The following is a 144,179-nucleotide window of genomic DNA, read 5'->3' as shown; positions in this document are numbered from 1 at the left end:
GCTGATAGATCTTGACCTAATGAACATTTTTACTCCATGTCAGATTTGCTCTAAATGCTTTTGTTTTTGAGATATAAGCCAAAAACTGCATTTGACCCCTATGTTCTATTTTAAGTAACGGCGGCCATGTTTTTTGACGGATCAAAAATCAAAGCACACACTTTGTGCAGGATAATCTAAGGAACAATCATGCTAAGTTTTAACCAAATCCATTCAGTAGTTTCAGAGGAGAAGATTTTTTAAAGTTAGCAAATATGATGAACAAATTGTGAAAAATTGTCATTAAAGGACAATAACCCCTTAAGGGGTCAATTGACAATTTTGGTCATATTAACTTATTTGTAGATTTTACTTTGCTGATCTTTTTTGCTGTTTACAGTTTATCTTTATCTATAATAATATTCAAGATAATGACCAAAAACTGCAAAATTTCCTTAAAATTACCAATTAAGTGGCAGCAACCCAACAATGGTTTGTTTGATTCATCTGAAAATTTCAGGGCTGATAGATCTTGACCTAATGAACATTTTTACCACATGTCAGATTTGCTCTAAATGCTTTCGTTTTTGAGATATAAGCCAAAAACTGCATTTGACCCCTATGTTCTATTTTAAGTAACGGCGGCCATGTTTTTTGACGGATCAAAAATCAAAGCACACACTTTGTGCAGGATAATCTAAGGAACAACCATGCTAAGTTTTAACCAAATCCATTCAGTAGTTTCAGAGGAGAAGATTTTTTAAAGTTAGCAAATATGATGAACAAATTGTGAAAAATTGTCATTAAAGGACAATAACCCCTTAAGGGGTCAATTGACAATTTTGGTCATATTAACTTATTTGTAGATTTTACTTTGCTGATCTTTTTTGCTGTTTACAGTTTATCTTTATCTATAATAATATTCAAGATAATGACCAAAAACTGCAAAATTTCCTTAAAATTACCAATTAAGTGGCAGCAACCCAACAATGGTTTGTTTGATTCATCTGAAAATTTCAGGGCTGATAGATCTTGACCTAATGAACATTTTTACCCCATGTCAGATTTGCTCTAAATGCTTTCGTTTTTGAGATATAAGCCAAAAACTGCATTTGACCCCTATGTTCTATTTTAAGTAACGGCGGCCATGTTTTTTGACGGATCAAAAATCAAAGCACACACTTTGTGCAGGATAATCTAAGGAACAATCATGCTAAGTTTTAACCAAATCCATTCAGTAGTTTCAGAGGAGAAGATTTTTTAAAGTTAGCAAATATGATGAACAAATTGTGAAAAATTGTCATTAAAGGACAATAACCCCTTAAGGGGTCAATTGACAATTTTGGTCATATTAACTTATTTGTAGATTTTACTTTGCTGATCTTTTTTGCTGTTTACAGTTTATCTTTATCTATAATAATATTCAAGATAATGACCAAAAACTGCAAAATTTCCTTAAAATTACCAATTAAGTGGCAGCAACCCAACAATGGTTTGTTTGATTCATCTGAAAATTTCAGGGCTGATAGATCTTGACCTAATGAACATTTTTACCCCATGTCAGATTTGCTCTAAATGCTTTCGTTTTTGAGATATAAGCCAAAAACTGCATTTGACCCCTATGTTCTATTTTAAGTAACGGCGGCCATGTTTTTTGACGGATCAAAAATCGAAGCGCACATTTTGTGCAGGATATACTAAGGAACAATCATGTTAAGTTTCATTCAAATCCATTCAGTAGTTTCAGAGGAGAAGATGTTTGAAAAATTGTTAACGACGACAGACGACGACGACGACGACGACGGACGCCAAGTGATGAGAAAAGCTCACATGGCCTTTTAGGCCAGGTGAGCTAAAAACTGCAAAATTTCCTTAAAATTGCCAATTAAGTGGCAGCAACCCAACAATGGTTTGTTTGATTCATCTGAAAATTTCAGGGCTGATAGATCTTGACCTAATGAACATTTTTACTCCATGTCAGATTTGCTCTAAATGCTTTCGTTTTTGAGATATAAGCCAAAAACTGCATTTGACCCCTATGTTCTATTTTAAGTAACGGCGGCCATGTTTTTTGACGGATCAAAAATCAAAGCACACACTTTGTGCAGGATAATCTAAGGAACAATCATGCTAAGTTTCATCCAAATCCATTCAGTAGTTTCAGAGGAGAAGATTTTTTAAAGTTAGCAAATGTGATGAACAAATTGTGAAAAATTGTCATTAAAGGACAATAACCCCTTAAGGGGTCAATTGACAATTTTGGTCATATTAACTTATTTGTAGATCTTACTTTGCTGATCATTTTTGATGTTTACAGTTTATCTTTATCTATAATAATATTCAAGATAATGACCAAAAACTGCAAAATTTCCTTAAAATTACCAATTAAGTGGCAGTAACCCAACAATTGGATGTTTGATTCATCTGAAAATTTCAGGGCTGATAGATATTGACCTAATGAACATTTTTACTCCATGTCAGATTTGCTCTAAATGCTTTCGTTTTTGAGATATAAGCCAAAAACTGCATTTGACCCCAATGTTCTATTTTAAGTAACGGCGGCCATGTTTTTTGAAGGATCAAAAATCAAAGCACACACTTTGTGCAGGATAATCTAAGGAACAACCATGCTAAGTTTTAACCATTAACCAAATCCATTCAGTAGTTTCAGAGGAGAAGATTTTTTAAAGTTAGCAAATATGATGAACAAATTGTGAAAAATTGTTAACGACGACGACGACGGACGCCAAGTGATGAGAAAAGCTCACATGGCCTTTTAGGCCAGGTGAGCTAAAAATTATATTTTCACGTGACCATATTCATGTTAAATTCACGTGAAAAATTTCACGTTATATTCCCGCAAAGTATTTCACATTAAATTCATGTGAACAATTTCACATGAAATTAACATGAATCAAAACTCATTTGATCTCAATTAAACCATGAGAAATTTAAATTTATTGAGTTAAATTTTTTGCAATATGAAAACAAATTCACCTGAATTTTACACATACTGTTCATTTCAATTTTTCAAAATTAAATCATTTCAAAGCTGTTATTCTTTGTGTCTTAAGATGTACATAAAAGAAGGACATAGAACCAATTTAAATGGTTAATATTTATCCTTTTTGAAGCATAAATTATCTCCCTCCTATATCTATTACACAGCCAAATTTTGCTCACGTGAATTTCACGTGAATCTCATTTTACATGAATTTCACATTAACTTTTCACGTTAATTTCACATGAATTTCACGCAAAAATTTCACGTGAAAAAATATAAATGGTGTCTAAGTTTTAAAAAATTAACTGAAAATCAAAAATTTTGTCAACATCTATACCGTGGAAATCTCAATTTAATTTAAAAAATTATATTTTCACGTGAAAATATTCATGTTAAATTCACGTGAAAAATTTCACGTTATATTCCCGCAAAAAATTTCACATTAAATTCATGTGAACAATTTAACATGAAATTAACATGAATCAAAACTCATTTGATCTGAATTAAACCATGAGAAATTTAAATTTATTGAGTTAAATTTTTTGTAATATGAAAACAAATTCACCTGAATTTTACACATAATGTTCATTTCAATTTTGCAAAATTAAATCATTTCAAAGCTGTTATTCTTTGTGTCTTAAGATGTACATAAAAGAAGGACATAGAACCAATTTAAATGGTTAATATTTATCCTTTTTGAAGCATAAATTATCTCCCTCCTATATCTATTACACAGCCAAATTTTGCTTACGTGAATTTCACGTGAATCTCATTTTACATGAATTTCACATTAACTTTTCACGTTAATTTCACATGAATTTCACGCAAAAATTTCACGTGAAAAAATATAAATGGTGTCTAAGTTATAAAAAATTAACTGAAAATCAAAAATTTTGTCAACATCTATACCGTGGAAATCTCAATTTAATTTAAAAAATTATATTTTCACGTGACAATATTCATGTTAAATTCACGTGAAAAATTTCACGTTATATTCCCGCAAAAAAATTCACATTAAATTCATGTGAACAATTTCACATGAAATTAACATGAATCAAAACTCATTTGATCTGAATTAAACCATGAGAAATTTTAATTTATTGAGTTAAATTTTTTGCAATATCAAAACAAATTCACCTGAATTTTACACATACTGTTCATTTCAATTTTGCAAAATTAAATCATTTCAAAGCTGTTATTCTTTGTGTCTTAAGATGTACATAAAAGAAGGACATAGAACCAATTTAAATGGTTAATATTTATCCTTTTTGAAGCATAAATTATCTCCCTTGATAGTGGATTAGATGCAAGTACAGATATACATTGGTCTTGAATCAAATTTTTTTATCACTGTTTATATTTATCTCTAGTAAAGTTTTGAAAATGGAATTTTGTATACATTTGTAACTCTTATTTGAATTTCAAATTCATAGATGCATTTATTATAGCGATGGACTAATTGATTTACTAGTAATATTTCTATAATTATTAATTTGTAAATGTTATTACTTTCACACATCTTATGTCTTCTTTACTTTTATAATTTTAAAAAATGTTAAAGGTAACTCCAACTTATGAAATAGATTACTATTACTGTAATAGTTCCTTTATTTCCCATATTTGCAAAGAAAAAAAGGATAATATATAGGTTGCAGTCATGTAATTGACTGCTCCATAGGCTTACATGCAAAACAGCTGATATTTGAAAATTAAAAAATGCTACATAGAAAAAAAAAGTTATGTTCATATCATATATGTACTAATGTAAAATTGTGATTTAATCAGGGGGGAAAAGTGGGTCATGCCACGAAGAATAAAAAGTTATGTAAACCTAAAGTCAAAACATTTTTTTTTCTACTTTCTGTTTGCTGTTTTTAATAGGCAGCACCACTTCCAGTAAAACATGATATCTTCCACTTTCCTGGATTGATATCCCCCAAAAGATGCAAGATTTTTTGAAGTTTATATATATGTTTCAATTCAGCATTTACCTATAATCAAACAAAAAAATTGAGTTCAGAAAAAAATGCACTACTTTGTTTCCCTCCATGTTTTGACATGCACCGGAAACTGTAGAATACAAGACTGCTACCTATATATCATTTACTTCCAAACATGAGTTTTCTCCCTTTTTTCTGTCCATAAAACGTTTCCTTAAACTAATAAAATTCAAGAAAAATTGTGAAGAAATAACATAAAAAATGTGGTGCACACTTTAAATGACCTGCTGCATTTAACTTGTTTTGAATGAGCTATCAATCTTTTATGTGATTTTTTAACTATAATTTTCTTTGGTCTTCATATAGAGCAAGCGAAAGGTATTTTAACACACAGTACATTTTTTGTCTATGTATCATATCATTTGAAGTAACTCCCATTCCTATTAGTAATAAAGGGAATCTCTGTTAAAAGAAGTGCTTTGCATAACTTCAGTTCACTTTTATTATTGAGCTTTGCTGATTGTAGTGACCTTTGGTTGTCTAAAACCTTTTTCATTGACCTCTAGTGAAAAGAAGACTCATTGGCAAATACCACTTTTCCTACATGTATTTTAAAGAAGATTGAAATGTTATGCTTTGAACCACACTTAAGGTGGTACCTAACACTACAGGGAGATAACTCTTTAATATCAGCTGAACTTTTTAATTACGTTGTGTTGTTAAGGGAATATTAAGCTTCACAACGATCAAAATGAGTGTTTGTCAAACTGCTATTTAACCAGTGTAATTTTTCTAATAAAATGGTTGGTTCAAATTTTTTGAAATGTTTAAATTTTTTTCAAAGGGTCAAAAGTTCTTGAGAATTAAACGAGCCAAATTAATTTTAGTGAAGGTGCTTGGTACCACCTTAAATTCCAAACAAATAAAGCTAACTGTCATCCAATCAAAACCATTGATACAAACTAATTGCATTAGAATATAAGGTATGCATAAATATTTTTTCAGAGGTCTTTTTGCCATGAAAAGAGGCAACTCCGCACCCAGAATGGAGAGACTCTGGAGGACTTTTGGAAGAGTTTTAAGAGCTATCTCCAAGATAACTTGGATGATAGCTCTGAGGACAAGCAGAGAAGTATAAGTGAGAGGGAAGAAAAAAGAATTAAAAGATACAGAAAGTATGCTTTAATTAATGATAATTAAGAAGTTAACTTATTATATTGTACTTTAAGCTTTGCTTATGTAAAATGTAGATTTTTCTGATGTAACTTAACTTAAGTAGGGAAGCAACACTTTAATAGTATTCTTGATGTCAATCAGTGAGCACATATTTTGAAACAATTTATGAGCAATGTTCATTTAAACCTGAATAGGCATATATTACATTTATTAAATGAATGACTTCTCATAGAGCTTTATGCTAGAAAAGTCCTTTTTTTTTAGCTCATCTGTATCCATGGGCCAAGTGAGATTTGCTTTATAGCACTTGGGGTTGGTTCATCGTTGTCCATTAATATCCCCCCAAAAAATCTCCTTATCTCATTTTGACCCAAATTTAGCTACAATCATTGTTGTGGTATCTACACAGCTACTTTTGCATAGGTACTGTTTCTGTACTAAAAATCTGTAGTACTGGAAATCTACTTTTAATATTCAGTTCTATTTTGTTTAAAATTATTGTAATATTTAGGTACCTGTATTTTACAGTACTTGAAATTTAGGTACTACAGATTTTGTGTTACTACAGTTACATTTTCAGCATTTTGCAAGTTTTTCTATTTCAAATCTCTTAAAATTAGGATTTTCAAACATGAAATATTGTATAATTTCTGTACCAAAATATTTAGTACAAATCAAGTACTGTAAAATACAAGTACCTAAATATTACAATATTTTAAAGTAAAGAGATAGTACTAAATATTAAAAGTAAATTTCAAGTACTACATATTTTAGTACAGAAATAGTACCTATGCAAAAGTAGCTGTGTAGTTATATGAAATATTAAAACTAGATATCATCTGACAGAGATTTTTGCCCTGATTTCTATTTGTGTCCTTAATGTTGGATAGTGTCCTATTTTATCTCACCTGGCCCAAAGGGCCAAGTGAGCTTTTCTCATTATTTTGCGGCCGTCGTCGTCGTCCTCGTCTCCGTCTGTTGATTTTTACAAAAATTCTCCTCTGAAACTACTGGGTCAAATTAAACCAAACTTAGCCACAATCATTATTGGGGTATCTAGTTTAAAAAATTTGTGCAGTGACTCGGCCAACCAACCAAGATGGCCGCCATGGCTTAAAATAGAACATAAGGGGTAAAATGTAGATTTGGGCTTATAACTTTGAAACCAAAGCATTTAAAGCAAATCTGACAAGCAGTTAAATTATTTATCAAGTTGGAATCTATCTGCCCTGAAATTTTCAGATGAATTGGACAACTGGTTGTTGGGTTGCTGTCCCCCAATTGGTAATTCTTCAAGAAATTTTGCCATTTTTAGTTATTATCTTCAATACTATTATAGATAGAGATAAGCTGTAAACTGCAATAATGTTTAGCAAAGTAAGATCTACAAATAAGTCAATGCCCAAATGGTCAGTTGATCCCTTTAGGAGTTATTGCCCTTTATGGTAAATTTTTAAGAATTTTCATTAATTTGGTAGATTTTTGTAAATTTTACAAACTATTTCCCTCTGTAACGAAAATACCAAGTTTGTTATAGATAGAGAAAGTTGTACAACGATTTTCGGTACTTATACATCTTCGGATTTCAAATGTTTGGCTTTGAGCGTTCCTGATGAAGGTAAATCCAGAAAAGCGCTTCGGACGCAATAAATTATTAAACGTGTTGTTTTATATTTTTGTAAGTAGCAAGAATTTCAGTAAATAAAGATCTACAAACACATCACCATCACCAAAACACAATTTTTTCATGAATCCATCTTTGTAATTTGTTTAATATGCACATAGACCAAGGTGAGCGACACATGCTCTTAATAGCCTCTTGTGTTTTTTTTTAAATAAACACAGACGAAGGTCAACTTACTTGAAAAACACAAAAAGAAGTATGTAATTATTTTATGATTAGCATAATAGGGAATACTTTGATACGATTGGTCAAGAGGAATGCCAGTAGTTGATCTTGACTTTGTTCAATAAATCCATGCGCCAGGCTTAATTATAAATGTACAATTTACGTGTGATAGAGGAAACGAGTTTTAAAGAAAGAAAAGGATTAACCACATTTTTAAAGGAAGTTATTGGCATGTATACATGTATATCAACTAGACCAAGTCACTCACAAACAAATCATAAAAGTTCTATAATAAACCTCACATAATACAGCTTTTTACAGTTATTTATATGCTTTGATTTAGTTTAGTGTTAATATAATAAAAACATCAGACAGGATGAAACATGTTCTTAACATTATTTATTTTGTAGGTTACATTGAGACAAGACAGGCTGAGACCAGACAAGAAGATCAAGCTGGAATACAGATTTAAAAACTTTTTAAACGATCATTGTGCATTTTATACTTTTTTTATACTTGAGATTATAGATCTATATTTAATTACACGATTCAAAAATTTAAAATTTATTGTTGTTGTTATTTTGTAAGGATGCAAAAATTAGATTTCATTTATACAATTTTTTTCCTTGAAGGAAATATTTTTAATCACGACGTACCATAAAAAAAAAGACCTTATACATTGTATATTCGAAAGAAAAAAACAAGAAAGGAGGGTCTGATTTGGCACATGGACAAAGAATTCAGTTCTTTACCTGTCATAACTAAGTCATTTATGTCTTTCGACTATTTCCCTTAATAATACTGCACTATTGTTAGGGTTGTTAAATGATGTATTACAATTATCTATGTACAGGTCTAATATAATAAAATGTTTAGAACCAAGAAAGTAATCCGAGTCTTTGCACTTAGTGTTTAGTTTTTATACACTTGTACTGTATACATTAGGAATAACCATCAAATAAACTAGTTTTTCTTTTCTTTGTTTTTCTCGAATGTGCTTTGACTATATGTTGCATACGAAGTGGATCTATACTTATACATCCCGTCAATGTGTTATTTGAATATGGTAAACTATTGTATTCTTTCTTGTCTTTCATTTTTTTCGAATGTGCTTCGTCTACATGCCTTTTAATGTGTCTCCGTTTGATTTGTTTTATGGTGAATACGATAATAACACCATGTTGAGTGGTGTACCCCAATTGTTGGCGTTTTACCTGTTATATCTGTTTGTTTTGTTCATACAACGTCATTTATTATATGACATATTGATTCATAAATAATTAACTTTTTTTCATTTTATTAGCAACAAGTCAAAATAAAAAATACACTATATTATAGAGATCATTTGTAGGCAAGAGGGAGATAATTCTTTAATTTCAAATTTGTAAACACAATGAAGAAAGTAAAACAAAAACAGATTAAACAATATTTCTTTGCACTTGACAATTTTATAAAAAAAAAATCTCAACAAAAATAAAATAAAATAAATCTGCTAATGTTTATTAACATCACTGAGACAATCTTGACGTATAAAATAGCAGACCAAAAAAAATCATTTGAAACAGGTAAAAAATAAGTTCAAAATGCCTGGCTAAGATCGGAGGAAAAACAAAAAACTGAGGAGGAATAAAAATAACTTCAACAAAGGTGACACACTTTGGAACAATAAATTGCAGTTTAAATTGGACACTGGCGCATATCCTTCAAATGCTGCAAACATCATAGTCAGTTGACCTGAAATGGAAATATATGAAGCTGCAATGACACAATATAATGATGCAGCCAATACATTGTCAACAAGACTGCGGAATCGTCATTCCTATAAGGAGGAAACTGAAAAACAGGAGGACTGTTCCGAAAACATCATAGTAAATTTTTCAAAGTTAGTGGATTTTATAAAACACAGGTGCAGGAACCTTTCAAAAGTAGATGTTTCTATTTCAAAGCTCATTGGGTTAGATATTTCTCGTCGTGCCATTTGTGAGAAATGCCATTTTGACACAAGGTTCTGTAAAATTTACACTGAATGTGAGAAAAAAGCAGAGGACCAGCTCCTGGTTACCTCCATGTGGCAATGACTCTTGCAGTACTTAAAACAAAAATGGGACGAACAGATTTACAAATTGCGCTGGCATGTCTTAACATTGAGATACCAAGTTTGCAGTTTATATCTACAAATGTCAACAAACAATGTGACAAAATGATAGAATTAAATGAAGAGGCAATTAATGATAAAAAATCATCAAGTTGTTCAAAAACTTAATAACTGCATAGGAAAAGAAAATGAAGTTGATGTGAAGAGTTTAATGGCCTATAACAACAGAAACTCAAGTTGGGTATGAGGCCGGTACACAGTCCTGTTGCCCACCAATTGACAAAAAATACTTGACTTAATCTACTTATGACAATGTCAACCGCTAACAAACTTTGCAACAAGAAAAATAAATGTAGTCACAATGAAATGCAAGAAAACTTAATAGTTCTGAAGAAACCATTTCTTCATGTGAAGGCAAACTTGCGGAAAGAAATTTACCAAAAATGTATGATCTTAAAATTGAAATCTGTGACCAGTGATTCGAGTGCTCAGTTGAGTAAAAGAGGGACGAAAGATACCAGAGGGACAGTCACACTCATTAATCGACAATAAACTGACAACAATTGAGTAAAGTTGTGAGAGAGTTAGAAAAAAATGTCTGGGAACTCAATCCGGTACTATCAATGTTTTGTACATCGAATGCGGACTATTCAAAAGTATATTTTTTTTTACTTTTTACTTTTTCTAAATTACAACCTGGTTATGACAAACTTTTCTCGGCAGATAAAGGCTACTTGCATAAGATCAAGGGTAATGCTAAGAGTTCGTTCGCATTCACAAAATTAGGACAAAACATAATTTTTCAACTTTAGCAGTCAGCGATCAGAAATATTGTCTCTTGTTTTAGTTGAAATCATGCAAATTGCAAACAAAATTCTGAAGCCTGCTGTGCACATTTGGATACTTATAATACTATATTCTTGTCGTATGGAGTTTATTTGAATCGTAGTGTGGTAGACCAAAATCAATAGAATCTGCATTAATAAGTCTTTTTCTTTGGACGTTTTAAATAAAATTTCTAGTCTTCACACAACAAACCAATACGAGAACTTGCATCACCACATATGCTCCAAAATCAGTACTACATAAAAGAAATTTTCATGGTTTATGTCATTCTGCATATCGCTCCTGTATATTTGGAACAGGAAAATCTTCTATCTTATTGGCTAAACCTCTGTAACTTAACTTTCTAAATGTGCTCTTTTTTAAATTTATGATAAGAAAAGATAATCGCTCTTTACTTTACTCAAAGAATAAAAACACTAAAATATAAAATTCTAAAGAGTTTGGCAGAGTGTTAAAGACAGAACAGAAGAGTAAGACTTATTAATGTGCAATGTATAGCAGAGGTTGTATTGATATAATTCAATCAATAACTATGGAATCGATGTAAATAATTAAAAATGTGAAACCAATGATGAACATTATCTTTCTGCCTCGAAAAGTCGGTCTTATAATGCCATATCAATCTGCGTTTGATGTTCCATACCAAATATACCGTTGTTTATTTGAGAATGCGACAAAACTTCCAAAGAATACACGGGTTGCTATGGTGACTCCACGTAAAGCAACTCAGAAATCTCCAATGAAACCCGTCAATTATGGCAACATGACCCAGTCCACAACTGAGTCGCACAGACCCGATACACCAGTAATAGGTAGATGTTACGTTAGAGATACACATTTTCAGTTTTAGAATTAATTCTCTAGTTGAACCAAGAATTGAGCTCAAAATAGCAGTTGTTCACACTGAACAGGTCACAAAACCCACTGCCTTGGATGGAATCACTTCTGGACATGGTTCAATGCCATCAAGTTCCTCACTGAACGTGACTGCAATTCAGAAAGAGCACTTCGGAGAAGGCTACGACACAATTAATTTAGGAACAGTGGTAAATATATTTATTTTATCACACTCAAATTGACAAACAAGTTATATTGTAATATATCCATAATTTTTTTCTTTTCTAAACTACATGTATGAATAATAAGTTTTGATAATATTTATAAAATCACTTACTTCAAGGTTATTTATTGATAATAAATTAAATTTACGAGATTCGTATCAATGAGTGTTAATTGATTTCTTGTAAAAAAAAATCGTTTCAATACATACGGGATCAGGGGCTCTCTGGTATTTGTGGTCAAATACTTGGATGATGAATTTCATCATTAACATTATTGCAAAAACATTGAACTGATTATATTTGTATTACTTGATTAGTTATGTACTAAAATTACAGATACATAAAATATTTTATTTTTAGCTCCAACAGAGTTCAGATCCATCTTTTAGTCGCAATCAACATACAACAGCACGTGCTCTACAACAGGTCAGCACCGCATTTTAGGAGCCTAAAAGAATCCGTTTAATTTGAAGAAGACCAATAAGTTTGGACGATCCGTAGCAGAAAAGATTAGTTCAATTTTATGGACGATAGTTTCATGCAAAACAGTTTCATGCACATCATTGAGTTTTGATATTTTATACTTTTATGAATATCATACAACTTTTATATTTGTACATTTTCATATTTCTTACATGGTACATAAAAGCAACAGTAAGTATTCCGGTGTTCGAAATTCATAAATCGATAGAGAAAAAACAAATCCGAGTTACAAACTAAAACTGAGGGAAACACATCAAATATAAGAGAACTACGACACAACATTAAAATGTAACACACATAGAAACGAACTATAATAAAACAATGGCACACAACATTAAAATGTAACACACATAGAAACGAACTATAATATAACAATGGCCATTTCCCATCGCTTGGTATCTATCAAGCTATTGATTCACATTCGATTCCACTAAACAATCAGAAGATTATTCCTTCAAATTAATCTAGACTACTCGAAACAAACTAATATATTCTGGTCTCTCATGGCAATCCTATGTGTTGTTATGGTTATCTATTGTACACTGAAGGTGATGGTCTCGAACTGAATTATTGTATTGACATAGTGTATTCATGGGAATGTCAAGTACAAATATGAAATTGCCTAAAATATACAAGTTCACCGCCTTAAGGCAACCAGTGACTTTTTACCCTCATTAAGGCAATTTGTAAAAGTTTTAACCTTCTCAGAAGGTAGGAGTACATCAGAAAAAGACTAGCACCGATATCTCGTTGTGACTTTACGGAAGAATTTATCAGTGGTGTCACGATGTGAGAATCTAAATCATTCGTGTCCAGTAACTTTATTAAACGTTTACAATTAATACAACTGGTATCCACGACATTATAAAGTTTAGGCTAGGCATGATTTCCCAGAATGTATATAATTATTCAGTGTACATTTCTAGTTATAAAATTATAATTATAATCACATGTTACTCCAATAACTTTTATATGAAATCAGAGTATTATGAATACATATAATTTATCCTTTGTTTTAGATATATTTACAAATAAGGAACAAATGTGTGCATTATTTTATGTATAGTTATATATTATTAATTTTTTTTTACAATTGTTAACCTGGTTTAGTTGACACAATAATGTTCTTTTCATTTCATCGATTTTCTTTGAAACACTCGCGATGAATTAAACTAGGTATAAATTAATTTTAAGAAAATATTAAGATATTTTAAGATAAAGGGAAAAGACTAGTATCGGAATGCGAATATCAGTTGCGTTTTCTTCTAAAATAGCATACAAATCTTGAGCTGTATTATTCTTCCTCCAAGACAGGACAACAGTTCATATTCTTTTAAGTCATGATTAATACCTGGACTTTTTCATCCAGATACCGTCAGTTATAAACGAAAACATACGAAACTATAATGAAAGTATCATTACAGTTAACTAAATTGGTATGGAAACAGCAACATATTGACCGATTTAGATGTCAACAACTCTCTGATCTCTGCAATCCCTTCCCTCTTCGATCCCTCTAATGATTATATTTTCGATATTGCCACGGGCAAAAAAACAGAGAAAAATGCCTACCTCTGGGTCATTAAACAGATAATTTAATTTGTTAATGCTATGATTTTATTATTTTAAAGGTCTTTTGTAAAGAAAACAATAACTTCGCTTGGAAGTTATGCAAAAATCAGATGTAAGTAGTCATTTCTATCAAACTTTTAGTGAATTAATACATCAGACTGGTATCTCTAAACCTACAACTTTTGCAAATATGGCATTGTTTAAACACGTCTTATTCTTTAAAAAAAAAAACTGAAACAGGGGTTGGGAAAGGGGTATAAAATGAACTGAAAAAGGAAACGTAGATAATATGGAGTGATTTCTCTGAGGCTATAATTCTGATGAATAAGTATTGTTGTAAAAAGACGTGTTTTTATAGAATTTTCTATTTGAACAGTTAGTGCAAAATTTAAAATGTATAAGCCTTGTTTTTAAATTCTATAAAAAACTGAAACAGGGGTAGGGGTATAAAAAAAAATGGAAACAACACGTTATATAATTTGATGCGTCCGAAGCGCTTTTCTGGATTTACCTTCATCAGGAACGCTCAAAGCCTAACATTTGAATTCTGAGGATGTATAAATACCGAAACCGTACTATATAAAATGTACTGTAAAAGGAAACTTCGATTATATGCAGCGATTTCTTTGAGGATATAATTCTGATAAATAAGTATTGTTGTATAAACGTGTTTTATAAAGTTTTCTATTTGAATAAATGTTTGTGTAACATTTAGTACAAAAAAGAAAAATGAATGCAATAACCATGTACAATAGAAATATATAAAGTCTGAACTTGATCATGTAACTGTTCATCTCCTTTTCAACTGATACAATTTCCCCATTGAGAAAAATCCTGCTGTTTGCCAAAAATACACATAAGTTGTAAAACGGAAACTTAGAACCAATGATTGGCAACGTAATTTGCTTCAAACATTTTGTAGATTGTGAACCGGCTCCTAGTAAACCGTTTCTAACACTTGCCTTGGGTAACACAACAACACAAGTAACAAAATTTCGGCTTCCTCCACATGAAAAATATGATGGCCCCCCTCCTAAGAAAACAAAGCGAGAATTTGAAAATTTGAATAAACACATTGTTTCTGATCATGACTTTATACAAGACACAGACTCTAACAGTGAAGTAATCTTATGGAGGAAACGGGTAAAGAAACTCCAAAAAAAATCCGATATGTAAATATCTGCTAAAATAAGATCTGTAAATACTAACGTGTAAAACAACATTCTAAATGTAATATTAAAAAACGACAAAAAAGACACATTCTGTATACATGATACAGGTATACGAAAGGTTGAAACTTTCAATGATTTTTTGTTGAATTGGAAAAAAGGGAAGCATGTGACATATTTGAAAGGTTAAAAAAGGACATGTTATCCTCTAAAAAACAAGATACATACATAGTCAAAATCAAACATAAAATTGTGACTTACATTTGAAGTATTTTTAGACAGACCTTATAATCTAGAGTTTACAGCTCAGACATTTACATAAGAAAAGAATAGCATAAGTAAGGGCGCACCTGTTTATTCGACCACATCGTAGAAGGGTCACACACACACAACTGCAGTACAACAAACAAAAGATATTGATAATCGTCGAGTTCTTTTTCATCAAAATAGAAGTTGAAATACTTCAGAATGCTCTAGTATGAAGTGCCGCTTACTATAGTTCTACATTGGGATTGTATTTGTAAATTAATTGCAGGAATGTGCCTCTCCCAAAGCATAAGACATAACAAAATTCAAAGGTAAATTATTAGATAACAAAACTGATACGCAATTGGACATGTTTTTGTTATCAATTCAATTCAAATATTTATTGTCATATAAACTCTGAGCAATAAGTTTGTGACACATTATATAAACTCTGAGCAATACGTTTATGACACATTATATAAACATACACAAATTACATTTTACAAAGCCATAAGAAAACATATCCCATAAAACATAAAAAGAAAAACTATCTATATGATGTATATATATTTATATAAATTAACCAAGATACCCTGTCCTCAGTTCTAATGCCCGTTTAAAAAAGGACACTAAGCTTTCTACTTCTTTTGAGGTTGAAGGGCACAGAAGATATTTAAGTTTCTCATTCTCTTGCCAGGACATAAAATCTGGCATATGTAATTGAACATGTTTTGTTATCAATTCAATTCAAGTATTTATTGTCATATAAACTCTGAACAATAAATTGGTGACAAATACATTTCACAAACAAAACCATAAAAAAACATCTATACTATTAAACGAGAACCTCATTTTGTGTGTCGCTTCTCTTCTTTCCACAATAAATTAATCAACACGCCTCTGTGTCCTATGCACAGTGCAGGTACAGTGCATAGTAGCATTTGTCATCCATTCATTTGATTATTCCGATTGAGTTATTTTGGGAGAAAAGGCATCCGGATTGTCCCGTCATTGGACGAAATTTTAAGCCATATTAGACTTCCGGTTTGCGTTTTTCTGTATACTTTGAACATACATAAAATAACATATACAAAGAATAAAGTGCATTTTCAGAATTCTATCTGCTATCATTTTCAAGTTATCTATCCACGCGGCGGTCACAGAGTTGATTAAATAGAGAGAGTCTGTATACTATATCAATGATCACCATGGATCGATTAGTAAACTTAGAAAGTAAATATATTATATTCATATAGTAATGAATGGTCATAATATACAGATAAGCGCTAAAAATATTCATGTGAACTTTAGATACCTTTTCTGAAATTCTCCATTAAATCTTTTACAAAATTCATTGATTACAAAAAAAAAGAAGATGTGGTATGATTGCCATGTTGAGACAACTCTCCACACGAGACCAATATGACACAGAAATTAACAACTATAGGTCACCGTACGACCTTCAACAACGAGCAAAGCCCATACCGCATACTCAGCTTTAAAAGGCCTCGAACTGACAATGTATTATAACAATTCAAACCAGAAAACTAGCGGCCTTATTTATGTACAAAAAATGAACGAAAAACAAATATGTAACACATAAACAAACAACAACCACTGAATTACAGGCTCCTTACTTAATGTTCATAACATACTAAATGTATGTTCATATTGAAATTGATAGAAAACCAAAAGCTGGGAATTTTGGGAATAAAGGAGGGATAAAAAAAACATTTTCCTGTCCGCAATAACCTACGACTTCTAATACGTTTGCTGAAATTCTCCAGTCATTCAATATTTTACAAAATTCTTCCAACAACACTTTACATACTTTAAACTACGCTCTGAATGCCCGCGATTTCGCGGGTGTGTTCTAGTATCCAATAAAACAAGCAAAACAATCTATCTATATGATGTATATATATTTGAAAGGCAAAGAAGATATTTAATTTTCTCATTTTCTTGTCAGGACATAAAATCTGACATGTTTAATAACATTTCCTATAAAGTTATCTCTTAGATTAGACTTTTTTTACAGTATAAAATAAAATGAGCGTCATCCTGCAATGTTAAATGTATAAGGCTTTAGCTCTTTCTGGAAAACCTTACTTATTATTCTTAATTTCGATCATGATGGAAGGAGGGGCGAAAGATACCAGAGGGACAGTCAAACTCATAGATAGGAAATAGACTGACAACGCCATCGATAAAAATAAAAAAAAAGACAAACAGGCAAGTAATAGTACAGAAGACACAACATATTTTAAATTAAACAACGTTTAATTTTACCGTTTGGCTTTAAGTAGTGTACTAGTTAGAAAAAAGGGACCAAAAATATTAAAAATTAAAAAAAAAATAGATTTGGGAAATCAAACAACAGACCAATTATTTGAATTTTGATGAAAGATTAAATGAGGGGCGAAAGATACCAGAGGGACAGTTGAAATCGTACATTGAAAATAAACTGACAAACCCAAGGCTAAAAAAAATGATAACAAACCGACAAATAATAATAAACAAGACACAACATAGAAAACTAAAGACTAAGCAACACGAACCCCACCAAAAACTAGGGGTGATCTCAGGTACTCCGGAAGGGTAAGCAGAACCTGATCCACATGTGGCACCCGTCGTGTTACTTATGTTATTACAAATCCGGTAAATTGTCTAATTCGGTAGGTCACATTCGTAAAAAGGGAAAGGTATTGTAGTTGCGACATCAGGAACATATTCGATATCATCTGTGAAACGGTAATTCCATAACGGTCAACCAACTCACTATGATGGCGGCCATAAAATTAACGAAGGGAGGATTTCAACTTCACCATTTGGAAATCATGTACAGATTTCTTTTATACAATTGTGTTTATACTTGATGTGATGCTCGGGGGCAAGAATTGTTTTATACCTGCAGGCGCTGATGTTCAGTGCCAGAATTTTGTTATACTGGCAATCACTGTTGCTCAGTGCCAGATGTTTGTTGTATATAAATAAAGGCAACAGTAGTATACTGCTCATAAATCCATGGACAAAAAACAAAATCGGGGTAACAAACTAGAACTGAGGGTAACGCACCAAACATAAGAGAACAACGACACAACACTACAATGTAACACACACAGAAATGGACCAAGCATCAGACAAAATCCCACGAGAATAACAAATATAACATCAAAACCAAATACATGAATTTGGGATAGACAAGTACCGTGACACGTCTTATCGCAATGTGAATTTACACTCAAAAATAAGAGAAAACAAACGACGCAACGTTAAAATGTAACACACACAGAAACGAACTATAATATAACAATGGCCATATTCCTGACTTGGTACAGGACATTTTTAAAGGAAAAAATGGTGGGTTGAACCCGGTTTTGTGGCATGCAAAATCTCGCACTTTAATGGCAATGTTAAATATAACATTGAAATGACAACATAATATTACAGGACTACAATACTAATAAATAGGAAAACGTGTTAGACAAAGAAACACATAATTAATGGATAACAAAAAGCATGTTTAAAATTCAATACGCCAAAAACGCGCCTCGTCCACAAGACTCACCAGTGACGCCCAGATATAAAAGATCGAAAGTGAAAAAAAGTACAAAGTTGTACAGCACTGAAGACAAAAGTTGAAAAAGGTTGTGTCAAATACGGCTATGTTTTTAAGCTTGGGATAAGAACATCCTTATCATTTAGAACAATTAATGCTATTGCAAACAGTTAATTTTATTAAATGAATATAATAGATATACATAATGAAACTGAAATATTAACTAATTACAGAAAACAAACACGAATACATAATGCAAAGACCAACACAATAGACACACCCGATTCAGTCCAGGCTTCAACGCAATAAATCATAATAATGACGTCACATAGGATGGTGAAAAAACACGAAAATTACGACACATTTGAATTTATGAAATTTGAAAACGGATCAATGAAAAATGACGTCACATTTGAATGAATAAGATAGAATGTAGGATTGATTTAAGACTATATTTGAACTAAATACTGATATTGCATTTAATAACAATGCACATTTTAATACATTTTGTACTTATAAATAGCAAACTAAGGAAGCAATTAACTATTTACCATAAAGCTATGTCCGGTTTGTTTTTAATCTAACTTCAAACGTAAAATTTCGTACTGATTACGTTGAACAAAATCTAATGCGGTGATTAATTTTCTTTACCATAACACATACTTGCAATCACTGCCACTGGCCAAAGAAATACTGCTAAGAGCCGCCTGAAATGGTACCGTCTCCTTGTCCGTGCTTCCCGATTGTTCTTGTAGGGTAATTCTTTGTCGTTCTGGTGGCTCTGTTGTATAGTCTGACAGATCAACTCTCCTAGTTAGGTATGACGTCGTCTTTGTTTAGATGCTGCGCCTTGCAGTGTTTTCTTTTTTTTTATTTGGTAATTGTCCTGTAGTCTCCCTTGGTTTTCTTTGGAGGCTTCATAATATTCAACGATTAGTTTTAGCTAACAACGCTGGAAGATTTTGCACTTGTTTAAATATGCATGAATGACGTATTATGAAAAGTGACTAAAAAGTAAAATCACAAAAATACTGAACTCAGAGGAAAATCAATTTGAAAAGTCCATAATCACATGGCAAAATCAAAAAACAAAACGCATCAAAAACGAATGGACAAGAACTATCATATTCCTGACTTGGTACAGGCATTTTCAAATGTAGAAAATGGTGGATTAAACCTGGTTCTATAGCGCTAACCCTCTCACTTTAATAACAGTCTCATCAAATTCCGCTACATTTACATGATGCGTTAAATAAACAGTCACAATTAATAAAATAGTCAAAATATGGGAACATCAGTCATCATCGTATAACAACTTAACAGGACACAAAAACATCTACTATCTACGAACACATGGATAAACAATTGTTTCCGGGAAAAACGGAGTTCTACTTTTATTACTAGAATTTAATTCAATAATAATTAAATTCAGTTATTGTAATTATATAACTTGGTATGCCTATTATTGATTTAAATTGACGGTGTGTTCGATTCATTTTATACTGGTCACTTTAATATGCTAATTAGTTTAGCCCGCGAAATGTTAGTCCGTGCAATTTACCTCGTGTGGTTTGGTCATTTGAATTCAAACCTTACACGGAGCTTGACCAAAGCTATAGAATTTAAAACACAGAAGAAAAGATGAGTATTCTTTTTTAGTTTTAGAATTAAGCAACATTTTATAAAAAATAATAGCTCAACAATTTGAACTGTTAATCTGGTTTTTCTTTCTTAAATAATTTTAACTTTGTTAAATGCTTTAAATAGTCGTGAACTTTTTCTTTGGTGTTATAACTGAATTTAAATTCTATCATTGTGTAAATTGTCAATCTTTTCTTGGATATTATTTTATATTTATATTTGTAAATTGAGTAGATGGTTATACTTATTGTGCGAGTTGTTATATCTAATTGTTTAACTGTCTTAATACGCTAATGAACATTTACCATGTTATTTATTCTTAATCCAAATCCAAATCTTGCAGCGCGAAGTAACCGGTGAGTAAGCCACATACTAATTTCAACATAAATGTATATATAAATTCTTTAAGTCCTAAATATGCATGAAATAGGTGCCACTGGACATAAAGAAAAACAATCTATGAATCTAGGTATGGCAACGAATGCCATTCACATTCAATGCATTTTGAACTTCAGTCCTGAATGAGATTGGTTTACAGATTTCACTGCATAAATATTGTAACTGATATACAGATGAGTTTACTTTACTTTTATACATACAAGAATTTTAATACAGTTATCTGACATAATTATTTGTTTGAAATTTCTGGAATAAGAATATTGTTATATTATTTTCATTGTTTTTCAGTGCAAAAGGTTTTTTAGTCCAGTAGAATAATTGTTAAAAGGTTGTTGTTTATCTTTATTTATAAGCATTCACTATACATGCTATACATTGCTATATAAGAATAAGAATATTTCATTAAATGTTAATGAAAAGGGAACATTCTAAAACTATCATGACAGTACAAAGACAGATGACATATTTCAAAACTTTTCTTGTCTCTCATGGTACAACTGATTTTTATAGTTTGTTCTTATGTTGTACTGTCACAGGTCAAAGGGGGGGGGTGGATTGGGCGCCTGCTAACATGTTTAACCCCACCATGCACATTCTGTATGTATGTGCCTGTCCAAAGTCAGGAGCCTGTAATTCAGTGGTTTTCGTTTGTAGATGTGTTAAATATTTGTTTTTCGTTCATTTTTTGTACATAAATTAGGCCGTTAGTTTTCTCGTTTGAATTGTTTTACATTTGTCATTTCGGGGCCTTTTATAGCTGACTATGCGGTATGGGCTTTGCCCATTGTTGAAGGCTATACGGTGACCTATAGTTGTTAATTTCTGTATCATTTGGTCTCTTGTGGAGAGTTGTCTCATTGGCAATCATACCACATCTTTTTTATACACACACACAAACATATACATTTGTATATAAAGAGTAATATTTCATATTTTGTTTCTTTACATTCAAATGTTAATAAAGTTTTACTTTACATTTTCAATATACCAACTGATGCTCTGAAAAAAGGAATAAACAAAAATCGTCATGTTCTGTGACTTTGGACGATAGAATTTCATGAGAGTGGTTGACATTTTCATGCTTTAAGCTTCTATTTTGACCAAAAAACTTAATATGGAGGATTGAAATTGACTAACAAGATGTAAAAGAAGCAAAATAAACAAAAGCTAGAACCCAAATGATTAAAAAAAAAAAAAAAATATATATATATATATTATTAATTTTTAAAGAGGCAACAGTTTTTCCAGAGTAGTAAAAAATTATCATTTTGAAAATTTGCTATTTCTTCGTTGTTATTATGTGTATTGATAAAAGTGAAACTGTTTTGAAAATGTCTGACTTCACAATGCCTTTAAAATGAGGTCAAGTTTTCTTAGATCAGTTGATTTAAATTCCGTACCTAATGAATCATTTCTTTTTGTAAACTTTTGCGAGCCATCAAGGATGTTAGTTGACTATTTAAATATATATACTTTTCGATTTAATTGTTTCATAGTTTTCATGTATTATAGTCGATTATAGGATAGGAATATTTCTCATTAACGAAGGCCACTTCAATTGATATTCGGTAGATACAATAATTATTTTATTTTATGACTTTCGTTATCAATATGATATTATCATTATGAGTATACTTGAAATATCTGCCACTGGACATTGACAGCCACAATCAAGCATTTGCGGTTTTTTCTACTTTGGTTATTGCCATTGTATCTTAATACTAATTAGTCAATGGTAAAAATTGAAATATTTGTATTTCAATATTGATTGAATTGTTTGATTAAGGGATATAACATTGACAAATGATATAATATTTTATGACTAACATTGTAATTATTTGTTTAAGCCAGTATGCCGAGAGGAAAAGGGGAGAGGGTGCTGCCAAATCGTGCTGTACGTAGGCAAAATCAAATAAAGCTACCGGTAAACAGAAGGCTTCGCCCAAAGAGAGCTGAAATTGTAAGACAAAATATAACCATTCCACAACAGCCGTTAATACCACCACAACAGCCATTAATACCACCACAATAGCCATTAATGCCACCACAACAGCCATTAATGCCACCACAACAGCCATTAATGCCACCACATCAGTTATTGCCACCACATCAGTTATAACCACAACAGCAGTTATTACCACAACAGCAGTTATTACCACAACAGCAGTTATTACCACAACAGCCGTTTGTACCACTACAGCCAATTCTACAACCACAACTCATTTGAACTTCAAACTTCCTCTGCAGCCCGCTGAACAACAAGTTCCTGATTAGGGGTGTATACACCCAGGGCAGCCCACAGCTCATAATTCTGTACAAAACGGTGAGATTTTAGTTATACCTACTAGTAATGATGTTGATGTGTTTGTACCACAAAAAAAAATTATAAACCAAATATGAAATTTAGAATATGTTGATTTGGCACAATTACTTTACAAAAACATTTTGTTTCAAAAATTGATCAACCGAAAAAAGTGCTCGGTTTTGATGAAGATGGAGACATTTTAATTGACAGAAACAAATATTCAAAAGTAAATCATTATCTAACTTAGGTGAGTGGACTGAAGGGTTTTTAAATTATATGAAAATTTTATTGCAAAGATTCCCGGAATTGGCAAATGAATTGATTAGCTACATGACGATTATAAGGGGGTGTACCTTTTGAGAACGTTTATAAATTTGACATGCAATTTCGACTTAGAAAAGCTCGTGATCATATGCGTACATGGGACGGCATTGATGGGCAGCTATGGCTTCAGTTTATTGCAGTAGGCATAAATCATGTTCCACAGACATCCTCTTATACTTCTCACACAGTTATTAGTCCTTGCTACGATTATAATTTTAAGGCCGTTTGTACTCGTATGAATTGTGTATACAGCCATGAATTCAGGTATAAGATGTAGCCAGTTCCATCCTTCGCTGTACTGTACAAATTATTCATATAACAAGAATAATCCTCGAAGTTCTGTAACTTCGGACTATTCTGCTCCTAGGTATTAAAACTACCCTAGGGCACCTGATGCAAACAATTTTGCACCAAGGTATCAGTCTAGTGCTAGAGCAGTGAAACAGGTTTTTGAATACACATGGAAATTTTAACCCAAATACTCGTTTTTCGATAAATAATTAAAGATTTCCCTGTGAGCAGGCAAATGTTCCACGGATGCAATTTAATCATTTCAAATTTTATAATTTTGTTTACAGCTTGCAATCACCGTATGATATTTGGTATTTTTGGTTGTTCCCCTGTTAATACTACGGTTTAAAGGAATATGTTGACCGACTACCCCGTTAAAATGTTGGCAAACTTATTATATAATGGTTTTAAATATGGTTTTCGAGCACATCATACAAGCAAAATATTAAAGTCTGTTTTACAAGATCCAAATTTAGCTTGGAAAAATCATGAGTGAATTGAAATGGTAGAATTGCGGGGCCTTTTTATTATCGACCTATTTCTAATCTACGTGTTTGGAAAATAATTTTAGAAATTATAATGGCATTTCTTATATTTTGAGTGACAAGTGGTTGTCGAGTTCTGTTTTAAATCTCTTTATCGGTAGTGCAAGAGTTATTCAAATACTTGGCTTACGTATCAAATGGACTAAATTAATTTCAAAACTTTAAACATAAACTAAACCTGTATGACGTATGGCCATGCCCCGTTTCACATTTAGTTAATAGTAGCTGACATGTTTAAAGATGAATATTCTTATTCCACTGGGAATGCGTACCTTTCAGGCATTAGGTTTAATCATAAGATCAATGGTTTATTGGACAACACTCATTCTTTTATTGTTCAAAAGATGCTCAGGGACATAAGCGACACGTCTGTCGTAAGCCTATTACTATTGGTATATTAACTAGACTTTTAGATGCGCTTAATTTAGTTTGTTATTCAGTATATGAAACATGTTTATTTAAAGCTTCATTTTCAGCTAGAATTTTGGGTTTCTTAGTTTTGGAGTAATTGCAAATTCAAATTTTAATGAAAATCTTATTGTAAAACGATCCAAGATATAATTTGATGCTTATTCAGGGTCACTTAAGTTATTATAAAAGTTCCTTCTTAGCAAACAGATCAGCTGGGTAATTCAGTAACGACAATTCTGGAAAAGAATAAACTACTTCAATTTGTCCTGTCCGGTTGATGTCGGACTACATTGCTGAGACACAAAGACGATGGACATTTTCATACACTTTAAAAAAGGTTATGCAAAACAAACCTTGCATTGTATAGTTGAAACACTTTATTTCAGGGTACCTGAATGATATTTGGGTAATTGGCTCTTTTATTGTTATAGGAGCTGTCATATTAAGCTTATATGTGCATCGTTTGGATTAGAGATAGTTGGGTGTATTCCTAAATCAGATTCAAGGAGCTCTGAAAATGTTATGTATATATTTTCTTTAAATTTCCTCATTGTTTGGTTTTCCCTTACAATGAATAACATAGCTTAGATGTTGACAGTATTGCATTTTAGCTGAAGTTTATGTTGATGTTGCCACATGAATATCAATTTAATGAAGTTCAAAGTATTGAATTTAAGTTGATATTGAATTTTTTGATGTTTGTGTTGAAGTTGATAATAATGTTGTAGTTGATAATATTGAAGTTGATAATAATGTTGAAGTTGATAATATTGAAGTTGATAATAATGTTGTAGTTGATAATAATGTTGTAGTTGATAATAATGTTGTAGTTGATAATATTGAAGTTGATAATAATATTGAAGTTGACAATATTGAAGTTGACAATATTGAAGTTGATAATATTGAAGTTGATAATAATGTTGAAGTTGATAATGATGTTGAGTTGATAATGATGTTGAAATTGATTATGATGTTGATAATGACATCGAAGTTGATAATGATGTTGAAGTTGATTGATGTTGATTCTTGCTGTTAAATTTGTCATGCGGTAAATTTTATGGCGGATTACAAGTTGTGCAACTAGTTACTCAACTTGTAATTTTGGCGGAATTTACTTTAAGCTGCTATGGACTACCCAGTGGCTCCTGATATAACTTTGTTACTGCTGGATCGCCCTTCAGTAATTCAATCGTCATCAAGTTTTGATTGACAAGTTGATTGTGTTTCTTTCTTGCAATAAATGCCATGACAAATTTACAGCCAAATAAAACATAATTTCTTTAGTGATTTTGATTTATAGTTTATTCGTTGGATTCATTAATTACATCATGAGGTCAAACAATGAGAATACAGATTTAAACAATACAAGTACACTTACATTTTATCTAGGCCCCCCTTTCAATCTATGTGTATATATATATATATACAATAATAGAATTTAATTCAATAATAATTAAATTCAGTTATTGTAATTATATAACTTGGTATGCCTATTATTGATTTAAATTGACGGTGTGTTCGATTCATTTTATACTGGTCACTTTAATATGCTAATTAGTTTAGCCCGCGAAATGTTAGTCCGTGCAATTTACCTCGTGTGGTTTGGTCATTTGAATTCAAACCTTACACGGAGCTTGACCAAAGCTATAGAATTTACCCGCCCTCCCTTTTCCCCATTATGAATATTTTCTGCTGCTTTTCATTTATCGTTTCAGTTTTGGAAGAATGATTATAGAACCAGCGTCATGGCATATATAACAGACTGAGTTTGGAGCTTTTTTGTATTGTGAATGGACAGGCGGAATTTACTTTAAGCTGCTATGGACTACCCAGTGGCTCCTGATATAACTTTGTTACTGCTGGATCGCCCTTCAGTAATTCAATCGTCATCAAGTTTTGATTGACAAGTTGATTGTGTTTCTTTCTTGCAATAAATGCCATGACAAATTTACAGCCAAATAAAACATAATTTCTTTAGTGATTTTGATTTATAGTTTATTCGTTGGATTCATTAATTACATCATGAGGTCAAACAATGAGAATACAGATTTAAACAATACAAGTACACTTACATTTTATCTAGGCCCCCCTTTCAATCTATGTGTATATATATATATATACAATAAATTTATACTATTTGACGTTTTACCAATTACTTTTAATAACTTCCTCTGCATACTCTCACTTAAGTTATTCATTCATCTTTATTCAATATGTTAAAACATAAATATATTTATTTTGTTAGAAAATAGAATGTTGCTGACCTGTATTAAATACTGAAAAATGCTACTTAACATCGATGATTTGTCAGACGGAGATCTTGGTGCACGGTTCAGGTTTGGAAACGCTGGATTAAAATTTATAACGGACATTGTAGGAGCTGATGTAGAGCACCCAACAAAAAGAAGCAAGACATGAAGCCCTGAAATGCAGGTTCATAAGATTTGAAACCCATTGTTTTCATGTTTTTCAATTTGTAAATTGAATAATCAACTTTCAGTTCAGTCACAGTAAATGCAATAGCAATAACGTAAGAAAAAATATACCACTTATTTGCCATGACTTCTCAGTTTACTTGTCACAACATCACAGAAGTCTGTGATAATCCACATTTAGGGAATAATTTGAATATATATTCTTTGTTTAAATATGCTCCTTTATCACAAAGACACATTTGCGAATTGAAAAAAAATGCAAACATATAGCATCGAAAAATCTGTATCAAATATTTAACACTCTGCTTAGACAGGTTTATTAAAATGCTGTCAGTATTTTCACACTTTAATATTAGAAACAAATAACATAGACTGTCCTAAGAGTGTCATCTTCGTCTCTAGATCATTAAAATTGTTGTACACTACATTTGTTTGACAAAGGACAAGGTACGATAAGCTATTGCAACTGGACCCCTATTTTCGTTGAATTTACAATGAATATTATCCAAGAATCATGATTATGTTTAAAGTATAATGTTACTTATATGACAAATAAAGATTATTATTTAAAAAGCATTGTTTCTCATCTCACAAAAAATCTATTTAATATTCTTTTTTCAGTGTGTGAATATTTTTAATACCTCTTTCCTTCTCTGTAACGTGAAATCTTAAATGTATGGTGGCCGGTTAAGGGCACAAACGCGAAATATTTTTTCTTTTCGATTTCTCGTTTTCGCCATTTCGTCTTTTTGTCTCAGAAATGGTATTCTTTGATACCATATTAACAGTGTTTTAAATTTTAGATTTTGGCCCAGTTTTTAACTTTTGTCCTTATTGAGGTCCTTAAATTAAAGCTTTTTAACCAAGAGTTCCAAATGGTGAAGATAAAATGATCCCTCCTTAAATTGTACGATCGCCATCACGAGTTGATTGGCCGTTATGGGTCGGCATTTTCGTTTCACAGATGATATCAAATATGTTCCCAATGTCCCAACTACATATTCCCTTCCCTTTTCACGAATGTGACCTACCGAATAAGACTATTTACCAAGTTTGTAATAACATGAACACAACTGGTGCCACATGTGGAGCGGGCATGGTTTTTTTTTTAACTCTGCATAAGGCAGCAACCATTTGATTTTCTGGGGGGGGGGGGCTATGGGTTTTTTTGAAGAAAAAAAGTTTGTTTCCAGTTTTTGGAGAAAAAAATAATTTGTTTTTGATTCTTGAGAAAAAACAAGTTTGTACATAAAAAAAAAAACATAGCCCCCCCCCCCCCCCCCCCCCCCCCTCCCCCCAAAAAAAAATCAAATGGTTGCTGCCTAAGTATTTTACGCAATCTATTACATATTCTGACATTCCACGTTTTAATACCTCTTTTACTGATCGACAATGCAACCCAAGTGAATTAATCTCTGTTGTTATATTTCTCTAAACCACTATTTTTACTTTTATTTGTTAAAGCATTAGTAAGAATGTTTGCTCCATATTGTAAATATATTTTTATTAACTAACTGCCTCAGCAAAGATATCTCGATTTTTAGTGGAGTTCGTGTTGTTTCTTTTAAAATTATTATTTATAACTGTTGATGTAAATGTCCTTTGGTTTTGTGAGTCTTTGTTTACTCCATGTTTTTGATTGTTATTGTCTCGAACAAATCCCAGTTGAAACTTCTCTTCTGCTTTTCAGCGTCCATTTTCGTTGATGACGTCATGGTGATAATCCGAGAAATCGTTATGACGACGTGAAAATGAAGAAAATGACGTCCCATTGAATTGCAGATTAAATGAAAATAACGTTGGTGCAAGCCATTGACAACCCGGTGTTCCCTTTAAACAGTTTAAAGTAATATTTTAAAAGATGTCATAGATAACTTTAACCGAAGGTTGTTGATATCCTTCAGATCAGTGAATTCATTGTTATTCACTCAAATACCAAGTCCCTACAAAATTGGTTTCTATTTTGATAATAATAATCCATTACACAAAAGTTCAACGTTATTCTTCAAATTTGAATATATTGGTGTAAAAAGTAAATTCATCAAAATACTGAATTCCAAGTTAAACGCAAGATTTTCGTTAAATTACAATCACACAACACCTCCATTTTTGTTACATTCTTTTCTGCGGATAGTGTATCCCAAGACGTTAGCCTCTGTATTGGTCAACGTTTCATCTAACCAGGTCTCGGTTTATACTATCTATGTGTTAAATAAAATGTTACTTTGCAACTCCCATCAAAAATGTTCCCATACTATAGTCACTATAGTGAAGTATAAAATCAAGACACAATCTTGTTAATCATACCTAAATACTAGCACTAGAAACTTCACATACTAGACAAAGTTGCCATATAACTTTGAATACAAATTATCTTATTTTTGGTTCACAACATAACAAAATAATAACCCCTTTGTAACGTCAGTTTGGCCAAATTTTCAATATTTCTGATCAGATTTTAACTTAATTTACCTTGGCCTAGACCCCCAGATCAAAAAATTCTTTGTATCGAATGATTTATTGTCATCAATGTCAACTTTTGACAACAGGCCTTTTTGGATTCTACGTTGAAATTACGGTCAAATGTTTCCTCGGGCTTCTAGGTCCAAAAAATGCACGAAACCAACGCTTAAGGAGGCTCGAGGGTATAAAATTTAAATTACAGTTTTTCATTGTAATTTAATGATTTAAATCTCTTGAAATGTGGATCAAAATAAATGCCAAAAAAATAGGGGGTCACCGACCATTTAAACAAGTTACCGACTGCTTAAGACAATTGACTGCAATTTAACACATATTTTAGGCATTAATATAACCCTGTCAATATATAAAATAACTTTGTAAATAAAGGCAATAGTAGTATACCTCTGTTCAAAACTCGTAAATCTATGGACAAAACAAAACAAAATTGGGGTAACAAACTAAAACTGAGGGAAACGCATTAAATATAAGAGGAGAACAACGACACACCATTAAAATGTAACATACACAGAAACGGACTAAGCTAAAAATGAAAAAGACAAACAGAAAAACAATAGAACACATGACACAACATAGAAAACTAAAGAATAAACAACACGAACCCCACCAAAAACTAGGGGTGATCTCAGGTGCTCCGGAAGGGTAAGCAGATCCTCCTCCACATGTGGCAACCGTCGTGTTGCTTATGTGATAACAAATCCGGTAAATAGTCTAATTCGGTAGGTCACATTCATGAAAAGGAAGGGGATTGTAGTTACGACGTAAGGAACATATCCGATATCATTTGTGAAACGGTTATTCCATAACGGTCAACCAACTCGTGATGTCGTCCGTAAAATTTACGAAGGAATGATTTCAACTTCACCATTTGGAACTCTTGGTTTAATAGCTTCCTTGTGAGCAGTAACCCTCTATCAAGAAAATCATGATAGGAAATGCAAGCACGGGAATATCGTATCAATTGGGAGATATATACCCCGTATGCAGGTGCTGCTGGAATGTTGCTACTTAGAAATGGAAAGTTCACAATTGGAAAGCTGAAATCATCTCTTTTGTCGTAAAGTTTTGTTTTCAACCGACCCTCATTGTCAATTTCTAGATATAAGTCAAGATATGAAGCCGACTTAACTGCATCTGTAGTATCCTTTATCTCCAATTCGATGGGATAGATGCGTTCCACATAGTCACCAAATTTTGAATTGTTTAGTGAAAGAACGTCATCTATATAGCGGAAAGTAGAGTGAAAGGATATTGCTAACTTCTTATCTTTCTTCCTAAGAAGTTCCTGTATGAAGTCAGCCTCATAATAATAAAGAAACAAGTCGGCAAGTAGAGGGGCACAGTTTGTTCCCATTGGGATGCCGACAGTCTGTTGAAAAACACGTCCTCCGAACGTTACAAATATGTTGTCAATCAAGAAATCAAGCATCTTGATAATATGGGTTTCAGAGAATTTTTTGTTTGAATCAGAGTGATTCTTTACAAAGTATGATTTATCCCTCCCTAAGACAACATACTTGTATCTATGTTGGCCATTCTTTTTCATGAAGCAAAGTAATACCAACTCTTTCAATATGTCTTTTAGTTTGGAATGTGGAATACTTGTGTAAAGAGTAGAAAGTCAAATGTTTTAATACTGTTACAAGATGAAAGAGAGTTAGATTGTATGTACTCTAAAAGATCTTTGAAATTTTTAAGTATCCACATCTGATTCACGCCACCTCTAGAATAGGCAGTTTCACAATAACTTTGAAGCCCGTCTTTGATTGCTGATGAAATAGATGTTAATAATTTAGAAAGAGGTTTCGTGGAGCACTTGGAAGACCCAGCAATACACCGTTGTTTGTAAGGACACTTATGTAGTTTAGGTATCCAATACAGTGATGGAAGATCCAGTTCTTCATCTTTGGTTGAAATACCAAAGGAACAAAGAACAGACCTATGATTATCCAGGATTTCCTCTTTGGTAAGTTTCGTGAGGTATAAATTCAATACGCCAAAAACGCGCCTCGTCCGCACAAGACTCACCAGTGACGCCCAGATATAAAAGATCGAAAGTGAAAAAAAGTACAAAGTTGTACAGCACTGAAGATCAAAAGTTGAAAAAGGTTGTGTCAAATACGGTTATGTTTTTATGCTTGGGATAAGAACATCCTTATTATTTAAAACAATTTATCTTTTGGACAAGAGAGTTGGGAACAGCCATTCCCTATGGATGCAATGACAAAATTGATGGTGTAGGTATTTTGTCTAGTCCCAGGTGTAGTACCGTCAATACATTACAATTATTTAATACTTCTGCTCGACGAAATAGAAGTCATGGTCACAGAAAATATATACCACCTGCTGTACACACCGTGACAATTGATAGTCTATTAACGTCTGTTCAGTACCTTTAGGAATTCATCATATTAAAACTAAATTATACTCCATTTCATTGTCAAAACTTTCTTTACTATTTCAAGATGCCCAAAATACTTCCGTTACTGATTCTCGTTCTGTTTTGTATAGATTAGTTGCAATTATCATGGACATTGCTAACCATAGACTATTCAAACCCGTATCGACTACATCCAATAGTGAGGAAAAATGTTATTTTTTTAAGGTAGAATTCGCCAATAAAGGTTTAGATGCTGTAAATATTAGCAATATTTTCCATCAAAAATCTGTACAAAAAACTATACCTGATTACTTCAAAAATAAAGCTACACCTGTTATTTCTTATACTTACACAAAGTCTATTGCATCCAAGATTTTCAACCACAAGAGAGTTTTAGAGGCTTTTAACCTCAAAGATACAAAATCCAAGCCTCCGGATTCCTCGTGTGCATCGTCACAATACAATTACAGTCCAGCTGGTCATATTATTACTGGTGACCTTGGCATCGTTACCAATGAACAACTAAGAGAGTTGTTAGCCAAGGGACCAAAATATAGAAATCCCCCAGCCCATCAACTGATAAAAGAATTTGAAGTTACTGATGGATGCAGTTGAGGACTATGCTAGAAAATGGATAAAGCGCGAACCAGACGAACCAGAACTGGACACTTTGTCTGAATGGATCAAAGCTATTCGATCATGCATTCAGAGGCGCGTACTAAAACTACGATGTAATATGAGTACTAGAGTTTCTAACCCTTTCAAGAATTTGGAGGTTGTGGATGCTTTATCCTCTTTGCATGACAAATATGTCGTTGTTCCAGCAGATAAAGCCTCCAATAATATTGTCTTCATATGTAAAAAATATTATTTGCAATGTCTCACTACAGAGCTTGGAATTGATAAAACTACTGGTAATCCTACATATTCTTTAACATCATTTACCAAGGACGAAATTTTACAAAATCATAAATCGGTCCATCTTTCTTTTGGTATCAACATCAAAGAAAACGAAGAAAACTTGCCTTCATTATACTGGATACCTAATTACACAAAACTCCATATAAAGAACGATACATAGCTGGGTCTTTAAAATGTTCGACTAAACATCTTTCTAAAGTACTGACTACTATTCTTTCTACAGTTAAAGATGGGCTTCAAAAATATTGTGATGAGATATATTCTACCAGTGGTGTTAACCAGATGTGGATTCTCAAAAATTCGAAAGATCTACTATTTAACCTTCGATCACAATCTTTGCAATTTTGCAGCAACATAAAAACTTGATTATTCTACGCTATATACTACTATTCCCCATGCTCAATTGAAAGATCGACTTCACCATCTCATAAAACAGCTTTTTCTATAAAAATAGGAATCGTAGATACAAATTTCTGGGTTACAATAATTCATATTTTGTGAAGAATCACACTGAATCTTCCAGAAAATATACTGAAGATGATATTATCAAAATGCTGGACTTTTTGATCGACAATATATTTGTTGAGTTTGGAGGATTTATATTTCAACAAACAGTCGGTATTCCAATGGGTACTAATTGTGCACCCCTGCTGGCTGATTTGTTTTTGTACTCGTATGAAGCAGAATTCATTCAGAACCTTCTAAAAGACAAAAAGAAAAAGCGCCTTGCGAAATTCTTTAATTTTACTTTCCGATATATTGATGATGTTCTATCATTGAATAACCCATATTTCAGCCAATACCTACATCTCATATATCCCAGTGAACTTGAAATTAAGGATACTACTGATACTAGAAGGACTGCTTCATACCTTGATCTTTTCCTCAATATTGACGTAGATGGACGACTTCACACGAAAATCTATGATAAACGGGAAGATTTCAACTTCCCAATTATCAATTTCCCATTTCTCAGCAGTAACATACCCTCTGCCCCTTCGTATGGTGTTTACATATCACAATTGATACGTTATTCTCGTGCTTGTTCACACTATACGGACTTCATATACAGGAGTGTGCTCCTTGCGCAGAAACTGCTCCAACAAAGTTATGTGGAGGACAGATTAAAATTGACACTCCGTAAATTTTATGGAAACCATCACGAATTGGTGGATCCATACGATGTACATTTGACCAAACTAGCTAAGGACATTTTTACCACATGGTAGATTGTTGTTTGTCATTATGTCGTCTAAACTTTAAATTACCAAACGTGACTTATTCCCGATTGTGACTGTTTTGCGGAGTGTGAATTCGCATTACTATAAGACGTGTTACGGTACTTGTCTATCCCAAATTCATGTATTTAGTTTAAATGTTTATTGTTATATTTGTAATTCTCAAAGGATTTTGTCAAATGTGTCGATGTCTTTTCTATTATATGTATGTGTTATGGTAAATAATATTAATCACCGCATTCATTTATTAGATTTCATTTTGTTCAACGTAATCAGTACGATATTTTACGTTTGAAGTCAGATTCAAAACAAACCGGACATAACGTGACGGTACCCAAATTGCACCTATTTTGACAGTTTTTTCATCTACGTTTTTTTTATAATACGACAAAAATGTCCATTCTGTGTTTATTTTGTAGCCGTATCATTCTTTATTATAATGGTACACCAATTTGATTTTTATTCCATATAGAAAAATTGGTCTAAACTGACCTCCAAACAATCAATGATTCTGAAATGAGGAGTACCCAAATTGCATCCATGCTCAACCCTCTTGCTGCCAAAGGGACATTTATGGCTTCTACACACAAATCTTGTTGATTGTGTAGAACGTCAAAGGTCCATTGTAACGTCACAATACTCAAGGGCACTGGCAACGTCTAAATACGGCGTCAAAAGGGCGATTTTGGCGGGAATGAAGCAAACTGAATAAAATGCTTTAAAAGTATACTTTAAATGGCTGTCAAGAAATGATACAGGATCATAAGCTTGTTAGTACTATAATACAAACTTATTTAATGTGTTTGCTAATTATCTAGTTCGTCATTTTCATGTAAAATGTTGCATTCTTTCGAGAAATTTGTTTTACGTTTTTTTTCGTACATCTATCAATCAGAATATCTCATATAAATCAAAAATCTTATCCCTGATAATAATCATAAAAAAGGTAACTGTTATACTTGATTACGTTAAATATTGATATTCATTCACAATACACCATACACGCTTTATTTAAAAGAACTGGATAATTCATTTAGGGCTCAAATACCACGATTGAAATCTCAGTTAGGATTTTTTTTTGTAAAAGTACACACATGTTAACCGATGTACTTGTATTGCCATACGATATTTCAACACATTTTAAACCTGTTTCATCATGGAAGCACTGCCTTAAAAATGTTTATTTTCATTCGAAATGGCGGGGATGTTAAATTAGTAGTAGACACAATGATTTCTATTCCTATCATATATATCATAGATAACCTCTTTTTCCTGGCATTCACCACAGATCTTTTACTTTGTAGGACTCATTGAGCAAAAGATTTATTGTATATTGAATTTCAGACGTCCTTAATATTGCATGAAATATTTGCCACTGAACGTTGAGAAGAGAATAATTTATCAATTAACAGATTTAAAGATATTTCGTGTATGTCAATTACAGTGTGTACTTTATCATAGTAAATGAAAATGATTTATTATTGATTCAGGTTCACTTGTAGACAATAGAAATTCATTTTAGAGAAATTCTTTCCTCGTTTTTACTATGTTTTTTTTTTAATTCGTATTCTCTAAAATTTTGAGCAATAAGTGGTCAACAAAATTATAATAAACATGATTAAAAAATAAGCAAAATGAATATGGATAATAATTTTTATATAAAAAATATTTCCTCACCTACCGAAACAAGGATTGAAATCATGATAATTTTAATCTGACACGTTTGATACTTTACAACAAGAAGTTTATTTTTATGAATTTGTACACGCTTTGTTTTTATTTTCATTTCCATTGAGTGCCGTTGTTTTGCCGTTTATATAATGAATTGAGAGATTTTTTTACAGTATTTATACCAATTATATAATAAAAAAACGAGAATAAATGTTTTACTATTTTATAGGTGGTTACGAATCATTTATGCATTTCACTTGACAAAGATAAAACAAAGTCGCCCTTGAAGCTAGTATAGCAATTGGTATACTATTTTCACTTTATTTTAAGACAAGAAAGATAAAAAAAATATATTCCAAGGTTAAAAGTTGTATTTGTAAATAATCTTGTATTAAAAACATCGTTTATGACAATCTTAGAGCATCTTTAACTTTACTTATACATCGTTTTCATAATTACGGCTACATTGACGCGGGAAAAATTATGGACGGCGGGAAAGCGCTGTTCTACAGATAGGCACAAGTTTTGCAACGTCACAGATAAGAAACGTCAAGCTGCTTTTGGCGCGACAAAGCAAGAAAAAAACTCGGCAGCAAGAGGGTTAAATTCACAATGTCAAAAGTCTAATAACAGAGCTTTTGTTTAATTTCTTCAAATATTTTGAACAATTGGATATTAGTCCATGCTTACTCTTCATTATTTTTTTAAATGGATAGATGTAACATATTGTATTTGCTCATTTTAAAAAGATGACGTTTTGATGACGTCGCATGGCGACGTTTCAGTACATTTTGCTTTTTCAGTAAATACTTCATCTGTTGATAAATACTGTGAACGTTTTGTGCATATCTAAATAGTTTTACCTATGTTGAAAGATGTGCTCAGTATCAAATCATAAAAATACAAATTGTTTAGTCTCTATGAAATCTTGTAAGATTTTCGCTGCTTGTTTTGCTAAATAGGTGCAATTTGGGTACCGTTACGTTAGATTTATAATTGAGTTAATTGCTACCTTAGTTTGCTAATAATAAATATTAAAATGTGCATTGTTATTAAATGCAATATCAGTATTTAGTTCAAATATAATCTTAAATCAATCCTAATTCTATCTTATTCATTTTAATGAAGTCATTTTTCATTTTTTGATGATCTGTTTTACAAATTCAAATGACGTCATCATTTTTTTGTCATTTTTTACAATTTCAAATATGACGTCACTTGGCGTTGGGGTTTGGGCTTGTTTGGATGTGTCTACATTTTGTGTTGCAAATGTCTGGTTATGTAATGTATTTCAGTTGTTTCCTGTAATTAGTTAATATTTTAGTTCTATCATGTACAGCTTTTGTTTAGTAATTTTATAAATTTACTGTTTGCAAAAGAATAAATTATTCTAAATAATAAGGATGTTCTGGTAACTAACAGAAAACCCTGGCCGTTTTTGGCACAACTTTTTTGATCTTTTGGTCCGCGATGCTGTTCAACTTTGTGCTTGTTTCGGCTTCCAAACTTTTGTATCTGGGCGTCACTGGTGGATCTTGTGTGGATAAAATGCACTTCTGACGTATTAAAATTTTCAACTTGTTGCCTTTTGTTTGCTGTTGTTCGTGTGTTTCTTTGTCAATTGTATTCTCAAATTTATTTATATTGTAGTCCTGTGGTGTTGAGTTGTCCTTTTTATGTTATATTTCACATGGCTATAAAAGGGGATGTTTGACATCATGCAAAGACCAACACAGAAAAATAGACACACCCGACTTAGTCCAGGCCTCAACGCAAAAAATCATAAAAATGACGTCACATACGAATGGTGAAATGGCAGAAAAATTACGTCACATGAATTTCTGAAACATCACAAAAATGACGTCACATTTGAAAAACTATATCTCAAAAGTAAGATAGAATTAGGATTGATTTAAGATTATTATAGAACTAAATACTGATTTTACATTTAAACACAATGCACATTGCAATACTTATTAATAGCAATTAACTATAATATATACAAGTACACACCCGTGGTATCGCGGGTCCGTGACTGACTTAAAGTATATAACTATGCCTAAGCCTTATTTTAGTAATTGGTATTGTCATCTGATAAAGTCATGTCGATTATAAGATACACAGTTTTTTATTTGCTTTCAAACCTTTTGTTTGAACCCGTCGACCTGGAACTTATCAATTATTGGTAATATTAATTATTTGGAAAACAAAAGGTCCTGGCTATCCAGGAATGGAGTATTTTTTAATCAACAGCATTGTCCTATATTAGTTATCTTAGAAAGTCTTGCTGATTGCTGAATGAAACTACAATAGGGAACAATTTGACAATGATAGAATTTAGTAGTGTCAGCCCTTTGATTATGACCCGTGTATATAGCAAAATCCTAAATACACCGTTTGGTGGTGCGCCTGTCAAATACGGAACGTACAGATAAGGTAATAGCTAACAGGTGAATATACTATTGGTATCGGTATCGGATTCGACTCGGAACTTGTTAATTATTGGCAATATTAATTATGCGGAAAACAAAAGGGTCTGGAGTGGTGTAATTTTTAATCTACACCATTGGCCTATATAAGTTCTATATAGAGTTGAATTGTTTGATTTGTCGTTTTTACCCGATGACGGCTGACAAATTGGACTTCGTAATTTTAGTATTATAGATATGTCAAGTTTGTTTTGAATCCAAATTCAAACGCAAAGTATCGTAGATTACGTTGAACAAAATCAAATCTAATAAATGAAGGCGGTGATTAGTTTTCTTTACCATAATACATGAATATAATAGAAAAGATGTCAACCAATTTGACAAAATCCGACGAGAACCACAAAACAACATCAAACTAAACACATAAATCTTTGGGATAGACAAGTACCGTAACACGTCTTATAGTAATGCGAATTCACACTCCGCAAAACAGTCCCAACCGGAAATAAGTCACGTTCGGTAATTAAAAGATAAGACGACATAATGACAAACCACAATCTACCATGTGGTAAAAATGTCCTTAGCTAGTTTGGTCAAAGACACATCGTATGGATCAACTAATTCGTGATGGTGTCCATAAAATTTACGGAGTGACAATTTTAATCTGTCCTCCTCATAACTTTGTTGAAGCAGTTTCTGTGTAAGGAGCACACTCCTGTATATGAAGTCCGTAAAGTGTGAACAAGCATGAGAATAACGTATCAATTGTGATATGTAAACACCATACGAAGGGGCAGAGGGTATGTTACTGCTGAGAAATGGGAAATTGATAATTGGGAAGTTGAAATCGTCCCGTACAACTTTGTACTTTTTTTCGCTTTCGATCTTTTATATTTTGGCGTCATTGGTGAGTCTTGTGTGGACGAGGCGCGTTTTTGGCGTATTAAATTTTAAACCTGATGCTTTTTGTTATTCATTAATCATGTGTTTCTTTGTCTAATACGTTCTCCTATTTATTTGTATTGTAGTCCTGTAATATTATGTTGTCATTTCAATGTTATATTTAACATTGCCATTAAAGTGCGAGGTTTGGCATGCCACAAAACCAGGTTCAACCCACCATTTGTTCCTTTAAAAATGTCCTGTACCAAGTCAAAAATATGGCCATTGTTATATTATAGTTCGTTTCTGTGTGTGTTACAATTTAACGTTGCGTCGTTTGTTTTCTCTTATTTTTGAGTGTAAATTGACATTGCGATAAGACGTGTCACGGTACTTGTCTATCCCTAATTCATGTATTTGATTTTCATGTTATATTTGTTATTCTCGTGGGATTTTGTCTGATGCTTGGTCCGTTTCTGTGTGTGTTACATTGTAGTGTTGTGTCGTTGTTCTCTTATATTTATGCGTTTCCCTCAGTTTTAGTTTATTACCCCGATTTTGTTTTTTGTCCATGGATTTATGAGTTTGAACAGCGGTATACTACTGTTGCCTTTATTTGTCATAGATTTTCGTGTGAAGTCGTCCATCTGCGTCAATATTGAGGAAAAGATCAAGGTATGAAGCAGTCCTAGTATCGGTAGTATCCTTTATTTCAAGTTCACTGGGATATATGAGATGTAAATATTGGCTGAAATATGGGTTATTCAGTGATAGAACATCAATAAAATATGTGTATAATTGTATGTAAATGACAGGATCAGGCCAATTTTTATAAAATTATATTTAATTTTCTTTCAAGCCTGCGTTAATGGTCAGGGACTGGAAAGCTACGTCAAGTAAACACTTCTTTTCTGAAGCATTTGCTTGACACTCTATTATGTCTCCAAACTCAATTTCTTTCGACTTTAGTGATTTATGGTAAGGACAATGGACATTCATTGCAGCTAGCAAATTATTCAGCTGCATTTCTCCTATGCCTGCATGAATCATACCTGACAATATATAAAACATACAAAAAAGAATCTACAATAAATTTAAAATACTATCGCAATTATTTAAAGTAGCTATAAATAAATATGTTGGACCATATTTTCTATGTGCATGTAGGAAAATCAGGCAAGCAAAATTATTTTTTCGTCTCCTGTGGCAATGCTAAATAGGGAATAATGATGTCTGACCAGAATATAATGGTATGTTTTAAATTATCACACTACTGGCAGCTGATTTAAGTTTTTGTTAGCTAGTAAGTCTTGCAAATTAAGAGAATTTTTCATGTGGACAATAAAGATTGACATATGCTTGAAGATACTCATGATCACAAAGAGTTAAATATTATTCTTTTATGTCATTCAGTTTCAAGTTGGCTAGAATCAAAAGCAGAGGATATTATCAAATTCACCACTTCCTCATCTGCACTATATATTTTTATGTAATACTTGTACCAATTTTTTTTTATAATATTCTGAAGTCATTTCTGGTATGATATCAATTTCATTTTGGTCATCAAATTAAAGTTCCTCATTTTTAGAGTTCCATGTGATGCCTTCAGTATTCTACTTGTATGCATCATATAGCATTTTGAAATAAAACAAAAACAATCTATCTGCTCTTTCAATTTGATTCGTCAGAACTTAAGACAGAATATCTTCAACATTTAGGAACATGTATCAGGCCACTAAGCCAGTCTTAGAATAAAGAATTTTCTGCACTTTTCATAGTTTATTACATTCATATAATTATAAATTTATAAATAACCTGCCACACCAAGTCTGTGTGTTCGTTACTTGTTTTTCTGCTTTTTGTTATAATTAAGCCCTTTTCGACTAATTTTTATATTTTGTTCATATATTGCGCTTATACAACACTGTCCCAGGTTGGGCACCTGCAAAAAATGTAACCCCTCCATATTTTTTATGTGCTTGTAATTTAATGATTAAAAATTTAATGTTGTGTAACATATTTTATTTTTTTATTGTTAAGTACTTAAAATTGTTGTTAGTTCTTTTGTTTGAAATGTTTTACAATTATCTATTGGGCATTTTATAGCTGACTACGTGGTATGTGTTTTGTTTATTGTTAAAGGTTGGACGGTGACCTTAAGCCATACAACTCGTATGTATTTGGTCTCTGTCGGAAAGGGATCTTATTGGCAATCATACCACATCTTCTTATTTTTATATGAAGTACATTTTTTATATTGACCAACCAATATCATTATTATAATTGAAAGAAACATTTGTTTAACTGCAGCTACTTTTGAATTGACATCAAATGTACCAACTACTTTTCTACTACTATTTGCACGATCATCATGTTTCTTTCCTAATCTTATTCGAGCAATATCTCCACATTCTGTACATTGTTTATACAAAATACCAGCAACACAATAAGGTTTCATTTCCAAAGAATTATGTAATTGTAAAGGGACTTCATATTTGGAACATTGTTTCAATTGCTGAACAATATAGTCTAGTTCGACAACATATCTACAGTGATGTAAGGGAAGTAAATCAGTAGGTAATGGTTATAAGTAATTATAAGTAAAAATCAACATTTATATACATTCATCTTTAACCACTACTTCATGATGTATAGCAGGTACAGACTTAAAAGCAACATTACACAATTCAGATGTTTCAATGGTTTTCAGTTGGACTGAGTCAAATGATGGTATATCTTAGTGGTCAGGTTCTAAGTTTTGACAATGAACTGAGTCAAATGATGGTATATCTTGGTGGTCATGTTCTTAGTTTTTAGAATGAACCGAGTCAAATGATGGTATATCATGGTGGTCAGGGTTCGTGTTGTTTATTCTTTAGTTTTCTATGTTGTGTCATGTGTACTATTGTTTTTCTGTTTGTCTTTTTCATTTTTAGCCATGGCGTTGTCAGTTTGTTTTAGATTTATGAGTTTGACTGTCCCTTTGGTATCTTTCGTCCCTCTTTTTTCTAAGTTTTGACAATGGAATGAGGGAATTATGGTATATCGTGGTGGTCTGATTGCAATCCACTCTTGTAAAAAAAAAACTTGCCCTTGGAATCGTTAATTTTTCTCTAATTTCTTCTTTTTTCAAAACATTTCTTGTTTGTTCCTGTGAGACATTTGTCAACTGACAATACAATAATTTAAAGATTGTCGTAATTTTATAAAAAAAAAAAAAAAAAACTCATTCAAGGATTTGCAATATATAAGTAATTAATTTTGAACGTACTTTTAAGATACTCACCACGATATCTCTTTCTTTGGGTGGATCTACGTGTTATAAATTAGAAAATTTTCTAAAAAAAAGTTCGTCGGAAGGTACCAAGACCTTGTTGATAAATATTCCGTATCAATTTAAACAACACCTAATGGTTTTGGTGTATATATTCTGCGTACTGACCTTGTGTATCATCTTAATAACGTATTATATTGTTCTTTTAGTTGTCTTTGTTATATAATTTATATTTATTTTACTGTTTGGTCTGTTTTTAGTGATGTCCATTTGATGTGTCTGAGAGGTTTTTTTGTAAGATGTTTTTGAACTTTCAATTTTTTTTTATTTAGATGTTACGCACGATATTGGTGTCACTTAGTGCTACACGACGTTCCTAATAAAATGACGATTTTGACGTTGTTCCACGGAAAGTTTCAAACGTTGAACTTATATTCTACTCATGTGAAAATGCCGCTTAAAATACAGAGATTTTCGAAGTTATTTCTTTATGTGGTTTTATTTTTTCAAGCCGGTGCAAATGCAAAATTCCATTGAATTAAAAAAAAAATTAAATATATGAAAAAAAAAAAAAAATTCGAAGAATAGTCTGCAACTTTTACACAAAATAACATTTTTTTATGTCTTGTAAAATGATTTAAAGATATAAAAAGAAGATGTGGTATGATTGCCAATGAGACTTCTCTCCACAAGGGACCAAATTGAACCAGAAATTAACAACTATAGGTCACTGTACGGCCTTTAACAATGAGCAAAGACCATACCGCATAGTCTGCCATAAAAGGCCCCAAAATGACAATGTCAAACAATTCAGACGAGAAAACTAACAGCCTAATTTATGTTACAAAATGAACGAAAAAGTCTTGTTTTATATATATTTCTTGGCGTTTTTTATCTTCAAAATGTTTCAAAACTCTAAAACTTAGTTTGATACTATGAGTGAAACAAATGCAGGACAAATCAGAGGCTAACCTCTTTACTCTTAGGACGAGCGTACCTACAACATATCACATTGGCTGTCTTTGCTATAACGTTCGATGTCTTATTTTCTTCCCTTTTATTTACCATTTGTTTATTACCAGTTTCTTCTATTTCTTAAAATTAAGCAATGTTCTCTCTATCAGAAGACGTCTCCTATCTTTGTTATAGCGCCGGGCCTTGTCTTTATGAAGTATCCAAGTTAAATATTTCGACATCTTATATCCTTGAAACAATGCAGATCTATATTTTAATGTAACGGGAACTTTATTTTATATAGATTAGACCATTTCATGAAATTATGTTATGCCAAATATGCAAGAAAAGTTGTATACAGTTTAACGTTATTATAACGCGAACGTCAAATTACGGTTACGGGGACATGTCATTGGACATCCTAGATCGTTTCGAAATTCCTACCTGCAACTCAAACAAATGTACATATCATATCATTTTAAAGGAAATTAAATGTATTTTCCATTCATATCAGTTTACAGGTGTTAAAAATTTGAGATATAGTAGAATTTCGTTTGATAAAAAGCTTCTGGATTATTCTTTGTGTTATTTTGTCCATCTTACATAATGATGACTTCAGTTAGCTTCTTCGAGACATGTTTAATTTTTCTGATATTATTAAAATCCGTTTTCGTTCGTTATTTTTATAAAAGTGAAGACAGAAAGTTTTTTGACCGGTTGAGCAGCTATTAGGGACATTTTTTTCTCTTTTTTATTTAACCTCCTGAAGATCTTCCTTCTCTTACAGTTAAAAACATCTATTACTTCATTTAACGTTAAATGTATACAATAGTTGTAAAATTTTAAGCCATTCTACTCACTAATGAATCCGCACTGGGATTTGAAAGACGCACATAAACCAAAATTGTAACAGCGGGACACCCTTGAAATGACGTTATCGGCATCGAAATGAGCAAAGTTTTTCATTAAAAAATAGACAAAGCACAAAACCATCTATGTTATTGACTTCTATGGATTATTTCCTTTCGAATGATATGCATAACATAAATATTTATTGTATAGGATAAGAGCTTGAATTCGAATGACCCGCCTTCTAACCCGTATTTCCAAAGTGACACCCGTGTCGTGCACAACGTCTTAGTAATTTTGTATTCAAGTTTTCAAGACGATTAGTAATCTTGATTTTTGGCAGCAACATCAGACTCCATTTTATATGGATGAACCAATGACCGACTCTAACTTTTCCAGAAATATTGTCTTTCAAGCGCCACTACATTTTTGATATAATTATTAATTGCTTTTAAATAATTTAAAACATTATTTCTGTAGGTATATAGTTAAATTCAGAAGAAACTTAATAAATATGATACAGTTGTGAAGTTGTGAAAACAATCAGAGGAACACTCAATTTTATTTTGATCATGGTTTATTGTTCCCTTTCCACACTGTCATCTTTCCGTTGTAATGCCTCATATATAGCCAGTTTCCTGGCTGGTATCTTTTCTTCAACTGAATCATACAGTTTTCGTACTATGGTCCAGAAAGTACCTTTGACAATATTACCCCTACTTTGTACAATTCTCTGAAAGAAATTAAAACACTATAGTTGCTTTATTTGATTTTGGTAGATATTTGTCTCATTGGCAATACATTGTAATGCCATATCACCTTATATATTTATAAATATATTTTTTTCACTTGAATTAACAAACAGATACAGAATATGATATAATTTGAAATCCTGTTTAATGTATGCAGATTAATTATTGAATCTTTCAATCGACTAGGAATGGTCAGCTGATGCGTCCCCAGTACAACTTGGAATAGAGCTACACGTAGTTTGTGGAAGTGCCACTCCCAGATTTCTGTTAAACATGTTTTTGGTGTCACATATCTTTCTTATAATACTGATACAACTCCTGCAGATAATTAACATTTTTCAGTTGAGAAATATGTTAGAAACAAAACTGCCATGTGCTTTTCCCATTGCTTCTATTAATACTTCCTTTAAATTAAAATAGAAACACGAATAGAATTTATTTATACATTTAAAAAAAGTTAAAAGTTTAGATTATATATTTTTAAGATGATTAACAATGGTATCTCTATTTTAAAATAGCTGAAAGAAAACATCAAGACTATTGCCTGAAAATGTTTATAATAGCATTGTGGATTTGACTCCTGGACATTTTCAGTGATTTCAAGTCAATGAATGTTACATAAATGTTGCAGTAAAGCAGACAGACAAAAAGATAAGTGTAAAATCATTCCTGCATCTTTGAAGGTACGTTTGCGTCACTGATGAGTCTTATGTAGAAGAAACGCGCGTCTGGCGTACTGAATTATAAACCTGGTACCTTTGATAACTAATTGCACCCACAACTGTTTACTGAGTCTTCACGCTTACCCACAAGTCCAATAGCATTGGCTTGTAAAATTGCTTTAGAACTTTTAAATTCTACTCTAAAAGCCAATAGAATCCAAATATTTTTAAATGCTTTGCTGAGCGCAGCCTTATACGACTGGCCGAACCCTGAACAAATTTGAATACAATATTCAAGCTTGATACTGTGGATTTGGATTGTGATCAAATTTTTGACACAATTTAGGTTTCTGACACAGAATAAATGGTCAAAGATCTTACAAATCTATTTCAATTGGAGAATTCTTAAAACTGTTCAAAAAATTTGTTGTTGGCCCTTACCCTTTGGCAATTAACCACAAACTAAATCCCACCCTGCCCTTAATGATATGGAGCCTTGTGGTACAATGTCAGAGAGATCTATACACTTATTGTCTGGAAACTGAAAAAATGCTTGTTTTTTACCCTTAATTTCTAAACTGTTGGCCCAATAACCCCCAATATGATTCCAAACCTGCTACGTGTGGTATTAAACGTTGATACAATTTCAGAGCAATGGAAATATTTATACACAAGTTGTTATCCTCAAACTAGCAAAATGCTTTTATTACCTAAACGGTTTGGACCATCATCCACAAAATCAATCTCAACCTTGCTTTTGTGGTATTGAACTTTCTTAAAACAACATTCATTTAAACTAAAGTTATTGTCCGGAAACCAATGTCTTTGGCCGACGACGATCCCAAAACAATTTTTGCAATCTATAAAAATTGACGTGGACTCAAGTCAAGCATGAAGGATGTACTAATTTACGTCATATGTCCACATATACTAGTTAAATATACAAATAATTATCAGTAGTATGTGAAATAAAGGATGCATCATTTTTAATTAAATAATTTACTTTCATACTTCTTGCTGTCTAGTGCAAATGTTGTTGCCTGTTGTGTATTGCAGAAGCTGCATGTCTTTTTATCATTCATTGCAATCTGTGAATTGCATGTTGTTGTATAAACAAGAAATAAAGTCAAAAGATTAATTGATTGGTGAAAAAAATTTAAATATTATACAAGATTGAAAGGAAAAATTAAATTAAGCATTGTTGATGACATCTTGACTTATTTTTGATTTTCTAATGTATGACAACTGCTTGCATTTCATTTCTATATTATATTTGTAAGCCAAGGATGGCAATATTGATTGATGAAATGCATTATAATTTTCATACTTTAATTCAGACGCCTTATAGTCAATATTACTATAAATATAATAAAACTATAATAAAGACGAAAACACATTATCTAGTGGGAGAATAATGTGAATACTTTCTGATATCCACCTTACCACTTCAGGTGCTGGTTCACCGTGTTTAAATATAATAATAATAGTATGAGCTGATTAATGTACCCTTACACATTTTTATGAGGCAAGTTTTCTAGTGGGAGACTAATGTAAATACTTTTTGATATCCACCTTACCACTTCAGGTGTTGGTTCACCGTGTTTAAATATAATAATAATAGTATGTGCTGATTAATGTTCCCTTACACATTTTTATGAGGCAAGTTACTTCTGAAGTTAATTAGGAAACTGTCTCGCAAACAAAAATAATTTATTGCAAAGATTTCCATTATTTTTTTTAACTTACATGTAAATGAATGAATACATATGATAACCAATAATAACAAGGGAGCTTGATTCTATAAAAAAAAAAGTGCAATAGATATATAAAATATAATTTATTAAAATAAACTTCTTAGTTAGGATGAGGGTTGGGGATCCCGCTAGCATGTTAAGCTCCAACCATTCTATGTTCTACATATTTGTTTTTTGTTAAATTTTTTGTACATGAATTTAAAGGTCATACATTTTCTTATTTGAATGGTTTTACATTTGTCATTATGGGGCCTATTACAGCTGACTATGCAGTATGGAATTTGCTAATTTTTAAAGGCAGTATGGTGGCCTATTGTTATTAATATCTGCGTCATTTGGTCTCTTGTTTACTAGAGAGGTTCCTCATTGGCAATAATAAAACATATTTATTATATTCAAATTTTTTTGGGGGTATAAATACATAAAGCCTTAAAACGTGGGATTTTGTAAGTTGTGGCGCTCTAATGGAACAACAATATGTGCAATGGTCTTTTCTGATTCATATGCTGCTTGTTATGTAGATTAACATAATATTACAGTGTCTGTTGATAATAAACATTGATGTTCCATGACGGAATTAAATTTTAATTTCTAGACCTGTTTTATTTATGTTTTTGATTATTGATTCTGATATAACTTATTGACAGGTCTTTACTTCATCATCACCGCAGCTGATACAAGTGTTTACTCTTTATTTTAGGAGGAGTAAGTTTGACTTGCTTTTAGGTTGTCTTCTTTGTATGTATTTGATAATGTTTAAGTTTTGTTTTTGTCCAGGGTGTTGTCTGTTAACATAAACATAAATAACAATTTTCAATTGCTCTGTTGGCAAGACAAAACATCTGTTTTTATAAACATGATAAATGTTACTTATTGGACACTTTAAATCAGAAACATGTTTTATTAATAAAGAACAAAATGTAGATACTTGGGGGTGTTTACAAGTATGATGGTCTCATGAGTGGTGAAGATAAAGTACATGCTTATTCATTTTTATGTGTTAACATCTATTTATCATTCTGAAGTTCAGTCCCTCGGTCCATTGATTTAGTGAATTGTGTCAAGGTAATGTTGAAGTTATAATTACTATACATGTTTGTGTACAGGAGTTTCTGTTTCCAGGTATGTGAAGTTTTATATAACTTTTAGACCTGTACTATATTGTATTTTTCCCCTTCCATTTTTATAAATAGTTTTTGAAGGCCTCAGGGAAGATTAAAAAGTCATCGGTAAAAGATACCAAAGGGACAGTTTCCCAATATATAAATTAGTTGCCTTCATTAAAAAAGTACAGAATATTATTATTTATTTAGACTTGTACGTCTTAACAGACTTTGTGAAAAACACCAGAAACAAGGGCCTTAAGAATATTATTATTTATTTAGACTTGTACGTCTTAACAGACTTTGTGAAAAACACCAGAAACAAGGGGCTTCAATGCTAAATAACGCACCCGATCAAAAGTTTTGTTGTGAAATTTCAATTAGATCGTATAATTGAGTATATTTGTGTATGGGGTTCTTCTGGATTTCTTTTTAAAGTTCATTTTCTTCATAATAATTCTCAATCAGCTGATCTAGCGTTCCATCTAATGGTCACATTACGTCACTTCCTTGAAAAAAATAGGTCCGGCTTATTTCCCGGGGAATCTTTAATAAAATGAGTAAGAGTTATCTTTCTTTTACCAGTAACCGTTACAATCTAGCAGTGAATGAGAACTGGTGAATACCGGTAACAGAAAGGATTGATTGCCGACTTTATGAGCTTCGGTCCTTGCTTGGAATCGAAGTTGTATATTTTAGGTGTATTGTCGAAACATGTTGGCCATCAGGGTTTATTTAGAACATCAACAAAGGCAACAGAGTATACACTGTTCAATAGTCATAAATCAATTAAACGAAAATAAATACGGTTCACAAACCGAAAACGAAAAATACATCAACTTAAAGAGGAAAGTAATGGAATCAAAGAAACACTAAACTGCTTCACAAACAAACGCCAACATACAAAGACTCTCCTCAATTTAAACATCGGAATAACGCCGTAAATGATTTTGACCATTGCATTACTGAGATGAAACAAACCAAAGGTTGATTAAAAAAAATCACCCGGTTGGGAAAAAATAATCGACTAAAATTTAAACCATATTGCCTTTTCTGTGATTTTGTTATGGACTTGAAAAAAGTAAAATCACAAAAATACTGAACTTAGAGGAAAATCAAGTCCATAATCACATGCCAAAATCAAAAAACAAAACGTATCAAAAACGAATGGACAAGAACTGTCATATTCCTGACTTGGTACAGGCATTTTCAAATGTAGAAAATGGTGGATTAAACCTGGTTCTATAGCGCTAACCCTCTCACTTTAATGACAGCCTCATCAAATTCCGTTATATTTACACCGATGTGCTAAATGAACAGACACAATAAATAAAAGTCAAAATATGGGTACATCAGTCATCATCGTATAACAATTTTAAAAGGAACAATTTAACAGAACACAAAAACATCTACTATCTACGAACACATTCATTGATTTGCGTGTCTGACGTCAGAAAATTTTATACGTCACATAAATTTGTCGTTCAATGTGCATACAAACGATTTTAAAATTTTACATAGGCAATGTTAGCATACAGGGTTAAAAAATCAAAAGTATGTAAGAACAAATTTCAGAAATAGACCGAGATTTAAACTAGTTCAAAAGTTATATATAGAATTTATAAGAATCCACAAATAGTTAATTCCACTACGCGATTGAATGATTTTGACGTTTGTTTGTGGTTGAACGTATATAGTAATTCATAATAGAAATATATCATAAGGCAGCAACCATTTGATTTTCTGGGGGGGGGGGGGGGGGGGGGGGGGCTATGGTTTTTTTTTTGGAAAAAAAAGTTTGTTCCCAGTTTTTGGAGAAAAAAATAATTTGTTTTTGATTCTGAGAAAAAAAAATTGTTTGTTTCACCCTCAGCTGCCACTATATGTAATGCTAAAATTGAAAGAAAAAAATTGTTTTCGACTTGTCGCGAAAAAAATAGATTGTTTCCCCCCCCCCCCTAGAAAATCAAATGGTTGCTGCCTAATGACATATAATAGAACAATATCATACTGATGGGATCTTTTAAAGTACAGAGTCACGTTATAAGAACAAAAGAAATACAAAAAGTCGCATATACAAAACAAACCACCAAAAAATGAAAGCCAATACAAACACATTGACGAGATGTATTATAAGTACCGAGCCACGTCAAACGTATATCACATAAAACCATTCAACAGTAAAAGTAATATTAATAATAGAACAAAGACAAATGAAAGAACTATAAAACACGTTGTTAAGATGATAAACAACATCAGTACGCAGACTCTATACATCAAGACCATCGTGTATTATTTGAGATGTTGATACTGAATATTTATCAACAAGGTCTTGGTACCTTCCGATGAACTTTTTTAGAAAAAGGACGAGACGTTCTTTGACATAACTCTGGTTCATCAACTTTCTACTCAGACACTGATGACGCTTTACAAAGTCGGAGTAGGAGCTGCAAGCTCTTGAACATCGAATAAGTTGGGAAATATATATCCCATATGCAGGTGAAGTTGGTATATTGCTACTAAGGTGGGGGAAATTTATAACATACCTTACACATTTTTTTCTAGTACGTAAATCAACGATCTAATAACTTAAAGAGGGTGGACCAGGTTATGGGTTCTTCCTAAAAAAAATATTTTGATCCTCAATTTGATGAAGAAAATAAATATTCTGAATGAAGATTTCCCAAAAACCTCATAGTGTATAAAATTTAGATTTGTTTTATTGATATCGTCGATACATTAGAACGTTAAATGAATGCCCCCTTAAGCAAACAACGTTGAACCGCCTACCTTTGAATAGTAAAACTTGCTTAAACTGAAGGAAAGTCTGGATGTCATGAAGTTATGAATATGAAATACATTTTTGTAGTCGTTTATGCAGAAAGCCTTCCCAGAGCCTGACTTGGGAATAGAAATCAGGTCACTTTGGTTTGTTTTACTGTCCTGGATATACAAGTACACAGCCATGTCCGGTCACAGTAGGGACGACAAAGCTTATGCCTCATGTTAAGATAGTGCCGATCTCTCGTCAAGAACCCTTGCAACAACTCTAGTAGGGTGCGTAAGTGGCCTGTTGAGAAGCAAAATTTATGTCTTAATCAATATTCACTTACGTGTTGACATGAATGATTATTGACATGCTGATAATTATTAATTAAATGTTTACAAAATCTCAGGAATATAAAACCTTAGCTGTATATGGCAAAACTTATGAATGTTGGTCCTCAAATGTTTTCAATTCGTACTTTATTTGGACGTTTCAACTTTTTTATTCAAGCGTCACTCATGAGTTTTTATAAGACGAAATGCGCGTCTTGCGCAAATACATAATCTTAATCCAGGTATCTATAGTAATTTCGTTTTCTAATGCCAGTCCAGTCCAGTCCGACATTCCTATTTAACTGCCTCTTTTTAGCTCACCTGGCGTCCGTCGTCGTTAACTTTTCCAAAAATCTTCTCCTCTTAAACTACTGGGCCAAGTATAACCAAACTTGGCCACAATCATCACTAGGGTATCTAATTTTTAAAATGTGCCCGATGACCCGGCCAACCAACCAAGATAGCCCCCATGGCTAAAAATAGAACATAGGGGTAAAATGTAGATTTTGGCTTATATCTCTGAAACCAAAGCATTTAGAGCAAATCGGACATGGGGTTAAATAGTTTATCAGGTGGAGATCTATCTGCCTTTAAATTTTCAGAAAATCAGACAACCCGTTGTTGGGTTGCTGCCCCCCGAATTAGTAATTTTAAGGACATTTTGCAGGTTTTTGTTATTATCTTGAATATTACTATAGATAAGAGATAATCTGTAAACTGCAATAATGTACAGCAAAGTAAGATCTACAAATAAGTCAACACGACCAAAATTGTCAGTTGACCCCCGTAAGGAGTTATTGCCCTTTATAGTCAATTTTTAACCATTTTTCTAAAATTTAAGTTATCTTTTTAAAAAAATCTTCTCCTCTGAAACTACTGGGCCAAATTCAACCAAACTCTGCCACAATCATTAATGGGTTATCTAGTTTTAAAAATGTGTCCGATGACCCCGCCCATGAACCAAGATGGCCGACATGGCTAAAAATAGTACATAGGGTAAAATGCAGTTTTTGGTTCATATCTATCATTAAGAGCAAATCTGCTGTGAATAAAATTGATCATAAGGTCAAGATCTATCTGCCCTGAAATTTTCAGACCAATCGGACAATTTTCTGTTGGGTTGCTGCCCCTCAATTGGTAATTTTAAGAAAATTTTGCAGCTTTTGGTTATCTTGAATATTATTATAGATGGAGATAAACTGTAAACAGCAATAATGTACAGCAAAGTAAGAACTACAAATCAGTCAACATGATCAAAATGGTCAATTGACCCCTTGAGGAGTTATTGCCCTTTATAGTCAATTTTTAACAATTTTTGTAAGTTTTGTAAATTTTTGTGTAAAGTTTTACAAATTATTTTCAACTCACTTCTGGGTCAAATTAATTATGGATAGAGATAACTGTAATGTCCAGTGATGTAAGATCTACAAACACATCACAACACCAAAACACAATTTGCCATGTGTCCTTTTTTTAATATGCACAAAGACCAAGGTGGGCGACACAGGCTCTTTAGAGCCTTTAGTTACAGGCGATAAACGGACTTTTATTGGTCATCTCTTCTTGATTGGTTTTTTACTTTTGCCGTACCGGCTGAAGAGACAAAATCAATCTTGTGGAGATGATCAACAGTAATCTATAAATATCAGAATTACATGTATGTTTTTAAACATTACACATTTTTTTCCAGTATCAATTCCTGCAATATACAATCCAGAAATGTCACTCAAGTTAAGAAAAAGTGGCTTGATTTATAAAGTGATGCTCGAAAGAAGGAGTCAAAAAGGAGGAGAGATAGTTCGATGACTGGAAGTGGGCCAGCCCCTCCAGAGATTGACTCTAATGAATTAAACGTGATCAATGAATTTTTCCTTAGTTTTTAAGGCTTTCATATTTTTTTATGGTGCAAATTCCTTAAGCCATCAAACCTTTACTGCATCATATGCATAAATCGTGGAATTATATATACAACACAAATTTCAAAGACTTCTTTTTGACTAAGGACAGGAATATATGTATGATGTGTTAGGGCTACACAAATAAGCTCAAATGTATGTATATCTGGTCCTCTAACCCAAGGAATGTTTCACACAGTATTTTGACAGGAAAAATAAAACAATGATACAGTATCTTATTTCTTTTCAGATTATAAGTGTAACATCAGATGCTGCCATTTCAGGGTTGGAATCAGGCTATGATTCTCTAGGTAGGAAAATTATTTAATAACTACAATTATTCTTGTTTTAAGAATATTATTATATTTCAGGCAACAAAGTAAATTGTTTCACCTATCAGGCTTATCTGTCAAATTTTATGGTCCCGCAACGAAGTTGTCGCTGCCATATAGTTTTACCCTTGTCAGAAATTCAGAAATTCAGTAATTCGTAAATTCCTAAATTCCGCAACAAACCATTATACATAGTTTTTTCCTAAACGCCTTCAGATATTGGGCTAAATTTTGGTATGTGAGTTAACCATAATGAGTTACAGATCAAGTTTAATTTTAGTTCAGCTTCGCTAATTTTTACAGAATTTACGGGGTTTTGACTTTGATAAATTGTTAAAAAGCAGTTATTCTGACTTTTTTTCGAAACGCTTTCTGATATTGGGCTGATTTTTGGTATGTAAGTTACCCATGATGAGTTACAGATCAAGTTAAGTTTTGTTTCAATTGGCTAATTTTTGCTGTAATTTTGGGCTTTGAACTTCGTTTTGCTCTTCTAATTTTTGCCAAAATTAAGGGATAACAACTTTGAAAATTGTTGAAAATCAAAATTATACAGACTTTTTTTCTGTACACCACCAGATATTGAGCTGATTTTTGACATGTGAGACTACCATCATGTGTGTGTCCACATGTGTTATTGAAATTGCCGATTTTTCAACATTTTGAGGAGTTATTGCCTTTAAAGGACAATTACTTTTTAACTGTTTTTCAGTTACAGCTCTTTAATTTTGTTTTATTTTGTAAAATAAAACACAGAGATACATTGTTTTTATCAAAAATAACCAGCATTACTAAATCTACTTATAAGTCAATATCCAGAATATTTGGCTAACTTATTAGATGAGTTGCACTGAAATTTTATTGTTGTTATAGTGTAGATAGTGTTCTTGTCCCTTTATTATTCTTCTTGCATACTTAACATTTCAGCAAAGCCAAAGAATTTCATACAGTTTCATGAGGAAGCTGAACCAAGTGTCCCAAGTAAGTTCAGTTATTGAAGGACAAATATATATAGCTCATTCTACTTATATGATGTTTTAACTTGTGTTACAACTGTATGGATATCTCTAAACTGAACCACATAGTTGGGGGGGGGGGGGGGGGGGGGGGTTTGAGGCTGAATAAAAATTTCTTAATTAATGCAAAGGCTAAAATGCTAACACCTTTATCACTAGGTTCTATTAACAAACCATTGCATGTTAGCCAAAAATAAAATATCACCTTAAACATTACAAATGGACCATAACTTTAGCGTTACTTTCAACAATTAGTGCCACAATGATACCATCACACTTCAAAGAGACAATTGCAGTCAGGAGTTCCATTATGGTTCAGATTCTTACATATATTTATTGATTTTAACCTTATTTAACATAATTTCAAATACCCTAGTAAACCCAGGTAAGGTAATGCTCTTAAGGGCCACTTCTGTTGATATTATGTAAATGTAAAATTTGGAATGAAATCATAACATTTTATATTTGAGTCAGTTTTTTATGATATATTACAATTTTGTTTCAGAAAATCCTGAAACAGCTGAGGCTAATTGTTTGTCTGCAGCATTGCCAACAAGAGGTTTGTTACTTTTAATAAGTCCCATGCCGACAAAGATAAATCTTAATCTAAAAAATATTTATTATTTCTTCTAATTTTAACCTTTTTTACGCAGTATTTAATTCATGTGCAGCACATAAATATATTTCAACCTGTCAATTTACGCAGATAATCAGTTTTCCACACTTTTTAATCATGTTAAACATGTTTTAAGATATTTATTTGATATTTGGTTTTTCAAGTGTTAATGATGAATGATATTTTGTGTATTCTGCCTACTCATAATGTTAATTATACTTATTGATAATATAATTTATAGAAAATAATGACACTGAAAAGAGAATCTCCTGTAAGGACAGAAACCAGAACTTATCCTGTTCCTTCTACTTCAGGTTTGTAAATTAGAACAATTATTAAGTGTAACATGTGGTGCACGCTGAAGAACCTGCGAGCAATTTATTTAAAGTGTGTGCAACATTTTTATGTTATTCAGAATAGACATAAAAAGTATTTATACATTCATTTCTTATAATTTAATTCTTAATTCTAATTTAAACTGAAGTAAATCTTGAAAAAACAATGATGACCATCTTAACCACATGATAAAGTTATGTGTATGAGCTGATAAACAAAAAGAGCTCAGCCAATCAGAAGAAGTGTTAAATTAAATTATTGTGACATATTATGCATAGTAATACAAGAAATGGATGCCACACTGAACCTAAAACATCCATATGAATTAAAATTTATACACACATAAAAGACAAAATTAAGTCCAGGGTTTCCGGACTGGAAATGGGTGCATACAATGTAGATACTTTTCAGTTATATTTTTTTATGATATTTAAACTACTCTCTGTATCTTTAGTCAGCATTGAATAAAATATAACAGCTTTGAACACACTCAAAATCAGTCCAAAGGAAGTCTGAGTGTGATATTAAAAGAAAGTAGCAGACGAAACTAAGCAAATTGACAATAATCAATATAATACCAATTACTAAAACCATTGACTGACATGCCAACTTGAGATCTCAATTAAACTAATAAAAAGACTATACTAAAGTAATCTTACAGAAAATTAACCAGTATCATTTTAAGTTAATTCATTTATTACTAGTGTAAAGAGCAAAAAGATCTACATACGTGCTAGATGAATTTATTTCTACCAAGTTCCTGTACAATTTTAATGTAAGAGATACCTATAGATATATGGTGTTGGATGTGTCTTTTTGTTATGTAAGTATTTAAACAATGTTTATTTACAGAATTGTTATTAGAAGTAGAAAAAGAAAACCTGAAAGTAAAAAATGAAAAACTGGAATTGTAAAAAAAGAAAATTGCCCTAAAACAGGAAAACCAAGAGATTAATAGAAGACAAAAGGAAGAAAAACTAGATCTGTTGAAACAAGACAAGGCAATGAAGAAGAGGGCCCTGGAGCTGTTTCAAGAATATGTAAAGTTCAAGAAAATGAAATTCTCAAATGACTTATCAAATGTGATGTTGTCTCCAATCATAAAAATTAAAATTAGAACCAAATTCTAATATATTGTTTATAACACTGTAAAACATTTTTCAAACTATCAAAAATATAAAATTAACAATTTACAAGACATGGTCTCAATAAGATGAAGCTTCGTTTCTTAAGAATTTTAACCAAAACGCCATCTAATTAACTATTGGGTTGACCTTCTATGACCATATAAGCGATGTAAACATAAACATAGATATAAATAGATTAAACTACCCGTGCAATTAGAATTTTATAGGTCTGTTAAATTTTGTTTTATAAATTATAAATTTATGTTTATCGTCGTTTTTACCGTTATCAGAAAGAATTTTTGTGGATCGAATTAGTCAATCAAATCATTTACCTTTGTTTCACTTTCAATGTTGACATTCTTTTCCTTTAAATAACCATACACGGGCAATGCATGCGTATTCTATATCTTTCTATGGGGTTAAATTGGAGTTCACATGAATACGGATTTAATGAGGTCGAGTTTTTCACTTGCAAGTGAATAATTCATTATCAATGTTTATTAGCTGCATTTGACCAAATTGAACCATTTTAGCTGATAAAAGCAAATTATTATTTCACTATTTCACTTTCATTAATGATTGAACAAAATAAAATACTTCAGATAGTTTTTTAGCTAGTGTCCCTTTAAAGATAATTTTATATAATACCGTACAACCATATTTTTATTCATATTTCTTTATTGTGAATTATTGAGTACCTGCAATGATACATAATAGTAAAAATTGAGATTTCTGTTATATAAATTGAAAAATGGTACAAATATATATTTTTGGTGGAAAACAGAAATATGTTTTTCTAAGTTTCATGAATCATATAGGCATTAAAATAAGTTTTTAGGCAAATCTCTGAATAATGTGTTCTCTAAGAGTTTGAACATTATCAGGTGCAATATCTCCATTGTCAATAAAATCATCTGTAAAATCTGGAAGTGGCAACTTGTCATCTATACACTTATTGTGGAGTTTAAAAGCAGCTGTCACAACTATTGCAGATTTGTCAGGTGTAAATGGCAAACAGCCCCCTGTTTTATGCAAACACCTGTGATAAAAAAAGAGCAATATTTTTTTACATTGGAAATTGTTGTAATTTGCACATAAAAAGAAGAAAATTGTATCATTCTTCATATTTTATTAATAAGATGAGTGTCAATGAGACAAACTCTACACCCAAGACAGAATGTAGTTGAATTATAGGTAACAATACAACTTCCTCAATAAGGAGTCTTGGTGCACCACACGGAACAGCAAGTTATAGAGGGCATAAAAATGACCAGTGTGTTTTCTTTCATTACCATATTTAAAATGATCTTTTTTGATATATATCTAGATTTGCATACACCAAAGGCCTGTTCCACTATGGTGCGTGTTTTTGAGTGGGCCTATGTATTTCTCCTCAGCGAGTGTGTTTGGATTTAATTTGAGAGTAAGCAAATACTTTTTTAGACCATATCCAGAATCTCCCAGTTACCATCCATCAACATTGTTCTCTTCAAAAAAGTATCCCAATTCAGAGTTTGAAAATATGTACGCGTCGTGTACACTGCCTTGAAATTTTGCTACTAGGTTTGTTAATCTGAAATAAAAATAAAATGTGTACATGCATAAACTTAAATTATTTAATGTTGCCTTTCCTACCCTATTTTATGAATTTAATTTCAATGCTTATTTTCATGTTGCTGCTTTTTTCATCAGTGAATTATGATACTATTATCTGTTATTTTTATTGTGTTTATTTTTTGTTTCCTGGATATAACAGGTATAGTAGCAAATTATTAATCTCCATATAAATATAATATCATATCATATTTCAAGTTTTGTTTTCACTCACCTCATCTCATGATCCACAACTGCCTGTATGTTCAAGGAAGGGTATCCTTTCCTACAGACATATGTAGGTTCATTCTCTTTTGGAGCAATAATAGGAATCAGAATACCATCTACTGCACCGATAACATTTGGGACCTTGGCAATACGATAAAATCCCCTTTTTGCCACATTCATCTCAGCTTCTGTTGATGGAAATTTTATGTTGTCCATTTCTGAGACAATGGCTTTTGATACTCTTGTGATGCATCTAGAAACGCTTGCTTTTGAAATTCCATGCAAATCTCCGACTTCAGAGTAAAAATCCCCTTTTGCATAATATCTCAAAGAGACCAATACCTGAAAAAAAAGGGGTTGAAAAACTTGAATACTGGAGAATCATCAAATGGTAATTATTGAATATCAGTTTTGCCTCATTCACTTAAAGTTTGAACAGGACAAGCGAGGCAATCATTGCTTAAATGTGTATTATATGTTTATTTAGTCCATACAAGTAATTGACCTTGCATCTTCAATCAGGGTTTATTTCCTTTAATTTTTGAATGGCTTGCCATCTCAAATATTGCCATTTGTGTTGAACATTTGCATTTTACTATCAAGAATCTTAGATGACTACAAGGCAAAACATATCACTGTGTCCACATTTCAAAAATGGTAAGTCAAGTTGCAAAATTCTTATTATTATTCTACAGAGCATCTGGTTGGTTATTGTCGAGCCTGCAACTTTTATTGCAGATAGCTCGACATAGGGATAGTGATCCGGCGGCAGCGTTAGCTTACTTCTTAAAAGCTTTATATTTAGAAGTTGGAAGACCTGGTTGCTTCAAACTTTGTATATATAGTGTCCTGACCATTGGTTAATTGTTCTTATCCAGGTCTGATTTATAAGCAGTAATTTAACTATGTGTACATGCCGGTTGATGTTTATTTGACTTTGACCTCATTAACTTAATTGGTAGTTATGTCAATTTCTCTGAGTCAAATAGTATACGGTGGCGGATCCAAAGTGGGATTGGTTCATGTTTAGATATGCTTCTGTAATTCCCTTTACTTTTGTATATATATAATCAGAAGTCCCTTACTAGTCTACATAGGTGGATCCAGGGGGTTAGGGGGGGTGGGTGATGGGCCCTTTCATGGGAAAATTTGATTGCAGATTATATAAGGAATCACTGAAGCATGACTGGAACACCCCCCTCTTTTAGGTTAGTCAGAGGGGCCCAACTTATGAAAAGTTCTGGATCCGCCACTGGTATGGTAAAGCACTTCTGTTTTCTGTTATAATCCACTACAATTCCCACAAAAGGGGAGACCCCTGGTCCAATGAATCTGCATATGATGTAAGCAGTAGGCAACTATATTTAATGTATGGTATGATTGTAATGAGTACTATTTTGTCTTTAAAGGATTGTCTCACTTGGCAACGTAAATTTGGAGCTATAAGTTTTGGGGAATAACTGTAGTAAATCATGGAGTAATGATCGTCTTTTATGATAAGAATTTAAAAAAAAGACAGCTAGACATATCAGCTTGTACACGCTGGACTATAATTTACACGCTTTTCAGCTTTTCCGAGATATACGACACATGCATACATGCTGTTATTAATTTAATAAAAAAAAAATCCTGCACGAATAATACTTTTAATACACCATCAATTTTTGGATAGGATTTTAATGACTGTAAGAAGGCTACTTGAATGCCGTCCATGAAAGTGCTTATGGAAAATACGTCTTTTTTGATTCCTTTCTGTCTTGACTTGTCTTACTTCAGTACTATAGAATGTGTACACGTGTTTAAATGCCCTAATAAAGAATTGTTCAGAGTTGAATTTAAAATACTGGTAGATAATTTGTTATTTTTGTCTCAGATTCATGAAGGTCTTCAATTATATATTCTTTATACTAAAATTACGAGGTCCAATTTGTCAGCCGTGTCACGTAAAAAACGATGAATCAAAAAATTCAACTTTATATATAACTTATATAGTACAATGCTGTTAATTAAAAATTACACCACTCCGGACACTTTTGTTTTCCACATAATTAATATTGCCAATAATTAAGAAGTTCCGGGTCGAATCCGATACCGATATCAATAGTATATTCACCTGTTACCTATTACCTTATCTGTACGTTCCGCATCTGACAGGCGCACCACCAAACGCTGTATTTAGGATTTTGCTATATACACGGGTCGTAATCACAGGGTTGACACTACTAAATTCAATCATTGTCACATTGTTCCCGATTGTAGTATTTTAACCAGTATGACTTTCTAAGATGACAATACGAATAATAAAAATCTGGACTTAAAATAAGGCGTATAGGTTCATCATGTACAGTTTTTAATTTGTTAGCCGGAATGACGTAAAACAGCGAATCAAAGAATTCAACTTTATTTATAACTCATAAAGGACAATGATGTTGATTAAAAAAAATCCTTTCCGGGCCCTTTTGTTTTCCAAATAAAATTAATAATACCAATAATTGATAAGTTCCAGGTCGACGGGTTCAAACAGAAAGATGTTGAAAGCAGAGAAAACTGTGCACCTTATAATCGGCATGACTTTATCAGATGACAATACCAATACTAAAACAAGAAGTAATTGTAACAAGATGCTGTTACGAAGTCTCCCAAACAAAGCTCCCATAACTCGTCATTTATATGGTCCAATGTTCATTTGATTTGATTTTTTGTCCAATACAAGAATATATATAGCTTACGGGTGGAGATCTCCACCATTTACAAGTATTCAAACAGGAGGGGGTGGTGGTTACCCCCAGGGACTTTACCTACATTTCATTTCATTTGTTCTATTGTCCCATACAAGCATGTATGTGGTTTAGGGGTGGGGATGTTGACCGTTTACAAGTTTTCAAACAGGAGGGGGTGGGGTGACTCCCTAGGGACATCACTTTTATTTCATTTCATTTGTTTTATTGTCCCCTACAAGAATATATATGGTTTAAGAGTGGTGATCTGGACCGTTTACAAGATAATAGCACATTCTCAAATTGAACGTGATGGGGATGACCCCCCGGGGACTTCCCTTTAATTTCATTTGATTTGTTTTATCGTCCCATTCAAGAATATATATGGTTTAAGGTTGGGGATCTGGACCGTTTACAAGATAATAGTACATTCTCAAATTGAACGGTGTGGGGGTGACCCCCAGGAACTTCCATTTAATTTCATTTGATTAGTTTTATTGTCCCATACAAGAATAGATATGGTTTAGGGTTGGGGATGTTGACCCTTTACAAGTTTTCAAACAAGAGGTGGTGGGGTGATCCCCTAGGGACATCACTTTTATTTCATTTCATTTGTTTTATTGTCCCCTACAAGAATATATATGGTTTAGGGATGGGGATCCGGACCGTTTACAAGATAATAGCACATTCTCAAATTGAACGGGGTGGGGATGAACCCCGGGGACTTCCCTTTAATTTCATTTGATTTGTTTTATCGCCCATTCAAGAATATATATGGTTTAGGAGTGGTGATCTGGACCGTTTACAAGATGAAAGCATATTCTCAAATTGAAGGGGGTGGGGATGAACCCCCCCCCCCCCACCCCCGCAGGGACTCCCCCTATATTTCATGTGATTTGTTTTATTGTCTTATAATCATTTCTGAAGACTGCATGTATCTATCACTTACAGTTTTCAAGTTATATAAAAGTGTTATGCTGTCATAATTTGAATTGAGTTATCTTTCATTAGCCACTAAAAAGCAGTTATTTAATAATGTTGCATTTTTAAAATAACTTGTTTATAAATTAAGATACTATTATGAAACCAAGTTTCAACTCAATGAGGCAAAGATAGGGATTTCAATGCTTTAAGAAGTTTATAATTTCCATAACTTGTCTATGAAAATATTTAACACAGATAAAAATATAAATAAAAATACAAATGAATTTATCCTTGTCAGTTTTAACAAGCAAATACTGATATAAACAAGCAAATACTGATATAAACAAGCAAATAGTTAAAAACCCATCCTTAATAATATTAACAGTACCATTTTTTCTGAACCAGATGTGCATTCCGTATGTCTCTTCAGTGATGCTCGAGGCAAAATATTTGAAAAACAAAAGCTTATCAAAAAGATGAAGAGCTATGATCCAGAAAGGTACAAAAAGTAGGGCCAATAGTTATCAAAGGTACACCAGGATTATAATTTAATACGCCAGACGCGTGTTTCGTCTACATAAGACTCATCAGTGATGCTCAGATCAAAACAGGTATTAAGCCAAACAAGTACAACGTTTCAACGCATTACAGACTAAAAATTCAAAAAGTTTGCCAAATACGGCTAAAAGAGAGGCGAAAGATATCTGAGGAACAGTAAACCTCATAAATCGAAAATAAACTGACAACGTCATGGCTAAAATTAAAAAGACAAACAGACAAATAATAGTACACAACAAAACCATAAAACTAAAGAATGAGCAACACGAACCCCACCAAAAAAACTGGGGGTTATCTCAGGTGCTCCGAAAGGGTAAGCAGATCCTGCTCCACATGTGTCACCCGTCGTGTTGCTCATGTTATTACAAACCCGGTAAATAGTCGAATTCGGTAGGTCACATTCATGAAAGGGAAGGGATATGTAGTTACGACGCAAGAAACATATCCGATATCATCTGTGAAACGGTTATTCCATAACGGTCAACCAACTAGTGATGGCGTCCGTTAAATTTACGAAGGGATTATTTCAGCTTCACCATTTTAACTCTTAGTTTAATAGATTCCTTGTGAGCAGTAACCCTCTATCAATAAAATCATGATAGGAAATACAAGCGCTTGAATATCGTTTCAATTGGGAGATAGATACTCTGTATGCAGGCGCTGCTGGAATTTTGCTACAGAGAAATGAAAAGTTCACAATTGCGAGGCTGAAATCATCTCGTTTGTCGTAAAGTTTTGTTTTCAACCGACCCTCATTGTCAATTTCAAGATGTAAGTCAAGATAAGTCGCAAAATTGTATTTGTTTTATCCTTTATCTCTAGTTCGATGGGTTATATGCGTTCAACATAGTCACCAAATTTTGAATTATTTAGCGAGAGAACATTATCTTCACAGCGGAAAGTAAAGTTTAAGGATATTGCTAACTTCTTATTGTTCATTCTAAGACGTTCCTGTATAAAGTCATCCTCATAATATTAAAGAAACAAATCGGCAAGAAGAGGGGGACAATTGGTTTCCATTGGAATGCCGACAGTTTGTTGAAAAACACGTCCTCAAAACGTAACAAATATGTTATCAATCAAGAAATTAAGCCTCTTGAAAATGTCAGTTTCAGAAAAGTTATTGTTTGAATCAGTGTGATACTTTACAAAGTAAGATTTATACTTCCCTCAGACAAGATGCTTGTATCTACATTGGCCATTCTTTTTAGGAAACAAAGCAATACTAACTCTTTCAATTTGTCTTTTAGTTTGGACTCTTTCAATTTGTCTTTTAGTTTGGAATGGAAATAAGGTAAATAGTTATCAAAGGTATCAGGATTATAATTTAGTACGCCAGACGCACGTTTCGTCTTCAAAAGACTCATCAGTGACGCTCATATTAAAATATTTATAAAGCCAAACAAGTACGAAGTTGAAGAGCATTGAGGATCCAAAATTTCAAAAAGTAATCTATGTCTGGGATAAGATTTTTTATATCTGGGCGTCACTGGTGAGTCTTGTGTGGACGAGGCGCGTTTTTTGGCGTATTAAATTTTAAACCTGATGCTTTTTGTTATTCATTAATCATGTGTTTCTTTGTCTAATACGTTTTCCTATTTATTTGTATTGTAGTCCTGTAATATTATGTTGTCATTTCTATGTTATATTTAACATTGCCATTAAAGTGCGAGGTTTGGCATGCCACAAAACCAGGTTCAACCCACCATTTTTTCCTTTAAAAATGTCCTGTACCAAGTAAAGAATATGGCCATTGTTATATTATAGTTCGTTTCTGTGTGTGTTACAGTTTAACGTTGCGTCGTTTGTTTTCTCTTATTTTTGAGTGTAAATTGACATTGCGATAAGACGTGTCACTGTACTTGTCTATTCCAAATACATGTATTTGGTTTTGATGTTATATTTGTTATTTTCGTGGGATTTTGTCCAATGCTTGGTCCGTTTCTGTGTGTGTTAGTTACATTGTAGTGTTGTGTCGTTGTTCTCCTCTTATATTTATGCGATTCCGTCAGTTTTAGTTTGTTACCCCGATTTTGTTTTTTGTCCATGGATTTATGAGTTTGAACAGCGGTATACTACTGTTGCCTTTATATAAGAAAATCCTAAGTATTTAGAAAAAAATCCTGCTTTTGTAAGAAGGAAATTAACTGTTTAACAAAAACTTTGAATTTTTGAAATACTAAGGCTTTTCTACCTCGATCAGGAATAGATTACCTTAGTTGTATTTGGCAAAACTTTTAGGATTTTTTTGATTCGAGCGTCACTGATGAGTCTTTTGTAGACGAAAAGCGCGTCTGGCGTAAGTGTAAAATTTTAGTCCTGGTATCTATGATGAGTTTATTATAAAATGACCACATAATTGATATTCATGTGTACAAACCCGGCCAAGGAATCAGAGCTTTGGATGAGAGAGATACATTTTAACATTTTGTAACAGGACAATTTAATAACAAAAACATCCGTATTTTCATGCCAGTTCTTCGTCATGCCAGTACCGAAGTACTGGCTACTGGGTGGTTGATACTCATGGGGACTAAAATTCCACCAGCATCGACCCAGTGGTAGTAATAACATTAACAGTGCCAACTTTTCTCCACCAGATGCACACATCAACTAATTACGTAACAATATTTTTATTTAATTATAAATTATATGAATGTTACTAAATGTATGTCCATATCATAATCATTTTACCCTCTGAGGGTGACTGGGGAATTAAAATATGGAAACATATATCTTCTCCCGATCGGCAGTAAAAGCCTTGCCAAAGTAGGGCATCCGCGTGGCTGTGCGGAATGTACAAATACGCTGCAACATCCATTCAAGATGAAGACATCAACTTTGCCTTTCATAAACGGAATGTCACGATGTTGAGAATCCTTGCAACAAGTCTTTGTGGTGTCCGTATGTATCCTGTAACAAGGCAAAATTTCGAACCCCTTCAAATGTACATGTGTTGAAATGAACGACTAAATCATACGTTCGGTTGTGTTATGATCAGATGTATTAGACACCCATCCAAAGCACATATTAGTGTATCAAACACGACTTCTTTATATACGGAAAACAGGTTTTTCTCAATCGATTTATCAATTTCAAACAGCGGTATACTACTTTTGCCTTTATTTGACAATGTTTTCTCGGGGTAGCAATCTGCTCTAATACTCCTAAGCTACATGTATATGTTATGTATATATTATCATATACTTGCGCGTTTTTCTTTTTACATCTGATAAAAACTATGCTTTTGACAGCAAATTGGCTAGAACTACATCGGTGCGTTTTCCGGCTTAAAAATTTGTGATTCCTTTCAATATCTCTTCGTAAGATAAACATTTATCTTGCCTTTTTGTTTATCGTAATAGTTTCGAAAGCTGTAATGTTATATTGCATTGCAGGAAGTTCTAATAGGAATTGCATGTAGGCATTTGTTTATCTTTTACCATTCAAAAGCTTCCATAGTATTGCATGTAGTAGTTGTAAGCGGTAGTCCATCAACAACGAACGGCTAAGTTCTTAGTTGTGATTGTGTGTATGTCAGTGATTGTAGTGTGCAGTGGATTCGAAAGAATCCAAATGGTTGTAACTTCTGTGAATGATAGTAATGCGATTGATTGTTATGTGCTTTATGTACAGTGGCAAATATTCCATGCAGTTTCAGAACAAGATCAAATTAATAATATACTAGAACACACCCGTGATTGAATTAAAGTATATAACTATGCGCAAGCCTAATTTTAGTATTGGTATTGTCATCTGTTAAAGTCATGCCGATTATAAGATACACAGTTTTTCTCTGCTTTCAAGTCTTTCTGTTTGAACCCGTCGAACTGGAACTTATCAATTATTGGTAATATTAATTATTTGGAAAACAAAAGGTCCTGGAATGGAGTATTTTTTAATCAACAGCATTGTCCTATATAAGTTATAAGTAAAGTTGAATTCTTTGCCTCGCTGTTTTACGTCATGCCCACTAACAAATTAAAAACTATACCTATACGCCTTTTTTTAGTCCAGATTTTTAGTATTCGTATTGTTATCTTAGAAAGTCTAACTGATTAAAATACTACAATAGGTAACAATTTGACAATTTAGTAGTGTCAACCCTGTGGTTATGACCCGTGTATATAGCATATTAATCCTGAATACAACGTTTGGTAGTGCGCCTGTAAGATGCGGAACGTACAGATAAGGTAATAGGTAACAGGTGAATATACTATTGGTATCGGTAGCGGACTCGACCCGGAACTTCTTCATTATTGGCAATATTAATTACGTGGAAAACAAAAGGGCCTGGAGTGGTGTAATTTTTAATCTACACCTTTGTACTATATTAGTTATATATAAAGTTGAATTCTGTGATTCGTCGTTTTTACGTGATGACGGCTGACAAATTGGACCTCGTAATTTTAGTATTATAGATTAATAGGCAGGTCCTGTAATAGATACCGTCTGGGAAATCTGGACTACCACTGGAAAATTAGGGAAAATTGGACAGGGACAGACAATTTGCCTTGCAATAGGGTTCACATGGCCACTAAAATAGTTGCTAGGGGTCTGAACGTGCTGGTAGCGTGACATTCTTCGTTTCACGAGGCATCATAATGAGTGTCCCCATTCTGACCTCACGTGGCTGCGTACTTGAACATTCCACAAAGCCAAACGATCGACGGAAATTATGCCCAAAACGTGAAAAAAAACATGAAATTTTTCGTCTGTTTTGCAATAAATTGTGAACACAAGTCCTCTAAAAATTAAGATGTCTTACTATACCTTCACCTTTTAGAAGTTAAAAATAACACCAACTATTCAAGTCCAATATAGCGATTTTTTTCAGAGATGCAGGAGAAAAATCAATTCCATTATGATGTCATATATATCAATTAATGGTTAAGGTAAATGTATTTCTCTGTTTTGAAATATTGTAATAAATGTGTAGTAATATTTGTTCACTCACTTTAAAAAATGAACAAGAGCCAGCCTATAGAGTTATCGCTCCCATGAATTGTTTCATAATTGATGTTAAGCAGACAACAATTAATATGTCAATATATATGCCAAAATACGTTTATCTGTTACACAAACTGATCTGTACATGCTGAATGATACTGGTAATCTCTGTGAATTATAGCAGTTGGGTCACTTTCTTTAGCTGCTTCTTAGCACACCATGATGTGCCCATTTCCACACCACTTTAGCTTACTATACATAATAGTTTTGGGAAATTTCTCTGTCTCATTAAATAAGCTTTGGGAAATTTCTCTGTCTCAGAACATAAGCTTCTCACCACTGGTTCCATTACCTTTTTAAAAGACTCTTCTGCTGTTGTTTTTCCTCCAGCTGATGGTAATCGCTTTATCACTGCAATTTCAACCTTTCGGCCTATCAACACAAGCAGAAATAGTAGTAAATGATTTCGTTTGAAGAATATCTGCTTTTTCCTTGATCATTAGTTTTGGTGCAGTAGCTGTTATGGCAACACCTTTTGCAGATTTTCATGTAGTCTGGTCGAAACTCTTCTCCCCACTGTACCACACAATGTGCCTCACCTATGAAGATGTGAGTAATCTATTTTTGCCAAGGATCGGAACATAGAATATCACATATTTCCTTCTTCAAGTATCCTTGAGTGGCAAAGTATGCAGGTATACCTACTTTAGATATCACCAGAACCTGAAATAAAACAGCGACATGGTCAGACAAACCTTGCCAGCAGGAATTCTGAACCACAGAAACAAAATATTAAAGTGATTAAAATCACTGATGGAATGATTAAAGTAGTAATTTGAATAAAAGAACAAAAGTTCAATATCCCCGCGAGGCACATATTTTATCCTTTATTTATCTATCACAAAGTACAAGTGCCATAACTAAAATGTTTTTTTTTTTATTCAGCTTTTTTGTTCCGCAATATTATTGTTTCACAAGGTGTAGCTTAGATATTTGGTATAATAAACTCATCATATATACCAGGATGGAATTTTGTATTTACGCCAGACGCGCGTTTCGTCTACAAAAGACTCATCAGTGACGCTCGAATCCAAAAAGGTTAAAAAGGCCAAATATGATATTGAACATTCAATATGCATATAAAAATGACATTGTTTAACTGAATACATTGTCTTGTGAATAAATGCTTAAAGTTTAATATGGTGCTTACAATTTTCTCACATCATTGTGATATTTTGGGGATTTCTTCACATTTCTCCCAATTTGTTTTGATTAATAATATTTGATGGATTCACTGTTTACAAAATTTTGAATTTTTGAAAAACTAAGGCTTTTCTACCTCAGGCATAGATTACCTTAGCTGTATTTGGCATAACTTTTAGGAATTTTGGTCCTTAATGCTCTTCAATTTCGTACTTTATTTGGCCTTTTTAACTTTTTTGGATTCGAGCGTCTTTTGTAGACGAAACACGCGTCTGGCGTATGTTCAAAATGTAGTCCTGGTATCTATGATGAGTGTATTCACTCAATGGCAAACACTTTTTATGATACGAGGTAATAAACACAAGACTTTTTAATACAGATTGAGCAATAAAACGAAAAAGGGTATGGATATAAGATAATATTATGTAGACAAGACCATGCATTTGTTGGGACTTTTTATTTTTTATAACATTGAAGATTAAAGTTAATTGTATGGTGGCATACAGGAATTTCTTTATGTCAATGATGTGCATGTACATGTATATGTTTGGAACATGTTGCAAGAGATAGATAAATTTCAAGGCACATTCTATCAATTCGTTTTAAGAATGGTGGATGATTTTTTGCATCTTCTCTTAACATGTCATAATGATTTTAAACCTATGTAAAGAGATTATGGGAACTTTTAAAAGATGGTGTAGTTTTTTTTATTCACTTAAAACATTTGCATATTCCTGGAAAAGTCGTTGACAAAAAAATTACACCTCCTGTTTTCAATTATAGAATTACAATAAAACTTACATTGTGAAATAAACACAAAAATATATTTTGCAAAAAGCAATTCATCGTTCATTGCAATTAATGTATATGATGTACATATGTATGTAAGAAAAAAAATGAAAACTTCATGTTTAATAATTACTTGCGTCCGAAGCGCTTTTCTGGATTTACCTTCATCAGGAACGCTCAAAGCCAAACATTTGAAATCCGAAGATGTATAAGTACCGAAAATCGTTAAAGAGCTATGTGTCAAAAATACCTAAAATAAATAGCCAAATTCATCTAAAGCCAACTTTGCCTGAGGGAGTTGAAACCTTAGTTTCATAATAATTTCAAAATTTATAAACGGACAATTTTAGTAAAGTTTGTTAAATCATATCAGTACCGAAGCACTGACTACTGAGCTGATGATACCCTCGGGGACTGATAGTCCACCAGCAGAGATATCGACCCACTGATGTAAAAAATTGAAAACAACACGTTTAATAATTACTTGCGTCCGAAGCGCTTTTCTGGATTTACCTTCATCAGGAACGCTCAAAGCTACACATTTGAAATCTGTGATGTAAAAAAAGAAAAAAAAAGGACTTCATGTAACAACAACAAAGAATATATAATTCACAGGAAGACTAGATTGTTGCACATTTTTTGGTCTGTAGTTGGATTCGAACCAACATAATACTCCAAAGATACAGACTTAATTTCAATGTACTTGTGAATTAAAACACAATCTATGAGAAAATAAAAGAGCATAAATAAAAACAGATTGGAATTCATATTTATAAAGAGGGTTACTTTTACTTCTCTACCAGGTTATCTTATGAGCTGTCATAATCTTCATAGAAGAATCTAAGAGCTCTCTCTCGAATTTTTTCCATTTTACGAAATTAAAACCCTTAAAATACATTTCAGTCATCTCACATGAACATTAATCACTATTGATAAAATCAAACATGATAAGAGAGACATACAACAATATTAAACTTAAAATTACATAGGCAAAATAAAGGTTCCCACAAAAACCAGAAGAGTCACAAGTTATGAGTAGACTAAGTCCGAAATTACTGTTGAATGTTGACTTCGACCTACAACACTTCATTGTACATCACAAGTGTAAAGCAAAATATTGTTATTTTATAGACATTGTCTCTCAGCTGCGAAAAGTTTATCAACACATATGTTGGATACTGATATTTTATTTGACAAACAAAAACAGTACAAAGGGCCTAGCATTTCATACCGAAAATATTGTCTAAAAGGCGGTGACAAAATTTCAAGGACAAGAACACTACTTTATATAAAATAGTGTCCTGGACAGTATATCATAATGACAAAACTATGAAATAGTGTCTTTAGACATTATTTTACATGAAATTATGCCCGACGAATAATATTTCAAGGGGACAATATATTATATTACATTAGGAGCCGTTTGTGTTTCATTTGTTTGATAAACTGAAAATTTATTCTATATGTAGCAATCTGTTTATAACATATCCTTCTTTATCCGACATAAGTTACGTGTCTACAATAATTGCCTGACTGTCGGGCCGTTTACTCTGCTCAAGTATGATGGCATTCTAAAGGCTGATGATAATGCACCTTTTCGTATTCATGTTCATGAGCACTTCCAAAAATAAGCGATTTACCACCACCAGTTGGCAAGACAATCATTGCATCACTATGGTATGCAGCTTACACAGATTTAAGCTGCAAAGGTTTTAAGACGAGAGCTCTGTCTTTCTTTTTTGGTTTATTGTTGCCAAAGCTATTTTCGTCTGTAGATACTCAGATAGTGTCATTGCTGACATCGCCATTTCGTTTCACTATAGGATATCCTTTTTAAATATAGATATATTTGGTCTGTTTCCTGTATTTTTTATGTTAATTAGAAAACCTTTAAAAAAAAGATAGTTGGTCGTTACCTGATCCTAATATCTGTCAGAGCCAAACAGATAAAGGACGTGGAACCAGTCTTGCAGAAAATGGATGTACGTATTTTGTGAACACTCAATTTGTTGACTGATTATCCAAGCTGTAATATTAAAACTTGCTGGATAACTGTATTTTTCGAAAGTGTTCAGAAAGAATAAGTACTCGTCTGTCTTTAGAATTTCCTCCTGGACATCTTCCTTCTCCGAAAGATTTATAACTTCTTTATCCAAGCTAATGAACTAGAAATTTTATTATAATTTAGTGGAAGCTAGCGTTTCTTATAATTCTGTATTTTTTTAATCTTTAAATCCTAAGTTCTCTTAGTATTTAGGTTTATTTACCATGACGTTATCGCATCAAAATCTGTTAAGAATGTTTAATTATTAATTCTTTTAAATGTATTACTTTAAAATCAAGTTTATATCGAAGGCGCCAATACGAAAGTACAAAGTTAGTAACAACCATAAGATGTAAAACACGGGAAACAAACCGTTGTTTATTTTCCATATATTCTCTACATGATCCTCATTCTTAAGTGACAGTAGAAGATTCTCGACCTTCAGACGGCCTCTTTTATTACAGGACATTCATACGACTGCTTAACAGTGCTTTATTAACTGCAGTGAAAGAATCTGATATGACACAAAAAAAATAAACTTTATATTAAGGAGCACTAGCTGCCAAATTCATGGTCACCGATTTGACTCAAATTCTCATATTTAATTTATAAAAAAGTAAAACATTTGTCCAAACTATCAAAAGTCTAAAGTAAACAAATTACAGAGCATAGGGTCGATAGTCTGTAGTTTCGTGTGTATCACTTTCATTTTTTTCCTTTAAATAACCAGTACACGTACAATGCGTGCTTTGTCCACCTGTAGTTACGGGGTTAACTTGAAGTTCACATGAATAATGATTAAAAGAGGTCGAATTATTCACTTGCAAGTGAATAATTCATTATTAATGTTATTTAGCTTAATCTGACAAAATTGAACCATTTTGGCTGCTGAAAGCGAATTATTATTTCACTATTTCACTTTCACTTTCATTATTGATTGAACAAAAACAAACCATACCTTAGATTTGTATATATCTTGTAGCTAGCGCCCCTTTAATAATTTATTGATTTTTAAGGCGATGTTAGATCGAATTGACCGTTTAAAACTCAAATCGTTTTCCAAGTGCTGATCAGTGCTAACGCTGAGGAATGGGTTTAACCATGCATATAACTTGAATTGACATGAAACTTTAAGATAACAATTCATGTTCCATTAAAATTAATCTAGAATACATAGGATATGCTACAACGACATTTTTATTTCGGGGCCTTTAATATCTGACTATGCGGTACGGGCTTTGCTCATTGTTGAAGGCCGTACGGTGACCTATAGTTGTTAACTTCTGTGTCATTTTGGTATCTTGTGGAGAGTTGTCTCATTGGCAATCATATCACATCTTTTTTATATGAAGAATTTAATGGCTGGAGAATTTCAGGAAAAGTATCCAAAAAAAAAAGCCAGGATGTGTTTTCTCTTAATCAAATTATGACTTTTGAATAGAGATGTTTGATTTTTTTTAAATACTAAGGCTTTTCTACTTCAGGCATAGATTACCTTAGCTGTATTTGGCAAAACTTTTAGGAATTTTGGTCCTCAATGCTCTTCAACTTCGTACTTCATTTGGCATTTATAACTTTTTGGGATTCGAGCGTCACTGATGAGTTTTTTGTTTTGTAGACGAAACGCGCGTCTGACGTATATACTAAATTTAGTCCTGCTATCTACGATGAGTTTTTCTACAACTATTGCCTTTATTATACCAGAATATTTGATTTCGCTCTATAACAGGGTTAGTTGACTTATTTTCTCTACATGTATATGTACGCATAATAAAAAAAATACATCATAAAACTAATATGCATACTTTCGCACATTAATCAAAGCTCTACAACAAAAAATTAACATTAACATTAATTATTATTAGTAGAAGGTTTGCATTATGGTTAGACTAGGTCTTGGGGCGATAAGACAGTAAACAATATAAAGGATCAGCAACATACTCTCAGCTCGAAAACATATCATTCTCCCTATTTTAAAAAGTGGTCATGAGGTTTTTGAATTATTCATAGTTATTTATTTAATTGTATTTGTCCTTTCAGGTTTTCGTGAACCAAAACAAAAATTGTCAAACATTTTTATAACATTTAAACATCGCAACTATACTAATTAATGCGTTTCCCTCAGTTTTAGTTTTCTATCAATTTATGAGTTTCGAACAACGGTATACTACTGTTGCCTTTATTTAAACAAGAAGTAGTTTGAATGTTTATACGTATATGTTATTTAGATATAGATTCCTAGGCAGACGTGTTTCATAATTATTTCAAAATTGGGTTTTCGTTATAATTCATTAACTAGTAAGCTATAGGAAATAACAATAATTATTAGCTTGCAAAGGAGTTGAGTGATTCTTTAAGTTTCTGTCGGCTTCTAAAGTAATAGAGGAAATTGCAACAAAGTTTGACGCACATCCAGTTTGCTAATGCAAAATAGTCTACTGTAATTTGCTTGTGACAAATTTCCAGCAAATGTTTTAATTTCCATGTAGCATGAAAGCACTATACAATTATGGTATTTGAATCAATATCCGGACTTGACTAGTTAACGAAGCGGTAGTAAGAAAGGGGAGACAAGAATTGGGGGCGTGGTTGGATTGACATCGTTCAACCGGATATTGAAGAGCACGCAATCGTGAATAATGTCTCGGTATCTTTACACGATCGTTTGGGTCTCTTTTGTTTGTAATGTATTATTTTACATGACTTTAATTGTTTAAAACAATATTTATTGATTATAAGTGATAAAGAGCAATCTAGCATAGATTAACTTCTAAAGTGAATTACTTAACAATCTTGTAAGATTAAGAGACTCAATCAAATAAAGGAAATTGATTAATGCAAACCGGATGTTGACAAGAGAACTGAATTATTTTCAGTCCGATGGTGATTTATTCCCGGAATCCAGGCTGTAACTGAAGAGGTTGATGTTCATAGTTGTTTCATTTAGTTTCTTTTCATTTTGCAAAATTGGAACACGAAACCATCCACTTTCTTTTGTTCAGTAAGAAACTGATTAATAGAATCACTGGTGCGTTTCATATTTACTTCCCAAATTGATATGTTTACCCTCAAGCTGTAATTATTTTTTATTCCGTCACCAAGCAGGTGTATTACACAACCTTTATGCAAGCGTTTATAATTTTATGCGCAAACAAACCAAGCAAGTAGAACGCGATAAACAGCACAATGATTTGAAATTTATGCAAAAAGAAGTGTTGAAAATTTCATACTGTTTTCAAGAAATCATTATGAATTATGTTGGGTTTTTTCTGAGACAGTACTGTAGATATTTCTTAATTAATTACTTCAAAACTGCAATTTAAAATGTGATACAATTTTGTCAATTTCGTGATGTATTTAAGTCGGGAAATTGAGACTTAAGCCTTTCGATAGATTTGCTTTAAAAAAAAAAGTATATTTGCTGATAAATTTTGTAATATTAGGGAAAACACCTACGATTGAAACAACACAGACAAAGACGGCCTTAAACCTCGTGCATGTTTTACGCCTCCTATGATTAATATATTATCCTCCGAAAGTTTTAAGCATCGGATGAATCTGAGATCCCCCCTAGTTTTTGTGGGTTCGTGTTGCTTAATCGTAAGTTTTCTATGTTGTGACATGTGTACTTTTGTTTGTCTATTTGTCTTTTTCATGTATAGCCATGGCGTAATCAGTTTATTTTTTATTTATGAGTTTGACTGTCCCTCTGGTATCTTTCGTCCCTCTTTTATTTGCTGTTGACTTCATTACTTCTCATACTGGACATCTCTCTTTCCTCTACTTTTAACATTAAAGTAACATAATTTTCCTTAAAAAAAATAGAAACTATGATTTTTTTATAAAAGAAAATAACTTTAGTTTCAATTGTTGTTGTTAACGTAAATTTATAAAAGAATTGCCGTCTTTAACTGAAACTAATAATCATTTTTCGTAGTTATTCCTTTTTAATTTGTATCAACAAAAAATATAAAAAATATATAAAAAGTTTCTGCCTGTGTGTAGTTTAGACAAAACAAAAAAGTTAACGAAAAAGTACGGATCCAATTTGTTTACAGAATTTATACACGAACAATGGTAATTGTGGGTTATACTGTCATTGAGACAACAAGCCATCGATGAAATAACACATGTTAGAAAAAGTCAACTTTTATAAATAGTAACGTGAATTGTTTTAAACTGTAGATTAAACAGTGTCGTTCTTCTGCATTCTTAATGTTACTATATATACAAATACAAAAATTTCTTTTAATGATATTTTGAATCCACAAAACTTTAATAGTAATACAAGATCTTATTCTGATCTAATGAAATTTAAAATAAATGTAAGAAATTCTAATGAAATAGAAACAAACTTTCAAAGTTATAAAATGTACATAGGAGACTCTGAAATATGCAGCTTATATATTACTTTTAAAACATCATATTTTAAATGTCCGTGGATTTATGAGTTTTGAACAGCGGCATACTGCTGTTGCCTTTATTAATTATGCAGCTCCTAGGTCATTTGTAAACACATCTTTTCTGAAAAACGTAGCTCCTGGATTACTTTTAGAAACATCTTTTCTGAAATATCTATCTTCAAGATTACTTTTACAAGCATCTTTTCTAAACTACATAGCTCATCGATTATTTTTTTAAACATATTTGTGTAAATATGTATCTCCTAGATTACTATTTAAAACATAATTTTTGAAATATGTAGCTCAAAATTGACTTTTCAAAACGTTTTTTTTTTTTTAAATATGTAGCTCATAATTGACTTTTCAAAACGTCTTTTTTGAAATATGTAACTCATAGATTACTTTTGAAAAACACACTTTCTGAAATGTGTAGCTCGTAGACTCATCTAACAACATCCATTCGTTTGGTGTGTTTGAGATTTTCAGTTTTGCCGTTTAGTAAGGGACTTGCTGTTTTGAATTTCATCAGAGTTTGGTACTTTTATGAATTACTTTTTTCAAACATTTAATGTGAGAAGAGAATTGTACTTATTTTTTTTATTTAAAATTTCATAAAATGCAAATTATATGGAACCGTTTTGTAAGTTTGTAAGAAAAACATACGATATGATTTCCATGAGCGCGATAGGTTAATCTGTATTCATCTTCGGTTGGGTTTTGAAGACAAAAATCAATGTTTTAAAAATTAAATATCGCGAAAAACAATCTATTTTTTTGGCGATAAGTCGAAAACATTTTTTTCTTTCAATTTTAGCGTATTTGGCACAACTATTTGGAATTTTGGATCCTCAATGCTCTTCAACTTTGTACTTGTTTGGCTGTATAAATATTTTGATATGAGCGTCACTGATGAGTCTTATGATCACCTCTTTCTTTTTGGGGAAAATTTTAATAAGAAGTTCCAAAACTAACATAATATCCTGACATTTCACAGATACTGATAATTATCTAGAAGGAAATTATGATACATTTGTTGTTGTAGTCCTTTATTGCCCAAAAGCAAGGTTGTACCCGAAACATGTTCAAACCATGTTGAAGTTTTTTCTTTGATATTGAGTATGCCTTGTCGCTATACTGTTTATATCGAAATTGTAAATTGTAACGGAGCATGTATTGTGCTGAGTAGCTGAACAAAACAAAATGTTTTTTTAAATATAATTTGTTTTAAGAAACAATAATTATTATAGACACAACTAATTACACATGTTTATAAGCTATTATGTCCTCTTATAGTTGATTTGTTTCCCTCGGTTTTAGTATGTAACCCGGTTTGTTTTTTCATAATCGATTTATGACTTTTGAACAGCGTTTAACTACTGTTGCCATTACTTTTCTAAAGCAAATGAAATTTGTTGTAGTAAAGACACTTGAAGAATCATTAACCATAAAGAAATATTCGAGGAAATGAACAATACTACGATAATTCTTAATCATTTTCAAAACACCTCTTTGGTATTCCCTCGTTGTAAATAACAACATTTACTCTCAAGTTAAGCAACTATATTATGAATGAAAAACAAATGCTATGACATACGGTATTGCAAAAGATGAGCGAAAGATACAAGACGGACATTCAAACTCATGTCGAAAAAAACGGACAACACCATGGCTAAAACGAACAAGAATCTGTCTATAGTACACGGATGTGCCACTCGCACTATTAAATTGTGGTCAAAATGTGGGTGAAGGAACATATAGGGAACATGTGTACTAAGTTTTACGTTGAATTGACTTCAACTTCATCAAAAACTACCTTGACCAAAATTCTGAAGTGGAACAGACAAACGGACTCATAGACCGAAAACATAATGCCCCTAAGTGGGACGTAAAATGAGATATAGACCAACAATAGTACACTAAACAAAACAAAGAAAACTAGTCTGAGCAAAAAGAACCCCTCCAAAAACTGGATGACTTAAATTTTCCAAAAGGGTAGACAGATTCTGCACCTAATTTGGCATTTAGAAAATGAATATTCGATTAAGAACCTAGCTTGATTCATAGATAAAATGTACCTATACATGTATATAGTTCAAAGTTACCAGGCTTATAATTTTGATATATCGACCATAAGTAAACTTCTAAATAGAAACAATGAGATGTGATACGATTTCTAATGAAACAAATATCCAACAGAGATCAAAGGACGTAGATTTAGCAACTAGATGTCAACTGCAGCCTCCAAATATCGTACAGATAATATTTTTTTTTTCTTTTCTTTCTGAAATGTTTATTTCTCATTTACGCTTTCCCTTGTATCTCCTTTTATCCGTGTTCACGCACGTTTTGATGACACAATAATGGATCAGTGTAAAACTATATTATATTTCATAAAGAAAAACAGTATTATCGTTACCAAATTTCTACTTGCTATCGGAGAAAATACATACCATAACCCAGTAAATTAATTCCGAAAAGGGGACTAGATTTACTGCAAGAAACAAATAGTGATATCAACTATCTGTAGTTTGCATCTTTAATGATTACAGCACAATTATTTGACAAAAGTCAATATTCATATATTTTATTGCCATATTATTGTATGTGCTTTGTTCTTATCTTGTGTTCGTTTTGTCTCGATAACCAATAAGGAGTTTACTATTTACACCACCTCTTATACTAGTTATGTTATCTAGTTAATAAACTAATACCATTAGATTGATAACAATTAAATTTGCGGCATTCAAAGTGACATAATTGTGTAAAAAAATATTTCTGACTGAAAAAATGACAATTTGTTATTAGGTTTATTTTGATCGCATTGATGGCCTTGTTCGAGAATTTTTATATAAAAATACATTTTTATCTAATTCAATAACTTTAATTTATTTTTATTTAACTGCATTATGTCATTTGCTTTATTTTTTAAATATAGTTTCTCTGATTATATCGGCTACAATCAGATTTAAAACTAAATTGCAATACGGTTTGAAATACTATAGCCAAATAATAAAAGAATTGACGACACAATGTATTGAAGAGAAATTACTGTATCGCTTCATTACTTCGCAAATGAGCATTTATTGATATAGGTGTTTTGTCCAAATATTGAAGCACGAGTTCACCTTTGCCTCTTCATTATAGAACAAAATCAGATAAATCTGTCGTGTTCTCGTCAAAAAGATTTTTAAATTCTATATATTCAATTTAAGTAAGTCCATCAATGAAAACTATCGCGTGATCTGGATAGACCCTAAAAAGAACAACTTGTCAAATTTATTGTACGGTTGCCAAGAAAATATTTTAAAAGGGTCTTTCAACGAACAAGCATCAGAATGGTTCGTTGTAATTTTCGTTTGATATAAATCACATTCTTAAATCTAAAATCAATAGAATTTTATTTCTTTTCAATCAAATTTAATTTTCGATTGTAAGTGACACTAATTTTTCTTTAAATTCTACACCTAATAGCTTTGGTATGTCCACACAGAAAAACCTACATCACACTTGAATTAATTTTAAAACCATATAGTGTAGTAAATGATTGTTGTAATTGGTCAGTTAACATAACTTAACTTTAATGAGACGTCTTCAATAATGATAACAAGTGGAAGCTGCTGACAGCGCCATTTCAATTTAAGCACGAGGTATTTTGAAACTATAAGCTGACTAATAAATCGTCCTATATATCACACATATAGTTTGTACTTTTTTTGTAAATTTTGACCTGCAGCACTTCTGTCATTTTAGATATTTTGTGTAGAAATCGATTCTTTACGAACGATAAATTAAAGCAAACAATTTACAAAATAAAATTTGCTATCACGCAAATTAAACATTTATGATATTTGCACATAATGAAAAATTAAGCAGCATATAAATGTATTGACTATTTATTTATTGCATAAAGTATACAATTTTTTTTATTCTTTCCGCTTTAACGTTTTGAGATAGAATTCATGTTTAGAGTTTTAAAATTTTAAAAAAAATACTGATTTTTCTAGTATAAGTTCCAATTCTTTGCCAGTTATAATCAAAATCTAGATAATATTTTGCACCAGAGCATATGTATCTAACGCTGTTGACATTTTGTAAGGTAGGCCAGACCAAATGCTTTGAATTCTTAATAGGGAATGTCCTTTACCCTTATTTGAAGGCCTAAATGTGACTTATAGAAAACGAAAACCAATGAAAAAGCGCGTTTCCTTTGTTTATATATAGTCATGTGCAGAGCTCTTGTGATCGTTCTTTTTATGCCAATCATTATTATGCATATAGTTCGTTGATACAAAATCATCTAATCATCAATTCGAAATCCAAATACATAGCCTTGACGAAACAAGTAGGTATAAACCAACTTTTTCATTCGTTTTAACAGCTCACACGAATAGAACATTTTCTTTTGGCAAAAAGAACTCCCTTTATAACCGGGAGTGATGGATTAACTTCTTGCATGAATATGTTCGAATGAATGTTATGTTCCCAATTTTATGTCCATTATTTTAGGCTGAAAAATATTCGCAAGTTGTGAACGATTTTTACGAGCTTTTCGAATAATGCATTGTTTATTACTTTCCTCATAGACCAAAAATCTAGATATAATGAAAGTTGAAAATATCTTTTTTGGAAATATAGAGGACAGGGTTCAACAAACTAACAGTTCTAGTCAGATCGGTTTTATTGTGAAATCAGATATAGGGTGAAATAATCGTAATCGTTCTGACAATGCATGAGCTTCGTTTTTCGGTCCTAGAATTTTTTAATGACAAATTGAAATTTATGTTTATTTTGAGGTCATAATATGAATGTTGACACTTCAAACAGACATAATTTCCCCTGTTGTCAACGTTGTAACTAAGAAAGCTTATGAATTACAGAGAAACACAAACAAAAGCCGGGTGATGGTAACAATGTTTAATTTGTCCCACAGAATAGTAATTAATATTCTCGATGATTTGCTTTGTTAATTCTGCGATAACTTATTGATAAAAATCGAAGTTAAAAAAATAAAATGAAAATATAAATAAAATAGTCAAGAGAATGAGTTCGGTTAAAACACTAAGTCTTCCAAAACCAATAGCACAACTAAAGGACTAAATGACTAAGAATAAAGAATACCTTCAACTCAAATTAGAATTTCATATGTTACCAATTTTACACGTACAAGAAAATGATTTCATATCCAGTCTTTTGTGGGGTGCGAGGTGCTCAATCTATTATAGTTTTGTGTGTAGTACTTTGGGACATTTTGTCGTTTTTCTTTTTAAGAAACTTAAAAAGAAGCCAAGTCGCCAGTAAACATATCAGTCGAAATAAAATAAAACAACAACTTCACCAGAAAACATTACAAATATAACGGGTGTTTTCGATTTTAATATGTTCCTCCATAAGTGTAAATAGTAAATTATGAAAACAAACCAGTTTAGCCTTTCAATTAAAACTATTTGAATTGAATATAAAAGCTATGTATCATTCAGAACTAAATTAATTTTTTACTAATATTGAAGGAAGACATTATTTTTTTTGGTAAGTAGACCTGGAATGCTCCATATCATGTTTATTGAACATTGGCTGTTTAGCGTTTATTGGTAAATATTTCATGCATGGTCAGGACCATTTCATGTATAATAATTATATTTACCAATTAACATGATTAAGCGTTTCTTAAAGTTTTGCATTATCTTCTATAAACACAAGATAGGCGAAAGATACCAAAGGGATATTCAGACTTATGTAAAACTGTATCACAAAGCAATGGTAAAAAAAAGGAAAAACAACCGAAGATCAACTACTCTGTACTACAAAATATGGACCAATGTTTTGATATTAAGAAGTGTACAGTAATTATAACAAAATTTGATAACTATTCGAAAATTTCCTCAAAACTGATACCAGCGTTAAATTAATCAGAAGTAGAATATATTCATATTTTCTATTTTCACATTTGGTTGTAGTATTTTACTCCTCTCATATATAATGACTTATGGTTCTATTCTACATAAATGTGCGTTGTTATATCTCATTTATCATGAAATTATTTGGTAAATATAGACCGTATCCGCAATTATCTTATAATTAAAATATTTGCAATAAATTTCAATTCTCGTCAGTAATTATCCAAACAACAATGAGGATGACTCACAACTTAATTTCTGTTCATAAATTATGAAACTACGTCTAAATATAGTTTTAATATTCATGAATCGGTAGAATATTAAAATATATAAACTATTCATCCAGATTCAGTATATCCGGAATGAATCAATTAGATTTGAAAAAAAAAATAATAAAATAGTTTAAAAACTTGTACAAAAAGGTATGATGAGTAGTTTTGTGAATGTAAAAACTGTACTACTCACATATTACAAAAGCATTGCATATTGGAAATCAATAAGTTGAAAGAAATATAGCAAGCTTAAAAGAACTTAAATAAATGTATGCGAAAACCTATAGTTGTCCCCGAGATGGAATAACGTGTATCGGCCGTTCGGTAAAGCAGGAAGACGATGGATGAAAGAGGATGGGATTTTTTCAAGATTACTTGAATTTTGTTCCAAATCTTAATCTTGCATGTCAAATGTATTTTCATATTTATTTATTAATGTTGCTATTAATTTCATCTTAATTCAGGTATCGTTCCAACCGCATACATGCTTAATATTTTTCTGTAATTCATGAACTTTTTTTTTAAACTATTTTTCGTTACTGTCTTCCTTATTACAACATTGATATTAAATGTGACATCAGCAGGATAGTACAAAAAAATCCCTGTTAAAAGCTTTTGGAAGCAGGCCTAATATTTCAAAAATTCAAACCTTTTTCGATTTTTCGTACGATCTTATAACATTTTGTTCCAGAGAAATGCTATGAACGGTTGTCAAAAGTACTAAATTGATATATAAAATATAGAAGGTTAAAGTCAAAAAGAAGGATACAACGCGAAATGCATATTGTATATACTTTGAGCTTAATTTGTTAGAAACCTTCCCATTCTCATGTTCATCTTAGAATACGCTGAGTATATTATTCCAGTAAATTACTATGGCAATATTTAAAATGAACTTTGCCTTTGTCGAAATACGGGGACAACCACATATATAAACATGATAAGCCAAATTTAAAACGTATATGCGTCAACATTACCATTGAATTATTGCGTTTATAAATCGCTTCATGATGTTATTTTGTCTCGCATTTTCTTGTTCGGTGAAAATTCTTACATGAATTGGCGGGAAAGTATAAGGAGAGATTTTTAAACAGTTGATTAATTTCATTTAAACAGGTGTAAACTACCATAAAATTGAAATGTAACAATTAGTCATGATGGACTTCATTTCCCGTCGTTTGTCAACGATGAGGTGAAATATTGTCCACTATTATTATCATGGCAGGAGATCTTTGGGGTTGTAATTAGCCTGTCACGGGTACAGATGAAGACATGGAGGAAAATGTCGTGTCACTATGTCTGTTTCTAATTAATATTGGTCATCTTGACTTAAAGTCACATAAAACCATACTTTCAATTGCCATTTATTAAACAAAGAGGAGGCTAGTTGTTCTTGTATTTGATTATGAAAACTAATGTTCAATCAATTATATTGAACAGTATTGTTATCAACTCAAAAGGCATAAAATGTTACTGGAGAAGTAAACAAATTGAAATTTAAACTTGTATATGGTATTGCTCACAATCACGAATAGCACAGCACAGACTAATTCTAAATATAGCAGTGATTCCCAGTACCAATACAGACGTAAAAAACCCACTTGACTTACACTCAAAACGAACACATCGAATACAATATGGGATTAAATCTGCAAATATGATGTCAGGAAACATTTTCTACTATCTTCCAGAAAATAGATGCCCTACTTGATTATGTAAATTTATAAAACAAAAGTCCTAATGATTTGTTCACTGATCGAACATATTCACCAGACAACCACGAACAATATTTGAAATTTAGTAACAAGACTTTCAATTAGGATCAATTTCTGTTTATTTTGACTAAATGTTTTGTTTGCTGTTCATTTTGCGTGCCAAAAAGTCAATATATTAAATTTAGCAGTGCAGAGATGCAATGTTGCCATTTCTATTTTATTTCTGTTTCCACAAGTCTTTCACGTTTGCTTTGTTTACAAATTCTCTTTTCATATATTAACATGTACCAATAATATACACAAATGCTATATATACATTTAATTATGAAATTTTTAATCTGCATTAACGTTATTTTGCATTTGCAAAATTTTGAGTAAGATGCAACGAGAGCTAAACAATCCGAAACTAACATTTGATTTTCTGATTCATATTTGTAAAATATTAATTAAAGTTGCACAAATAAAGTTAAATACCTATAAATTTTGCATGTAGTAACATTATGTGATAGTTTGAGTTTGTATTAAAAACAAATTTATTTTTGAAGGGCCGACATTTTATTGTTAACTACATAGTATTAATGTTCTCAGGCTCCAGCACACAAACATGACAGTACTTTAAGAATTAGGCAGCATATCCAGAAGAAAAAACAAGCGCATAAAATATTTCAACGTCTGGCGTACTAAATTATAATCATGGTACCTTTGATAACTATCAATTATTAAAATATAATATGACTTTGAAATTCAATATTTGAAAATTTTCAAAGAAATATGCGTACCCCCTGAAATATATATTGTCAAATCGCTATACATTGCATATACTGCAAATAAGCAGATACAATGACCATGACCATTTTTAAGTTTTTTTAAAAGTAGTAATAAGCGTAAACAATATAACTTTTAACAAAAAAATATAAGTTATAACCTAAAACAACTGAAATTCTAGAGTAGGATAGAAAATACTTACTGAATTTATTCACCCAGCTGCAGATATGGGAAATCATAGATAGATGTAAAATTATAACTAGGAAATAAATGAAATTTGCATTGCATTACCCGAATGCGTATCTTAAATGCATTCCAAATACCTTAAATAGATATCCCATTAGCTTTAGACATTCTTCTCATAAATGTGATATTTATGCTTTAAACGATTTCAGAATTTTTATAAGAAAAGCTGAATGTGATTTTTTACATTATGCAAATATACGTCAATTTATTGATCAATAACACATGTGCATTTTAAAGAATGCATTTGCAATTATCACCTCTTTTTCTTTTGCAAGTATAAAATTCAAAAACTGTTGCTATTTGTTTCCATTACTGTGTCTTGGGATAACGTATCACGTAATTTTGATTGATGTTAGCACTATTACACATTGTTTTTATGTCCTTAAATATATATTTTTAAATTAAAATGTCAATAGAAATCCTTTTATGTGACATCTTATTTTATAAAATATTATGTAGACAATGAAAATAAAAGTGTGCAATAAACCGCATTAAAACATATAAAGTATAGTGTAACAATGTCAGAACAGGTCACAATTCTTAACATCCAATCATAGTTGTTAGACTGTATTCTTATTTCTCTGTCCATTTGAACTTATCGTAACATAACTATTACTTAATTATATTTGTTAAAATGATCTGTTATTGTTTTAAGTATAAGAAATATTTTTTTGAAATTGGATAATACTATGCGGTTGTTTGTTGTTGCTTTTCATTTCATCTTTTTCACTTTTTCACAAACTATTTATTTCTAACTGTGAAATATAACGTTTATCATACTGATACACACGTTTCTTTTGTCAGTCTATCTTAGACAACGAATAATGTAGTTAAGAAAAACAAGATAAGAAAGTGAAAAGAATTATTGTTTATGGTAAATTAACCGAATACAAAATTCAAACAGTTTTCTATTGTGTTCCAATTGCCTTTTCAATCAATTGGTGTAAATTGATGCTTAGATTTGTAGAATAAAATTAATACAATGTCTTTGTCAGAATTAGCCATTAAGATGTAATCTCCCATGTAATTTTGTATAGCATGCCCTTCTAAAATAATTCAGCTAACATTCATTGCTCCACAAACTAGTCTTATTAGCGTATTCAAGCAAGAAAAAAGTTATTGAAATTACATTTGGATTACGGCTACATCACCGGTCATTCGAATCAAATTTGATAAGAGAAATTCCATCAAACCCTCATTTAATTTGTTCTGATATGTTACTTTCAATTTTATGTAATGTCTTTGCTAAGATCAATCTCCAAATGAAGTTCTAAGACCGCTGAAGCAATTCACAGTAATTGTTCAGCACGGTCATTTGTATGGGAACTAAATGCGCCTCGATGGTTAGAATTGATATAATTCAAAGAGGCTATTACAGAACGTCTTATTGGTTTCCTTTTATCAGGAATATGCTTGAAATAATTACAAGATATCTGGTCTTCGCTGACAGAAAAGGATTAAGTATTAATTGAAACAGAAGCACTTAATAAAACAGTTTCCGTTATGATTTTCTTGTATTTTATACGTACTCAATTTGCTTGAAAATTTCCGGAATTAGATGAAATAAATGTCATTTATAAGGTTGTTTTAGAAATTAGCGCAATGGTTCAGCTTCCTTTTTCGCATCTGTAAATGATACGCAAATTAAATTTCAGTGAAATTAGTTATTTTGCAGACGATATAGGTTCGATATTCAAGGGTTAGTTTTGAGATGAGGGGATGTTGAACACTCACACATTTATCTTTCAACAAGTTTCAGGACGAGAACGCGTTAGTTTAGTGAAATATGAATATGAACCATTCTTTGACCAACTTTATCGAATTACATGTAAGTCACAAGATAAAAATCCCCAAAAGCACATGTCACCAATACTTTGACAACTATTCTGACTCAAAGTTAGCTAGTTGTTGCTGCTACTCACAAATGGTGCGTGCTTGGTTGAGAACCATTACATATTAAGTCAATTATTTCGATCTTTTAGGAGTATCATAAATACAGCTGATCTTGTAGATGGACACATTCTGAATAAAATTGTTGAAAAGAAACAATAACATGTACATGTACCATGAATTCTATATGTAACAGTGACTTGGCTGCCATTTAGTTCCATAAAATGCATGGAAACAATTGCCAAGAAAGCCGAAAAAAGAACGGTCAGACTAAAGTCTGCAACTGCTCATTTCACAATTGTATACCAAACACCGATATAGATTCAAAATTGACAGAAAAGTTGTAACGACATTTTCTTTGTCTCATTGTCATAATTAAGTAAACGGAAGGTTGACAAACACAATACTAGATATGAATATGATATTCATCATACAATATAAACCAACCTTTACTTTGTATCTCAAAAGGGGATCAACTCAAAAAGTCAAACGCTTTTTATTAAATTTTCAAGGTTGGGCTTCGTAATCAAGGCACATGAACCTGTAATTTAGAGGTTGTCGTAGTTTGCTGCTTTACAACATTTGTTTTTTCGTTTATTGTTTTTGACATAAATCAACCAAGTTTGTTTTTATCATAATAAAAGGCAAATCTTCACCAAGATGAACAAAATGATGGCAATGGAAATTTACCATGTAGTTCAAATATATTCTGTTGTTCAAAATGACAAATAAAATATGTTCAAACTATGGTCCATGTACCCTGGGCATCGTAGCGGCAAAAAATATAGAAGAACTAAGTATCATAAATCATGAAAGCCGCCTATACTGATTTATCAAGTTTGATATACTGCTGACGAAAATGATGCCAATGCCGGCTAGAAAAGGCTAATGATAAAGGCTGATGTAGACCAAAATGATATGCTTTTATCATAATATGACTGTCAGCTTCATTAAAAAAAACAGTTGGCGAGATGAGTTTACAATGCTGGTCGGTCAGACAGACGGACGGACGAAAGGACAATTATATATCGATCTCCCACAATCAGGTTCACGGCGGTTATAAGGAAGAACGGTGCCATTAGGATAAAAACTTGAAATAAAACTTCTTATCAGAACAATTTGCTACAAAAGATAAAATATCAGACTCACTTAATGAGTTTAGTTTTATTCTTGGCTATACTTTTAGGTTATTTAAAGTCATCAGATTTCCGAGTTAGACTTATTTAAGTACATAACAGTCTCCGGGACAAGTTTGCAAATCCGCTGAGTGCAAAAGTTGTCACCTTAATTTTTGGAGTAAAGTCAAAATAAAGTTGATAACTTGGTTGGTATTAGTTCCCTGATATTTGTCCTAAAATTTTTTGGATCTAGCACCACTGTTGAAAAAGTTATGCCCCTTTTTTCAACAATTTCCTCAGAGGAAAAGTACTTTTCCTCAAGGGAAATCAAATTTCCCTGAAGGAAAAAGATTTTTCCTCAAGGGAAATTGTTTTTTCCTCAAGGGAAAAAGATTTCCCTTAGGGAATTTGCTGCATAATTTTTTCCTTTGAGGAAATTCTATTTCCTTAGAGGAAATTCTTTTTCCTTAAAGGAAATTCTTTTTCCTTTGAGGAAATTTGCAGCTTCAAATTTTCCTTGGAGGAAATACTTTTTCCTGTGAGGAAATTTATAGCTTCAAATTTTCCTTGGAGGAAATACTTTTTCCTGTGAGGAAATTTTTGACAAACACTTTTCCTTGGAGGAAAATTCAAGACAACAAATTTCCTCTAAGGAAATCATTGATCTTCAAATTTCCTCTAGGGAAATTTCTGAACATCAAATTTCCCTTAAGGAAATGTTTTTCCTCTATGGAAATTTCATAACAGTACAAACAGTATTAATATATTTTCTCCTAGACTGAATTATTGATACAAAAGATAATTAAAACTTTAATACTGTAATACAAATTTTCATGGTGAGTATTAAACATACAAAAACAAAAGGCTGACTGTTTAGCATGTTTAAGACAATACAATAATAAGCAAAACGCTATGAATATCATACCATTTGTGATGTTATTAATATTGTGCTCATATTTGCATATTAAATCAAATAAACACTTTTCATGTCAAATTAATTTGTCTTCTGTTTCAGCTGCTGTGTATTCGACCCCCTACATAACTGTTCAGTGCATAAATAATTCAATCCACAAGACATCTTCCTTCAATTGGTTGAATAAATTTTGGCAACATATGTTCTTCAAACATCTTCTTTGTATATTTGATATGATGGAGCCATGTACATGAATGGATAAAGCAGGTGTTTATTTCGACAACAAAAATGACAAAGATACTATTTTTTTTCTTAATTTCTCCATAATCCATCAGTTAATATGAATGTAGGTTGTTACATTTTACACAATTGTGTTCTTTGATAGTACTCCATTTTGTTTATAGCAATTTTGTAGGATTTTTTCTATTTCTTTTTCCAGAAAAACACACAGTTGAGTTCATTTCACATTAATAATCCAATTAGCACATTATGTAGAAAAGTATTAACAATTAAGTTTCCTCTTCAGTATAGACCTGCAGGACCTGTTGATGATCATAAAAACCAAGATATCTGACCTATAAATACACAAAATAAAAAAAAAATGTTATAAATGGAGAAAAAAACAGCAATATAAATAAGCTTATTTTATCATGTTTTAATGAACATTTTGAGAAACTTTCATTTGATATTCTTACTTGTCATGCTTATGAGTTCTCTTATTTCAGTGCTTTATGTCCAAGATTTAATATTCGTTGTTTAGTGCCTTGCAGTGATATTTAAAGTTGAGCCACTTGCAATAGTTGTTATAGAATGTTCATATGTTGTGTTAATATTTGAACCACTGTCCTATATTATGGTCAGGTTGAGTGCTCACAGACATGAGGCCTAAATTAATATATTGTTTTTTTCCCTAATCCCTATTCTGACAAGCCAGGTGTGGGTAGTTAGGTAGGTAAATAATTTTATTTTTCCTAAAAGCCTGAGTATTATCGGATGATCCGGCAAGCCCGAAAATCAGAAATGAATAAAATAATATTTGGCTTAGTTTTGACAATAAAATTTTATGAGCGATGAGTAGGGCCATTTTTGCAGGGTCGGTCAGGATTGATGAGTAGGGCCATTTTTGCAGGGTCGGTCAGGATTGGAGAAACAAACAATATTTTATATTAGGCATGATTTTTTTTTTATTAATTGTTATTGACTTTGAACATGTTGAATTAAATTGGATTGTTTAAATCTTTATATGTTGAGATCTTTAATGGATGACCTATAAAGGAAGTGTTTTCTCATTATTGAAGGAAGGCCCATGATTGGCCTTTAATTTCTTGCATCCGCTTCATTGAACTCTGGTGGACAAGTCACTCATTTACCATACCACATTTTCTTATTTTTATATGAGTCATCATTCAAAGGCAATTTCTTTTATTACTGTAATTCAGAAATTATCGAAACTTTTTAGTAATGCGAATAATGTGACTGGGTGAGTATCGCAAAAACAGAAACATATATATATATATATATCATGTAACTATATAGATCTTTATGCAGATTTTTTTTGTAATCACAATAAGTTGTCCATTCCCTGAAAAATCTGAATTTACAGTATATAGAAGTGGTCTTACCATTTAGGCCTTGTTGTATTCTGTTTATCTTGTTTTGCACTCATTTCTATTGTAACTGTTTATATTTTTCATTATTTTTCTATATTTCTTGTCCTATAAAACATAAAAAGGGTAAAAACTATTATAAAGCATCAGTTTGTGTTTTTCTTTATATTCAGTTATATTTAAAAAGAATGGAATATTTGTGCTATTTCATTTCACAAACTTTTTGCCAGTCATGACTTTCAAAGACTTTCACCCTGGTCAATAGTTTAAAAAACAAACATTCCCATACTTTTTCTTTGTGTTCGTACTAATTTTTCATTTGACAACAAAGACATGATTCAACTATTCTTCTAAAATTTGTTTCGCTTGACTACGTTAAACTCTGAAATATTGTTAACAGTATTTCTGTATGTGTCTCACTTGTCAAAATTTCAAATTAATATATAAATAACCAATAAAAATGCTATGCATGGCTCAGCTTGATACAAACGTACAGGTTGAACCCAGAACAGTTCGGGCAAGTATGGACACAACATTCAAGCTCGATAAACTCTGAATTTTAAATTTGGATTGTGATTCAATAGTTGATGCAGCATAGGTTTCTGACACAGAATGAATGCGGTCTAAGTACTTAAAAATATAAATTGACAATTAACCTCTAAAATGGTCCAATATTCAAAATCTCAATACATGGTTAGATGCAGCATATCAACATGATCAAAGAACCCCAATAATTCATTTTTTGGTGAAATCAAATAAAGTTAAATTTTGGACCTTTTAGAACTCAATGTGGACCAATTTGATAACGGGCCAAAATATCAAAAATCTTAATGAATGGTTAGATTCAGCATATCAAAGAGCCTCATATAATCAATTTTTGTTGAAATCAAACAAAGTAAAATTTTGGACCCCGATTTGGACCAACTTGAAATTTGGGCCCATAATAAAAAAATCTAAGTAAATATTCAGATTCAGCATATTAATCTGAACACCAAGAATTTAAATATTGTTAAAATCAAAATAAGTTTAATTTTGGACCCTTTGGACCTTAAGGTAGACCAATTTAAACAGGACCAAAAAACTAGGAATCTAAATACACAGTTAGATTTGGCATATCAAAGAACTCCAATAATTCAATTTTCTATAAAATCAAACAAAGTTTACTATTGGCCCCTATTGGCCCCTAATTCATGTAATTCCTAAACTCTGAACAAAAACTCTGGTCACAAACCTTGTGTTTGAATTTCATAGATTTCTATTACTTGTACTAAAGTAATTAAGCGAAAACTAAATGTCCTGGGACAACGACGACTACATGATAAAATTGAGAATGGAAAAAGGGAATGTGTCAAAGAGACAACAACCTGACCATAGATTCGAGGGTTGGAATCCTTTTCTTTTACCGAGCAATGCATTTGAATGGGAGATATAGTTGGAACCCCTCTTTGCTCTTGGTTGGGACCCCCCTTTTAAAATGGCTGGATCCGCCCCTGAGAAGCATTATAGAAAAATCTATAAGCTTTAACTCAAAATAAGGATAATTTTATTTTTAAAGGGCAGGCACAGATCCAGAGAGGGGTTCAAGGGATTGGAACCCCCCTTTTTTTGGATTATCAATGCATTTGAATAGGGACATGTAATTGGACCCCCCCCCCTTTTCCCCTTTTGTCCTGGGTTAGAATCCCACCCCCACCCCTTTTTAAAATGACTGGATCCGCCCCTTAAGGGTCTATAATTAAGTTTGACAACATCAGACATACTACTTTATCAAAAAAAATATGCCACATTTCATCCAATTTAATTTCATCCCTTACTTGCTACATGTATTTCATCCATAATATTTAAAGAAATAAATTTGGGAGGAGTATGATTTTAATTTGCAAGTTATTAACTATCCAAACTAGAGACCTAATAGAGTAGATATATACTTGACCAATTTAAATCAAACTTGGGGTGACTGGGAACAAAGATTTAAGGGAATAGATGACAGTTTACCTACAATGACCTAGTTTCATAGCAATAGCATACATTAATAAAGACTACATGGTCATTCTTATGTTTAAACATGTTAAACATGGTTTAAACTTTGGGTGTTCATTTTTTAATGTTTAACATGTTTAAAGCTAACAGTTTCAACTACATACATGTATCAAGATTTGATCCTACATTATTTAAATATTGAAAAAAATAGCTATTTAAATTTGGATCTATATATAATTTTGAATGTCACATGGATGTATTTTAATGTAAAGCATCTGAAAAATCATTAGCCGTCTCATATTTATTTCAGTTCTTCAAAAGGCAAATTTATATGAGCTTATGCTGAAAATAGAGATTTCTTATTAAGGAGAAATCCCTGCCCCCCTTTTTGTGTGAAAAATTTTGTTGATTATATAGGGAATCACAGAAACATGACTGAGGCAAGCACCCCCCATCTGACCCCCCCCCCCCCCTCCAATGAAAAGTTCTGGATCCCCCCGTCAACCTTTCACTCAGGTCATTGGTGAAGAGTTGTCACATGTTTGTTTAGCTTGTGTAGGTGTAAGTCAGTAAGGAGGCAACCATTTGTGATTTGATGTGTAGGCCGGGTGAAAAATGTGATTAATCTTGCTTTGTAAACTTGTGCTTTAAATAAAATTACCAATCCATTAAAAAATCTGTGAGCCCAATCTCATCCAGTGAAATAGATTATAGTCTGTTTTCGAAGTTATATGGAAGTAAGTTAGTAGTCCAGATAATTATGACGCATTGCAAGGCATTTTTTCTAAGGAGAAGTGTAGAATGGGGGAATGGAACCAATAAATTGATCGGATCCGAAATGTTCTTCCCAGTAAAGGAGCACCTATTATTTTGTAGGTAATTATTATTAGTGTCGGTGGTCTCACAAGTAAATCAGAGTGAATATTGCATGCACATTAAAATTAGCAGAGAAGAGACAATTATCAACTTGTGTATTATTCATTTTCTCGCAGTTATTTACGGTAAATCAGCTATATAGACATAGGAAGATGTGGTGTATGTATATATATCCCAAAACAGGTGTTCGGTTCTAGTACTATATAGTGGCTATAGTATATGACTTTTAAATAACAATTATCAATTATATCTGTATTCTGTGGCGGGTCGAAGGGGATGGAATCCGGGGTTGGCCTCCCCTAGCATTTTGTGAGCAAGCATTGCATAAATGATAATCTCGGGAATCCTCTCAAGTTCCTATGTACAAGGTGATAGGACGTTCCGTTGGAATAGGTTACCTGTGCATCAGGAAAAGTTTTAAGGCATAGCGTGAAAAGGTAACCTATTCCAACGGAACCGAACGTCCTATCACCTTGTATATAGGAACCTGAAAAATATGTGAATAGGTCGGGGAAAACTCTTTTTTGACACTTAGGTATGCTTAGACACCCCTTATTTAATGGGGGGGGGGGGGGTGCAAGGGGTTTAACTGTTATGCTGTTATGGGGCATTTTAATTCTTTGTTATCTGTTATTCTGAAAATATATTTACTGTTAGCTGTTATTGTCTTATTCTTTGTTAGCTGTTATAGGACTATTATCTATTTTGTTATCTGTTATTGTGAGAATGTATTTGCTGTTAACTGTTATTGAAAATTGGAATGTTAGCATTATGACAGCCAATCTTCCGTAGAATTTGAAGATAATTGAAAATTGTGATTTGAATGGATAATAGTCTCATTGGCGCGCTTACCACATCTTCTTACAATGTGTATCAATTGGGTCTTTCTACTGGTAATATCAGGTGCCCCTGTATTTGCAGAAGAATTTCAGTAACATACATCACATAAACATATTAAAATCAATTGGACCCAGGACCATTCCAGTATATATTATTATTATACTTTGTAATAAATTCCATTGTCTGTGAACATGTAGCATTTTGTACAAAGTATAATTCACTTATTACTTGTACAATAACTTATAGTATGGATTTTGTTATAAAAAAGCATTGGTACACCCTATAGATTTTTTTTTATTCAATGACCACATACTAATCATTATGTTGTACTATTACACCACTGTCTGGTTAGGGGAGGATTAGACACCAACTAGCATGCTAACGTTGACACAATCACATTCTGTATGTGCCTATACTTCCAAGTCAGGAGCCTAGATTCAGTGGTTGTAGTTTGTTACTGTGTTACTAAGTTACTCGTTCACTATTTTGTGGATAAATTAGGCCGTTAGTTTTCTCCTTTGAATTGTTTTACATTACTAAGTGGTATGGGTTTGAATTATGGCTTTTGAAATTATACAACATCTTTTTCTTTTAGCATTTATATTATAAGTGCTACTCCCTCTCTTTTCATTTACATGAAAGAGAACCCTGACCACCATATTTTTCAGTAAAGCTTTTTAACTGCTTCACATGGCGAAAATTGAAGCTCTGAAACCATTGATGCAAATAAAGATGTGTCTTCAGTTTAATTTTTCGACAAATACCCTTTTTAAAATCCTACAGCTTCTCCAATGCTGTACCCAAATTTTCCATATTCTATAATTTCACATAAGATGCATGATTGGTGTTTCACTTGGTGTCATCCAAATTTTCACTAGGTCCAAATTTTATTATACTATCAGAATTGTCACTTGAGGCAATTTCTATTATCAGAAAAACCATAACTGGCATGCGTGTTTCAGTTACATGTCCTGTCTCGACTGATCTGGGTATTTTTGTATTTTATAAGTAAGTTTTATCATGAGGTCATTAAATAATAAAAAAATATATTGTGCATCAATGTTTTTTTTATTACTTGTAAAGTATATATATTGCTTTTCAGAAGAAAAAATTCTAAAAATCAAATTGATAATAAAGTGTCACTGGCTGCACTATTTTCAAAAATTAAATAAAAAAACCTAAATCATTAACAATTAATCCCTCAAATGCCCTAGATTAAAAATATCCCTGTATCAAAAACAGAAAGTAGTAATTTCGTTCAGAAAAATTCAACAATCATACTATAACTTATTGTACAAGTTACGGAAAAAAATCAACCAAGGCAGAACTAACTCAACGGCCGAAACGTCTTGTTTACACAAATTACAATGTTCTAGGTTCATACCACAAGTTATATACTAAGATCTACGAGGCATCAACTGGATTGGTCCTGGGCAGATTTATTTTCATATTTCATTTACTGTTATTTGTTATTATCCCTTTTCAATTCCTTGTTATCTGTTTTTCACCAAATCAATTCACTGTTTTGCTGTTATGGGGACCTCCCTTGCCCCCCCCCTTTAATGGGGACATGTAGTTGGAACCCCCTTTATTATGGCTGGATCCGCCCATGATTTTACATGTAAATCAAGCCCCGGGTATTTGTTGGCATAACGGTAACCACGAAAGGGGGGGGGGGGCTAATTAAAAGCACGAGGAATTATAAATATACAATTCATCAGGGGTAGAGTGCATCGAGGAATGGGAATTAAAATTGTCTCTACACGATGATCGAAAAAAGTATCTTGCACGTTATTTTCATCATCTTGTCTGAAACACTCTGAATAATGAGCTTCAAGGCGAAAACAAGGCATGTGAAATACTAATAACATACACTTCTTTTTTTATACGTTGTATGGACAAACCCATAAATCCCTCAACAAAAATTGCTTGATTCATGTCATATCAAATAAATTACAGCGCGGAAAGGTAACTTTAATTTAATATCAAAACTAAATTTTTGTTATATTTTTCAATAAATTTATAAATCTTAATTAGGCATGCGTTGCGTGAGTTCCATTTCATGAGACCTACACAGATTTCTATAAAACAAATCAAAAATTATAAATACAGTTTTTCAATTCTTCCTGCATAGATAAAAAAAATATGTATATAATCAAGGATTTGTATAGTAAAAAAGTCCTTGATATAATCTATATACGATTTGGTTGAATTATTTCACTTCATTATAATGATAAATCCTTTAGTTCTTAAATTTTTAATTAAAATGAATTTATCATTTTGATATCTAACGATAAACTTTTTAAATTGAAGTGACATGGTCAGTAACCTAATTAGTTGCATGGCTGATTACCATCTTACAGGTGACCCAGTAATTTTCCATATGACAGTAGCGTGTACCCTCGGGGTTATATCGGGGTGTGTATAACTTATTTTCTGGGGAACATCCTGTCCACGTGTAGTACTTAGCATATATTGCAACAGATGACATTAAACAAATTTTCTTTGTAGCATCGGAGGCAATTTCATGTTCGACCACACAAAATATTTCACAAAAAAGATATGATAAAATCAAAAGAAAAAGATAAAGAAATATTAACAAATAAAGGTGGAATTGAGTAAACGGGGATTCGTGTTTTTATGAGCTTATTTTCAGTGGACAACAACAAATGGAAGTTTTTAACGACCTTGTGTGACCTATAGTTGTTAATGTTTGTGTCATTTTGGTCTTTTGTGGATAGTTGTCTCATTGGCAATCATACCACATCTTTTTGACTGGCTATATACATGATATAATATATATAGCACTTGCACGGTCGGTCCAGTGGACATATTTCATACTAGATAACTTATACAGTAATTCTTTTTATATATATGAAAATTATTGTCCGATCTGATACAGAATTTTGAACAGCTTCAAATATATGGGGTCCGTAGAAACACCGCAAAGGACCTCCTTAGTGCACTAAGAACAAAAATGTGCACTAAGGACCTGATGGAATGATACAACTGTCACAAAGGATATGGCATATAGAAATAGACTTTGTAAAAGGAGAAGGTCCGGTAAGACACCTTTTTGGCCCCAAAATATAGCAGTTTTACAAAATTGTTAAAAGTAAACTTTTAGTTATTTTTTGGACAGTAGAATGCTTCTGCTACATAAATATGGGCTGTTTTTGACAATACATGGCACATATATCGGGTACAAGCACCATAAAGTCATGCTAAATTGCAAAAACCATCTGAAAAGTTACATTTTCCGGCATATTTGGTGGATTTTTCATATTTAATTGAGCTTTTAATGACAAAATCAGTGAAAATCTTCCACATACACTAATAGAATCAAATAAAATAGACACTTAATTGTTTCAAAAGTGGTCAAAATCTTTCGTCAGATGAACCTGAAATTTGAGGCCAAAATCGGTCCTAACCGGACCTACTCCTTTCATAATTTTAAATTATATTTTTTCTAATGTTTTCTCGACACGTGCCTCAAAAAGTTGATTGTCACCTTTAGTATAATCGATAGCAATTCATGTTCGCTCAACCTTGGCCCGTGATCTACTAGTATACTGATTAAACATGTATACGGTATTTCAAATTGTTCTCTATTTTTTTTTCATTTGTTTGTTTTTGCCGTCTTTATTCTGTCTGCTATATTTTTTACTTCTAAATTAATAGCGTATTTTCAACTCTTTTCAGTTTGGGAATTTTTCATCCTTTTAATTTTAAAAAGACAAATAATTGTGAACACTTCACGGAAAAGTGAGGATTGATATTTGGTTGCTTAACGTCCAGTTGCCAATACTTCATTCATTTTTCTAATGTTAAGAACTATGCCATTTATCAATATTTCGATTTGAGCGTTTAACTGATGAGTCTTGTGTAGACGAAACGCGCGTCTGGTGTACTAAATTATAATCCTGGTACTTTTGATAACTATCACAGCAATGTTTTTAAACATGTTTAGGAAAGGAACATATTTCTGATTCGATGTTTATATACAAATGCATTACAAGTATAAATATGTATAGGTTGATGTTTAGTCCCTTCGATGTTTTAGACTGTAAATAAATTATGACCAATTTATTTCTGACATCTTCTTCATTTTTAACTTTTGTGGATAGGTGTTTCATTGACAGCCGTACCACATCTCCTTTCGGTTATTTTTGTTGTATATATTTTTTAATTCACTTTCCTTGTCTTTTAAAATATATTTATTCCATTATTTTTATTTGATGCCGAAAATAAGAATACGAAGTTATTTGTTAAATGCTATAAATAAGCGAAGTAAAACAACCGTTAATAATTATGTATATGAGCATTTATATCTATTTATAAAATATTTTAAATACAAGCAGACATACCATTTGTGACACCAATTTCATTTATTTCCAAATCTTAAAATCATACATTTCCGTTCTTTAGCGTTTCTTAATAATGGCAGAACGGGCTTAAGAGTCATATGATTAAGTTAACTAAATAATTTAGTTCTCCCACATCATTAGCGGATTTAGGGGGTTAAAGCAAGCCCACCCCCGGTTGAAAATCTTAAAATATTTTTTGTATTAACCATTTCTTGTTTTAATGTTATCTTTACTATAATTTGAATATCTAGCACTGAATAGAGTGACACGTTGTCGCTACACTTCTTTAAATATACACAAGTCATAATAACATCGGCCAGAGGGTAACTTGATAATTAGAGGACCAAAGGATTTAATTAAGACAATCCAAGGCTGCTATCTCTATATTTTATTATATATATATATCTTTATTAGCCTCCCTTAGAGTGATACAACAATTGGAAAACGGGTAGATACGATCTGTAATCAAATAATTAAACTTATAAAATTAATACTTAAAATTTTATTTAGAGTAACCATATGCCGGATGAACAAAAAGTGTGCCATTTCTTGAAAAACATATCGTTTGGTATAACATGAAAACTTCTCTAGTGTTTTAAACATTTCTCACATAACCCCTCCCCCAAACCCCCACTTCAAGCTCTGGATCCGCGCCTGCCCATAGTGCTTATTACATTATAAAATAAAATGGTATTCATCTTCAATTGTTGAATAAAGATGAATTGTTAAAAAAAAAAAGCATTGACACCAGTTTAAAGTTATCGTTCATAGAAGACAGTTATGATTTATTCTATAATTCTCTTTTTAAAACGTAAAATAATTTTACCTCTTGGAGTTTTTCTATATATTACTTCTGTAATCGGATTTTGAAGAACCCCATGGACACCACATACTCTCAAATGTCTTTCAAGGAATAATGATAGTATGTAAACTCTTGTGTTGTTAGTAAGGAAATGAAATATCAAAAGCATTTGTTTCTCAATTTTAATCTCAAAATAGGGTTCTTTAAATAAAAAAAAAAGCTTGCATAGCAATTTCTTTAAAAACTAAATATCTATAACAAAGGCAAAGTTTTAAAACACAAAATTTATTTTTTATTTTTCTTTCATAAACTTGAATTTATACCACGCTAAACCGTTAGGTTAACAACCATTGATTAATCAATAAGTAACGATCAAAAGACAATTGTTTATTGGATTAGGTTGATTGAACATGATGATTCGAGAATCTGCAATAAACCGTTGGTCACGTGGCGAGTGGCAGGCGTTGATTAAAAAGTCATTTAACTTCAAAATTACAAAATCTATTGATACCTTACTTTATAGATTTGTGGTATTTAATCATATCCTCTTATATTCATGTTCGCTGTGATCTTAAAACATCGTTTTAGTGTCCTTAATGCAAAAACTTTCTTCTTAGTGCACTAAGAAGTCTTTTGCGGTATTTCTACACACCGAAATATATGGCCTTATTATTGGTAATATACCATATTAGTGTCACTAATGGCTTAACGTGTTACCAAATTAAAAAGAAGAAATAGACTCAAAACCGCATTTTTAACTTTAGATTTTTTTTCAATCCCAAAATAGAGAAGAGGTCCGGTATACAGACTTATTAAAAAGTCCAGATGAGAAGTTTAACTTGCTTTTCTATTCCCGGCACTTTTAACTGTTTCTTGACGCATGCAAAAAAAAAAAAAATGCAGTACCTGGTTACAGTTGCGCATTGACAAATTATAATCTTTCGATTAAATGATCTTAAATCTATATGGTCTTAATTTTAAAAGTTATAAAATCTAAATGTGAAGTGATCTAAAATGTTCAATATTAATGAGTATTTTCGCTGTGAAATGAATCTAAGGTCGTCTAAAAGTATATACATGTGTATTTGACCCGACTACTGACTACATAGTAAACTATTCATTATGTACCTATAAGGGGGGTCTGAGCGGGACTCGGGATTGTCGAGGCGTATTTTTTGTAAACGTGACACATGAAAGTCAAATTATGAGGGAGGATAGGAGGGGTACTGATCCCGAAATCCCGAGCTTAAAAACACGACATCCCGAAATCCCGGGCTTAAAAACACGAAATACAGAGGTCCTGAAATTCAAAAAAAGAATTATCGTATCCCGAAAGGGTCAATCCCGAAATCCAGAGCTTAAAAACACCCGATCCCGCAGTCCCGATAAAGGTCCTATCCTCCCTCAAATTATTGTGCCGTGAAAACGCAAAATGAAGTTTAGCGGGACATGGGAAATTACAAAAATAGCAGAATTGTTCACTTACATAGTGTAAGCGGGATGGCATCATGCGAGAATCTAAAAAAATAAGTAGTATCTAAGCGGGATCCGTGAACAAAACCCCCAATGAGACCCCCATTAGTTGTGGCTTATTTTGGTCTTTTTAGTTAGTTTCTTTCCCCTACATTACTTGACCGTTTTTGTAAAACAACAGCACTCGAGGTCTGACAGTATTTTACCAAGAAATGCACAAAATATTCAAAAAGAAGGCCTAGAAAATTTAAATATTGGTATGCACACATACTCCCCTATCAGCACAGACAATTATATTTTTGTAAAGGCGCCAAACTCGATTCTAATATTTATAATAGAACCCACAGGTATTTGGGGCATGGACCCCCCCCCCTTTTTTGGACCTCACTAAAAAAAATATTGTTAAGTGGTTTTTTTATTTATTTACAATATTCTACAATGTATAAACATATATCAAGTCTCAACAATCCATTGCTAGTCGATTACAATAACTTTTTTTTACTATCCATACGAGCCCAAGTGAAATATGTTTATACATTGTAGAATATTGTAAATAAATAAAAAAAACACTAAACAATATTTTTTTTAGTGAGGTCCAAAAAAGGGGGGGTCCATGCCCCAAATACCTGTGATAGAACCGAAAAGAAAATGGAAATGGAAATGGGGAATGTATCAAAGAGATAACAACATGACCAAAGAGCAGATAACAGCCATAGGTCACCAATGGGTCTTCATTGCAACGAGAAAATCCCGGAACCTGAGACTGGGGTGGATCTAGTCATATAAAGGAGAGGTTCCTCACCCAGGACAATTTTTTTTTTTGGGGGGGGGGTGTCCAACTACATGTCCCCATTCAAATGCATTGATCGTCCAATAAAGAAAGGGGGTTCCAACATGTCCAACACTCAGCCCCCCCCCCCCCCCCTGGATCCGTGCCTGTGAGGCATGCTTTAGCTTGCCATTAAACAAAAATGTATACTAGTTGAGTGATATTAGGACGTCATACTAAACTCTTCAATATAAAAAAAAGAAACTAAAATAAAAATCATACAAAGGTCACAAAGGCCATAACTTCTGGCTCCTGGATTAGGAAAAGTGCAAAATGCAGTGAGGATAAAAGCCTTTACTGTAAATTCCTGAAATTACAATTATATAAATCATCTCACATCTTTGTGCATTTCTTGAAATTGGTCATATTAATAAATGCATGCAATATTTTCAGAAAATTTCAATATATAGGCTTTTAAAAGTCAATCTTGTGCATGATTATCAATGATTATAACTCGCACAATTAACACATGTGGTTCTCAAAACTCAGAGGTGTCTATGCTATTTATGACAACATTTTAATCAAGTATAAATTTACAAAATTTGTTTAGAACTATATGATTTTTAGGTTTTTAAGCATAGATATAGTAGGTCAGGATCTGCGAACTCTCACTGACTGACTGAGCACATGAATTCAACACTAGTTTTTTGGTGATGTTGGTGTTGCTTAGTGTTTTGTTTTGTTTTTCTTTTCTGCATCTTATCATATGTTTTGCCTTGGCATTGCCAGTTTCTCTTTCATTGCCTTTGTTTTTTTTTGTTATGTTAAATAACAAGTCACAAGAGAGAAAAAACAATAAAAATATGTGAAAAAATGGCTTAGTTCAGTATATATTAAGGAAAGAGATAACAAATAGCTAAATAAGAAAAAAGAAAATTCCTTTTCTACAGTCAATTGTCTGATAATCTAGAAGATAGCCTGATTTGGTCTAATTCTCCTGAATTCTAGCAGGTACTTTATTCCAACTTCTTTAATTCAAACAAACCATGTCTTAGATAGTCTTGGAATTAGAATACATTAATCATAAAATTTTCATAATACTTTGGTGAATTATCTATTGATATAACAGTGGCGTAGCTTGCATGTATGCTCAGATGCTCAAGCATCCACATCATTTTGACAATTTTTTTTTTTTTTTAATAATTATATAATGCAAGAGTTGTCAGCATATACACATTATGGTATCCGAATGTATATGAGAATATGAGAATAGCTTCCAATCATTTCCGATGCCGTATGCGTGGTTTTTCCTTCATGTGAACAAGATGGATAAAAAAATCTGAAAAATCATATCTGATATCGTTTTCTGTGGCACTAAAAACGACGACTCTATTTGTAATGAAGTGTTTTTATTCCAGGACTCACGAATACCCTTTTCCATCTAGGTACAAATATTAATGTTGTTTTCAATAAAAGATCAGAGATCCAATGTCCCCCGCATCCAAGATACATTTTATGTACAAGAGGGCAAAAACTAAACCAAGCACTTTTTCTTTTTTTTTAATTTATATCTCGAGAGAAAAAGCTTCCAAACAAATACAATGAGATTTGCATTTATAATTTATATTTCCAAGGGGCATATATGGGTTAAAAATATTTGATCAGGATTTATATTCGCATGTGTGAAAGACACTGCTGCATGATGATATAAGTTTCACAAAAATCTGGCAAGAATTGTACAAATGACAGCGCTAACAAGACTGGACGGACGGACGCCAGGTATTCCATATCCTCTCGCAGCAATGAGTTAAGACAAGTTATCAAAAACCCCATTGCGAGGCTCAAATTCCAGGAAAGGAGGGGGGGGGGTCACTTCGGTTCCTATATTCCGAAGTTCCATAGACAGAAGTGCCGCTGTAATGGGTTTGTTTTTGAGATGTCAAATATAAGATTTGGTGTGAAACTTTTACATTAAATATTTATGAATTTTATGAAGGTAGACAAGTTCATAAATTCTGTTGGAAATATAATGTATACTGGTGGGTATTTTGAAACTAAACGAAAATCTAACCAGTGTCGGATTCTAGGGGAATACACTGACATGCATACAGGAAAAATTTAATTTTTTGCATTAAAAAGTCCCTAAAATTTATCGCCTCGCTCAGCTCGTTGAAAATTCGCATCCACATCGTTTCTACCCTGGCTACGCCACTGTATAATCATGATAATTAAGCTCCTTTTTAATTTTTAGGGATTTTAAATTTTTGATTTAAAGTTAGGGATTTTATTCATAAAAGGGGGGATTTTTCCAGTACGTATACTATTAATAATGCTTTGAGCAATTTTCATGAAACTTGGTGAATTATTTTTGTATAACATAAACATGATAATTTTCCTTTTAATTTAAAAAAAAATCTGATTTATGTCATTGTACTATCATGACTTGGGATTAGGATAGTCTCAAGAATGCTTTCACAAATTTTTATGAAACTTTGGTGAATTGTTTTTATATCTTGACAAACTCCCTTTTTAGCTCACCTGACCTGAAAGGTCAAGTGAGCTTTTCTCATCACTTGGCGTCCGTCGTCCGTCGTCCGTAAACTTTTACAAAAATCTTCTCCTCTGAAACTACTGGGCCAAATTCTACCAAACTTGGCCACAATCATCCTTGTGATATCTAGATTAAAAAATGTGTGGCGTGACCCGTCAAACCAACCAAGATGGCCGCCATGGCTAAAAATAGAACATAGGGGTAAAATGCAGTTTTTGGCTTATAACTCAAAAACCAAAGCATTTAGAGCAAATCTGACATGGGGTAAAAATTGTTTATCAGGTGAAGATCAATCTGCCCTGAAATTTTCAGACGAATCGGACAACCTGTTGTTGGGTTGCTGCCCCTGAAATGGTTATTTTAAGGAAATTTTGCAGTTTTTGGTTATTATCTTGAATACTATTATAGATAGAGATAAACTGTAAACAGCAATAATGTTCAGCAGAGTAAGACCTACAAATAAGTCAACAAGACCAAAATTGCCAGTCGACCCCTTAAGGAGTTATTGCCCTTTATAGTCAATTTTTAACAACTTTTCATCATATTTTGTAACTTTTCTAAAAATCTTCTTCTCTAAAACTACTTTGCCAAATTTAATCAAACTTGGCGACAATTATCATTGTGGTTTATAGTTTAAAAAATGTGTCCGATGACCCAGCCTACCAAACAAAATGGCCGACATGGCTAAAATTAGAACATAGTGGTAAAATGCAGTTTTTGCTTTATATCTTTGAAACCAAGACATTTAGGGCAAATCTTTCAAGATTTTAATGTCCATCAGAATAAGATATATCCCCTCACAAATTTTCAGTTGAATCGGACAACCTGTTGTTGGGTTGCTGCCCTTAAATTGGTTATTTTAAGAAAATTTTGCAGTTTTTGGTTATTATCTTGAATACTATTATAGATAGAGATAAACTGTAAACAGCAATAATGTTCAATAAAGTAAGATCTACAAATAAGTCAGCATGATCAAAATTGTTAGAGGACCCCCTAAGGAGTTATTGCCCTTTAGAGTCAATATTAAACAACTTTTCCTCATTTTTGTAACTTGTATAAAAATCTTTTCTAAAACTACTTGGCCAAATTTAACCAAACTTGGCCACAATCATAATACTAGGGTATCTATTTTTAAAAAGAGTGTCTAATGACCCCGCCTACCAACAAAGATGGCCGACATCAGTAAACACATTAACAGAGCCTCTAGTTATTATTATGACCCAAAGTGGAGGGGGCATAATGTTTAACACTTGTCAGATCGTTTGTCCGTCTGTCCCAAAGTTGTTTTTTGTTCTCTTACAGTACTTTAGTTTGCCTCAACCAAATTCAATTAAACTTTTACAAAAGCTTGTTATCACAATTCTCAGATCAAGTTTGAATTTTGGTGATGTCAGTGTTACTGTACTAGAGTATCAGAGTTATGCCCCTTTAGAAATGGGGAAAATATGCTGAATTTTTGGTTTCCTGTTCTCTAAAATTTAGTTTGTTTCAACCAAATGTTATGAAATCAATACACAATGCTTATCATCACAAAATACAGATTAAGTTTGAATTTTGGTAGTGTCTCTTTTACTAAATTCTATAGTTATGTTCTTTAAAAATGGAAAAAATTGTTTCGGCCTTCTAACTTAAGTTTTCCTCAACCAAATTTTATTAAACTTTAAAAAAATACTTTTTATCATAATTTTAATCAGATCAATTTCAAATTTTGGTAGTAAAACTTTTACCGTTCTTCAGTTATGTTCCTTTAAAACTTTGAATAATATGCAAGCTGGAGTATCATTCCCTATTTATCATGTAAATTTTTTATAAGATGCAGAGTTAAGGAACTTTAGTTGTTGCCAAGTTATTTTAAAATTGTCCATTTTCAAAAACTTTGAAAGGTTTTTAGAAATTTATGTATTTGTTAAAAAAATCGCAGCCTTAAACTTATAGTCACTTGAGATATATATCTATAAATGGAGCCAAATTATATACATGTTTTATGTCAATAAATACCACTGTTTGTGCATGTTTTTTTTTTTTGGAGGGCAGGGGTCTTATTTGCACAGTGCTTATAGTTTTTTAGTCGATCATTAAAATTCATTTAAAGCTTAAAGACCAGCTATAAGGGCAAGAAGCTTATCAAGCACTCACGGTTTAGATTTTTATTAAACACACATTAATATACATAATGTACATTAAACAGAAAAAAATATTGATGCAAGATGTCATACAACTTTTACTCTTTTATGTATAGGACAAGAACTATAGAAGATACAGAGAAATTATATACAGCAGAAATGATAGGCAATGTAAAATTTGCAGAAGCCAACTAAACCTAAATGGTAAGGCACCTTTTAATTTAAAAAAGTTATTGAACTTGAAAGATGATTACTAGTATCATGATTACTATAAAAATTAAAAGATGTGGTATATTAAATATGAAAACTATCATGGCTTTGAGAAAGCAATTGTAGGCCTGTTACGACCTTCAATAATGAGAAAATCCATACCCTATACTATAGTCAAAGTAGACAGCTATAAAAGACCTAAAGATGAAACATTGAAACAATCCAAACTGTAAAACTAATTATGGTAATTGCCTAGTTTATAACAAAATAAATTACAAAAAATAAATATGACCGGTATGAAACAACAACAACAACCACTAAATTTTAGTGTCAGACTAAACTGACAAAAGCTACAGGCTCTGAACTTTGGACAGGCACAATAGGAATATGGCAAGGTTATATAAAAATAAGATGTGGTATGATTGCCAATAAGACAACTCTCCACCAGACAACCAATGATGTAAATTTCCTGCAAACACGGACTTGACTTCTGTAAATCAACTAATTTTTCGTGAATACTTTATTTGGCATTTTATACTTTCTAGTCTACATCGCAGTTATTTATTTTTCTCGAGTTCAAGTTTACTTAATGTATTTTAATAAGGAAAGATACACATGAAAAACATTTATTGCTGTTTCTCTCTCCATTTATAACATTTTATTTGTTTATTTTGTGTATTTATAGGTGATCAGACATCTTGGTTTTCATGATCAATAGGTCATTACTGAAGAGGAAACTTAAAGTTGAAATTTATTTACATAAGGCATAATTGGATTAATTTGAAATGGAATGTGTGCTTTCCTGCAAAAAAGAAATAGGAAATTTCAACATTATCACATGATAATGACCATAAACAAAATGGAGTTCTATCATAGATACACAAAAACACTATTGCATAAAAGCAACAACATATCTTAATCAAAAGAAAGGAGAATGCTGAACAAATACTATTTTGTTGTTGAAAAAAGGAACACCAGTTTTATCCACTCATTTACATCGCTCCCTCATATCAAATATACAGAAGAAGATCATTGAAGAACAATTTGCAAAAATGATTTCTCTTAGAATTGAAGGGAATTGTTTAGTGAATGGAATAATGTATTCACTGAATTCTTACGTAGTGGATTGAATAACTGTATACAAGCTGAAACAGAAGAAATTCTAATTTAAAATAACACGAAAAGTGTTTATTTTATTATTTAATCTGCAAATATATAAACAAATTCTTTAGAACACAACAAATGGTATGACATTCAAATTGGTTGCTTATTAATGTATCGCATTGAAACAATTACAAAGAAAATAGAAGCATTTGCTCCAAAAAAAAATATAAATCAAAGTTAAATTTATATAAAAAGTATAAACAATACCTAGATCTAAACAGTCAGACTGTATTATTTTCAATGTCATTAAAATGTTGAGTCAAACATTTATTAAAGTTTTAAATATCATTTGCATCAATTATACAGTCTTGTAATAATTATATTCATACTGTTTGTATACATGGTGTAGTGAAGAAATGTTTAACAAGTAAAAATAAGGGAAAACATTTCCTTAAGGGAAATTTGATGTTCAGAAATTTCCTTAGAGGAAATTTGAAGAGAAATGATTTCCCTAGAGGAAATTTGTTGTCTTGAATTTTCCTCCAAGGAAAAGTGTTTGTCAAAAATTTCCTCACAGGAAAAAGTATTTCCTCCAAGTAAAATTTGAAGCTACAAATTTCCTCACAGGAAAAAGTATTTCCTCCAAGGAAAATTTGAAGCTGCAAATTTCCTCAAAGGAAAAAGAATTTCCTCTAAGGAAAAAGAATTTCCTCTAAGGAAATAGAATTTCCTCAAAGGAAATTATTATGCAGCAAATTCCCTAAGGGAAATCTTTTTCCCGTGAGGAAAAAACAATTTCCCTTGAGGAAAAATCTTTTTCCTTTAGGGAAATTTGATTTCCCTTGAGGAAAAGTACTTTTCCTCTGAGGAAATTGTTGAAAAAAGGGGCATAACTTTTTCAACAGTGGTGCTAGATCCAAAATAATTTAGGACAAATATCAGAGAACCAATACCAACCAAGTTATCAACTTTGTTTTGACTTAACTCCAAAAGTTAAGGTGACAACTTTTGCACTCAGCGGAATTGCAAACTTGTCCCGGAGACTGTTACATACTTGGTTTTCAAATTTGTATTTATTTGAGAGGTTCTGGTGAAATTAAATCCTATAGAAACAGCTTTGGGCGCACCATACAGTGTTGTTTCCTTTTTACACGTATGATTGTAAATGTGTTTCAAAATACATTACAATGGTCATGTCATTCTTGAAGAAGTTGGCTACAAAGTTGATGAGTCGGGTACCTAAGAATACTAGATTATTAGGCAAATCAAGAGTATATCTTTGTTGTGCTGCAATGTAATTGGAAATAAAGAAATTTTATTCTATTTTAAAAGGCTTCTTATTTTTAGCCAAAAGAGTTGGGCACTATTTTGTGTTTGTTTTACTCTTAAGGTTAATTAAAACTTTATAGTTACTTCATTTTCGGCGTCCGAAAGCATCATAATATATATTATATAAACCAACTTATTTTTGCGGATACTCAGTTTCGTTTCCATTCAACTCTGCGTGTAATTAATTTTCGAGATATTTTTTTTTTTTAACTTTATTGATATATTTTATATAAGGAATGATTCAATTTTTATGTATACGTATTTATTTAACTTTTTCTTGTTACATGTGTATATCGTTCAACTATTCTTATATTCATGTCTTCAGTAAAATAATGATGGGGATTAGGCATTATTGATAAATTTGTGAATGTGGACATATTATTATTCATTGTCCCATTCTTCTAAATTCAAAGTCACTCATGTGTATTTCTGATAGCAAACTAATTATTTTCTTGATCCTAGCAGATGGGTAAATTGTCGACCTGTCTATCAAACAAAAAGATATTCCACAGTTAATGAAAGATGTAATCTGATAGGTTACGACGAAAATCCCCGATTCTGTCAGTTAAGTGCGAGCTTGTCATACCAAAGACCTTTCTACATAGACACCTTTTAGATAAATTCATCTTCCCGCTTAAATAATTATTCAACACTATAAATTTTATAAAAGGATATTTATGTCGTTAATCAAAACTGACAAAAAGCCACTTATGTTTATTGCATATATCCTGTATTGTATACAACTTACAATTTGGTATGTAACAAAAATCAAATTTATAAGCCTTTCATTTCTATGTAAATGCTATTTGCGTATCACAATTACAACAAATATATACTTTGATCATTGATTTTCTATTTACATAGTTTTTTACCTACATTTGTAATTTTTAACGACGTGTTTCATTAGCATATTTCTTTAATAAATGTTACATAACATTGTTTTTTACTGGTAACTGCATAAAATCTGGTGTTATTAAATCACTATTACGTAATTTTATCATTATAAGTAATATTATATATTTTTTTACTTAACATTGACATTAAATTGAATATGACAACGAAACAATTAATCAATAATTATTTAACAAAAAAAGTCCGCTGAAATTTTATAGAAAAATCTTCAAAGAAAGGACTACTAATGAAACACAGCAGACTGTATATACGGACTGAGTGTTTGCGTGTATGTATCCAGTCTTTGTCGGAATATTTTCTAGATTGCATCATTGTGCGTCCGATTCTCAAATAATCTTTCATATACATAATAAATGTTGTTTAATAAAAACATCAATGTTTCACATTTGGTCATCCTTCTATAAGGAATAATTTACCAAAAGACTTTTATCCAAAACGAGGAACTGTACAGTCACATGTCACCGTAAGGCCTTCAACAATAAGCTAAACCAATACCGTATATATTAAGGTCAGCTATAAAACACTATTAGAAACAATTTTTAAAAAAATACAGCCTGAATTATATAAGAAAACAGTAAGCAAAAAGCCTTGAAATATGACAGACAGAAACCAAAGACAGCCACTGAATCATAGGTCTCGAGAGAGACATTTAAAGAATATGACGGGGCTTAACATGTTTTTAAGCAAAAGAACTATTAAGGAAAATGCATATAGTAAAAATAACCTTTATAATCAGTTTGTCGTCTGTTGAAAAGCTGTTCTGACCACAGTAGTTGGTTGCTGTTCTGATTAAGACATGGCAAATATTCTTCAACACAAAGGCTCTTGGAAACAAAACATGCAACAAAAGTAGCATTTCCTGGAATTTACTTCTGTATAATAAAATTGAGAATGGAAATTGGGAATATGTAAAAAAGACAACAACTCGACCAAAGAGCAGATAACTATCGAAGGCCACCAATATTTGGTTGCTATTCATATGTTCATGTCTATACTGTTCCTGTCTTTTCATGACAAGCTGTTTACGTGTTCATCTAGCTATTACCTCTAATTTTTTGACAAGGGACAGTAACCATTATTAATTGTTACTGATTTTTAATTTCGTACTACAGCCTATATTAAATTAAAAAAAAACTAGCTATGTGTGTCGATCAGTATACCAACTGGATAAATTCAATACCAGTAATTGACTTCTGCTACTGTTTAAATTTATCACAACAAAATAAGGTATCTGATATGATTTCCACTGAGACAACGTATGGTCTTCATTATGCAATTGGCAAAGCATTATTTTATTCAAGCGCATTTTGTCGCAGGCAAAAATGGGCTGTATTTATTGATGAGAAAAACATTTGTATATGTTATTCAGGTTTCAGATATGGCATCTTATGTGATATTTCTGGCTTATGGTTTACATTTCTTCAGCCAAAGGCAACGAATTACACACATATTACGGATAACTTCTGCCTCGTTGTTATTTCCTGTACCAGGTATTTGGTAAATATCCATCAATTAGGCTATAGATATTCAGTACATGTTGATATTTTTCATGTAAATCACTTTTTTTCCGGTTGAGAATTGTTTTTTCAATAAAATGTTTAGCTTTGATGGGTACTGTTTGTTCGGAGTTCAGTATTTTTGTGATTTTACTTTTTGTATGTTTTTTTTTGACTCCAGAATTATTGAAAACTAAAACCTGTTGGCATACTTGAAAGATTTTGTAGTTTGCAGTGAAAATAGTTTATCGTGTATGCAATATTTATAATACAAATAGCACTTTTCGCCATTAATTTACGATTTGATGTGTCAAACGCGTGAGTTTAAATTAAAAACGTCTTATTGACGGATACTCATTATTACGTACCCTGTATGAGCCTCTGACATTCTTTAACTGTTAAAGAAATGAGGAGATCTGTCAATGAGACAACTATCCAATAGTGTTTAAATGAAGTAGATGTACATTTTAACAATTTTAGGCGACAATACTGCCTTCAACATTGAAAACAAAACAATAGAAGCCCCGACATGAAAAATAAGTAACCGTGTTTTTTTCGTTTTTTTGTCTAAATATTTTATAAACTACTGTTAAGGAATCAATCTGTCCTACGTATACCGGTACACTACATATCAGTTGCAGCACTTCTTAAAAGATTTAGAGCAAAATCTTCATCAACAATACAGGAATACAAGATTTAGAACAATATCAAAGCAGACCGTAAAGGGAAACAAAAACACTTAACGGTATTGATTCTAAATAGTTATGTGAATCTATGATTCTTAATATGTTATAGAAAAACAATCAATATAGAGCATTAAACAGCACATGTTCGAAATTGTTTGTTTTTTTTAAATATTCTAGATAGATATTAAAGCAAATCAAAGAATTATACAACAGTTTGGGAGTTTTTTTTATCAGATAAAAACTTAAAGTTGGAAACAAATGGTTTGAGAATACCCATGTCGTGTATTTCTCGTGATATTACAAGGGATGCATGCATGTAGAGATCAGATGAGTTCCGAAGCATGAGATTTAACGTGCCCATTCTGACTGGAAGTGGCTGAGAATTCATGCATCCAGCACAATCAACCGAACACAACACTTTAGCATTGTTTTTACTGTCGATCAGAAAAAGACCAATAGAGACCATATTTCTATTCCCCGGTCACTCATTATTGAGCCTTTCAATTGCTACTATTGAAAGAATTATGTGAAAATTACATGTTCTTATCAAATAACACCAAGAACGTTGATAGATCAATCTGTACCTCAAAGACAACAGATTACTATAAATGTTATAGACTTTTTGTTTGAAATCTCCGTTGCCATTTTGTTGAGAAAAAATATATTGGCATTACTAAACTCTATCAAAATTGGAACTTTGATCTACTAAGAAAAATTGATATTTTTTTCAAAAAAGTTGTGAATTAGCATATATAGTCAGAATCTTTTAGTACACACAAGAACTTGTTTTAATACAGAAGTTTTCTAGACAAAATTGTCATTTATTGGTCTTGGTTTTGGAAATCAATACACAGGAGTAGAGTTCCTTCAACTTAATTCATTTAAAAGCATGCTTGTTAATGTGATCCGTGTTTTTATTTTGATATAAAAGTTAATCTTTCATTAATCCTATTTAGAAAATGTAACCCGAGACAAATCCAATCTACTTTGAGGAATTATTATAAAATAACTTTTACAATATATATTTTATAACATCTTTTAATCTCCCTGTATTCTTGAATTGGGGGGAATACATACACAATCCCTTTTTCAGCGCATTATTGATATTTAAGTAAATTATCTTACAATTCTTCTATAGGGTCTACACATTTTGTACAATTATGGCCGTACCAGTCAGTACCAACCTTTTCGATTTGACATTTGACAGAAATATCAAGGTACATCTAGCCAGATCCTCATATGTCCAGCAAGAAATACATATAGTGGCCAAGGAACTCTAATAACAATCTAATTAAGAATATATCTTTAGTTCCTAGACAATACAAAAGGTCATTCAAATCAAGAGGTCAACATCGTAGTAATATCAATAGATATATCAAATGGCTCATTATATCCTGTCAGTCATGTTCGTTCATTCTAAAGGTTTTCAAAACATACTTTGCTCTGTTTATTCCTATTGTTTCTATTCTCCCGAAAGACAATTGTATTAACAAAGATATTAGATAGGAGAATAGTTTATGGGAACTAACTCCTCGTCAGTGTCAAACCCTTATTGATTTTAAACACGAGAAGGTCTTAAAAGATAAAGGTATACCTATTCATTTAAATATATATAATATCTGGAAATAGATTTTCAGGTCAAGACAAAATGAAAGAAATGAGATTTTAATTTAATGTTATGTTCAAGGCATTCTCATAAATTCATAAGTATTTCACAACTGATTACCGCAAGGTAATGGGTCTATTCAACACTGAAAAATCACTATAAAACAATTAATATTTTGTGAAAATTGATTTTACCTATTTAAACTGATGAACAGATATACATACATATGCAAAAGGTCGAGACAGGTTAAGACATCGGAAGCAAAGATATGACAAATGTACAAAACGTACCATTGTACCACTTTGAACTGGAAACGTTAATTAATTACGCAATGCGTGGTCTTACGTAGGATTGACTATGTTATTGTGCGATGCAATTTTTATGCGAGGTATTGTTGCACATTGGTTTATAAATATAGCCTCTCTATGGAATACATTTGTATTAAGAAGGATAGACGATGTTAATAAATAAGCGATGCAATATTTATGCGAGATATAAATAGACATTAGTTTATAGATAGCCTCTCTTTGGAATTCACATTTTGATGCAAATAAAATTATCATGGTGAAAAAAATTGACATTTGATGATTTATTGGTAAACTTACCACAATAGTGCAAAGAGTATAATAGCTCGTTGGCTACACTGCTGAACATTGTTTTTTTTTCAGCAATATGTTTGACATATTTTACTGAATAGTGCTGCTATTAAAACATGCTTTGCAACATAAAAAGCAATCCCTCGGTACAACGAAGCCAAAATAAAGAAATAAATGAAAAGCAAAATGTCTTGATACAACATTTTTTCAATACACACAAACAGATGAAGACAGACGGCTTGGTAACCTTGGTGAAAATGGTTTAAAATAAAATTTACAGTTTATAATCGACGTATGCGTCCCTTATGCATCTTTTTCTTCTCTTGTGCTGTTCTTTTATAGATATATATCTGCACATTTTTCCAAATTATATGATGACTTAAATTCCAATAATCTGTCTAGAAGATACTTATTATAATCTAGTTGTGAAAATAAAACATGTTTTAAAATTTTCAAAAGAGTGACATTTTGACTTCATGGACTTTTAACACCATTAAAAAAAATAACAATTAAATGTCTTGTAAATTTTAATCTTGTTTTGTAATTATTTTGTTTTATGTATATATATATACTAGTGTTAGATTTTGCATTTTTTTGTCGAAATGCTGGTAGATCAAAATAATGTGCAATAGTCGGAGACGGCAGATAAAGTCATAATGGGAGGAAAACATACAAAATATGATGGATTACTTAATTGATTGTTGGTTGCTTAACTTTTAGTGTTAAATATGTTATGCATGTTCAGAACAAAGGATATATTACATCCGAGAATATAAAAAACATAAGTAGAGTTACTGGTGATTATAATTATTCTGGCCACCTATCTAATCGAGACCGAAATTTCAAAGCCATATGCGTGTCTTTATCTGTTTGTTTCAGTCCACTACTAGGTATTTCTATCATAGGTGGATCCAGGGGGGGCCTGAGGGGCCGGGCCCCCCTTTCAGGGGAAAAATTTGGTTGATTATATAGGGAATCATTGAAGCATGACTGGAGCCCCCCCCCCCTTAGGTCAGTCAGCGCCCCCCCCCCCCCCCCCCCCCTCCTTTAGGAAAAGTTCTGGATCCGCCACTGTCTATAATCATAATTGGGCATATTTTACTGTTTGTTTATTGATGGAGTTTGTGGTTTTTTTACCATGGCGTTGTCATCAACTGATGTGTTTGGATATTCCTTTTGTATCTTCCACCGCTGTAGTGATGACATCGATCCAACTTTTTGTATCTTCCACCACTATTTGTTATGTAACTAATTTACTATCATATTTGAATCTTTTATCCACTTATAGTTTTTCTTTCAAATTGTCACTTCATGTTTGAAAAAAAAAAGAGCTTAATTTCCTTTATATCTATTTGCATGAAATATACAAGTTAACTTATCATAGATACCAAATATACCGTGATACATATGTACGTGTATACATGTTTCAATTTATTTATTAGTACGATATTTTTAAAACACTGAATGGATATTTCTAATGAATAGTTGCGCCTATAATGTCAGAAATCTGATCGCGTTTTATCAAAGTTCATCTCAAGATGACATCACCTGCCTGCAGATTTTTTTGTATAAAATTCATTTAAGATCCGTAATCTTAATCCAACTCTTTGTATCAAACAGTTAATCATATTGAATTCAAGGATTTCATCGTGTAAGTCTCGTGTAAGTCTCGAGAAAGTCTCCGAAAACATTTAACCTAAAAGAGTAATTTCCGGTCCGATTGTTTATCTTTTAGGTTTTATGTGTTTATAGTTGTGTGTTTGTGAGTAAAATGTGTGATGAAGATGTTTTATTACTAACCTTTATCAATTAATTCAACACCTTTTTAATTGAAAAACACCTTAAAGAAACATTGAAATGAATAATTAATTAAGACTGATTGTATTCGTAAATTGATATACATATCTAGCTAATGGATTGTGTATTTATTATCAAGAAACTGTTCGTGATATATTTGTTTTGCATGAATTGAAAAAAAGTTTCAATTACAGTCCTTTCACAGCCATAAATAATAGAAAAAAATGCATGCAAGTCTAGTTCCTTTTAAGCAAGTCCTGACCCCGAGTCGCAATTCTGCATAATTAAATCCTTTTAGTATTTATCAATTTCTAGGGTTCATGTACCGATAAGAATGCTTGTAACACCAAACCTGCCATGAATGCCCTCTTGAGTTAATTAGTGTTCATTTAGACTTAATTCTTTTAAGCGTGAATCTTTCATATACTTTGATAGTAACCCGAACCTATACAAAAGAATCCTTTAAATCATTTCTTTCCTAAAGTTGCGTGCAAATTGTAAAGGTAGAATAGATCTGACAAAACGGGTGCGTAAAAACAATGAAGAACAATGTGTCAGTGGGTTCCTACCATGTCATCTTAAGACGAAAAGTTTCAGAGCTGTGCCCTCTAAGTATTTTTAAATACTTCAAAAGTGATTAGCATGAAACATAATATTGTAAACCACTAATAAATTATTCAAAATCAGCCACAATGAGGGTAATTATGTTCAAAAATATAAAGGCTGTTAATTTTTATGAATAGAAGTTAATATATATTTTCAGTATTTACACGTTATCCTTTGAAGGGGGCGTTGCGGAATTTAAACTGTTCTGTTATTGGACGCATGTTTTAAATGCTAATTTGCTTAATTTGATTTTTCGCAACGATAACAATGATAATAGTACAAAAAAAGGTAAACAAACATAAAACCTCTATGTTTGTACACGGCTGTAGAATTCGCAAATGAATTCATTCCTACTTTTTGCAAACCGATAGCAGAAGGTCAAAATGCGCCTTGTAAACTTTGGACTATTAAAACTATCATTCGTGTAATGATAGTATAGAATTGTCGCATAGACTTTATAACAAGAAACCAGACAATATCAGTAATCGGCGGAGGACTTTCTAGCGCATCTATAGGACATTTTAGCGGGTGAAATCGGACGTTTTAGTGCAAGATTTTTAACCAATTTTAGATATAAATTAAAATGACCAATGCCCATGGGCTCTAATGTTTGCGCTAAAAGGTCCACTAGTAGTTTTAAAAAATCGCTAAAATGTCCTGCGCCCATCAATAATAGCAATTATATACTACAAACAAATCGTAGCCCTTTTACTTAGTTATACTGGTACAATAATAAAATAAAAAAGATATTAGTTCTGTAATGGTTTAATCATATATCTGTGTTTAATTGAATATAGATTCGGTAGCAATATTGCGAGTTATCTTCCTTTTGTAATTCGAAGACAAGACAGATATGCCAATCACAATGATAGATGACTAATTGGTGTGCATTAAACTTCAAAACATTGCTGGTGCTTTTTCTCACTATGTATCACCCTACCTGGCTTTTATAAATAACTGTACTTATAATTTGAATGACCATGGCCTAGTAATTAAGATGAAACTCATTTTCCTCCAACTTGTATATCAAGTTTTTCTCCTTTTCTATCAGCATTCAGGAAATGTTTGGGTTTTTTTATGAGATTATCTTTTATAATTGTAAGAAATGAGAAATACTTTTTGAAAGGAAAGCGAATATGTGTCTTCAGATTAAAAGGTAGTCCCCTAGTGTCTTATTTGGCGTTAGTTCATTAAAGTATGTGTGTATGTTTAGTACAGGTCGATCAAAAGTAAAATCACAAAAACACTGAACTCCAAGGAAAATTCTAAACGGAAAGTCTCCAATCAAATGGCTAAACCAAAAGATAAAACACATCAAACGAATGGACAACAACTGTCATATTCCTGACTTGGTACAGGCATTTTCGTATGTAGTAAATGGTGGATTGAATCTGGTTTTGGAGCGCTAAACCTCTCACGTGTATGACAGTCGCATGAAATTCTATTATATTGACAACGATGCGTGAACAAAACAGACATAAAAGATAAAATTGTCAAAATTGGTTTCCAGCAGTCATCACACCGTGTCTAAGATGCTGTATTCCAACAACATACAAAACCAATTTCCATAGTTTTTTTTATAAATTTTCTGTTTACAAAACTTTGAATTTTTCGAAAAACTAAGGATTTTCTTACCCCAGGAGTAGATTACCTTAGTCGTATTTGGCACAACTTCTTGGAATTTTGGGTCCTCAATGCTCTTCAACTTTGTATTTATTTGGATTTTTTAACTATTTTGATCTGAGCGTCACTGATGAGTCTTATGTAGACGAAACGCGCGTCTGGCGTATAAAATTATAATCCTGGTACTTTAATTAGATAACTATTTACACCACTGGGTCGATGCCACTGCTGGTGGACGTTTCGTCCCCGAGGGTATCACCAGCCCAGTAGTCAGCACTTCGGTGTTGACATGAATATCAATTATATGGTCATTTTTATAAATTTTCTGTTTACAAAACTTTGAATTTTTCGAAAAACTAAGGATTTTCTTACCCCAGGAGTAGATTCCCTTAGCCGTATTTGGCACAACTTCTTGGAATTTTGAGTCCTCAATGCTCTTCAACTTTGTATTTATTTGGCTTTTCTAACTATTTTGATCTGAGCGTCACTGATGAGTCTTATGTAGACGAAACGCGCGTCTGGCGTATAAAATTATAATCCTGGTACTTTTGATAACTATTGAAAAACTAATGATATTTTTTTTATTACAAATCTAAAGAAATTAATAAGCAAAATTCTCCTCTGATGGCATTTTTTTTAAATGTCAATACATTTGGATACAATATACAATATCTGTATAACATATGACAAAACATCGATGAGATGACAACACTGTTATACAAGATTACCGGGAAAGACCACTTTAGGACAACAATAAACAAGTGTACAAATGTGATGTGTCAGGCTCTGCATCGCCGTACGTGTAGTAAAGTTTACTTATTTTTAAAGCAAAATTGACGTTAACTTATGCAAGCAAATTTAAAAACTAAAACAAATATAGGGGCATACATATCCAGTTGAGAGATACATTATGTTGTATCATGGAAGTATTATAATACTTCAGCGGTTGTATCAACGCAGCACTTAAGTGAACTAGATATATAAGTGGTCCGAGACATATAGTCCCTAGTGTTGACAGTGGGTTATTTGCCATTAATTTTTATACCCCTTCCAAATTTATTTCTCCATGTTTAATGCCTCAAATTGCAAGTAGGGGGTTAAATTACGCTGTAAAAAAATTTGGGTCCAGAATTTTAAAGGAAAGTAGTGATTTTGGTCCAGGTGAAAAAGGTTGAAAAATAGCACTTCGGAAGCTGTCAAAAGATTTCAAGACGCCCTAAAGATAAAATTGTCCATATTTTGAGTTAGAGACGATGAAGTTTTCTATAATTTTGATATAATTTGTCCAAAAAGTAGTACAACACACTGTAAAAGTTTCTTTGAGAAAGCACAGGTGGGATTTTTTTTATTTTCATTTATGTCCTAAAAGAAATGCACTACGAAATAATTGTGGTCTCGGACCTAAGAGTGTGATTTTGTTCGGTTATTTTTTTTATGTCTTGGATCGATTTGACGAGTTAAGTCCTTTTCAGATGATATTCAAATTTTGTTCGTCTGTTGTGTTGTTTCACCACATTCTATATATGTCTGATCACAAGTCAGGATCTTACAATGTAGTGGTTCTCGTTTGTTGTTGTATATCATATTGTATTTTTTAATTCTAAATGTTAGTTTTCTCGTTTGAATTCTTTTACTTTTGTCGTTTCGGGGCTTTTTATAGCTTACCATGTGGTTTGGGTTTTGCTCATGTTTGAAGTCTTTATAGCGATATGAAGTTCGACGTCGTTTTGGACATTCTGGTGGAGAGTTGTCTCATTGGAAATTTTACAGCATCTTCTTATTGTGTTATCTATACAATACTTTCATCATGTTTGTCACTTTAAGACGAAATGTTTATCATTTATTTTAACTTGAAGACAAAGCTAAATGTGGGAGAAACAGTTTGTTTTTGCGTTACAACTTTCTTTTATGCTTCCTTTTTGCAATTTATGATTTGAATCTAGAGATTTCTTTGATTTCATTTATGTCTCGCTATTTCTATTTTCTTTGTTCTACACTTAGTTGCAACTGCAATCGATATTGCATGAGCTTGGTCTAATTTTTAATTCAGTTTCCTTAATTCCATTTATTGATAATGTTGTAAGCAATGCTACTAATTATTCATATAAAATAATTGCACAATTATCCCAGATCAACTAGTCTTTGTTTATCATTTATCGCCAAGACAGCTATTGAAAGTTTTACCGTTATCTATCCTAGTTTTATTACTATAACAACCATTTATATCCCTGTTCGGAAAATTTACTAAATCCTCAAAAATGTCGGCAGCTTTCAAAATTTCTATCTTTAATGCCGATAGCCTAGTTTTATGGTTGCATTTGCATACATTGATACCAAAAACAATCGAATAAATTGTACGGTTAGTTTAACCAAGTAATAGAAGTGATATTCACTAAGAAAACAGCGGAACATCAACGTCGAAAATAATTAAATTTGAATTAATCAACTGCATTTTCAGTTGGCAAATCATTCGACATTGTGGCAAATTGGTTCTATGATGGAACTGTTTGTTCATTGTTGCGACATATTCAATGTAAGTGATTTGGAAGTGAATATTTTCGTTTGAAATGAGCATTTGATAGTTCGATCAACACTTTCGCACGTAATTAAATGTCATCCATGATCAGTTTGCAATGAGTGAATAAAGTGCAGATTTTCAATGCATGCCGTTGATTAATGGCACTGGCATTTCCTATGCGGAAACAACAATGAAATATATGATAAATCAAAAGTAAATATAAATAAGGCACTAAGTTAAATTTAACTTTTGACGATTTAAGTCAAATAGTTGCAGAAAGGCAAACAGTTTCTTTAAAACTGTTTGCATTGTTAATTATCAAAACATCATTTTTATTTTGAAATTGCAATTAAAATAAATTAACAAATAGATAGATGGCTTTTGTTGTATTTTCCATTGTAACAAAAACCTGGCTGATTTTCACAATCTTCATAACTGTGGGTATCTATACTTACTCAATAATGCTTTTTAATTCTCAAAAATAATTAAGGTTTGCAAATGTCTGATTAAATAAAAATTCAAACAGAAATACTTTCTATTACTAATGTATTCATTGCAAATGGTTTAGAATCATAATAATCATTACAGCTACTCACGGTAAAGAAATACGTATTTACTTTCATGTTAGAAAAAACTTGAACTAAAACAAAACATCATTGTACAAATACACTGTGAGACAAAATCTGTTTATTAAATTTAACCCCTTTATTTCAGAATTCTATAGTTTTGAAGTAAAGAAAATTAAAGACCAGATGTAAGAAACAAACTTATGATCACTACATAATCAAAGATTAATATGCTCTCATTTTAACAACAAGGGTCATAAAATTTTAGAAACAAGGGGCATTAAATGGTAAAAAGTAGAATGATATGCTTAAGAGCAGCAATACAAAGTTTGTCGGTAAGGGGTACGTAGTGCTTTAATGAAACACGATAATTTAAAATCTTATCTTATCTCTAAGAGTGACCTCCAATTATTTTTAAATGCTCTTTGCACCGACACTAGCTACAAAAGATTTAATGAAGCCATCCATTACAATGACCAAAGGTACAAGATTTTCGTACCCAACTGAGAAAACAGATATAAAATATTAATTTAAAGGAATTTTTGTCGTATTGCACTCGTCGACCGTATTGTATCGGTGTACGGTTGTTTTACCTTGGTTTACAAAATGCCCACCTTTGCAAATTTAAATATATACATGCTATACACATGCTTATAGATCAGAAAGCATAAGTTGTTATTAAATTAATTACATGATGTATACAAGCAGGCCACACACACATGGTTATTACCACCCAATACATTTTATTTTCTATTAGAAAGAACTCTCACGGTAAACTTCATTTATTATTTGCTAGATGCTATATGTTGAATCGGGGTTTGAGGAAGAGTCGTTTATTTTTTACCACCCTTTTAAAGTCATAAATAAAGTAAGTGACAATATTAAAAAATGGGATCATGCAATTCAAACAAAACGAAATGGTATAGGCAAGATATGAGCACGAAGAAAAGAGTAAATTTGCCGAAAATCATTTTTCGGCCATCAAACAATCTGGTGTGCAACAAACTGGTATGAATCAATTAGAACTTTACTATCTCCATTCTTTTGCTGTACCAAGTCAGGAATATGACAGTTGTTGCAATTCGTTTGATATGTTTTATCGTTTGATTTTGCAATTTGATTAGGGACTTCCTCGGAGTTCAGTATTTATGTGATTTTACTTTTTACAGCCAATCCATTACATCGCTACAGAATTTGAGTTTCTTGTTATGTTGAAAACGACATGGCAAAAGACACAAAACACAACAAAAAAGACAAAAACTGAGCAACGCGAATCCCAAAAAAAATGTCTAATTGAAGAGGAGTGGGATCTTCTTTAATGTCAATGACATTTATCAAACTGCAAAAACGTCACATAATATATGCAGAGATGCTCTACTTTGCTGTGCCTTTTTAAAGTTAAAGTTTAATGCTTCCGTGTGTTTTATAACGGTATTAAATATTATTGTTAAAGCATAACAATTTACATAGTATTGTGATAAGAACTTGGTTGTTCATGCTGTTGCATGAATAAATTTTAATAAAATCTTGATCTAGATTTACTAAATATTAATATTACAACTGAGATTTCAAACCCAAGCATTAATATGATACCATCATTATACGTTAGATATTTAAGAATAATTATTTGAAAGATAAAAAGTATAAATCATTACTGTAAATGTGATTCTAAAACATATGTTTTTATGTAAGATAACTGCTCGTATCGTCTAATATCTAAAACTCAAAATACCCGACAACTCAATATTTGCAGAAACCTTGTATGAACTATGCAAAACGAAATCGAAACAAAAGCAATAAGGAATAAGGATCAATTGCAAGTCTTTCTTTGTATGCATATGTCGCCAAAGACCAGAGAGGAACTTTCAGCACATTGAAACGACATGAAACGCAATATATCAATCTGTTTGTACGGTTCTATATGATATTCATTAAAAACATGTACAAAAATAAATAAGATCTATACCTTATATAATATGACGGATGTATGAAAAAGAGGGACAATAAAAACCATCAAGTTAAGGAAAACATACAGTCAACAACAAAAAAAGAAGAAAAATTAAACAATGGTCGACAAAAAACACACACAAAGATTGACAAATAGAAAAACAAGAAGATCTGGCATGGTTACCAATAAGACATCTACATGTATCCACAAGAGCTAAAATAACGAAGATATAAAGCAAGTATGGGTTAATAGATTTGATAAGCACAATCTTGTGATACAAATGTACGTAACTGCTATGTTTCATTGAATTGTTTTCTGTATTCGAGCTTTTGACTTTGAAGTAAAAATAAAATTGTGAAAAAACAAATATAAATAAGCGGTATTCTTTTTAATTGATGTACCATATTTCTATCGTATAGAAGAATCTACAATGCATATTTTACATTGTACTATTGAAAAGATTTAAAATAAAAACTAGTAACCCAATCACTAATGTAATATTATTGACGAATACAGTTTGTCAGAAAACAATTTAACGTCTTTTTCAGACAACTGACAAAGAGTATGGCGCCACCTTTAGTTTCAGTATCATTTATATGATATATATATATATATGCATGGCACGACGCGTGATATTTCAATTGGCAGATTCAGAAAAGGTGTAGAAAGCGCCCTACTCCATTTTTATCTCAAATGGTATTTTCACATTAAAAAATCAATAAAAAATTGACTCGCTACTCTCGGCAATATTGCTACCATTATGCTAATTTACTCCACCAGTCCACGATCCCTGAATCCGTCCTGTCTACAAAACGTTCAATCTCATACTTCAGTTCAGCCTTCATTAATTAAGTTCCCATTTTGACCAAGTGTTCAAAAGCCAAAAGCGAAACATTTTCCTCTGATATCTTTCGTCCCTCTTTTATAAATGAATCAGAGTATAAAAATCAAGAAAATGAATTATAATTTCCTTAATCGAAGAAAACTGTGTAATTTGACGTTCATCATGTCGATTTGGAAACAAACTTTATATAAACTTGTTTATCCCTTTAAAGGAAATTTTTAAATAGTTTCAATATTTTTTATTTTTATATTTTAGAAAGTATAGTAGACAAGTTTCGAAAAGAAATATTATGAACTTTTATAGAGAAGCTAGATATATAGCAAATGGTATATTCTTCGTCTGGATGAATGCAGAATATGTCCATTGAAGAGTGGGAAAATGATGTCTGAATCTTTTATAAGACTCTATAAAACGCATTTCAGAAATGATAAGATTTCGAAAACAAAATCCTCAGAAAAATATTTGAGATCTGTGTTGAAAATTATACAGGACAATGAAAATTATTATTGGTTAGGAGATAGGGAAGCGATTTTAAAAATGAATATCGTGGCCTCGGAAGAGTTAAAAACAAATAACATGTGTATGACACTGACAGGATGAAAATTAATATTCAATATCTGAAACACAAAATGCAGGAAACAAAACAAGCATGCATAGCAACAGATGAAACTGAATAGTAATCCCCCCTCCCAGAATATCATATGGTCATCCTCTTATTTAGTTAAAAGCCCAGGGAAAACCAGTGTATAATTGTGTACTCCAAACGCGTTTCGTCTGCATTAGACTTATCAGTGACGCTCTTATCAAAACAGATGGAAGGGCAAATCGAATACGAAGTTGAAGAGAATTCAAACAGACAATTTTAAAAACATTATATGTTTATTTATAATTCAAAATCTGTGTAATTACTACTATCAATTCTGACATTAAGTTGAAGTTCTTCTTCATCTTTATTGTTATGTAAATAAATATTAATATTACTTACAAATGTTGTTTTTTATCAGATATTTTTCTTTTATGTTTACAATTTATTTGCAAATGATATCCATAAACTCTTGATTATTTCAACAAAATGCACTTTTGAAAGATAAAAGTATAAGGAAAACATAATAAAACATTCTGCAACTGAATAAATTATATGTTTTAGAAAAAAGAAAATCAAATATACAGAAAATAAATCGATTCATAAAAATATTTAATATGCAAAATCCATTAATTTTAAGTTAATTTGACCACAATTGTGAAGAAATTAAAATGGCACAAATTACACTAGCTAAGTGGGGTCAGATGAGGGATCAAACTTTGATGTTGCTAACTTGTCATATTTATCCTATATGGAAATAAGTTTTAAAGGGAAACAAAATTGATGTTCTTCATAAAAATATATTCTTAAGCAACATTAAAGGTTAGCAAATGGAAAATGTAATAAAGATAATATCTTAATTTTATACCATTTGTTACAATTTTTTTCATATTTAAGAGATAAAATCTGATTATTGCAGTAATATAAATTTGATAGATATTACGACATAAAAATAATTTTCATTTCCGTTAATGGTCTCAAATTAGGCAATTTTCTCAACAACACCTGTAAAATCAAATGAATTGAATAAACTTCTTAATTTTATACTGATATCTTAATTTGAAATAAAATACAAAATTTTCAAATATATTAACATATATTTCCTCGGATTTAGATACCATAACATGTCTTTTATCTCTTAATTTCCCTGGATAAAAGGTGTTAGCTTATGATCAATTCACGCATTAAAATTATTATCAAGATACGTATCTCCTAATGTTTTATGACGGCAGATACGATCGGAGAAGTAGATGCACACTTTACTTTAATTAACGCCACCTGCACCACAAATAACAAATTCATCTAAGCGTTTTTAAATGTGACAAATTTGCGATTTAGCACATTTTAAACTCACTAGGACTTTTACGAGTTTCTTTTCTTGTAGAAGCATGGAAGTATTATACTGACAGAAAACTTCCATGGTAAAAGTAACTCAAGGACATGAGAAGATAGCAATTTCAGACCGCCAAGAAATTTAGAGACTAATTTGCACTCCAGCAGCAAACAGGGAATCAAATAACGAAATTGCATCTTGACGAAAAAAATCCACTTTTTTTTCTTAAATTCAAGCAGACAAGATCTAGTATTGAGCTACATACAACTAAAAAGCTTCCCTTTCGATATGATTTTGGTTTGCTGAAATCTTTCTAAAAATTGTTTCCATGTTTTATAAATGCATTATGACTGCGGCCTTTTGCTGAGAGATTTGACATAATATTGTTAAACCCTCATACAAAGTACAAAGACGATAGCAAGAGGACACTCAAAAATCATGTTATACCTCAGTTATTCTTCGACGTTTGGTTTTTTGATTGTATCATTGGTATCGTTTTATTTACTTTTATTTTTCAATGTTAATCTACGTACTTGTTAAATTCAAGAAAGCGTCCGTAAACATTATAAAGGTTTGGTTTCAACTTTACAAATGAGATGCATTGGCTAAATACATTCCTTGTTATCAGCAACTCTTGGTGAAGAACTGAAAATGATAAATTTCGGAAATGGCATCAATGGTCTTTTTTAAATGGCCGAGTATGTACTTAATTCATGTGAAATTGGGGCTACGTCTTTTTCTATGGACAATGCTTAATGTCATGCTGTTCTGTTCGAGGGACATTAATTTACTGCAGGCACAGCGCTGATATGAGAATGTACCACGACATAAATTCGTGTGCTTATGATGATGGTTTGATGTCTCAGAGTTAACATAATTTATCTTTATATTCATTTTAAGAGACCCGCAATCAAAAATACAATGTATCAATAGCACTTTTCACTACACGAAATCCCGGATTTGAAGAGGTATGCAAATGTTATGTAAATGTATTCAGAGACCGACATTTACATATATTTATAAACCGCTGCATTTAGTTTATCTTGTCTTTACATGTAGTAAATATCAACATTTCTTGTGCTATACCCTCCTATGGGCGGTTATGAGAGACCGCGGTTTATAAAATATATTAACACCTAATCAAACCATTTTAAAGTTTAGAATTTACATATTTTTATAACCATCTCAAAACTTTTGCAAACTTATGTATTTGTATACCTCTGCAAATTGAAATCTTTGTCATGTATTTTTCTATGATGTAAATTCATCCGCAAATGTGTTTCTTTGTCTAGGTAGCAAAGCATCATCATTTAAATACTTTTATAGGGGTTATAAAGTGTAAGGTGCATCTACATTTGCCTGGTATGTAAACCAATTGAAAACGAGAACTTTATAGAGGGGTGTAAAGCATCATTTCCTTTATTCTGCAGAGACCTGTCAAATGTATTGTAAAGGAATATTTTTGTTAGTCTTTATAGTCGGCTGAAATGTATGTCAAATCAGAACATATCAAAAGCCTTTGAGCATATTCCTAAATGTATGGTAAATACATAGATTTGCAGACAATTTGTTTAATTAAGAAATGTGGCCAAATGATAATATCAATGACATGTGTAAATATATTGGGCATATGTAGCTTTGAATACATATGCAAAGAAATGATAAAGAAAGATATTTCAGACAGCTAGAAATGTATGTGTAAATATATTGGGCATATGAAACTTTGAATATGTATGCAAAGATATTATAAAAAAAGATATTTAAAACAGCTAGAAATGTATGGTAAATAGTTATATTTGCTTTTAGTTTGCTGATATATTTGAAAGGTGCATATTATATGGACAAATATTGCCACAGCTTTACTGGTAAAGCTATGATATGACAAATATAGCTGCTTTGGGATTAGTTTGGCATATTGGTAATATCATTTATTATACATGTATTTTAATAATTTCGTTTTAATAAAAAAAAATCGGGTCTACAAAATCGGTTCTTGATCTCTTGATGTACTGCGTGAATTTCTTTATCCATCAAAATCGTCTACTCTCGGGAAGTTATGATGGTTCATTCGCGTAGCATAACACGATCGTTTCCGTTGAGTATCTCTTTGAAACTTCTGGAATTGCACGAGTCATAATTCACTCTGTTTATAAAACATAGAATTTACTTATTTTTAAAGAGACATATACTACAATATGTATTATATGTTACTGCAGAGACATATATATACTATATATATATATGTCTCTTGTTACTGGTTGAAATAATACACATATACAAATTAAGCCAAAACATACTAGATAGTAACAAATTTAAAATCGGTAGCATTCGGAAGGTTATTGAGCGATTTATCAAGTTTTTGTAAAAAGTCCAAGTTTCTGAAATAGTGTAGAAATATTCCTTCATCTGTAGTAAAGTTGCCACATAATATTTGACACAAAACACATCTTGAGAGAATGTTTTTTTTAAAAGAATCGGCTAGTTTGCACACATAATTATATAAACGTTAATCTATTGACGAATATTTTCCTTATCCGTTAGTCCTGTCACGAGATGTTGAACTCCGTGTGCTTCATGAAGTGTCCTCAGCAAAAACTTTCTTGTTAAAGTTAAAAATTACAAACAAAGAACCAGTGAGTCACGTGTCATAATTGACACACAATTTACCAATGAAATCAAACAAAATCGATAGATAATATCGACGAGATGTCGCCCTTCCTCCGATCAACGGGGTTTATCAGCAGTTAAGTGTGACAATTATCACCTTTTACAGAAAGATCTGGTCCGAAAAGATCAATAGAAGACAACCGCTAGTATCAATATCCATCAATATAATAAGGCACAAATAATTATCATTTCTTTATGATTTATAAATTGTCTTAAAACAATGCTCCCGTTGTCATTTGATTGTGTTATTTAAATACGCAAAACTTAAAACAAGTTATCGAACTATCAGTCATTCGAAATCTCATTTACCGCCTATATTATCCTAAAATTTTACAGCGTTCATATGTACTTTGACAGGAATCGTTTTTTTTTTATGCTCCCGTTTGTGGGACGTATTATGGTATACCGTTGTCCGTCTGTCCGTCCGTCCGTCGTCAACATGTCGGACAATAACTCAAAAAGGCTTGACCCAATTCGCACGAAACTTTGGTGAATTGTTAATAAATATCTATTGACGTGAGCTCCCTTTCGATTTATATGAATTTTAGATTTTAAGTTTCTGAATTTTGGGGTTTTATTTATGAAAAAAGGGGGGATTTTTCAGTGTTCGGACAATAACTCAAGAACACGTTCACCAATTTGCACGAAACTTTGGTGAATTAATTTTTTTCTATTGACATGAGCTCCCTTTCGATTTTTATAAATTTTACATTTTATGTTCCAATTCGCACGAAACTTTGGTGAATCGTCAATATCTATTGACGTGAGCTCCCATTCGTTTTTAATGAATTTTAGATTTTAAGTTTTCGAGTTATGGGGTTTTATTTATGTAAAAAGGGGTGATTTTCCAGTTTTCGGACAATAACTCAAAAATGCTTTCAGCAGTTTTCATGAAACTTTGGAGAATTGTTTATATCTATTGACGTAAGCTCCCCTTTTAATTTTATAAATTTTAGATGTTAAGTTTCAGAGTTACGTCATTTTATTCATAAAAAAGGGAGGACTTTCCAGTTTTCGGACAATGCTTTGAGCAGTTATCAAAAATCTTTGGTGACTGGTTTATATTTATTAAGATAACCTCCCTTTAGTTTTTCATGATTTTCTGATATGACATTGAGAAGTAATTGAACTTTATTCTTTGAAAAAGTGACGGGCGTATCATGCGCTCATGGCGCAGCTGTTTATATTTTCTATCATGATCAAATAAGGTTTTTTTTTTGTTGTGTTTTTGTTGTTGCAATAATTGCATTTAACATAGTCTTTGCACACATTTCAATTGAAATAACATTGAAACAAGATTGAAGGTTATATAAGTCTCAAAAAGTTTGAACATAATTCAAGAAGATTTGTAAACGACAAATGCATATTACACTAATGTTGATAGGGGCTCGTATCATGGAAAACCTATCTTTAAAAAATAAGACAATTGTACCCTGTACAACAAGACGAAGTCTAGACTTATAGTTTTAGCGGAAATGTATATGATTCGTGTTTGAATAATGGAATATCTTGCACTTCTTTCTTATACATATTTACGCAAAGTCTTAAAATAACTACATGTATCATTGTACTTGCTTTCCACACAGGCGGAAAATAAGGAAAGAGGGGCAACAAAAATAAACTACCATTATTGTTAAATCGCATTGATAAGTGTTTAAAACTCTAAATAAGTTGAAATATTTTTCAATAAAAGAATAAAACAAAAACTTTTATTTTACATACTCCTCCGTTCACGATGTTGTAATACTTATGCAGGTTGAACTTCAATTTAAAGGTTTATCTATTGAAGTTTTAGTTCTTCGGGTACCAAACGTGACCTTTTTAAATAAATTAATTTGTAATTAGTTAATTATGCAAAGTGCAAATCTGGCAGAATCTATCAATGCAAATGCCCATATATTCAAATTACTATTCAAAATGTGAGGTTAGTTTATAAATTAATAGTCATTGTAAAAAATGCTTCAAAAATTTAAAAAAAATCACAGGTGGCTCAAATGTAAAAAGAAATGTTAAAATGAATTGCTTTTTGCAAGAGACGCACACTCATTTCATGATTGTATCTACTAATCAATGCACATAAGTTATGGACTAGTACTGCACCCGTATAGACTAGCATTGGGGGTCGCAGGTCATAGTCCAGGTACTAGCAACAGTGATTTTTTTTTATTGTTTTTTTTTAGGGGGGGGGGGGGTGGGGGTATGTGAAATACTGCTTTCCTGTGTTATGTCTCGTAAACTTAGGTTCTTAGTTTGTTAGGACAACAGTTATGCGCTGGGGAAAAAAACTGCAGTTGCTATTTTCATTAACTAAGATAAAGATATGGGTGCCCCTGACCACTCTTACAATTTCCTGTAAAGTTTTCAGTAAAAAAAGAATGTTGACAAATATCATATGCTATGAGAATTCAAAGACGATTTAAGTAGAGCAAATAAAAATTAACCAATCTTTCCGAGAAGGGTAAAGAGTACTCTAAGGGTTGCAAGCGCAACATGAGTTTAAAGGCTGTCAATCCTTCTAAGATTGCTACTAGATACACTCTTAGCAGATGAGATTAATCTTTAGCACTAAGATTGTGCCAAAACTAATTTATGACAGACTGAGTGCTTCGTTTTTATCAACCAAGTTTCATTAAGCATTTACACACAAAATTAAGTGTGAACGTTTACAACACAAAGACAAAAGTACAGAAATGAAAAATGCTACCCAGGACGTCAGAGTAGAGAGGAGACATGCAACAACGCCAGCGGATGAATACAATGAACGAAATGGTCCACAATGCTAAAAAATAACCTAAGACTAGAACTATGTTATATGAAAGTCATAAAATGAACTACCTAAATATAAATCTTGTTCATTGTAAATAATAATAATCAAACTTAATACGTACGTAACTTTTTTGTAAATCGTGACTTTTTTGTCATGTCCTTTTAATTTTCGTCCCTTATTCGTAAAATGCACTAGTAAACTGAACTCTGTGATTCGTAAAATAACAAATAGATATCAATTTCATTTGTAATAATAAGTATACCTAGTTGACAATGTTTCCAACTATACAAAAGACTTTATGAGAAAAAATAATATTTTTCAAATCTATTTGTTCCTATGAATTACGGCGCTTCTTTCTTTTAACAGTCATAGGATAAAAGAGGGTCTGGAAAAGGAGGGAGGTGGGTGTTCTTCAATTCTTAATATTATTTACGCCATTTTTTCTCTATTCTATATAAATTTTGCCCATTATTCTCTATTTTTTATATTGTAGAAGCCCACTATTCTCTATTCTTAAATTTTTGGCCTATCCTTTTCTTTTCTATTCTTTATTTTTTTAGCACATTATTCTCTATTCTGTAAACTCCATCCACACCCTCATATATAGAAGATACCATTCTAGTTATCTACGTCTTTTTTTATTTCACTTAATTATTATGATTGTATCTCTTAATGTTAATTTTTTTTTATTTCTTTTTTAAAAGTAGTGTCTTTTTCTAACTTAGATTTGTATACATATTTAATTTTGCTCCAGATTTTTTTTCATTTTCAATGCAGTTTCGTGTTCCCCTCTAAGTGGGCAATTTTTCTTCATAATCCAAAACTGTGTATATACTTATATTTCAAGATACCACGACACCGAATGGCATATCTCCCGATTTCTAAAATTTTTGGCACACTTGTACTTTGAATCGAGTTACATCGGAATATGTAATAACAAAAAATGGGGGTCACCACTTCTGTTTTTTCGTAAATTTGATTAGAAAACGTCAATTTTGACGACAAATTTACACAGGGAAAATGCTTTGTTTTAACTTTTCTTTTTTTTTTAAATTTTTTTCAATAGATGGCTTTGTTCTTATATACGGAGAAAACTAAAATCTAACATAATATCCCGGATTATGCCTCTAAGGTGCATGCTTTTTGTATTAGTTGTTATTAGCTTTCAACTAGCTGACAGTAACTGCGAGTACTCTGTACTTAAAGTCTTTTGGTTGTTGGGATGTATAAGTACCCTTCCACGTCTACTCTCTTTTTGTAAGATGTATTCTATTTTCATCCATCTGATGAGTTAAGCCTTTTTTAACTGATTTCTACAGTTTATTCTCATGTTGTACTGTTACACCACTGTCCCAAGTTAAACTGGTCCGTCATTCCATCTTAAGCTTCGCACCGTTAGTGTAACGATAAGGGAACACAACAGGGGTCCAGTTTATGTCCCAGGTTAGGGGAAAGGAGGGTTGGCGCCTTTAAACGAGTTTAACCTGACCACATTCCTGTCCCGAGTCAAGTAGTCTGTAATTTAGTTTGTTGCTATGTAACATATTTGGTTTTCGTTCATTATTTTGTACATAAATTAGGTTTTCTCGTTTGAATTGTTTTACATATGTCATTTCGGGGCCTTTTATAGCTGACTATGCGGTATGACTTTGCTCATTGTTGAAGGCAGTACAGTGACCTATATTATGTAAATTTCAGTGTCATTTTGTCTCTTATGGAGAGTTGTATCATTGGCAATCATACCACATCCTTTCTTTTTTTATATATATATAAAGAAACACATATGTCACCATCCTTGTGTTTTATATACATTGCTTCAAAGTTGACCGATACGCTTAGAATTTGACAGAAAACGTGTGACGTTACAGAATAAAGTAATTTGGTAAACAGTGATATTGAGGTACAATTTGAATTGATTGATTGATGGTTGCTCAACGTCCGGTGGCAACTATTTCATGCATTTACAGGACGATACAGTGCAATTTGAATTGTTGTGTCTGAAAAACACATTTGGTGCAGCAGTCAAGAAAGGTTAAACATTCTGTTATTTGTGGAAATTAAAAAGAAAATCAACATCCTGATACAATACACAATCTTAATATAGCATGCTTTGTACATGTATGATGTAAACGTGTGGGTTGTGTGCGTAGTTAGTCGGACCATGGAAGTGGAAGTATTATATACTTCCATGGTCGGACAAACCTTGCAAACTGTATGCAAAATTTCACTCAAATACACCAAGTTCAACATTCTGTCGTTCGTGAAAAATTATTAAAGAAAAAAATGATCCCGAGAATATATATGCACCCTCAATATAGGTAAAAAAAATATATCGGCGCAATATATTTAAAAATGCCAAATTTAGCAACATGTCATAAAAAAACAAAAAAAACATTGACAAGATGAGAATCGTTAGTGTATGTACTAACACCAGGTACATCATTTAAAAGTTTAAGCTTAAAAACTGTACATAATCCTACGAAATCAGCCGTATAATCCTATACTAGTATACCAAGTGCGGGACTGTCGAAAGGACACTGGTAAAACAATATGATCCCAGTATTTAGCCAAGGGCACACAATTTATATTAGCATATATAATGATGTTCTATTTTATAAATTATTATAAATCATTTGGTGACAAAATATCTTTTTGTATAAGCAGTTCATAGTGGATGGTAATTGTGAGATATCAAATATAGCAAACTAACATGTACGTCATTTTGACTTTGATGGAAAGTTGTTTAATTGGCAATCATATCACATCTCCTTATGTCATAATGGTTTGAGTTTTTTCAAGACTAACAAATACGTACTAGGAGAATAAACTATGTTGCTGTTATAGCTTAAATCTTACTATTGTTGTGAACATGTGATGTTATAATTTGATAGATTAAATACTTGCTTTACTAAATATACTTATTTCGGGGCCTTTTATAGCTGACTATGCGGTATGGTCTTTGCTCATTGTTGAAGGCCGTACGGTGACCTATAGTTGTTAATTTCTCTGTCATTTTGGTCTTTTGTGGAGAGTTGTCTCATTGGCAATCATACCACATCTTCTTTTTTTATAATTATAAACTTTCATATTCAAGAGAACCCAACAAATCTTTACTAAAACTACCGTAACAGATTAGCAGTAGAAAAATACTTGTCCATTCTGCATTAGTCACGTGTTATCTATATGTCTTTGGTTTTGATTGTCGTTATAATAATTGGCCGGTTGCTGTGTATATCCCACATTTCCATTTTTGCAAATAAAGAAATAGCAACCCTTTTAATTTACATAAACACTCGTATACTTGTTAGAAAAACTCCTTATAAGACTGTGAATACTCTCGTGCTTTTCCCGACGCACATGTGACCAATATGCCCCCCACAAAAAGGCACCTTTGCTAATCGCATGTGAGTCGTTTTGTCTCCCCGTTTTGTGAAAAGGTGCGTTTTTTACCAACTGTACCAGGCCTGTATATCATATCTAACTCAAAACACCAAAAACACACCCATCTCCGAAGACCAAAGTGCAAATTAATATGAATCTAAATTCAAAATGATTTTAAGATTTGTCCCTCGCGCGACGCGTTGATGTGGACATTGAAATATCGGGCGTCCGTCCTTTCGTCCGGTCTTGTTAGCTCTCTAACGTGTACAATTCTTGCCAGATTTTTTATAAAACTTATATATCAGGTATATATCAGCCTTGTTGCTGACAAGTTTCAAAATTAGTGCCGACTAACTGCTTATTGCATTGAGTAAAAACAAAAAGCGACTCAAAGACAAACACCAGTTTACAAGTATACGACATAAATATAAGGATGTCAGAATGTGACAGTAAACCGAATTTATTTTACATTTATTAATGACTTGCTATTTTTATTACCGGATTTCCAGTCCCGTTATTGATTTATTGTTGTACTGCGGACGGGCAGGCGGACTGCTCCAGTTATTTCCGTGCGATGACTTATGAACCTTTCATCCAAAGGTTTTCAAATTTTGATATGTTGTAACTGGTGAGAAAATGGAGGTTAAGAGTTCGATATTGACGATTAACTTTACATCATTCAGCAACAACATTATTTTGATTTGAAATGAAATGCTATTGCTAAGAAATATTTTTAAAATTTTGAGCCTTCGATTAGAACAAATACATGTACTGGGATTTTTTTTATATCATTATACCTATAAATAGGATAAAGTCAAGATTGGGAAACCAAAGGGCACCAAGATATTTTATTAAAATTTTGAATTGATTGAATACTACCATATATATCTTCAGAATAAAACTGATACAGGAGCAGAAAGGTCATTGAAATTGATGTAGTTTTTTTCCATTAATGTCGGTCATTTTTATTCTTGTTAAAACACGAAATACAGAGATTACCTGATTCTAAAATTAAATTACTTGCTTTGCATCGAATTTATTGTATCTGCTACATGTATGAGAAGCGGGGAAACGAGAATGTTTTTTTTTATATACAAAAGATAATTGTTTAAAAACAGTTTTACTGTATAAAATATTAAAAACATATTTTTAGATACATTGTTACAGTAACTGTCCTTATTTCTCTTTTAATTTTCAAGCATATACACTTTTAAATTATCTGCGTTTTTCAATAATACAATATTTTATTACAAAGTATTTTAACACGTTTTCACGAATACAATCTGCATGTTTAATGATGTCTTTATCTGGCAACTCTTGGCTTGCGTAATTGGTATAATCTGTTTACAACGTCTGGATTTAATTATACACAATTAGCGTTACATTGTATTTGATCAATTTTGGTAATTAACACATACGGTTTCCCTTTTAAAGTACCCTGTAGTGTTAAAAGATGAACCATTTCACAGTCAGGAAAATCCCTTCATTTACATACAAGTGACACATTTACCACCTATTAAGGGATAGTTACATAATGTAATTCATGCTCTTTCTTCGCAGTATAGCCAGTCGAGGTCGTTAAAAACTCCCATCATCATCATCTCTTTCTTCATTGTATTATTAGACATTTTCAATTGTAAACATAAACATTCTGACAACATTTTGATAAAATACATGTATGTGCATACTCGTGTATTTTCAATTTGTAGGATCATGCAAAACACACGCCTTGGCTCAAGTTATATTGAAATAATTATTTTGTATTCTCTTGTTTAAAATGAAAAAAAGATCACAAATAAGCAGAAGCTAAACTAACTTTTTTCCAAGTCCACATCAAGATTGGTAGACTTAAGCTTGGGTTGAGAAAACGTACCGTGTTTATCGATTTGATCTTATTTATTCTAGTTTAGAGTTCATTCTTAATGACATCGTTGTTTTCATATTTTGAAGTACAAAAGGAAAACCTGCTTACAATTTAGTACAGTGTTATTATAATAGTGCATTTCTCCCTACACCTGAGACTCATGTAGTATTTGCAACTGGACGTTTACACAAATCAATCCACCTACCCATTTATTATGTGGCTATAAGATTTAAAAAAAAATATTGATTTTTTCCGTAAATGCGAAATAATCGACACATCTTACAGCATTTACTAGGGTCTGGATGGGGTCTTTCATATCTGTATTCTATGATAATTTAGATCATATTTCTCTATTTTTTTTATATTTTATGCCCATTGTCATAATTATTTTCTATTCTGTATATATATTAGACCCTTTTTATCTAATTTTTTGGGAGTAAATTATTTTCTTTTTTTCTTCTTTTAGCTCTAACCACGACCCTCATTTACGTTTGTTGTGCATGCGAGATATAAACTGCAGTCTCGCAAAGCTATACCTGTGTGAAGACAACTTAACAGTATCAATGTTTCATATACTAACTATGAAGTAAATAAAATGCATTTCTTTACGTACATAAATACATCCGACAAATGTTTTCAAAAATAAACCAATATTTGTCAGCATTTACTTTGGTTGTAAATGTTTTATAAACCGCGGTCTCTCAAAACTTTGCATACGTCTATAAAGATATGTTGCAAATATTAATATTTATCAAAATAACTATGATAGTGGAAAGTATTAGTAAATAAAATACATGTCTTTCCATACATAAACTATATCGACAAATGTTTACAAATATAACACAAACATTTGACAGCATTTACTTTGCCTGTAAATATTTTATAAACCGCGGTCTCTCAAAACTTTGCATACGTCTGTAAAGATATGTTGCAAATATCGATATTTATCAAAATATTTATGATAATGGAAAGTATAAGTAAATAAAATGCACTCCTTTACATACATAAACGATATCGATAAACGTTTCCAAATATAACACAAACAGTTGATAGCATTTACATTGGTTGTAAATGTTTTATAAACCGCGGTCTCTCAAAACTTTGCATACGTCTGTAAAGATATGTTGCAAATATCGATATTTATCAAAATAACTATAATACTGGAAAGTATTAGTAAATAAAATACATTTCTTTACATGCATGAACGATATCAAAAAACGTTTGCAAATATAACATAAACATTTGACAGCATTTACATTGGTTGTAAATGTTTTATAAACCGCGGTCTCTCAAAACTGCCCACACCTCTGTAAAACATTTATGTAAATTTTAAACTTTGCATACATCTCCTATCCTGGAAAGTGCATGCAAATATAAGGCCTATCTTTACATATCTTTAGAATATGAATAAAGATATGGAAATAAAATAATTATCTTTAGCATATCTTTGAGAACGTCCTAAATAATGCCAAAGCAATAATGCATTTACATATACATTAGTAGGTCCGCAAATATATCTGGCAGAAAAGTAGTTACATTTGTCAAACATTTACACGATTGCCCAAATTGTTGTAAATCTGCCTTTTCGTGTAGTGTTTAGGCTATAACATTTTCTTGATTTCCTTCATATGCTACTTTAAACACACAAAAAATGTATATCTATATTTTCTTTAGGGGATAAATTAAATTAAGATATGCATTTCTTGATAATGCGTTTGGTTTGGAAAGGGACTTGCAAAAAAGTTTAAAGAATCCGTAATTGACCCTATCCAGTCCGTTGGTGACTCTATTCGACATATTTTTTTAGTTGCAGTCTTTTAATATGTTCAGTCCTTCATCCCGGATGTCCCATTTTAACGCAGAATAGGCCTTATTATGAACTCGTTAGTATTATTGCATGAAATACTTTTCACTGGACGTTCAAAAAAACAACGCGATCAAACAAACAAGAAAGTTGATCAAGCATTTAGAAACTATCAATTTCCCGCCAGATAAAGCTACAATTTGCATTCATTGACTGGGTAAAACTATAAAATGACTACGTCAGGTATATTTCAGCTAAGTATTTTACTTACCTGACGTTTCTTGATGAAGAGATACATACAAATCTGGTTATTTTCATTTGGAATCTATCTTCTACTCTTTATTTGAAATTAATCTTCATTTTATTCAGATTTAATCTCACCACAGAACATATATTAGCATAATTAAATCAATAATCCGGTGTAAAAATTGTTTTTCTTGTGTTTCTAATCACCCCATCATTGCGTATTGCTAAGGGAAAGATGGACAATAACTGATATCAGCCTTTATTTATTAAAATTAAGTATTTGTCACAATTTATAATAAATAAAAATGCCTTAAAGTGACGATTTAGGGGTAATGTCAGGTATGAAAGGTACATCAAAAGAGAAATCTATATCAACAATCAGACATTTTTTACTATCCAGACACCGCACACAGAAATATTCTGATGGTATCATAACAATTTCATTTTTCAAATTTATACAAATTTAGGGTCAAATGAGTATTGTATCTTTCTGTTTCAGTATAGAAGGAAAGTAAACGATAAGCTCTTACTTAAACTTACAAAATAAGGAAATGTTGTATCAGTGCCAATGAGACAACTATCCTTGACATCAATGACAAAGGTGTGAATAAAGTTACTTATTAATTTGAGCATATTTATTTATAGTAGATTGGGAAACCAATTATTACAAATTGTATTAATTCCTTTTAACTTTGCTGCAGAGAGCAATATCCCTTGCATGTAAAAGAACCTTTGCAGATTTTGAAAAATAGCAGGCTAATGCTGCTACAAAACAGCACTCGCACCAGCAAAGTTACTAATTACATATTTTTGATACATGTTGCTTAGTCTTTAGTAATATCTATGTTGTTTATTGGTCGTCTTTTGTTTCATTTTTCCATGGTTTATTGTGTGTTTATTTTCTGACTTTCAGAGAATGATATTCCTTGGTATCATCCGCCTCTATTTTACTTGTGTGAAAACAAAAAAATCTTAACTAATGTTTTAATCATTAACGTCCACCCCCTCCACATACAAAAACCAAACAGAAAAAGACACGGTCATATTAAGTTACGACAAAAGCTAGCATGATTCCTAAACTGATACAGACTTCCTTCATTGAAAAGTTGTGCGTTTAACTTGGGTTTATGGTAAACACCTAGCGATTCGGGACCTTTATAAATAGAATTAAACGGTACAAATTTAAATACAACAGACACAAAAGGACAAATAATTAATCTGGAGTCATGATCAAGCATAATCATTTGTAGATTTTTGTAAAAACGTTGAAAAGCTGATATATCCAGAGAGAATCAGATCAATAACCAAAACAGGGCAAAAACATAATAGAATGTGTACAAAGGAGATAATTTTTTCAATTTCAAAAAGGAAATATCAGTATACTCATGCAAGTACTGAAAAACCTAGCTACTGTTTACTATGATGATATCAAAGTTTCATCAGCCGAAAGTTTGGTTCATTTAGTAAGTTTGTTTTAAAGCTTCTTTTGAAAAAGTATTTTGGGGTTGTCAGATAATAAAATTAGTGGATACCTTCTGAATATGAGTATACGATTTACAGATAGACGATTATACATGAAGATGCTTTTTTTAAACACAGACAGTTTGAGTTTTAAGTACCGCATTTTTTCATGACAATTACTAATATAAACAGATATAATTAAAAACATCAACAATGGTACCAAAGATGCACTTACAGTTTTTAGGGTTATATTGTAAAGGTACTTTCAAAAAACTTCAAATGCTTTCACTAAATGTTAACACTACTACATCATATTGTTAACTGTTGTGTGCTTACCATCCAATAGCAAATATACAATGTATATACAAAATGATACAAACAACACTATCGCAAAAGAAATATTACTAAAGGACGAGTAGTAAAATACAAATCATAGAAAACTAAAAACGGAGCAATCTCGCTGGTTGCTATAACAAGCAGCATTCTTAATGTTGAAATTAAACACAAGTAAAAAGGTATTTCTATGTTTACTTTATACTGCAATCATTTATTTACATGAACTATCAGCAAAAATGGACCTTACAGCTTAACAGGTTTTTATTCCGTTCAGATCTCTTTCGGGTTTATAGTTCTCCTTGTTTGTCTTCTTTTTTTAATTCTTTGGGTTTCCAAACTTTTGTATCGATGAAAAGATTAGTGTCTATCGTAGTTGTAAATAGTCCATGCGTATCAGAACGAGAACGCGCTAATGTGATATTAATATGATCCTGATTTGTCTGAAATCGACAACGTGTAACGATCGCCATCACAAATTGGTTGACCGATACGATATGTCGGTGTCTCAACTCACAGACGACATGTTTTGAAGTTTTGAGATCATCAGATATTAGAATAGTATGATCTGTTTCGCCGTTTGGGTTCTATTCCAAATTTTGAAATTTTGATTGATCGGGTTTCGAAGTTCAAGTGATGCATGGATATTAGGGGACGCTTTTTGGCGTTTACGCGATTCCGTCAGTTTGTGTTGATAACTTCGATTTGTATTTAAATTGAGTTATGAGTTTAACATCAGCAATTTACTGTTGGCTCTAATTTGAATTCGGATTTTTTAAGCGTCGTGTTTTGTATTATAAGAACACTTTTGACAAACATGAACGCAATGTGTTTGTCTTCAAGCCGAACACATCTTTTCCAAAAGGCTGCACAGTTAGCGGATTATCTAAAATTTCAAATTCAAGAATTTGGTTTACTATTTTTCCTTATTTGGTTATACAGCTTTTTAAAATGTTTACGCAGTTTACATCAGTGAATTTCTCAATAAAGTCTAACACGGCACGACAAGTACCAAAAGCCAGGGTAGTACCCTTGCTTGAGTTTGAGACACACGAAAATAAAATACATGTGTATCGACCCGACCGGGTGTAAAAACTCACAACTTTCATCACTCGAAGATAGACTGATATCATATGGCTTTTGGCACTTGGCGTAACGTTTGAATTTTTGAACATGACTTTTCTACCTCAGGAATAGATGACCTTAGCTGTATTTGGCAAAACTTTTAGGAATTTTGGTCCTCAATGCTCTTCAACTTCGTACTTTTTTTGGCCTTTTTAACTTTTTTGGGATTCGAGCGTCACTGATGAGTGTTTTGTAGACGAAACGCGCGCCTGGCGTTAATACAAAATTTAATCCTGGTAAACTATACTGAGCCAAAAAAGTTTAGCAACACTATTATTTTAATTTTTTTTTTTTGTTGTTTCTGGAAAAAAAAATATTCAAACATCATTGATATAATCCTTAGTTTTACCTGTAATTTAAAACAGACGTACTTTTTTCCTGGTGATTGATTTCGCGCCATTTCAGCTTTGCACGTGTAATTGACGTTTTACCTTCTGAAACTGTACTTTTAAGTAAAAATTTCTTTTTCACTGACGTTCAGAAACATGCCATTAATAGGAAAAACACATACACCTTTGAAAAAATTGCATGGGGCGTCAACCAGGGCTCCCCGAAAATGACCGTCAGAAAGGTCTTGGAATTGTTGATGTCGGAATGAGTGTTGCTGACATCGCGGATCGATTTAATGTGCATACGGCAACAGTTTAGAGACTAACAAACAGATATCAACAAATTGCAACTGCACAGGATAGGTCGATATCCCGTAGACCAAAAAAACTATCGCCAAAGGAGGAGCGCTACCTTCGCTTTTCATCAACACGTGACAAGTTTTTTCCGGCCACAAAAGTAGTGCATTGACTAAGGGCAGCTGCTGGTGTGCCTGCCAATCCTTCATTGGTGCACTAAGGGCATGGCGGAGAAATTGATTTTGAATAACAGTATATTCATTTCCGCATTTTCACCCTCCCGCGCTCCATACAAAGAAAATCCTAATGAATGTGAGTGATAAACACCCATGTTGCTTCTGACATGTAATAATTCCAGTTTTTTATTATTAAAATTATATGTTGTTATGATTTTGTAATAAAATAAAATTTCATATTTTTGATGCTAAACTTTTTTGGCTCAGTACATGATGAGTTTATTTAAAGGTTTTTTCAGCTAAACGTTCCAAATATACCATTGAAACTATTCCATGCCGGGAGAGTGAGATATATGTATTTATCATACTGACATTTTAATTTCTCAGTTATTTTATTGCTAAAAATAAAATAACCTTATTCATATTTTTATTTTGTTTATGAATTTGTTCGAAAAAGTAACAACATAACTTTTGATTTTTCTCGTTATCCATGTTAAAAAAAAGTCGGGTACATTTTATATCTCTTCCATTAATTTTTATTAGTTTCAATTACAATTTTCATCATCAAAGACTACGTTGAAAAGCATCTGTCACAACTGTATCAGTATTCTTTTGAATTTTATGATAGATTTATATTTTTAAAATTTAAATTGCTATCATTATAACTTTATCATCCCAGTGATTTTATGTTTCTCATATCTGTTTAGTATTTTGAATATATCAAACTTATTAAATATGTTAAATGGAAAGACATGGTAATAAAAATTGCTCTTGTGTAAAATCCATATAATAAACAAAATTTACACCAATATTTAAATTGCTTGTTTCGAATAAAACATTTTAATTTAACTTTTCAAATGTTTAGATAATTATTGGATGAAATTATGTCCTTTTTTAGCAATAAATATAAAATAGCTCGGGGATATTTTTGTCGTTGATATAACCGATATTTTGATGTATTTTGATAGTTCGCTGGTCATTAATCCTGTCAACAGTAACTAATCGAGAGGACATAAGTCACACATGCGCAGCAATAAAAAAAGCGGCATTTTATTAAGAATAAATACGTTTTCTATTAATTGCCTTAATTGGTCAGTGGTGTGAGAAAGTATGTTTAAGTACATTGGCTCTTGATTTGTATTGTGATAAGGGTACTAAAATGAAAATCAATAAGAATACCATTATATCTAAAATGGTAGAAATAAGGGAATACTTCTGATATGCTGTCTACACAATTAATTTCTGATTAGTTTTGTATGAA

General features: G+C 31.9%; 4 long non-coding RNA genes across 4 annotated transcripts; 2 read left to right on the top strand and 2 right to left on the bottom strand.

Annotated features, from left to right (window-relative positions):
• Positions 1-53,867: 53,867 nt before the first annotated feature.
• On the top strand, positions 53,868-55,581 carry LOC139490329 (uncharacterized). The gene is made up of 3 exons (XR_011656285.1): positions 53,868-53,985; positions 54,934-54,987; positions 55,528-55,581. It is a non-coding gene; the product is annotated as an uncharacterized lncRNA (long non-coding RNA).
• A 2,844-nt stretch (positions 55,582-58,425) lies between these two features.
• Positions 58,426-85,515, bottom strand: LOC139488441 (uncharacterized). The gene is made up of 3 exons (XR_011656003.1): positions 85,359-85,515; positions 58,930-59,264; positions 58,426-58,674 (listed from the first exon to the last, which is right to left on the bottom strand). It is a non-coding gene; the product is annotated as an uncharacterized lncRNA (long non-coding RNA).
• A 3,692-nt stretch (positions 85,516-89,207) lies between these two features.
• Positions 89,208-94,113, bottom strand: LOC139488440 (uncharacterized). Its single transcript, XR_011656002.1, has 3 exons — positions 93,572-94,113; positions 90,946-91,038; positions 89,208-89,898 (listed from the first exon to the last, which is right to left on the bottom strand). It is a non-coding gene; the product is annotated as an uncharacterized lncRNA (long non-coding RNA).
• Positions 94,114-101,349: 7,236 nt separating this feature from the next.
• LOC139488420 (uncharacterized) lies at positions 101,350-108,373 on the top strand. Its single transcript, XR_011655999.1, has 3 exons — positions 101,350-101,525; positions 106,828-106,915; positions 107,607-108,373. It is a non-coding gene; the product is annotated as an uncharacterized lncRNA (long non-coding RNA).
• The last annotated feature ends 35,806 nt before the right edge of the window (positions 108,374-144,179 follow it).

The sequence above is a fragment of the Mytilus edulis genome, chromosome 9, assembly GCF_963676685.1.
Source record: "Mytilus edulis chromosome 9, xbMytEdul2.2, whole genome shotgun sequence".
In the NCBI taxonomy this organism is placed as follows: Eukaryota; Metazoa; Mollusca; class Bivalvia; order Mytilida; family Mytilidae; genus Mytilus; species Mytilus edulis.
This window is presented reverse-complemented; position numbering and strand designations above follow the sequence as displayed.